At 36.1% G+C, this 135,095-nt stretch overlaps 1 protein-coding gene across 1 annotated transcript; it reads right to left on the minus strand.

Annotated features, from left to right (window-relative positions):
* Positions 1–44,129: 44,129 nt before the first annotated feature.
* On the minus strand, positions 44,130–109,308 carry LOC106879645 (branched-chain alpha-ketoacid dehydrogenase kinase). Its single transcript, XM_014929307.3, has 11 exons — positions 108,187–109,308; positions 88,165–88,233; positions 79,270–79,380; positions 75,705–75,752; positions 74,424–74,543; positions 73,435–73,533; positions 65,729–65,802; positions 47,576–47,704; positions 46,457–46,546; positions 46,099–46,263; positions 44,130–44,634 (listed from the first exon to the last, which is right to left on the minus strand). Exons 1-11 carry the CDS (start codon positions 108,379–108,381, stop codon positions 44,490–44,492), a joined length of 1,245 nt encoding a protein of 414 aa, XP_014784793.1. The 5' UTR covers positions 108,382–109,308; the 3' UTR covers positions 44,130–44,489.
* Between the last annotated feature and the right edge of the window lie 25,787 nt (positions 109,309–135,095).

A 135,095-nucleotide genomic window follows, 5' to 3' on the forward strand; every position in this document is an offset into this window, starting at 1 on the left:
ATCTGTGCTGCAAGTGAGTCACAATTTCAAGATCAAGCATTCATCACAATTTAAAGTGCTGCCATTGGAAAATTTACAATCCAAGAGTAATCTGTGCTCTTGATAAGATAATCTAGAATGAAGAGTGGAGTTTTGCAAGTGGTACTTGGCAAGATGTGTAGGAGATACACACATTCCAACAAAGATTGTTTGGAGTGGTGAGGCTACATTTATATTAAATAGGCGCAGGAGTGGCTGTGCGGTAAGTAGCTTGCTTACCAACCACATGATTCCGAGTTCAGTTCCACTGCATGGCACCTTGGGCAAGTGTCTTCTACTATAGCCTTGGGCCGACCAAAGCCTTGTGAATGGATTTGGTAGATGGAAACTGAAAGAAGCCCATCATATATATATATATATATATGTGTGTGTGTGTGTGTTTGTGTGTTGTCCCCCCCCCCCCCCACATCGCTTGACAACCGATGCTGGTGTGCTTATGTCCCCGTAACTTAGTGGTGCGGCAAAAGAGACCGATAGAATAAGTACTAGGCTTATAAAGAATAAGTCCTGGGGGCGATTTGCTCAACTAAAGGAGGTGCTCCAGCATGGCCGCAGTCAAATAACTGAAACAAGTAAAAGAGTAACTCAATTATTCACCTCAATTGCACCTGCGAGAGGCCTGAAAATTTGCATATTATGGAAAAACACAATGTTAATTTATCAGGTGTTACAGCACAGAGCAGCTTATCATCAAAAGGATTCATTGGATGATACAGTATCCTGCAGCTCTTTACCAACCATTTTTCTACACAATCAGTCATCTCCTACTCTCCTTCTGCAGCTAACATGTATACTTAAACACCCTTGACCCTTATTCACTATTACCTACATCTATTTCTCCACCCTACAGTTATCACCTACTCTTCCTTGCTTTCTGTTTATCATCTCCCAACACTCACCCTTTATTAATTATATTCACCCTCTTACTCACTTTCCATCTTTAAACATCTTACACTCTCCTATATACTCTTGTAATTTTTATTCACTCACACAACCTATTTCCTCTCCCATGTACTTCTACTCACTTCATCATCACAAATTTAATCTCTAAACAGGATCCACTTGACAGCTCATCACCAAGATTTTAATCTTTATCCAGGATCCACCTGACACATCATGCCCACAATTTCAATCTCTATCCAGGATCCACCTGAAACCTCATCTCCACAATTATAATCTCTATCCAGAATCCACCTGACACCTCAGCATGACAATTTTAATCTCCACCCAGGATCTACCTGCCACCTCATTACTACAATTCTAATCTCTATCCAGGATCCACCTACCACCTCATTACTACAATTTTAATCCCTATCCAGGATCCACCTGACATCACATCACCACAATTTTAATCCCAATCCAGGATCCACTTGACACCTCATCACCACAGTTTTAATCTCTCTCCGGGATCCACCTGACACATCACCACAATTTTAACCTCTATCCAGGATCCACCTGACACTTCATCACTGCAATTTTAATTTCTATCCAGCTCCACCTTGGTTAGTCCCACCCCCTCTTCTAAAATATGAGTGCCCATGTTGCTCCCCTATAGTTAGAAATCTGTTCTGTTCTGGCTCCTTCTCTCATACTTCAACCCCTCATCTCCTAGCATAAAGCCACCTTCCTCTCTACTAAAGCTCCACTCAGTCATGCTGCCAACCATAAAAACCAAGGCAAAGCAGATTTTAGGGTACGATACAAATCTTATATGCTGAAGAGCCTGTAAAGACACCTGAAAACCCATTTGATCTTTGTCAAGCAGTTACTTAAGGTTAAAATCTCTCATGAACGTGGTATGTTTTAGGTTTTTCTCTGATGCACTAGGCTTGCAGTAATTGTGATGGCTTTAGGAACGGTGAGTAATGAAGGTCATGCTAATTTTCATCTTTCCACAGGATCTTAGAATTAATGCTGCTGGATATGGTGAAGTGCTGAAGACTGTCAAGATTGGATGGATGAAGCACAGTCGAAAACCAAACATGTTTCAACAAAACTTTTCATCTTCTCACAAAGCCAATGTAATCCATGAATGAATGTCAGATAGTCTTTATGGTCATGTAACACCAAATTTATTGTCTCCTAGCTCATCAAATTTATATCCCATGGACTACTATGTTTGGAGCATTGTTAAGAGGGTGACTAATCAACATACCATGGTTGGCACTCCGTCAGTTACGACAACGAGGGTTCCAGTTGATCCGATCAACGGAACAGCCTGCTCGTGAAATTAGCGTGCAAGTGGATGAGCACTCCACAGACACATGTACCCTTAACATAGTTCTTGGGGATATTCAGCGTGACACAGAGTGTGACAATGCTGGCCCTTTGAATTACAGGCACAACAGAAACAGGAAGAAAGAGTGAGAGATAGTTGTGGTGAAAGAGTACAGCAGGGTTCGCCACCATCCCCTGCCGGAGCCTCGTGGAGCTTTAGGTGTTTTCGCTCAATAAACACTCACAACGCCCGGTCTGGGAATCGAAACCGCGATCCTATGACCGCGAGTCCGCTGCCTTAACCACTGGGCCATTGCGCCTCAACATACCATAGTGTCACTGAAGCCACCATTGCCCAAGTGATATCCAAAATGAATAAGGACCACTTTTGCATGTTTATGTGATTGTACCTCTTTGGTTTTTGTTGGGATTTTTGTACAATGGCACAAATGTGCAGGATAATTGCAGATGCACTCAGACTGAGAAACAATGGAACCTCGAGAAAGAAGATTCAAAGTTACATATGACAAAAGGAATAGAAAGAAGATAAAGACAGGGATTTTTAATGAGACAATCTGCTGCAAGCCAAACAAGATCAGTGCACAGATCAAGGCTCCAATGGGACACTAAGTGACATGATGGTGGAATGATGCAGAAGATACAGCCATAACAACCATGAGACAAATCTGTAAATACGGTATAAAAAAGGAGGTGGGAAGCAAGGAATAACATCAGGTATTCAAAAGACAAACAATTTGTTGGGTTTATGTTGCATGGAGAGAAGCTCAAAGTAAAACTTTTAACAATGTTTTACCAAGAGAGGGTCAGAGGTGAAAGATATTTATTTCAGATTGCAAAGAAGTGTGTCAATCTCCAAGAAAACATTGTTGAAGGAAAGAATGTACGGAATGATGGCAGTGCATTTACTCTCTTCAATGCTGAGAGGAAAAAAAAGGCTTAGAAATGTTGCTATCTGAAAAGAAGTGGATACACATGTAACAAGCCAATGAACCTATGACAGATATAGAGAAAGAACCTCACCAAATTGGGGGAGTTTGTTAAAATCCTTCCCCTATTTAATCATCTGACTCAAATGCTTTTAGTATGTTATTTATGCCAATATCTCAGATGATTTTTTTTTTAAATCTAGGTCAGAATTATATAACTGTAACATGTTATTGTGTTTAAAAGCACTGAACCAATTTACTATTTTGTTAAGAAATCACATGAACCTTTATACACTTGTTCAGTTGAGTTGGGTCCTTTCGTACATCAAGTGATTTAGATGGAATAAAAATGAAAAAATGTGACCTTGCATCTTTTTTTTTTTTTTGTCACAATATTTTTGTCTCATTTTTTTCTTGGAGATATAAGAAAAGCGATCTATAACACACCAAAAAATTAAAACAGAAGAAAACGTTTCTGAAAGCTGGGGTATGGAAATAAAGAAAATCCACACTCATGCATGTGCGTGCACACAGGCAAACACACACACACCACACATGCATGCATACACACACACACCAATACATTGCGGACTCATTTGATTGTTCTAGAAAAATCAATATAGGAAAGAAAACCAAGCCAAATCTAATGACAAATTAGAAATGTGCAGTTAGAGATGTAATATATTGACAAAAGAAATGAAAGAAAGACCTTCAGCACATAACACTCCTCACACTTTATCTTTCTTTCACTTTCTCTCTCTCTCTTTCTCTCTCTTTCTCTCTCTTTCTCTCTCTATCTCTCTCTCTCTCTCTCTCTCTCTCTCTCTCTCTCTCTTTCTCTTCCCATTTCCTTTCCCCCTCTCTTTCCATTTCCTTCCCATTCTGTTTCCATCTCTTGTACTATATCCTTCACCCCCTCTTATTTTGCTCTTCTTCTCCATCTCTCTTTCCAGATTTCTTTTCTCCGACTTTCTCTTTCTCTTCATCTTCCCCCCTTTCTCTCTCCGTTTGTCTGTGTATCTGTGTGTGTGTGTGTGTGTGTGTGTGTGTAATGTGTGTGTGTATGTGTGTCTCTCTCTCTTTCCCTCTCTCCCTCTCTATCTCTTTCTCTATCTCTCTCTTCCATCATTTTCTTCCCTATGTCTGTCTCTGTCTATCTATTTATATGTGTGTCTCTCTCTTTGTCTATCTCTCTCCCTCTCTTTCTATCTCTTTCTCTATCTCTTTCTTCCGTCATTTTCTTCCCTATGTCTGTCTCTGTGTACCTTTATTACCTCTGTCTATCCCTTCACTACATACATACTCATGAACACAAGGACAAACACAAACACACGAATGCATTCTAATTTAAGTTCCAACTGTTTTTGTAAAGGAGAACAAGAACAAAGAGATAATAAAAATCAATCCTCATTACATTATATATAATATAATATATATATATATATATATATATATATATAGGCTTAGGAGTGGCTGTGTGGTAAGTAGCTTGCTTACCAACTACATGGTCATGGGTTCAGTTCCACTGCGTGACACCTTGGGCAAGTGTCTTCTACTATAACCTCGGGCCAACCAAAGTCTTGTGAGTGGATTTGGTAGACGGAAACTGGAAGAAGCCTCCGTGTTTGTCCCCCCCCCCCTCAATATCACTTGACAACCGATGCTGGTGTGTTTATGTCCCCGTAACTTAGCGGTTCGGCAAAAGCGACCGATAGAATAAGTACTAGGCTTACACAGAATAAGCTCTTGGGTCGATTTGCTCGACTAAAGGCGGTGCTCCAGCATGACCACAATCAAAATGACTGATACAAGTAAAAAGAAGAAAAAGAAAAAGAAGAATATGATATTTCCTTCGTGAACCATGCCAGGCTCATAAGGGCCGGTTTCCTGGATCTAGTGACATATGTATTCCCCATGTGGATGGGACACCACTCTGTCGCAGGATTACTCATTTTTGCCAGCTGAGTGGACTGGAGCAATGTAAAATGAAGTGTCTTGCTCAAGGACACAACACATTGCCCGGCCCAGGAATTAAAACCACAATCTTACAATCATGTGTCCGACACCCTAACCACTAAGTCACATGACTCCAACCTCATTACATTACTGGTATCTAATTTTATTGACTCTGGAAATGAGAAGAGTAATGATAGATTTATCATTACTCAGTGGCTTATTATTGGCTGAGGATGTGTTATCATACTGAACCAATGACTCTGCCATTACTTGATATCATATTTTTATTTGTTTCAGTCATTGGACTGTGGCCATGCTGGGGCACCACCTTGAAAGGTTTTAGTTTGAACAAATAGATCCCAGCACTTATTTTTTTTTTGTTAAGCTTGATACTTATTCTCTCAGTATCCTTCTCTCTTTCCCTCTCTTTCTGTCAAACTGCTAAGTTACTAGGACATAAACAAACCTACACCAGGTGTGAAGCAGGGATAGTGGGACGAACAGAAATACAGAGACACCATAAAAATACCTGTTCTGGCCCAAGTAAAAGCACTAGTGCTGGAACCACATAAAAAGCACCCAATGCCTTCCGTAAAGTGGTTGGTGTTAGGAAGGGCATCCAACCGTAGAAACCATGCCAAATTGGACTGAAACCAAGTTCAGCTCTCTGGCTCATCGGCTCCTATCAAAGTTCAACCCATGCCAGCATGAAAAACAGCCATTGAATGATGATGATGTATGTGTGTGCATGCACATGTGTGTGTGTGTGTGTGTGTGTGTGTGTGTGTGTGTGTGTGTGTGTGTGTGTAATGCCTCAACAAGTAGAAAAGCAATCGATCAGCTAAGAGAATAAATATAATCTGAAAATAAAAACCAAAAATCTTGCAAATAGCTACCTAGGGTTTCCTGGTCAAAATTTCCACTTCATGGGTAACAAAATAAATTATCATTTCAACCACAAAACCCTGGGTAGCTATTTGCAAGATTTTGTGTTTTTAATTCAAGATTTTATGTAACTATACATGTGCTTGTGTGTGTGTATGATGGACTTCTTTCACTTTCCATCTGCTAATCCACTCACAAGGCTTTGGTCAACCTGAAGCTATAGTATAAGACCCTTGTCCAAGGTGCTGCATGGTGGGACTGAACCCAAGGCAACATGGATGGGAAGTAAACTTTTTGCCACACATCTATGCACACCTGTGCCTATAAGTATAGACGTGTAAACATATAAACTCCAGGCTTGTATCCATACATTTTATGACTTCAACCTGACTTAAGCTTTGTCTCTGAGTGCATATTATTAGATTTGAAGGAAATTACAACCAGGATATGTCACGATGCTACAAGGACATAAACCTGTGCTGTCAAATAAAGATTGGATGTGTCAGTCTGTCATTCACACACACACACACACACACACACACACACACACACACACACACACACACACACACACACACACACAATGAGCTTGTTTCACATGTACACATACATACACACACGCACACACGCACACGCACACACACACACACACATACACACACACACACACATGCATGCATGCATGTACACACTAGTTCATTTCATTGGCTTCAGGTTCTTGCTATCAACATAACAATCATCTATCAATAGTGTTATCACTCTCTATTTTTCCTCCTCTCTCTCTCTTTTTCTCTCTTTCTCACTTTCTGTATATATATCTATATCTATAAAATATACATGTATATATATAATAAATGCAAGTGTCAGTGTGTCACACTTTTTCAACTTTACTCCTAGAGGCCGAAGCCCAACATATCATACCATTTTGGAATCAGGACGACTCCATGAGTATATTAAAAACATTCTGGGTTGAATCTGGACCCACAATCCTGAAATTTTGGATTCCCAAGTTTTCATTACTATGATTGTCTTTGGCAATTTTTTTACATGATTTTTTGCAACAAATTTTTTTGTACGATAATAATCACTATAACTTGGAAATAAATTTTAGGAATAATTGAAATTAATTGTGAAATCCAATGATTATTTCCAGCAATTTTTTAATGTAATTTTCTCCGACAACTATGATCATCATTGGGATGTGACTTTGGAGGAAGCAATGCAACAAATTCTCCAAAACAAGTCAGAGATCTGTTTGCAGATCTTCCCATTCAGAGCCATTAGCTTAAAAGCTAGTATGTATATATATATATATATATATATATATATATATATATATATATATATATAGGCCAAACATCCCTGAAAGTTTCATCTGAATCCATCCAGCAGTTCTTGAGACATCTTGTCCATGGAAAACAAACAAACAAACATGACTGAGAACAATACCTCTGCCTTCGCAAAGGCAGAGGTAATAGTTATTATGGTTTCAAATTTTTCCACAAGGACAGCAATTTGGGGGGAGGGGATGAGTCGATTAGATTGACCCCAGTATTCAACTGGTACCTATTTTATTAACGCCCAAAGGATGAAAGGCAAAGTCGATCTTGGCGAAATTTGAACTCAGAACGTAGTGACAGGTGAAATGCCGCTAAACGTTTTGCCCAGTGTGCCAATGATTCTGTCAGCTTGCCACCTAATAATAATAATAATAATACTAAAAGGGCTTTGTGTACATGTTAAAAATCATTATTAATTCTTTGCCATAATTTGCAGTTGCTTACTAGTTGTTTTGCAATTATTATATTTTTTTATCACCATTGCAAAGTAATAAAATATTCAGGTAGAAAACAGGTAAGAACTTCTGGCTACATATGTAATGTGATGAAAAATGAAGTTTTTATTGCAAATAAATCGTGTATGTTTGATAGGTATTCTCAAGATAGTTCATTGCTTATAGCAAGCAGTAAACTTTTTCTGTTAACTTGACTGTTGAGGTGTCAGAAAACTTAAGAGGATGATGAAAGTGCTGAGAAATTATGACTTTAAACTTACTGGATATTCCCCTCCCCCCCACTCTTCTACATTTCCCTCTCATCATGTTCATCATCATCACCGTTATCTATATATTAAGAGGCATGTGTCAGAATTGTTATGCTTATAAATGTAAAGATTAAAGACCTACATTAGTTTGAAAGAAATGAGTCATGTATGATCAAGACGCTGTTAGGCTTACAAACACAGACATGTATAGTAAGTAGTCAATATGGAAGAAACTGTACTTGGCATAACTGTAATAGGGTGACAAGTTGCCTGTTAGTTGGAGATGTTCTTGTTAGCTTTAGGTCAGCCTTGATTTATTTCTTTATTGCCCACAGGGAACTAAACATAGAGGGGACAAACAAGAACAAACAAAGGGATTAAGTCGATTACATCGATTCCAGTGCATAACTGGTACTTATTAAATCGACCCCAAAAGGATGAAAGGCAAAGTTGACCTCGATGGAATTTGAACTCAGAACGTAGTGGCAGACGAAATACTGCTAAGCATTTCACCCAGCACGCTGACGATTCTGCCAGCTTGCCGAGCAGACCTATCATAATCAGACTTTCCAGCTATAACCATTTTTGCCTTTTCTTCTTCAGTAACTATACAAAAGACCACACCATCTATGTTCTCTTTTTAACATAGCAGGGTGTGATTTGTGTGAGATGTAGCTGCTGTTTCTAGCAGCTTGAGTGAACATGCAAAGTCTCCTCCATAAGATACGCCAAAGAGAGAATTGATCTAAAGAAAGAGGTTTATCTTTATCTTTAACTTGATTTAGCCATTGGACTGCATCCATGATGGAGGCATCGCTTTGAAGAAGGGTTCAGTTGAATGGGGTCAGTACTGATTTTTTTTTTTTGTCCTTGAAGTCTGGTAACTTAGTCTATGGGTCTGTCTCATTTGCTGAACTGCCAAGTTACTGGGATGTAAACAAATTAACAACCGTTGTCAAGTGGTGGTAGTGAGACACACATACACACTCATAAAAAGACACATATAGACATGTATAGACCTGTGTGTGTGTGTATATGTATATGTGTGTGTGTGTATATATATATATATATTCTTTCATTTCGTTTATGGGAAATGTTTTGAATATGCATATAAAAGGCCCTGTTTTATTATGCCGGCTACAGCCCAATGATGCCAACTGGTAATACCAGTTTTTTGTGGGGGTCACACCATGGTGTGCCGATATATAATGTATAATAATAATCCATGGAGATGAATAAAAATATTTTATAAATTCCATCCTATTATTATTATTATTATTATTATTATTATTATTATTATTATTATTATTATTATTATTATTATTATTTCTGAAAGCAGTGAACTGGCTGAATCATTAGCATGCCGGGCAAAATGCTTAGCAGCATTTTGTTCCTCCTTATGCTCCAAGTTCAAATTTCGCTGAGGCCAGCTTTGCCTTTCATCCCTTTGGAGTTGGTAGATTACACACTGGGGTCGATGTAATTGACTAGTCCCCTCCCACCAAATTTCAGGCCTGTGCCTTTAGTAGAAAGGATTATTATTATTACTATATATATATATATATATATATAGTTTGAATTTCCCAAAAAACAAACAAACAAAAGATGAAGATGGGCATGTAAACAACAAAAGATGTATTAGTTTAATACTCGGGAAGTGAGAAAGTCTTTTACATTTTGAGCCTACGCTCTTCGACAGAAAGGAACAGAAATAAACAGAGAAAATACAAAAAGGTTTGGTGGTTAGCGATCAGTCATGGCAAATATATATATATATATATATATGGCATGAGAGGTATTGGTGTCAAGAAGACCCAAGGGTGTCAGGTAATGCTGAGTAAGTGCTATGGACAGACCATAGTTAAGCTCTAGGTGCGATAATGATATGAATGAGGAGAACCAAGGTGGGTTGTGTATTAGCATGCATATATATAATAATTAACAGAATGAGATAAAAAAATTCAAGGGTGTGAATAGTTTTCAGAACATTTATAAAGAGAAGGTCTTACAGCTGTTTCCGGGATATTTTATATATCCCTTCATCAGAGACGGTGTGAGATAATAAGTAATAGTTATTATAGAGAAGATATGAAATACAGAATAAAGTGGAGGAATGAAAATACAATATCCTTACGTATCTCACGTCTGTTTTCATTCCTTCATTTCCCTCTGTATTTCATATCTTCTCTATAATAACTATTACTTAAACATTTTCTCGCACCATCTCTGATGAAGGGATATATAAAATACCCTGGAAACAGCTGTAAGACTTTCTCTTTAACAGAATGAGATAAAAAAATCCAAGGCTGTGAATAGTTTTCAGAACATTTATAATTTATATACATTAGTCACCCGTATTACGAACCAGGTGATACACGAAGGAGTCATACCCAATGACTGGTGTAGCAGCATCATAGTCAACTGCTACAAAGGTAAAGGTGACGCTTTAGATACAAATAATTACAGAGGCATCAAGCTGTCAGATCAGGTTATGAAAGTTACAGAGAGGGTCATAGCCCAACTAATTAGGGAGCGAATCAATTTAGATGAGATGCAGTTTGGGTTCGTGCCAGGTAAAAGCACTACTGATGCCTTATTTCTAGTGAGACAGTTGCAGGAGAAATACCTAGCAAAGGATAAACCTCTGTACCTGGCTTTCGTTGACATGGAGAAAGCCTTTGACAGGGTCCCCCGATCCCTTATCTGGTGGTCAATGAAGAAACTTGGGATAGAAGAATGTTTAGTGAGAGCTGTGCGAGCCATGTACAGAGATGCTGCCAGTAAGGTGAGGGTTGGAAATGAGTACAGCAATGAATTCCGGGTAGAGGTAGGGGTCCACCAAGGTTCCGTCCTTAGCCCCCCTCTTATTTATCATAGTCCTCCAGGCAATCACAGAGGAGTTCAAGACAGGTTGCCCCTGGGAGCTCCTCTATGCTGATGACCTTGCCCTAATTGCCGAGTCACTATCAGAACTAGAGGAGAAGTTTCAGGTGTGGAAGCAAGGTCTAGAATTGAAGGGCCTTAGAGTCAACCTAGCTAAAACCAAAATCCTAATAAGTAGGAAGGTAGATAAAACACAAACCCCTTCAGGTAGATGGCCCTGCTCAGTATGTAGAAAAGGAGTAGGTAGTAACTCTATAAGATGTACCCGGTGCAAGCTATGGACACATAAGAGGTGCAGCAACATCAAAGGCAGGTTAACTAGCAAGTTAGTTTTTGTTTGTGGCAGATGTTCAGGTGCAATAAAGACTGTAAACAAACAGGAAACAACTTCTATCTCATTCCAGGGTGAAAAACTAGAGGTAGTCGATAGCTTCCGCTATCTGGGCGGCCAAGTTAGTAGTGGGGGTGGGTGCGCTGAAAGTGTAGCTGCTAGAATAAGAATAGCCTGGGCAAAGTTTAGAGAGCTCTTACCCCTGCTGGCGACAAAGGGACTCTCACTCAGAGTAAAAGGTAGACTGTATGACGCATGCGTACGAACAGCCATGCTACATGGCAGTGAAACATGGGCTGTAACTGCTGAGGACATATGTAAGCTCGCAAGGAATGAAGCCAGTATGCTCCGTTGGATGTGTAATGTCAATGTGAATACCCGTCAGAGTGTAAGTATCTTGAGAGAAAAGCTGAACATTAGAAGCATCAGTTGTGGTGTGCAAGAGAGACGATTGCGCTGGTATGGACATGTGGTGAGAATGGATGAGGATAGCTGCGTGAAAAAGTGCCACACACTAACAGTTGAGGGAACCCGTGGAAGAGGTAGGCCCAGGAAGACCTGGGCTGAGGTGGTGAGGCAAGACCTTCGTACATTGGGCCTCACCGAGGCGATAACTACTGACCGAGACCTTTGGAAATGTGCTGTGCGTGAGAAGACCCGGCAAGCCAAGTAAGATCGTTGCCAGTGCCCCTGGACTGGCTCTTGTGCGGGTGGCACATGGGATGCACCATTTTGAGCGTGGCCGTTGCCAGTACCGCCTGACTGGCTCCCGTAGGATTTTCGAGTGAGATCGTTGCCAGTGCCCCTGGACTGGCTTGTGCGGGTGGCACATAAAAGACACCATTTCGAGCGTGGCCGTTTTCGTGCGGGTGACACGTAAAAGCACCCACTACACTCTCTGAGTGGTTGGCATTAGGAAGGGCATCTAGCTGTAGAAACTCTGCCAAATTAAATTGGAGCCTGGTGTTGCCATCCGGTTTCACCAGTCCTCAGTCAAATCGTCCAACCCATGCTAGCATGGAAAGCGGACGTTAAACGATGATGATGATGATGATGATGATATATATATATATACAGTGTGTCCACAAGGTCTGGGTACATGGAGTAAATAAAATCATAACATAAACAATTGAATATATAAGAAATAGTAATTTCTTAGAGTATGTGTTAATCCCCATGTACCCAGACTTTGTGGACACCCTGTATATATATATATATATATATATATATATATATATATATATATATATATATATATATATATATATATATATATATATATATATATATATCATCATCATCATCATCATTGTTTTACGTCTATCTTCCATGCATGCATGTGTAGGATGGATGACAGGAACCAGCCAGGTAGAAAATCTACCCAAGGCAACTGTCTGTTTTGGTAGGGATTTTATGGCTGGATGCCCTTCCTAACACCAACCACTCTACATACATACATACATACATACATGTATTTATATATGTATCTTTATCGTCATCATCATCGTCATTTAACGTTTGTTTTGCATGCTGTCGGATGGTTTGACAGGGAACTGGTGAACTGCAGGGCTGTACCGAGCTCCATCATCCAGGGCATGGTTTCTACAGCTGGATGCCCTTTCTGATGCCAACTACTACAGAGAATGGACTGGATGCTTTTTACATGGCACCAGCACTAGTGAGGTTGCCATGTAACTGGCAAGACAGAAGAAAACAGAGATGAAGGAGAAGGAAAAGAAGGGGAGAAAACCTCCCACTACTAGAAGTACTCTGGAGGGGAAGGTGGAGATGAGTGGCTGTATATGACAGGTGTTGAAAGGCTAAAGTATGAAAGAGGGACAAGTACAAGTGTCTTGTAATAGAAGGGGTAAAAGGCTGAAGGAGATAAAAGGAAGGTAGTGGATGGGGGGGAGTAACCTTTCAAAGAACAAGAAACAAGAAGGTGAGCATTGGAGAGGAAGAGGAGGGTGGACCATGGGAGGGGATGCTTTCATAAGAATGTGAGGAGGGAATAAAGAGGTGGTGTTAGGAGTTAGTGTAGTGAGTGAAGGAGAAGGGTGGGAGGTGCAGATGATGGGAAATACCAGTAAGCTGCAGAGGGTAGAGATATTGATGTAAGCCAAGAAGGTGAATAGAAGAGAATGTAAGATATGGGAGCTGTGGAGAGGGAGAGAGAGAGAGATAGGGATATATAAGGGGCTATAGCAGGCAGGTAGATCATGATGGGAGGGTGCTGAGAATGATAGCAGATAGGAGATGGTGCTTAGAATGGAATATAGCCAAGGGGAAAGCGAACAATGGCTGAAGGCGCAGAAAGGTGGGGGGTGATTTGTTGAAATAGTGTGGGCAGGGATGATGAGGAATGGAAGTAGTTTGCAGGTGAGTACAGCAGCCATTTGGTAGCTTAGATGGTGGGGTGGAGTGGAAAGAGAAATGCTTGATGTGTCAGGGAGAGAGGAGGAGGAAGAGGATTTTGCAAGTACAATCATAATCAAGTGGTTTTTAGTACTTTGTGGGTCTTCTCTCACACAGCAAGATGCCAATCATCTTGGTCCTTTGTCATCTCCTTAAGGCTCAACATCTTGAGATCAGCCATCAATACTTCATCCTACGTCTACCTGAGTCTCTCTTTTCCACAAGTTCCATTCACTTTAAGTGATTGGCACTTCTTCATGCAACCATCCCCATCCATCTGCATCACATGACCAAACCAGTGCAGTCTTCTCTCTTGCATGCTACACATGATTCCTCTTATGTCTAACTTTTTCTCTCAATATATTTGCACGTTGTCATACATGCACACTAATATTGCACATCCATTTGTGCATACTAGCTTCATTCCTCTCTAGTTTTTGCATGTCCCATGCATTCAGGACTTATGTCTCATTACCATGTAGCATCACTGTATCATACAATCTACCTTTCACTTAAAGAGAGAGAGCTTTTGTTGCCAAGAAAGGTAACAGCTTTTTGAATATTCTCCATATTATTCTTTCAGAACATCTACCACCAATATTAATTAGGTCACCTAACAATCTCACTGGCTAATTGTGAGACCAATGCTTGTTCTGGCACTGTTTTTCTATATATCGTTGGTTGGGAGACAAGCCACTGCTATCTCTAGCATTTGAGTATCCATCATTGACAAGACCAAGGAAGATCAAAATCATGTGATCTGGTGGTCTTGGCTTTGGAGGTAGCAGGGGTTTATCTCCCTGCTAGTGATACAAACAAGAGTGCATTTTGCATCAAAGCCAAAATGGAGGTTTCTCTTATGGTAGCTACAACAGTATAGTTTGTTCTAATAGGATATCCATGTTTAAATGGGGATAAATATTACCTGTTGGTATTAATGATGCCTCTGTTACTAATATATATGTACACACACACAAATATATGTGCATAGTGAAGGCACATGGCTCAGTGGTTATAGAGTTTGGGCTCACAATCATGAGATAGTGAGTTCAATTCCCAGACCAGGCTGTGTGTTGTGTTCTTGAGCAAGACACTTTATTCCACATTACTCCAGTTCCCTCAGCTGTAGAAATGAGTTATGACATCACTGATGCCAAGCTGTATTGGCCTTTACCTTTCTCTTGGATAACATTGGTGGCATGGAGAGGGGAGGCTGATATGCATGGGCAACTGCTGGTCTTCCATAAAACAATCTTGCTCAGACTTCTGCCTTGACGAACTTGCACTTTGATGGCTGGTTTAAACACTGGTTCACATTCGATGACACACCAATTGCAAACGAAAAAGCTGCTAAGACTGAATTCAACTCCTAACATTGTCAACATTTCCTTTTATCCCTCTGGGATTCATCATCATTGTTGTCATTGTCATCATCATTACCACCACCACCACCACCACCACCATCACCACCACCATCATCATCATCATCATCACCATCATTATCATCATCATGAAATAGCTCAACTGGTGATGTACAGTATATTACTAGTATGTACTTGAATGTGCAATGATGAAAGGTAACATCAGACCTTTACAGGATTTTCAACTCAGGCATTTAAAGGATTGAACTCAGTGGTTCCGAAAGGGGGTCATAGCCCCCCATCCCCAGAGGGGGCATTGAGAAGATTGGGGCGATAATGGGGTGACGAAAAGGAGGCAATAGATGTAAAAAAAAAAATTAATAAATAAAGGGATAATCAGGTTAAGTTTTATTTGTGAAATATTGTTTTGAATTTGCTGCAGAAAAGGTCTGTGTCTGTGATGGTGAGTAGGGGAGGGGGCACTAGGCATGTGGCCCTAGAACCAAGGGGGCGGCAGCCTGAAAATGTTTGGGAACCACTGATTTAGCTAAGTATCACAAAGCATGTGATAGTGAGTATTTACTGAAGCTCAAGGTCATTGTTTTTTGCTTTTCACTTATTTTTTTCTTTTCACTTTTTTTCTTTTCACTTTTTTTTCCTTTTTACTTTTTTTCTTTTTACTTTTTTTTCTTTTCACTTTTTTTTCTTTTCACTTTTTTTTTCTTCTTTTCACTTTTTTTTCTTTTCACTTTTTTTTCTTCTTTTCACTTTTTTTTCTTTTCACTTTTTTTTCTTTTCACTTTTTTTTCTTCTTTTCACTTTTATTTTTCTTTTCACTTTTTTTTTCTTTTCACTTTTTTTTTTCTTTTTCTTTCGAGGGCTGAAACACAAAAGCGATTCTGATATAATTTGAACTTGAAACATGGGTGAGAGGAGAAATAAAAGAAACCCTGTAAGATGAATAACCTATTCAGGTGATCTACTTTACCCTTCACACAAACACACAGACACCACGAACACATGTTACATTTCCTTTGGTCGCTATTACTGTTAATCACATAAATATTTAAAAAATGTTTATTGCTTCTAATACATTGTTATAATTGTAGTAAGATAACTAATAAAATAAATTAAACGAGTTAATATTTAATGACAGAAAAAAGAAAACTCAGTGAGGGAACATAAAAAGAAAAGAAAAAATGTTTTCATAATGGGAATAAATACAAGCAATAGTAGGAACTGAATTATTTATTAGTTCACGAGAGATAATGGTTGACCGAGCAAATCTATTCTCAAAGGCATTTTAGCTATAACTGTTCTGTCTTTTTAGGTTTACATAGAACTACATTATACAATGTTGCCTGTTATTATTTAAAGTAGTAAGACATGATTTAAGGGAGATTTGGCTGCCATTTCTAATACGTCAAATGATCATATTGAGTATTTTTCACATTGGTGCAAGGTCTAGCTTATATACAAGAAAAATAATGGAATCTTACAATGAATTACAGTACACAGAAATAGGATAAATGGCCGCTATTTATGTCAAAGCAACCATAGCTGATAAGATAAAACTTCATTTTATTGCTCTTTTTATGGACTTTGTCTAATTACAAGAAAACAACATTGATAAACTAAATAAAAGAACATTTTGGATGTGTTTTATTTGCACATGATATAGAATAAATACAATATCTTTGCTTTATAAAAGTTACAAAAAAATAACAATATAAAACAAGAGTGCTCAGAGAGTGCAAACCACCGCCATGGCAATACCAGCATGCTCTCAACTATTAGCCAGAGATGAATTTTAAAATGAGAATATCTAAAATAAACTCGACTGCTCTCACAAACGAGAATACTAAAATTGAACTTGACCGCTCTCAAAAATTAAGTAAAAAAACTGGAAAAATAATCCAGAATTCTTGTCCAGTACCAGATTGATCCCAAAATCTGATCAGTTTGTGTCAGTCATGAGACCACCATCCAGCAGTTCTTGAGATATCTTGTCCATGGACAAACAAACAAATACAACTGAAAACAATACATCCACCTTCACTAAGGCAGAGGTAATAAAACAGAAAGGGCAGATGTATCAGTTTTCTTGTGAACCACATGGTTCTGGGTTCAATCCCACAAGTGACTTTCTACTTTTGCCTTGGCTTATATGATAAATCATGATATATCCAAGTTTAAAGTTATGGTCCTCAGCTACATGGAGACAGTATACAACTTGAACACTGGACCTGTGCTTACCATGCATCTGCTTAACAAGGGATCTGATCCGGGACCAAACAACAACAACAGTTGCATCAATAATGCTATCACAACCATTACTAGCAAGGCCATCATCACCACCACCACCACCATCACCACCACCACCACCACCACCACCACCACCAACACCACCAACACCACCGCCGCCGCCGCCGCCGCTGCCACCGCCACCACCACCACCACCACCATCACCATCATTATCATCATCACCACCACCACCACCACCACTAAGAGCACCACAGATTATTGTTACCACCTTAATAGAGGTGATAAAGGTATTAAGTGTTGTAGTAATATTAGTGTTGTTGTTGTTGTTTATCCAGCCCCAGCACCGACCAGCCGAAGGCCATCGCTGGCCATTCAGTTCTATGACCAAAGACCAGGTGTTCAAGTTATGGTCAAAGGCATTCTAGCTTTTACCCTTTTACTTGTTTCAGTCATTTGTCTGTGGCCATACTGGAGCACTGCCTTTAGTCGAACAAACTGACCCCAGGATTTATTCTTTCTAAGCCTAGTACTTATTCTATCAGTTTCTTTTACCGAACCGCTAAGTTACAGGAACATAAACACACCAACATTGGTTGTCAAACAATGGTGGGGGGACAAACACAGACACACACATACATGCACATATATATATATATATATATATATATATATATATATACACACACACACAATGGGCTTCTTTCAGTTTCCATCTACCAAATCCACTCATAAGGCTTTGGTCGGCCTGAGACTATAGTAGAAGACACTCAAGGTGCCATATGCAGTGGGACTGAACCTGGAACCATGTGGTTGGGAAGCAAGCTTCTTACTGAACAGATAATGCCTACACCTATAAACATTGTTATGAAACCCTCTCTTTCTCTTTGTTTTTTCTTGAGTAGCATACTATAGAAACTGCCCTTTTTTAAAAAATTTGAGGAGTAACTGGCTGCTGTTTGCAAATACTCCATTGTTAGGTCATGGCAGGAGGGCTGCTGTTGATGTCATTGCATAGACTCAGGTTGACCCTAACAACGATGTCTTATAAGCCAATTTCATTCCAGCTTCGATCATCTTATCTCTTTGTGTGTCTCATGGTCGCAGTTGATTGTCCAAGGAAACTACGTCTTGTAAGTTTTTCAAATTTTCTCATACCATCTGCCAGTCACAACTTGTGACAGAAGTGTCCCTGTTTTTCATTGATGGGAGCAGAAATTGAGCTCAGAATGCACAGACTTGGTAAAAAGTACTGCAAGGTATTCTCTTCAATGCTCTAACAATCCACTAATCCACTGCCCCAGACTGGGATATTTTAAACAAATTTGAAAGTTGACTTCAGAGGGGTTTGAACTGTGTGCAAGAATTGGAATGCAAAGAATTGGAACAAACACTACAAAAAGTTCTATCGAATACTCTAATGACTGCCAATTCACTGTCTCCTTTTTTGGGGGGTTGAGGTGTGGGATGTGGGGCTGTGGTATATGAATGAAACAACAATGACCTCTGAGAGCACAATGTGTTTTCCTGACAAAGGTTCTAACCCCACCTTGACACTCCATATACCCCTGAATCTCTCTCTCACACTCACACACATACTCTTTGACTAAAAAATTTACGGGGCACATGGGATAACGTAGTCCTAGATGAACTATGACTAACCAAGATGGCACCTGGTGGTCATGACTGAAACACCTTTTCACAGAGCTGTGTTGGATGAAGGTTGACTTGGAATTAGCTCCACATGTCTTTTCAAGCGTAGCAAACTGCCTGGAGTCTCGGTCCCCTATCATCCCTTCTGTGAGTCCCAACGTCTGTAGATCCTTTCTCACTACTTCTCCCCATATCTTTCTGAGTCGACCCCTTCAAAAGGCTCCCTCAACAATAGACAGGGGGCAAGCTTGTATGCAAGGACAACCATGTTTTTACTTAGCTTCACATGTCTTTTCAAGCATGAAAAACCGCCAGGAGTTTTTGATCCCCTGTCATACCCCCTGTAATAATACTCCATATTTCTTGAAAAGTTGTAAAACTTAGTTGAATTTTCTTATGAAATCTAATACAAGCTGTATGATATTTCATATATTTTCTCTGTGAAATTTGATACAACCTTATGATTTGCTTATGTGTTTCTGTCCTTTATATAGGACAGATTAAAAACAAAAAAGAGAAAAAAACTGTCACCCATCTTATCAGCAAAGAATACATTTTAAAGCGGTGGGTGGTGATGGTGGTGGTGGTGGAACATTAAAAGTTTACAATGTAAGAATATATTGTTTTTCAGAGACGATGTTGCACTATTTGCTGTAATCAAGATAAACTTAACACAAATTCAAATGTATTTATGCCTTGAAATCTGTTAGGTTATCAAATTTGTTTATATATTATATATATATATATATATATATATATATATATATATGTGTGTGTGTGTATGTGTGTGTATGTATGTATGTATATATATAATTCAATGAGTCAGCAGTAATGAGCATAGCCCATGACCATTCAGAGTTCTCTGATCCCATTGTTGCTGCTGCTGCTGCTGCTGCTACTGAGACTCCTCCTCCTCCTTCTTCTTCTTCTTCTTCATTGCCACCACCACTATCATCATCATCATCATCTCACACCCATGTTCCATGCTGGCATAGTCTGGATGTTTTGACAGGATCTGATGTGTCCATGGGCTGCATTGTACTCCAGTATCTGCTTTGGTACGGTTTCTACAGCTGGATGCCCTACCTAACACCAACCACTTTACATGAGCACACTGGGAGCTTTTCATGTGAGGTTGCCATGCAGCTTGCAAGACTATGAACCCCAAGGAGGGCAGGGAGCTTTACACTTGAACTGGGGAGAGTTTAAGTATGAACAAAAGGGCCAGAGCAGAACAGGCTCCTGGCTATAGAGGGGCCACCATAGCTACACACATTTTAGAAGAGAAGATGGGAATGATGAAGTGGCACTGGAAATGTTCAATTTAGACTATTGGAGGTCAACACCTGCAGGAAAATTGTGAGCAAGGAGAAGATTCAAGGGTGTTGGTGATGCTGAAGGGGAGAAGGACTGGGTATAGTGGTTATCTGTGGATGTAGCAAAGATGGTGAGAGAGTAAAAAAGTGAATGGGAGACAGATGCTTGAGTGGAGAAGATATGAAGCCAGCTACCTCTGAGATGCAGAGGCCGTTACTGTAGCCATAGAAAAGACAGAGAGAAATGAAACAGTACAGAGGGTAGTGTGAGTCTGTTTAGTATTTAAAATCTTCTCAATAAATGGAGAAGGTGCAGCTGTGTGGTAAGAGGCTTGCTTCCCTACCACATGGTTCTGGGTTCAGTCCCATGGCATGAATCTTGGGCAAGACTTTTCTATTACAACCTTGGGCCAACCAAAGCTTTGTGAGTGGATTTGGTAGAAGGAAACTGAAAGAAACCTGTCATATATATAATTAGACTGTGGCCATGCTGGGGCACTAGCTTACTCTTTTACTTGTTTCAGTCTTTTGACTGTGACCATGCTGGAGCACCGCCTTTAGTTGAGCAAATCGACCCCATTACTTATTCTTTAGAAGCCTAATACTTATTCTATTGGTCTCTTTTGCCAAACTGCTAAGTTACGGGGACATAAACACACCAGCATTGGGTGTCAAGCGATGTTGTGGGGACAAACACAGACACACAGACACATACACACATACATATATATATATATACATATATACGACAAGCTTCTTTCAGTTTCCATCTACCAAATCCACTCACAAGGCTTTGGTCGGCCCAAGGCTATAGTAGAAGACACTTGCCCAAGATGCCACGCAGTGGGACTGAACCCGGGACCATGTGGTTGGTAAGCAGGAGAATTTTTTGTAATCAAATGAATTGCCCCCCAGTTGACTTCCAAGGAAACGAACTACATCTCCTCTTCTAAACTGCATCTTTCTCTTTCTCACATTTCCTCTTCATAAACTGTGATTGTCTTTCAATCCCCTTCTTTGCTGCCCTTACTATCCTGAAAACTGTATCACTGCTTCCCCCCATTTTTATACCCAGGTTTTCACCAGCTGTTGCAATCCCTACTCCTTACTTGTGCCTTCATGGCAATACCTGACCACTTTTATTATGACCTCCATACCTCTCTCTTTCTTACTCTACCATCACATCTATGCTTTGATCTTTGTTACTTGTGAGTGTACCCTGGAAGCTTCACCATCTCTTTCCTGCACTTTTACTGTTTTCCATTCTCTCTCTCTCTCTCTCTCTCTCTCTCTCTCTCTCTCTCTCTCTCTCTCTCTCTCTCTCTCTCTCTCTCTCTCTCTCTCTCTCTCTCTCTCTCTCTCTCTCTCTCCCTTGCTCTTCCCTCTGGTTGGGTAGTCGTGTATGTCCTCTACAGCAGCACACCTGTTTCTCCCCCCCCCCCACTCTCTCTCTCACCATGTACTTCTTCTATAGCAAGACACCTATTTCTGCCTCTCTCTATTTCTCAGCCACACTCTAACCTTTCTTCATCTAATACTGGATCACTTCCTCCAATGCTCCCTCCATTATAGCAAGACACCTGTTTCTATCTCTTCATCATCTGATACTGGATCACCTCCTCTAATGTCCCCTCTGTTGTGGCAAGACACCTGCTTCTGCCTCTCTCTGTCTCTTTATCACACTCTAACCTTTCATCCTTTGACACAAGTCCCCCTCCTCAAATTCCCCCTTCCCCCTCCTCAAATGCCCCCTTCCCCCTCTCATAATCCCTTGTCTTGTGAGTTACTTGGTGACCCTGCCAGTGCTGGTGCCACATTAAAAGCATACAGTCCACACTGTAAAGAGGTTGGTGTTTGGAAGGGTATCCAGCTGTAAAAACCATGCCCAAATGAACCTCGCCTGTGCTAGCGCTGCGTAAAAAGCACTCAGTCCACTCTGCTGAGTGGTTGGTGTTAGGAAGGGCATCCAGCCATAAAATCCTTGCCAAAACAGTCACAGAAGTCTGGTACAGGCTTCTGCCTGGCCGGCTCCTGTCACCCATCCTACCTATGCATGCATAGAAAACGGATGTTAAACAATGATGATGATGATGATGATTTGTGTGTGTGTGTGTGTGTGTGTGTGTGTGTCAATGTGTCTGTGTTTACCCCCACCACTTCTTCACAATCAATGCTAGTGTGTTTACTTCTCCATAATTTGGCAGTTTAACAAAAGAGACCGATAGAATAAGTAACAAGCTTTAAAACAAAAATGAAGTATTGGGGGCAATTCATTCAATTAAAAAATTCCGCAAGACAGTGCCCCAGCATGGCCACAGTCTGAAACAAGTAAAAGGTAAAAGATAAATCAAGCTGATTTTGCTATTAAACTGGTATTTTATAACAAATAGGACATAATATATTTTCGTTATTTACATTATTTACATTTGACCGATATTTGTCCTCATCTTGTTTGTTGTTAACACAACGTTTCAGCCGATATACCCTCCATCAGGTGTCTTTGGGAAATTTCGATCCTAGGTTCTCATTCCTAAGGTGTTTTTTTGATGTTATTATTATTATTATTATTGTGGCCAACCTCACCCAGAAATGGGCTGAGAGGAAGCTCTCCTTGAAAGGTTGAGCGGAGGTGGCGAATGCGTACATCGCATCCGTCATCTATTACCGTTTGACCGTCGTCCCTTGTCCCGACCGCTGGTTAACCAAGATAGTACGCTTGCTCTTCAACTTTTTGTGGAAGGGTCAGGTACCACTGGTCAGGCGCTCCATCTGCTGTCAACAGCCGCTGAACGGAGGCCTTGGCATGCCGTGGTTGCTGATGCGCAAACATGCGTTCAGGCTACGACATCTCAGGCGCTTCCTGGACGGTGAACAGGTGTGGTCGCCTTTTGTCAGACGCGATTTTCCGCAGCTCGTTTCTTTAACAGAGCTGCAATCCTGGATCAAACGTAGACCGAGAAAGGGCGCTTGGCACCTCGAGTGCTGCCAAGCTCTCACCGCCCTCAGTCAGGCGGGCAGTGCGATCGGTAGTAGATCCACTCTAGCTTTCTATAGAGGGTTAGTGGGAGAAAAGTGCGACGACGTTCTCGGGGAAACTCTAGGCGTCGAGGATAATCAGCTAAGCAGTCTGTTCAGGAGAACTTTCGGGCCGGGGCCCATGGATAATTTCCAAAGGTCCCTCGCCTGGCAGTGCTACCGAGGTGCGCTACCTGTTCGAGATAAACTCTACCAACACGGAAGTGCCGTCAACCGGGCTTGCCCGAGGTGCGCTCAGGACGACGAAACCGTTCTGCACGCACTCGTCCAGTGCCCGAGCATTGCTGACCTGTGGGTCTATATCGAACAGCTACTGTCACGTGTAGGACGGATCCGGCTATCAGCTGGATCCATCGTGAGAATTGACCCGCCGACCTCCTTTAACCAGGAGGGCAAGGCAATTTTCCTATGCCTAGTGGCTGTAGCGAAAGAGGTGATATGGTGGACCCGTTTGAAAGGGTTAAAGACAGACACTTTCCTCTTTGGCCAAGGCCTCATCAACTTTTTCAAGTTCCACTTGAAAAGGAAGATGAGAGTAGAGAGGGAAGTGCTGTCTCATAGCAAATTCGTTGAAAGATGGGTGAAAGATGGGTGACTGTTGGAAAAATGGCCAGTATAAACAGACCAATTCTAAGAATACACTTGTAAAAAAAAAAAAAAAAAAAGAAAAAAAAAAGGTAATGTAAAAGGAGAAAGGGCTCTATACCCCTTTCTTATTTTTTCTGACCAGGCTCCCGTGGTTTTATGGGTTTTTCCACGTGTAACCTTTCCTTTTTCGAAGCGCCTCCCCCTTTGGGAGTTCTACTTATTTATTTATCTATTTATTTATTATATCTTTCTCTGTTTTCTTCCTCTGTTTAGACGAACTTTCCTACCTTTTCGGACAAAACCTTTCGTAACCTTCGTCCTGTCTTTGTCCTTATATGTTTTTAATTGATATTAGCCCTTGTGGCCAATAAAACAAACGAATTATTATTATTATTATTATTCAGGTCACTGCTTGGAATCAAACTCGGAATCTTGGGGTTAGTAGCCCGCACTCTTAACCACTACATCATATACCCATGGGCATATGACGTATTGGTTAAGAGTGCGGGCTACTAACCCCAAGATTCCAAGTTTCATTCTAGGCAGTGACCTGAATAATAATAATAATAATAATAATAATAATAATAATAACATAAAAAAAATACCTTAGGAATGAGAACCCAGGTTTGAAATTTCCCCAAGACCCCTGATGAGGGTTGGAGGGTATATCAGCCGAAACGTTGTGTTAACAACAGACAAGATATGGACAAATATCCGTCAAATGTTAATAATGTAAATAATGTATATAATTCCTCATCTCTTAAATATAGAACTGTAATATATTTTCCTTTATTTCCATTCCATGCTATACTACACATCAGTTCATTCTTTGACAATAACATATCATGTAAGAAACGGTTGCTTTCATTTTTACTTGTCTTTTCTCCATTTTTGGAGAAAGGGACACTAGTAATTGCCTCTCAGAACCCGTCTCATAGCAAATGGTTGCCAATTCCAAAAGTGAAAGAGAAAAATTAACCCCACCCCGTCCCCTGCAGTACTTGACTAATATATTTTTTTATTACCCACCAAATGAAACGTAACATTGCTTTTAATGGGATATGAATTCAGAGTAAAGAGTAGAGAGAATATTCCAAGCCAGTCTATTTGATGTTTAACAACTCCATGAATTCACAGTCAACGTTGCATGTGTGCAGGCAAAGTATTTATAAGTAAAATCTAAATCATCAAATCATGCATTTCACACAAAAATATTGTTTACCTTTTTATTCGCTTCAGTCGTTATACTGCAGCCATAAGGTGGTGCGCTGGCAGAATTGTCAGCATGACATTAGTATAATGGCAAGTTGGCAGAAACGTTAGCACGCCGGGTGAAATGCTTAGCGGTATTTCGTCTGTCTTTACGTTCTGAGTTCAAATTCCGCTGAGGTCGACTTTCATCCTTTCAGGATCGATAAATTAAGTACCAGTTATACACTGGGGTCGATGTAATCAATTTAATCCCTTTGTCTGTCCCCTCTATGTTTAGACCCTTCTGGGCAATAAAGAAATAAGAAACATTAGCATGACTTTACGTTCTGAGTTCAAATTCCACCAAGGTCAACTTTGCCTTTCATCCTTTCGAGGGTCGATGAATTAAGTACCAGTTGTATACTGGGGTTGATCTAATCGACTGGTCCCCCTTCCACAAAAATTTTGGGCCTTGTGCCTAAAGTAGAAAAGATTATACTGCAGCCATACTGGAGTACTGCCTTGAAGAAATTTAGTCAAACAAATTGATTCCAATACCTATTTCTAAAGTCTGATACTTCTTCTATTAGTCCCTTTTACTGAACTGCTATGTTACAGGTATGTAAACAAACCAACACCAGTTGTCAAAGGTTAGTAGAGGACAAATACAGACTCAAAGACACACACACACACATATGCACATACACACATATATATATCCGTCCATCTTATCTGCCCACTATTCTTGAAAGGTTTGAGGATATAACAACTTCAGGTACCTCCTTCATATGGTCCTGTCAGAAGCAGCTGTCATGACACCTTCTGGTTGGATTCCTAAGCATCACTAACTGAGATTATGGATATTATCCAATCATCTCACTCCTGGTCTATTCTTAAGTCTGGTTGGTTCCACTTGAAGAATTCACCTTGTGATTCTTTCCTCCACCATTCTAATCACATGTCTGCAGAACTGAAGCTGTGACATCTCAATGCAGAGAAATAGCATCTCGACATGGAGAAATTTGCTGATCTCCAAACTATGCTTCATGTTGAGAAACATTATTCCAGGAATTCTTCAGAGGAATCCATTTCAGCTGCTTGTATTTGTGATCATACTCCTTCTGTCGTTAGCCATCTTTCATCACCATAGGTGAGGATAGGCACAGAAACCAATTTGAAGATAGCAAGTTTGTGTTTTTCTTACCAGCTTCTCCTTTTCTGCCTCCTGTTTCCCATCACTTGTGAATACAGCACCCTAGATCCTTAAACTTCCCCCACTTGTCTCAGTGATGTTCCCCTAACATGCAGGGTGCACTGAGAAGACTTTTTTAAAAGGACCAATGCCTTAGTCTTCGCAACACTAAATCTCATTCCTGCTTTCAAGAACTCTGCAGCGAATTGATTCAGTGCATACTGGAAATCACCTTCTGATGAGTCAAATAGCACAGTTACTGTCGACCAAATTCACTCACAAAGCATTGGTTAGCCCTGGGCTGTAATAGAAGACACTCACACTAGTTGCTGTGCAGTGAGATTGAACCTAAAACCACATGCATGCAAATCATACAAATATGAAACCAGTTAAGTGAATCAATTTTAAATTAAATAAACCTTAAGATACACTCTATGTGCATTTTCGACTTCATTATACACATACACAATATATATATATATATATATATATATATATATATATATATAGATATAGATATAGATATACTGCCAGTGGCACGTAAAAAGCACCATCTGAATATGGCCGATGCCAGTACCCACTGACTGGCTCTTGTGCAGGTGACATGTAAAAAGCACCATCCGAACGTGATCATTGCCAGGCCTGCCTTACTGGCTCCTGTGCTGGTGGTACATAAAAGCACCCACTACACTCTCGGAGTGGCTGGCATTAGGAAGGGCATCCAGCTGTAGAAACTATGCCAGACCAGATTGGAGCCTGATGCAGCCACTGACTCTCCAGACTTCAGTCAAACCGTCCAACCCATGCCAGTGGTGGTGGTGGTGGTGGTGGTGGTGCTGCTGCTGCTGCTGCTGCTGCTGTTGCTGCTGCTGGTGGCGATGATGATGATGGTGATAACAACAATAATGTCACCGTCTAGTACAGACAATACATCTTTATAATTGCTATTATGTCATCAGTGACAGCAGTGGCAAGACAGTTTTTGTTGTTGTTGTTGTTGTTGTTAAGCAGACCTATGTTTAAATGTATTCGTTCCAACTGTGACCATCCTATCATCATTTTAGGAATATCCATGACTACGTTAATATCTTTTGAGAGAAGTATGATCGCTGTTTCTACAGCTAGAAGCAATCACAAAAGCCATTTCTTTTTTTGTGTCATAATGTGATGACAGAGGATAACATTGACGATGACAATGACAATAACAATGGTGATAGAGGAAGATAATAAAATTAACCCTGATTTGATAGAGAGAGATGAGAAAATTTAAAGGCAATCTTTGTAAATCATTGCATTAAATTTATTATAAATGGGTCACATTAACCTATAATTATTTTCTTTATAAAAAAAAAGGTATTTTTTACGAATTTTAATTTTATTATTTGAAGTTAATTGAGTGTGGGACGAATTGGCAGAGTCTCAGACTGTTGCTGACCCTCTGAGAATGGTAAATTTGATGCTGTTGATGGTCAGTTTAAGACTGTTGCAGGTCAGCTTCTGTAGGAAAGCATGAATAAAGACAAACGTTGCAGGGAAGAAGGATTGGACATAGCAATTTGTGCAGGGTCTGTCTGGACATACTAAGGGGTCTGTCTGGACATACTAAGAGTAGAAAGGGGTGGAAAGATGAGAATGTCAAGATTGTCAGAGATAACCAAGTAATAAAGGTTTGAAAGACCAGCTAGCTCCAAGGAACTGAAGCTATAATAGTAGTGGCAAAAAATATAGGGGCAGAGAGAGTGTGTATGGGCCAGAGGCTGGAATGTGTTTGTAAGTGACTATCAATTAGTCAATGACCCTTCTCCAGACAGGATCTACAATATTTGTTGTATAGTAACAGCACTGTTCAAAATATAGGAGTAGTACTCTGTTATGGGTCTTAATTGAGCTTTGTAAAGTATAAGTAACTTTTGTGAGCTGGAAAACTTGATGATCCTGAAAATAAGAGCCAGCCTTTGGAATGTGATCATAGCTATGTTAAGGATGTGCTTTCATCAGGAGAAATTCAAGGTAATAGTGATGCCCAATACTTGGAGTGACTGTGAGGGCTCCAGCTAGGTACTGTGTATTAAAATACATTGACCAATGCGAAATAACCCAAAAGAACTAAAGGCATAAAATGTGGATAATGAAATTAAAGGTTGGGCTACTGAATACCATATGCAAAATGCTTAATTACTTAAGTTTCTTTTAGAAAGGTAAAAATCCTAGTGGCAATTGTTAGAAACTTTCAAAGGAAAAGGGAGATAATTTCAAAGAAATTGAGGATTTCTCAAAATTTGTCTAATGAAAGAATCTGAATTTTCTGTGTAGGTAAGAGATAACTATGGACATATTTCAGTCTATTAGAACTCATCAGCACAGTACAGTCTAAAATTCTTAATTATTGCTATATCCTTTTTATGATGGAGGAAAAAAGGAAATAATTTCAAGCAATTAGGAAACAATTTCTCCATGTTAATCTATTCACTTATGGAAAGAGCAGTTTACTCTTGGCCACCAAGCAAGGTACAATAAATGCATTTGTATGTGGGAGTAGTTTATTTTTTAGTTTATTCAGAAATAGTTATCTATAATAATAAATGCCAAAACAAATATCTGTGTGTCAGTGTGTCACACTTTGACTCCCTCTCTCACTATTCAATGACACTTCTACTATTCCTCTTGCTGGGGTGAGAATAATAGTAATCATAGAGATGGTGAGGGCAGTAGTAGATTGACAGTTGAGATGGTAATGAGGTGATAGTATTAGTATGATCTGTAGTTGTGATAGAGGTGGAGGCGACGGTGATGTTGGTGGTGGTGGTGGTGGTGGTAGCTGAGGCGGTCAAGCATGATGGTGATAGTAAGGGATGTGAAAGACAGTGGTGATGCTGGTGGAGGGGAAGGCAGTGAAGTCAAAAGTGTTGATGTTGGTGGCGTCAGAAGTCTGAATGGTGTGTGTATGGCAGTTTTGGTGGCGATGGTGGTGGTACTGGTGATGTTGTTGGTTGAAAACAATCAACAGAAAGAAGAGATTAGACAGAAAAAAAATGTACTGACCCCTTCCCCGAATGAGAAGACAAAAAACTGTTGTTTATCCTGCAGCTTTGCAATAAGTTCCAAGTCGACAAATTATTTCATTGTTTTGATGAAAATTGTTGATTGCTTGAAAAATATTGGTCAAGTTTAATAAAATTTAATATGTACTCAATGCATGAAGTGTCATTGTTGGGGCCAAGGACCAATGAAGAGCCCTCCACAGGGTGGCTTTAAGCTAGCTTAACTATATTTTTCAGGTGTGGCTGTGTGGTAAGAAGTTTGTTTCCCAACTACTTAGTTCTGGGTTCAGTCCCACTGCATGGCACTTTAGGCAAGTGTCTTCTACTATAATCTCGGGCCATCCAAAGCCTTGTGAGTGGATTTGGTAGATGAAAACTGGAAGAAGCCCATCATGTATGTATGTATGTGTGTGTGTGTGTGTGAGTCTTTGTGTTTGTCCCAGTACAACATTTGACAACCAGTGTCAGTGTGTTTATGTCCCCATAACTTAGCAGTTCAGCAAAAGAGACCGATGGAACAAGTACCAGGCTTAAAACAAAATAAAAGTACTGGAGACAATTCATTCAATGAGAATTCCTCAAGGTGGTGCCCCACTATGGTTTCAGTTTAATGACTTGAAGAAAAAAATCTTATTTATTTCTCCTTTTGAATATCCGACAATATATAGTAGTTAGCGACTTCAGGATCAAGGCAAAATGGGTGCCCAGAAGTAGACCGGCTTGGAGGAGAAGGGTGTGGAAGCTTAAAGACCCTGCAAATGGACAGAGACTCAGAGGCATGTTACTCGAAGCATTTGACGAAATAGAAGGGGATATAGCATCATACAACGTGGAAGACAATTGGAGATTTCTGCGGGACAACCTGCTGAGAGCCACCAACCAGATCTGTGGCTGGGGTAAAGTCCCTTCTCGACCGAAAATAACGTGGTGGTGGAACAAGGAGGTAGACAGGGCTATTAGACAAAAGAAACAGGCTTGGAAGAACTGGAAGAACGGTGGTAGCAGGGAATTGTACCAATCTGCCAGAAGGGAAGCTAGGCGACAGGTTTATTTAGCCAGAGGGGAAGCAGATAAGAAAAGATTTGCCAATGTTCTGCGCCGTGAGGACCAAAGACTTGAGGTATTTCGTGTTGCAAGACAGTGTAGGAGAGAGAATAGTGATGTTGTAGGAGAGAAATGTGTTCGCATGGATGATGGTACGCTTGCACTAAATGAGTCTGCAAAGAAAGAGGTCTAGAGATGCCACTACGATAGATTGCTTAATAAAGAGAATGAATGGGAGAAAGAGAATCTGCCGTATGTCGACCCAACAGAGGGACCAGCTATCTGAGTTGACAGTACCATGGTAGATAAAGCAATTAAGAGTATAAAGACAGGGAAAGCCCCCGGCCCATCAGGAATCACTGCAGAGATGCTCAAAATATCTGGCAGTGTTGGCTATAGCCTAGTCACCCGTATTACGAACCAGGTGATACACGAAGGAGTCATACCCAATGACTGGTGTAGCAGCACCATAGTCAACTGCTACAAAGGTAAAGGTGACGCTTTAGATACAAATAATTACAGAGGTATCAAGCTTTTAGATCAGGTAATGAAAGTCACGGAGAGGGTCATAGCTCAACTGCTTAGGGAGCGAGTCAGTTTAGATGAGATGCAGTTTGGGTTCGTGCCTGGGAAAAGCACCACTGATGCTATATTTCTGGTAAGACAGCTTCAGGAGAAATCCCTAGCCAAGGATAAACCTCTGTACCTGGCTTTCGTTGATATGGAGAAAGCCCCCGATCTCTCATCTGGTGGTCAATGAGGAAACTAGGGATAGAAGAATGGTTAGTGAGAGCTGTGCGAGCCATGTACAGAGACACTGTCAGTAAGGTGAGGGTTGGCAATGAGTACAGTGAAGAATTCCGGGTGGAGGTAGGGGTCCACCAAGGTTCTGTCCTCAGCCCCCTCCTATTTATCATAGTCCTCCAGGCTATAACAGAGGAATTCAAGACAGGATGCTCCTTGGAGCTCCCCTATGCTGATGACCTTGCACTAATTGCTGAGTCACTATCAGAACTAGAGGAGAAGTTTCATGTGTGGAAGCAAGGACTAGAATCGAAGGGCCTTAGAGTCAACCTAGCTAAAACCAAAGTCCTAATAAGTAGGAAGGCAGACAAAACACAAACCCCTGCTCGATCTGTAGAAAAGGAGTGGGTAGTAACTCTATAAGATGCACCCAGTGCAAGCTATGGACACATAAGAGGTGCAGCAATATCAAAGGAAGGTTAACTAGGAAGTTAGTTTTCGTTTGTAGCAGATGTTCAGGAGCCATAAACACTGTAAATGTACAGAAAACAACTTCTGCCACATTCCAGGGAGAAAAACTAGAAGTGGTTGATAGCTTCCGCTATCTTGGTGACCAAATTAGCAGTGGGGGTGGGTGCGCTGAAAGCGTAGCTGCTAGAATTAGAATAGCTTGGGCAAAGTTCAGAGAGCTCTTACCTCTGCTGGCGACAAAGGGTCTCTCTCTCAGAGTAAAAGGCAGATTGTATGACGCATGTGTACGAACAGCCATGCTTCATGGCAGTGAAACATGGGCTGTGACTGCTGAGGACATGCGTAGGCTCGCAAGGAATGAAGCCAGTATGCTCCGATGGATGTGTAATGTCAGTGTGCATAGTAAATAGAGTATCAGTACCTTGAGAGAAAAGTTGAACTTACGAAGCATCAGTTGTGGTGTGCAAGAGAGACGATTGCGCTGGTATGGTCATGTAGCGAGAATGGATGAGGATAGCTGTGTGAAAAAGTGCCACACCTTAGCAGTTGAGGGAACCTGCGGAAAAGGTAGGCCCAGGAAGACCTGGGATGAGGTGGTGAGGCACGACCTCCGAACTTTGGGCCTCACCGAGGCGATGACTTCTGACCAAGACCTTTGGAAATATGCTGTGTGTGAGAAGACCCGGCAAGCCAAGTGAGACCTAAATCTATGGCCTCAGCCAGTCCACTTATGCGTACCTTCCTTCATTGGACACTAAACTCCACTTGCGAAGACCTATTGTGGCAAGTGAAATCAAAATCGAGTTAAATTGGACACTAAACTCCACTTGCGAAGACCTGTTGAGGCAAGTGAAATCGAAATCGAATGAAATTTGACGACTGGCACCCATGCCAACGTCGTCTCCCTCATTGGACACGAAACTCAGCTTGCGAAGACTTATTGGGGCAAGCGAAATCGAAATCGTGATGGCACCTGTGCCCAGTGTCGCCATTCTGGCACTTGTGCCCGCAGCATGTGTAAGGACTTTCGAGTGAGATCGTTGCCAGTGCCCCTGGACTGGCTCTTGTGCGGGGCCGTCGTAGGATTTTCGAGCGAGATCGTTGCCAGTGCCCCTGGATTGGCTCTTGTGCGGATGACACATGAAATACACAATTTTGAGCGTGGCCGTTGCCAGTACCGCCTGACTGGCCTTCGTAGGATTTTCGAGCGAGATCGTTGCCAGTGTTTGGAGCCTGGTGCAGCCATCTGGTTTCACCAGTCCTCAGTCAAATCGTAATTTTTTTTAAAGTATCACCATTATAAGTATTTATACTCTGGTGAAATTAAGAAATCATCTTGTAAAGAAATGAAACCCTCAATTCCATCACTGTACACACACACAGACACACAGTCACATATGTATGTATGTATGTATGTATGTATCCACATGTGTCTACACACATAGGTATATACCATGATCTATACACATGCAGACAAGGGTCAATTCATATGAAAAAGAAAGTGAAAAAATATAATATGACCACTTGTTTATCAGGAAATTTTCAAGCTTGATTTTAAAAAGAATTTCCTTTTTTTTTTTTTAAGTATCACCATAAGTTAATCTTTTGCCAAATGATTTGCTTATAGTGATCAAATGTATATACTGTACATTAGCTCACCTCACTCCCCCATCAAATTGATGGTGTCTGAGCAGGTGTATTAGGTACCACACATCAGGTGTCGAAGTGATCACAGGACAATGTGAGATGAAGTTTGCTTTTGCTCAAGAACACAATGCACCACCTGGTCTAGGAATTGAAATCATGATCTAGCAATCAGTAGTGCAACTCCTTAACCACTAGGCCATACGTCCTCACACACATATATAAAGATATATATATGTATCCTATTCCATCCCTTATATTCACCTTGTATCTTGATCTTGCATTCCTCTAAAGCATGAAATTTTGAGGGAAGGGGTAAGTTGATTACATCCACCCCACTGCTCAGTTGATACTTATTTCATCGATCTCAAAATAATGAAAGGCACAGTTGACCTCAGTGGAATTTGAGGTCAGAATGTAAAAAAGCCAAAAGAAATACTGCTAAAAATTTCTGCTAGCTTACTGCCTTAATAATAATAATAATAATCTATATATTAATGTACTAAGGCTGTCACATGGTTAGTTGAGAGAGACAGAGAAAGAGAGAGAGAGAGGGGGAGGAAGAAAATGAAAGAGAGAGGAATGTGGTAGTGGTGAGAGCTAGGAGAAAGGGATTAGTATTATGTGGTTTAGTATTAGTATTACGTGGTTAAATAGTTAGTTGAAGGAAGAGGTAGAAAGAGAGAGAAATTAAACATATTTAGAGCAATGAGATGTGGTATAGTTGAGAGGAGAAGCAAAGAAACAGAGTGGTCGGGTTTACTGAAAGGAACATGGGACTGAAAAATACTATATCAGTCAACATTTTTCAAGTGCACTATATTAAGATTTGTTAAACTTAAAGCATGGAGTGTGTGTGTGACTTTTATGGTAGTCAGGTGACCCTTTTCTGGATGCAGTCTAAAATGTCTGTATGTGGATGAGCAGCTCTGTCTCAGATTTGAGAGCAATATTCAGGTATGTGCCTCACCTGAGTTTTCTAGACTATACACGAAAATTCAAAGTTATGGAAAATTTATTCTTTTTTTTTTAAGTATGGCTTCGTGGTTAAGAAGGTCACTTTGCAACCAATTGATTTTGGTTCAGACCTACAATACAGCACCTTGACCAGATGTCACCAAGCTGAGTGATGCTTTGAGTCAATTTGGTAGAAACTGTGTGGAAGCCCAACCAATAATTTTATGGACCCTTAATATACTACTGTGGATCCCCAATTCTGCTTGTGTGGACCCCGGTTGAAAATCGCTGAACCCTCCATGATAGTATCACATCATGGCTACAGTCTAATGACTGAAACAAGTAAAAGACAACTTCTTAACATTTTTTTGAAACATAATTTCCTTTACACCTTCATCAACATCACCATTTTTACACCTGCTTTCCATGCTAACATGGACTGGATGAGTCATCTTGGTTTGAGTTCAGTTCTTATAATGAAGTTATATCCTTCTATATAGAGGTTTGCAAGACCATGTCTTACTCATTTTTAAATTATGGCTTAGTTTCTACAGCTGGATGTCTTTCCTGTCATCTTCTGAGTGGATCGGGTACATTTTATCATGGCACCAATACTAGAGAGGTTGTCATGTCCTGAACAAGACCAAAAGGATGCTCAAACATATCATCATGGCTTGTTTGCCAAACGCCTATTTTTATTATATTGTAGCAAATATTTCCTAAAGTTTAACGTATATTTTGTAACATGCCAACAGATTTACTTGATAACAAAACACTATAAAGTGCATAATATAAAATTTTATTAGGATATTGTATATCATGCACAAACAGAAGTGGTAAATTTTCAAAATGAATACTCTGCATGCTGTGGTAGTCAGTAAAATAGAAATAAAATTCTAAAATTTATTCTTCCTGTGCGGCCTGGTATCAAATGATCCATGGTCTGGTGATTGGTTAGGGCCCCCTGATTTAGTTTATGAACCAACAAACAGCTCAAACATAGAGCAAGACTTCTTTTTTTCATTGTTTACAAAGATTTACCATCATATTAACATAGAACAAATATGAATAAACTTGCACAAACATTCACATACACACACAATATATATATATATATATATATATACATATATATATATATATATATATATATATATATATATATATATAAATGTGGAGGCACAGTGGTTAGGGCAACAAACTCACAGTTGTAGGATTGCAGTTTCAATTCCCAGACCAGGTGATGCAAGTGTTTATTGAGTGAAAATACCTAAAGCTCCACGAGGCTTCGGCAGGGATGTGGTGGCGAACCCTGCTGTACTCTTTCACCACAACTTTCTTCTTGTTTCTGTTGCACCTGTATTTCAAAGGGCCAGCCTTGTCACACTCTGTGTCACGCTGAATATCCCCAAGAACTATGTTAAGGGAATATGTGTCTGTGGAGTGATCAGACACTTGCACATTAATTTCACGAGCAGGCTGTTCCATTGATCAGATCAACTGGAACCCTCATCGCCATAACCGACGGAGTGCCACAATATATGTAACACAATATATATATATATCATCATCATCATCATCATCGTTTAACGTCCGCTTTCCATGCTAGCATGGGTTGGACGATTTGACTGAGGACTGGTGAAACCGGATGGCAACACCAGGCTCCAGTCCGATTTGGCAGAGTTTCTACAGCTGGATGCCCTTCCTAACGCCAACCACTCAGAGAGTGTAGTGGGTGCTTTTACGTGTCACCCGCATGAAAACGGCCACGCTCGAAATGGTGTCTTTTATGTGCCACCCGCACAAGCCAGTCCAGGGGCACTGGCAACGATCTCGCTCGAAAATCCTACAGGAGCCAGTCAGGCGGTACTGGCAACGGCCACGCTCAAAATGGTGCATCTCATGTGCCACCCGCACAAGAACCAGTCCAGGGGCACTGGCAACGATCTTACTTGGCTTGCCGGGTCTTCTCACGCACAGCCCATTTCCAAAGGTCTCGGTCCGTAGTCATCGCCTCGGTGAGGCCCAATGTACGAAGGTCTTGCCTCACCACCTCAGCCCAGGTCTTCCTGGGCCTACCTCTTCCACGGGTTCCCTCAACTGTTAGGGTGTGGCACTTTTTCACGCAGCTATCCTCCTCCATTCTCACCACATGTCCATACCAGCGCAATCGTCTCTCTTGCACGCCACAACTGATGCTTCTAATGTTCAGCTTTTCTCTCAAGATACTTACACTCTGACGGGTATTCACATTGACATTACACATCCAACGGAGCATACTGGCTTCATTCCTTGCGAGCTTACGTATGTCCTCAGCAGTTACAGCCCATGTTTCACTGCCATGTAGCATGGTTGTTCGTACGCATGCGTCATACAGTCTGCCTTTTACTCTGAGTGAGAGTCCCTTTGTCGCCAGCAGGGGTAAGAGCTCTCTAAACTTTGCCCAGGCTATTCTTATTCTAGCAGCTACACTTTCAGCGCACCCACCCCCACTACTAACTTGGTCGCCCAGATAGCGGAAGATATATATATATATCATCTATAACAAAATATATATATATATATCATCATCATCATTTAACATTTGCTTTCCATGTGGCATGAATTAGACAGTTTGACTGTAGTTAGTAAACCAGAGTCCAGTCTGTTGTGGCTTGGTTTCTATGGCTGGATGCTCTTCCTAATGCCAACTACTATAGAGAGTGTACTGGGTGTCTTTTACATGTCACCAGCATTGATCACAACCATCTATTTCAATCAGCTTGACAGGTCCCCTCAAGCACAGCAAATTGCCACAAGCCTCAGTCACTTGTCCTTCCTCCAAGAGACTCAACAACCGAAGATCATATTTCACCACCTGGTTTCAGGTCTTTCTGGGTCTACCTCTTCCACAGGTTCCCTCCACAATTTGCACTTCTTTAAGCAGGTGCACTAGTCTGTATGCATATAGATATATATATACAATTTAATGTGTGTGTGTGCGTGAAATACATAAATATTATATATACATATGTATAATACATATATATAACATATACATAATACATATATGCATATATTACATACAACATATATGTACATGTGTGTGTGTACAAATTCACTCATATTTCTCCTTGTCTTGCTTGACATGTTACAAAATCTTTGTAATACAGTTAAAAAAAAATTATGTATAATATGCATAGGCACAGGAGTGGTTGTGTGGTAAGTAGCTTGCTTACGAACCGCATGGTTCCAGGTTCAGTCCCACTGCATGGCACCTTGGGCGAGTGTCTTCTACTATAGCCTCGGACCGACCAAAGCCTTGTGAGTGGATTTGGTAGACAGAAACTGAAAGAAGCCTGTCGTATATATGTATATATATATATGTATGTGTGCGTATATGTTTGTGTGTCTGTGTTTGTCCCCCCAACATCGCTTGACACCCAATGCTGGTGTGTTTATGTCCTCGTAACTTAGCAGTTCGGCAAAAGAGACTGATAGAATAAGTACTAGGCTTACAAAGAATAAGTCCTGGGATCGATTTGCTCGACTAAAGGTGGTGCTCCAGCATGGCCACAGTCAAATGACTGAAACAAGTGAATGAGTATATATAAGTTATCATCATCATTGCTTAACATCCATCTTCCATGCTGGCATGAATCGAACAGTTGAAACAGGACATGCCAGAGGCGAGTGTTGAGCTTCAATGTCAGCCTTGGCATGGTTGCTTCAGCTTGATAACCTTTCCTAACACCAATCACTTTACAGAGTGTACTGGTTGCTTTTCTCATGGCACCAGCACTAGTGAGGTCACCAAGTACTTGCATGCAACAGGTTTCAGTTTCTGTCTATCAGTATCACTCACAAGGTATCAATCAGTCCACAGCTATAGAAAGTCTGTCTAGAATATTCATGCAGTAGGATCAAACACCCTAACTCAGCGTTTCTCAACCTGGGGTCCCTGGAACCCTAGGGTTCTTCAAGAAAGAGTGAAATAAGCTAATGCTAATTTCATGATCCTAATATTACGAAACATGTACAACATATTACTGGTTATTGTAATATAGACATCATCCTGTCTAACCTAATATGTTATCAAAAAATATAACAACCATATATATATATATATATATATATATATATACATACATACAGGGTGTCCACAAGGTCTGGGTACATGGAATAAATAAAATTACAACATAAACAATTAAATATAAGAAACAATAATTTCTTAAAGTATGTGTTAATCCCCATGTGGGTACATGGAGTAAATAATATCATAACATAAAGAATTAAATATAAGAAATAAGGATTTCTCAAAGTATGTGTTAATCCCCATGTATCCAGACTTTGTGGACACACTATATATATATATATATAAATATACACACACACACATACAAAGTGAACTAAGATGAAAAAAAAAATGAGAAAGATATGGTGCATATTTTTTTTTGTGTAGGAGTTCTTTGAGACATGTAATATATTTCAAGGGTCACGCAAAGGTAAAAAGGTTGAGAAACACTGCCCTAACAACATGGTTCTAAAGCAAACTTCTTAACCACAAAACTATGCATGCACCTATTAATGCATTAAAAATAATGGTCATGATTCCAAGATAAGAACTTAAAAACGAATTATGTACAATACATCTCTGAAGTAATCTTGAACTGAGGGAGTAATATTATATCAGTAGACAAATGAGAATCTTCTTCACTCTAATAATGTATGAAAAACTGATCATTATCCTTTTAATGTTCACATTTCCATGCTTGCATGGCATAGATGGAATTTGTTAAGCAGATTTTCTGTGAGTGGAAGCCCTTCATGTCACCAAACCTCACCAGTTTCCAAGCAAATTAATATTTCCCCATGGTCCAACATGACATTCTTGAAGGACTGGAAACAAAAGACACTATTAGCATGATGGTGTCACTTGTTTACAATCTAGGAGACAACACACTCACATACATATGTGTGTGAAAGTTAAACTTAAAAACTAAGGTTTAGACAAGAGACATTAAAATGCAGTATCCAAACCTTGTTTCAGATAAGTCCCAGGTAGGGTGCCTCCACTTATGGTTACCAGTGCTGGATCTACGTAAGGAATTCCGAGGTGTACATTGGGTATATTCTAAATGATTGATACGGAACATAGTCTAACTGGATGCTTTATTTAGCACAACAATTGTTTCGGCTGCCTACTGCACTGCTTCCTAGTGGGTGGGAAATGATGTAATGACATCAGATGCATTGCAAAGTGCAAAGGAGCTTCATCAGATAACAATAGTCTTCAAAAGTTATAAGATTTACATTTCGTTCCAAGCTAGACGGTGGTGATATTATGGTGAGTTGCTAGCAGTTCACACACATTGGTGAAGTAAGAATACTTGTGGTCTGTACACAGGAAACAGTTGATAAAAAAATACAAACAAATAATGTAAAAAAGGCTCTAAAGTGTGTGGAAACCTATAGTGGTTGGTTACAGCAGTCAAGGGTGATGGCATGGTCAAGAATTTGATGGGGTGTGGTTTTCATCTTTAGATAACTGCTTATGGCCCGTATTAATATCGGAACATACACCAATTCACATTTACACCTATATAGACACATACAAGTACACACTCACATACGCACAGATTGATATGCACTTGTGCCATTCAGCGTAAGTAAACTAAATGGATGTGTCAGACACACAAGTGCATGTGTATATAAATACACACATGTACTTGGTGTATGTGTAAAACTAGATGGATGCCTGTATGTACATACACCGAATGGTGTGGTCCCTGACCCTGCCAGATCCTATCAAGCCATCCAACCCATGCCAGCATGGAAAACCAACTTTAGATGATGATGATGATGATGATGATGATGATGATGATGATGAACAACCATGGAAAAAATAAAATTAGTTTTAAAGTCACTATATATTCAAACTAAACAGCAAACAGTGTTAATTGTTTTTATTCATCAATACAAATATGTCACATATATTAAGGCTTCAGTAAGTTTAATAAAGTCAAACTTAGAGAGTGAGGAGAAAGAGAGGAAATGGGACTTAATTGACTGGTACAATACAATTATCAAAAGTAAGACAAACATATTTAACTGTACAAGGATATATAGAGATCATTTTAATTTATCCAATCAGATTTTATATGACTAAACAGGTTTAGCAGAATTTCAGATATATATTGTTTATTTTTTTAATTTCTTAAAATTTAGCAATCAGAGAAAATCTAGTGTTAAAAACTAAAAAATTATATGTACAATGTTTTCTCCATTTTCTCACAACACTTTTAAACAATAATTCATAAAAAAAAAATGAAGAGTAACAAACCTAGGAAACAAACATTAGTTTAATTAGTTTTTTAGTATTTTTTTTTTGTATGTCCATAAATTGAACTTTTATTTTCAAATATACTACACACTTATTTTATATATGCCAGTATCACAGAAATCTATACATATACAAATGTGTATGATTTATAATTGCTGTGAATGTTTTTTTTTAAAGTTTTCATTAAAAAAATATTTATATTTGAAGTAAATAATTTGATTTGTTTACTAGCATCTGCAAAGAATAAAATATGTTTTAATTGTATATAATTATTAATTTTATATGGTAGATTCCAAGTATTTGGTCATTATTTGAAGCAGCCAATTATTTAACAGATATTTCAGAAAAATTAAATCAGATCGAAAGGTTTACCACAATCTACCACTTATTTAGGAAACCATATATAATCAACACACTTTTGTGCTTTATGGCACACTGAATAAGCTGACTGGCAATACAGCAATATTATGATTTTAATGTTGAACATTTTTTCTATGGCAGTGCCCAAGCATGGCCATGTATGAAACTAGTCAAATGATTAAAAAATACTAACAACTGTAAATAGCCTTTCACCCATTTAGGAGGAATTAAAGACTGCTACTGATTGGGGCAGTCTGTGATTTACAACTGTTTAAATGCTGTTTTTTTTCTCTTAAATTGCTGAATAGCATCAAAACTCTTATATTTAATCTTTATTTATATATATATATATGTGTGTGTACACATACATACATACATACATACTCACACATAGATATGTATTTCACATATACATTAATAAATGAAATCCTAAAAATAGTTATTGAAAAAATAAATAAAAACAAAAATAACAAATGATTCTAGACTACATATATTTGATTCTCAACATGCACACATAATATTCAATGAAATATTTTCGTTGATCAATAAACTGCTGTTTGCCTTTTACACTTATGTGAAAGTATAACTAGCATAGTCATTTAGGTGAGTTAAAATATTCTTGCCTCCGATGTGTACCAATTTAATGGAATCCACTATATATCATGTGTATATAAATGGAAAGCATCAAAAGTATGCTTTCAATTAAAAAAAAAAAATGTTTCATTTTTTAAAAAACATTTAAAAAAGAAGGCTGAAGAAATGTTATGCCATTTCTAATAATGATGTTGAAGAAATATGATTATTTTGGAGTGAATAATATACTGTTATACCAGTATAAAATGTTAAAATATTAATATTAAAAGTTAATATAAGATTCCCCATCTTAACATCATGTCTGTTTTAAGAGAAGTTTAATGTAATGGGACATTAACGTTATTCCAATAACTTATGACCACTTTTTGTTTATTATATAGCAGAGAGAGTGGGAGAGGGGACACACAGTGTTTCATTTAACTGATTATTTTTTCTAACAAGGCACCATGCCAATTTTTGTAAGAGGGAATGAATAACAGAAAATTGATCTTTAAACCTGTTACTGGTGTCTATTTCAATGATTTGGGAGGAATGGTAAAAAAAACGTATTCCACTTAGAATTGACCTTAGAATAAGAAAACATAGAATAATCTACATTTGCTCAATGCCTGCTGAAACAAATCATGCATGCACACACACACATCTCAGAATATATTAAACATACAATAGAATGTCCTACTTACAATGAGAAGGGATAAAAACTTCTTGAGAGAAAAAGACTAACAGAAAATCTAAACTTGACTGACTGTTGTGAATTGAGCAGCTTGAAGGGAAAGAAGAAAAAAAAGGAGAACAAGAATGGAAGAGTATGAAAGAAGAAAGCTGAAACTTAGATCTGTCTTGCCAAAATTCAGTTATTGAATAATATATATATATATATATATATATTAGAAAATATATGCGAGAAAGAGAGAAAATTTGTGACTGTGAGCAAGAGGGAGGTAGCAAATGAATTGTATATGAAGATGTTATCACTAAATTAAAATTAGTGAAGCACTAAAATTATTGATATTTGCTAACTTTTTAAACAGTTGTACTTCAAAACACATATCTAACACTGTCACAATTTATCAATGTGTCTAGACTCTTACATGAACAAGATGAATTCCAATATAATGGTCTATACTAGTACAATTTTCAAACTTTAAATATTTTGAATAAAATTTTGAAAAATACTTCAATTTTTTTTTAACATCTGTGGAACTAATCAGTTTCCACATTTTATACTTTACATTTTAACAATGTTGAAAAAGATAACATATAATATCACACACTATTATTAGTGATACTTGAAGGACCAGTGAGTTAAGTTGATTAAATAGTGAAGTTATAGGCCATATATTCTTAAATATGCTATAAATTCACAAAAAATACTCTTTACATTCTTTTTCTGTAGTAGACTTAACTGTTAGCATTTAAACTTGCCATATCTGACCCAAATATTCTACCTGTTTTATGTTCAAACCAACCAGATTCAGCCTCTCACACTTACCCTACAATGTCATTTTGAAAATAAACAATTAAATCATTGCAATCTTGAAGCTACGAGATAATGCAGGATTAATTCCAAAACAATGTGAATAAATAAGCATTACATTTGATAGAGTAATCTGGACGCTAAAGAGTTAAACCATCACCTGTTTTAATGCAATCACTTGATCTTTGAGTACCTTGAGGAGAGAGTTCACTGTTGCAAGCATTTTTAGTAAAGACTCCAGCTTTAAGATAACTTACTTTCTCCTACCAATTTCAGCAGCTCAGACAAGGGCAGGTGTATTTCTCTACTGTGCTCAACCAATTATAAGAAGTGAAACAAATAAAAGTGTGACGGTTTTCTAACTTCACATCTGACTAAAATGACTCTCCAATACAGAAAGTAAGTAAAAACATAAAGGACCAAAGAACGGATGCTAATAACAGTTTGCACACAAACCAAAAGAGCTTTATCAAAATTGTACAACTATGGTGTTTTTTGGGGTTTTTTTTTAAAAATTAATTTTAAATGCCCTTGACACACCTACCTAATAAAAACAAAAACAAACATATTTCCTTAGCAATACTACTGTGAAAGTTAAATAGATTTTAAAATCAAAACACATTTTTTTGAAAATTATAGTTTTTAGTGTACTTCACATGTACACACTAAAATCTTTACAAGATCATCTATTACTAAACTCATCACTTACTTGCAACAACACAAATCTGTGCATACAGACAAATACTGATTTCTTTCTTTTAAATTCTACACATTTTATTATACTCGATTCATAAGAACCAAAACTAATTTCTTTCTGTTTCTGACTCCCTAAGAGTCCTTTAAATTTTGTCTGTGTATATGTTTCAAAGGGTTTTTTACTTACACAAGTTGAACCAATCTTTTTTACTAAGTTTTTTCCGTAAGATTTTAATAGTTTTTCTTTATTTTGTCACAAACTTCCCTTTGTAGCAATTTTTTTCTTTTCAAGAAGTTATCTGTATTTTTTTTTACAAGAAATCCTTACAATTATTAATTAAAAAAATCATTACTTTTGCTAAAAAGAAAAGTTGTAATATATATATAAATATATATATATATATTATATATATATATATACCAATTATACATTACAATGCATAAAAAAATAATACAATTCAGGATAATAAAATGAGTATTTTTTTATTCAATTTAATTGGCAAAAAATACAGTTTGCCAGCTTTGTTTATTTTTTTTTCAAATTCTTTTTTTATTTTTATTTTAAATTTTAAGAGACACAATCAACTTTACACTCTATTTTGCAAAATCATTTTCTCTTCGATTTAAAAGCATTATTTTGCATTTTATTCATAGTGTATCACACAATATCTTTTTCTGCTATAATCCACTGATCAATACCATAAAACTGGCCCATCACACATATTTTTAATTATAGTTGACTGACTATCTAACGAATGAGAAAAAAAAAGAAAAAGGTCAGCCAGAAATTTAAAAAAAGGAAATGAGACAAAAAAAAAAAAAATCTAGATCCGGAAACTTTCCCGTTTTCCATCTACATGCCTCAATCGAAGATAAACATCAGTGCCAATTCCTTGTAATGTTTCCAGGGTCAGTTGTCCACCAAGATATTCTGAGTAAGCTTTTGAGCAGGGCAATCCAAATCCATATCTGTAAAAGAATATACATACTATAACATACCTTGTTTATTTAAAATGAATATTTTTTTGAAGAAGATGTGAATTAGCTGTCCAAGATAATAGCTGTTGAACATGTCTGATTCAAATTATGTGCATGTACAAGTATCAATTTTTGACAAGTATTACCAGACTACTGATCGCAACAAGTTACCATGCTCAAAGACACAACATAACATTATGTTAGCAACGTAATATAAATACTGAATCATTTATTAAAAATCTATTAAAGTTACTATTTAGCAATTTCTGTCCAATAACTTAACTACATGACTGGACTGATATCATCATTCAACATCCATTTTCTATGCTGGCATGGGTTGGACAATTTGACAGAAAATGGTAAGCCAGAGAGCTGCACACCAGGCTCCAATTGTCTGTTTTGGCTTGATTTCTCCAGCTGGATTTCCTTCCTAATGCCAACCATTTTACAGTGTACTGGGTGCTTTTTACTCAGTTTTAAACTACTTTCAGTAAGAGCCTATAAGCCAATTTCTTCAAAATATTTTGAGGAAATTCTCCCTCTCTCTATTTCTCAATCTTTTAGTCAAAAGAGAAGGCAGCAACCAAGATCTGTAAAAACATGGCCTTCAAGACTGGTGGAAGAAGTGAATAGAAGGTATCCTCAAACTGGAAGCTCAACCTGGATGCTTGCAACAGAATGAGTTCAGTCAAAGGCACTTAAGGTACCAGGAGATGTCTAACCAAACTAAGGGTTAAGTCTACAACCTGAGTAGGTCATAGCAAGATTTGAACTCAGAATGCAAAAAGCCAGAACAAATACAACAAAACATCCAGATTCGCAATCTTTCAGTTCTACCAATCCATTGACTTGGGGTTGGTACATTTTTACCAAAAACAGACAAAAGACAAAGGTGGCTACCATGAAGCACTTCATCCAACACTATAACTGTCAATTTGACACCTACATTGGAAGTAAATTAGAATTTCTCAGATTGCAAAATAAAAATATTCACGGCAAGTCATTGTCACATGCAGAAAATTCAATATTATAAACTTAAATCATGTTTAAACATGTTAATAGTTTAAACCTATTAAGTATATAAACATGCTTTTAGTAAACATAAATTTCATTTTAAAAATATTTTAAATATCAGCAAAGATAAACACTGTAAATAAGTCTGAACTGCATCATCAAGCAAGGTTGCAGAAATACTTCTAGTCCAGCACTGGACAGACTTCAGCAAGAGACTATCTCATTTATAAGTTTATAAGCTGTAATAATATATATATGTGTGTGTGTATATATATATATATATATATATATATATATATATATATATAAAAATTAGATTTATTCTTACCACTTTGCTATAGTCGATCATACTGTTTACAGTTGAGAAAATTGCCAGCCTGCTGCTTTCTACATCCTATCATTTTCTATAATAAATATATAATAAATATAACATGCACTCACCCATGCATTGAACCTGGAGCAGGACCAGTGTAATCTGACTGAGTTATAGTACCAAATAAACCACCATCAACTCGGTCATCTGTTATACTGCCACTGGTTGTAAAACTGTATTCAAACACTTTCTTGACAATGGAATGAAGAATGCCACCTCCCCTATCAGAGACTCTGAAAATCAAAGAGCAACAATTAGAAAGGAAACAACTAAAAGATGATCTGATAGTGTGATATACGTTGAAGAAAGAAAGAAAGAAAGCAAAAAGAAAGAAAGAAAGAAATAAAGAAAGAAAAAAAGAAAGAAAGAAAGAAAGAAAGAAAAAAGAAATAAAGAAAGAAAAAAGTATGCATTTAAGTCACTAACCTGATAACAAAATCTACATCATTATTAGAAATGGTCACAACAATGTCAGGGAGATGATTCAAATTATCTAAGTGGCTTTCCACAGTCGCTCTATAAAGATAAACCAGAAAGATTATATAACAACAATGATTTCCTTTTTGTTTTTTTTAAAATCTAAATTGACACAAGGCCAGAAATATATAGTAAAGAAGTGTAGTCAGTTAAATCAACCAGAGAAAAAAAAAACCTAGTACTTAATTTATCAATAAGAAACAAAAAATTCAAATACAGAGAAATGAAAAAAGTATGCCATAGCAATTCACCGTTTCCATTATTCAACAAAAATTCTAAGCCCAAACCCTGCTGTAGATGACTTACAGAAGACTGACACAAGTAATTTAAGTCTTTATCATTATAATACTAATGGTATTTGATTATATTTTCAGTCTTTGGTAAGATCACTGCTGCTCAGTACTGACAGAGAAACAAACAACACTATGAAAAGTGCTGAAACAACTGAGACCTGTCACCGACAGCTGATGCAGGGATGTCCTGCACTGAAAGTTGCATGTAAAATATAATACTGATACAGTAAGAAATACAACTAAACTTATTAAGCATATGAATTGATTGGATTTGTCTCTATCAGTGTAAATGTATCAGCAAGACAAGATAGAGTTAGCTAACTTGAATAAGTAACTCTTATTATGGGTAGTCTGGTCTGAATTATAATTAAACTAAAAGTAAAGTTTGGAGTATGATTACCTACCTTTCATTTTTTTAAAAAATACTCCTCTATTTAATTACAGCAAATTGGCTTAAATAAAAAAAAAACAACAACAACAACAACAACAACCATAGCAGCAATGACACTAACCACATAATTATACAGAAATCATGAGTTGCAAGAACATCTCAATTACTAGCTGAAACAATAATTCAAAAGAAAACATGAGATGTAATAAACCACTGAGAAATGATATACAGGTTACAAGACGAAATGATGAGGTATGATGGAAAGGGAGAGGGCTACATAAGCTGGTACAAAATTTGTAAATCAGTCCAACCCTATATAACAGGGGGAAAAGGGACATGAGATAAATATTGTCACATAGAAAAATGACCAAAACAAAATCTTACCTCATGGAATTCTTCAGAATTTCACCTAAAATGTAATCAAGCGGAGGTGCTATATATGGAAATGTTACATTCAGATGGCCATTCAAACGGACATTGGGAGCTGCTCCATATTTAGCTTCACAAACACTCCTAAAATGTACAAAAATAAAAGACTAATTTTAAAAGAAACTGGAAAGAAATCACCTGAAAAATAAAACAAACAAACAAAACAAAAACTACTGAAAGAAATCTATTAAAGAAACAAAACAAGAACAAACAAACAAACAAACGTTAAAAACTATGAGATAAGATTAATATGCCTGAGGGGGAAAAATTGTTAGTAGGCTAATAAACAAAGATGAAGGGAACAACAAATGAAATATGCAGAAAAATTTAATTCAACCCAACCACCAGAAAAAAAAAAAGAAAAAAGTTACATCAGTACTTCAATAAACAAATTATTATTATTATTATCATTAATAATGATATTTGTTATTATTATTATCATTAATAATGATAATTGTTATTATTATTATTGATGATGATAATAATAATAATAATTCAAAGCTGGAAAGAAATCTATGCAACATGACATAAAATTAAGATTGTAATAGTTGAAGTCAGCAAGATTTGGGAAAAATGTCACTAATGCTGTACTTATTTGGCAACAGATTTAATGTGAGATCATGTGTTCTAAATGAAACACCATCACCATAATAAACAAAGCCATTATTATCAAAGCCTTTTGGCCTATATCTACCACCTGGCTGTTCTAGTTATTCCACTGTAGCACATTGGATACAAAAGAATACATTTTCCACTGACCAAGGTTATAGATTTAAAGACGAGAAAGACTTTGACATAAAGTACTTTTAGACAAAGTACTTTTACAAAATAAAATAAAGTGGAAATAGCAATATGTGTGTGTGTTTTTAAAATGGCTATCACAACTTTTCTACAAATATTATTACTTTACTTATGTGAACAACACAAAATTCACTTGAAGGCAATTTGTATATACATAGAAAGAAATGTAACTCAGATATCAAGTAGACCCTGCACACACACACACACACACACACACACACACACACACACAAAATCGTTTAAACCTGAATTAACTTCAGTTGTTTCTTTTCACCCTGGTTTAACTGACTTATTGCAACTTGCATGGGTTTGAGTTTGTTGGAAGAATGGTGTTACAACATATAAATGCATTTATCAAACCATACTCTCACACAAATTGCAGATAAGTCAGTCACGCACACCTTACTAAAATAAGCATGAAGAAACTGTGATCAAAGCATTTTCTCAGATAAGTAACTTATGATATAAACTTTGCTGTATGTATTGAGTACGTTTTGCACATCGTTTCATATCACACTCAAAACACACACACAATATATACACATTATATATACTCTTTTACTTGTTTCAGTCATTTGACTGCAGCCATGCTAGAGCACTTCCTTTAGTCGAGCAAATCGACCCCAGTACTTATTCTTTTGTGAGCCTAGTACTTATTCTATTGGTCTCTTTTGCCGCACAGCTAAGTTACGGGGGCGTAAACACACCACCATCGGTTGTCAAGCGATGTTGTGGGGGACAAACACACATACATACATACATACATACATACATACATACATATATATATATATATATATATATATATATACATATATACGACAGGCTTCTTTCAGTTTCTGTCTACCAAATCCACCCACAAGGCTTTGGTCGGCCTGAGGCTATAGTAGAAGACACTTGCCCAAGGTGCCAAGCAGTGGGACTGAATCTGGAACCATGTGGTTGGTAACCAAGCTACTTACCACACAGCCACTCCTGCGCCTATATATATATATACACACACACACACACACACACACACACACACACACACACACGTGTGTGTGAAGGCGCATGGCTTAGTGGTTAAGGTGTTGCAATCATGATTGTGAGATCGTGGGTTCAATTCCCAGACCTAGCATTGTGTTCTTGAGCAAAGCACTCCATTTCACATTGCTATGCGATCATTTAGCCCTCTGACATGTGACACCTGTTGCACCTGTACAGGTAATGCCGATTTGATGGAGGGAGTGAGCTTAGGTCTACACAAACATTTGATCACTATAAACAAATCATCTGAGTGGTTTTTCGGTAAGAAATTGTTGAACCCTCATAACCTTTAACATTCAGATTACTGTCAAATGTAATGCTTATTTATCCACACTGTTTTGTGTTAATCATGTCTTATTTTGTAGCTTCAAGATTTCAATGATATTGTTGGGTAGGTGTGAGAGGCTAGATCTGGTCAGTTACAACATGCAAAAGTGGAATATTTGGACTGGATATGCTAAAGGGTTAAGAAAAAAAAAAACATTCACTGTCTCTCTCATTACAGGCATACACCAAATGATAAGGATCAACATAAGAAGAAATGAAGTAGATGTTTAGCCCCAAACTAAACACATAAAACAGGGCACCATTCTTATTACAACATAACATTTCCAAAGATGTGCTACCCATTTCTAGCATCATAAAATTCAGTGTCCTGCCAGCAGACACAATGAAATGCTTCTTCAAATATGGACCAAGAATAAGAAGCTGATGTAGCAGACATGAGCAGTGGAAAATTTATCCAATTAGCATTAAATCTTCACATAGTGTCTTTCTGTCACATAGACACAAGAGAGAGAAAGGATACATATTTATAATAAAGTGTTTTCATCCCTCTTTCTAGAATTAAATGCTTTCAAAATCTATTTTCAAATTAGGGAGAGGGGAAAAATCTTAAGTATATGACAATAATAAGCTATCAGTAAAAAACAATATACAGCAATGGAAGAATGCTTGCATTAATAAACTGACTTGTCTATGTCATATTTAGTGCTCAGTATTCAGAGATGATATTTTCAAAGCTTATTTTCTCTGTCATTATAATTACAAGTCTATTAATTATTATCTGTTGCATGGTCGAGTCATTGGCAACTAAACCAGCACTCCTACTAGGCAAGTCTGATGAGGAGGGTTGCAAGAAACCCAACAAGACTAAAAACAAAACCTGTCAAAAAACAGATGAACCTACAATCTAGCAATAGCAGGGACCTTCAGGAATTCCGGGTTGGTGTCCAGCATGCTAGAAGACCACTGGGAGTGAGGTACCCCATAGCTCTAGGACCCACTTCAAACCCAGACTACATCTGCTCTGATAATTGACAGTGACTTGGTCAGCAAATCCCACCGAGATGGCTGACATGGCAGCAAGATGAGCTGCTATGGATCACACTATTCCAAAGTTTGTAGACATGTGACCAGGGACCACAATGTAAAACTTGTATTCTCACTGAAGCTCTGAACATGAACTACAAGACATATAGCTGGTCAGAGGCGGTTCAATCCACCCCAGGTGAATGCTGCCACACACAAGAATTGGCAGAAACCTTAAAACATCAGAAAGATGCTTTGTATTCATTAAAATACTTATCGATAACATTCAATATAATGAGTTCCTTTTTTTTAAATTCTTTCTTTATGTTTGTACATTATATAATCCTTAAGCTTAATATCAGTAGCCATCTCCTAGTTTATGAAAAAAAATACAAAAATCCTTGTATAGAACTGTACACTTCACAGTTCCAGCAACACAGTGTTTGGCTGTTGTGTGCATGCTCATGTCCGAGATAGGAAGCTTCAAACTAGGAAGAGAGAGCACTGCATGAACAACAGTGCCATGTGAAGGGTAGTGTTTCTTTTTGACTGTGTGTGTTGTGCTTAAAAATGTGTTTATATTCTTGAATATAAACACATTATATATATATCTATGAGCTGCCACAGCAATGAAGTAACTGCTCCCTCGAATGATTTGACCTTGTGCCCACATTAAAAATTATTACTATCCAGATTAAAGAATCAGTTCTTGAAATAGAGCAAAAATATTTTTTTAAAAAGGCAAACTTAAGTAAGTCAAGACAAGATAATAATAAATCATAAAATGCTAATGTTATCAGCAAATTTTACTTTTTCCCCCAGTTACATGGATTGAATTTCATTACAGAATATTCTCTTATCAGCTGTCCTAATATTTCACAAGTATTATAACTCTTAGCTCAGAACACAAATCTCCTTCAACCTACTTCAGCTTGTTTGTTCAGATTCACATTAGACATTCAGTAAGATCAATACACAGTTTAAAAAAAACAAAAAACAAATCCTTTTTTGAATTTTAAATTTCTCAGATATTCCTTAATGTTATAAAGCTTAATCAACCAGTTTGACTTAAAATAAAATATCTCCCTTTTTACAAGAAATTTGTAAAATTCAGTTCTATATTTAAGAGATGAGGAATTATTTACATTTGACGGATATTTGTCTTCATCTTGTTTGTTGTCAACACTACTCGAGTTTCAGGGTTATTTCCCTTCTTCAGCGTACGACAATCGCCGACCTTCGATGGTTGGCGATTGTCGTACGCTGAAGAAGGGAAATAACCCTGAAACTCGAGTAGTGTTGACAAACAAGATGAGGACAAATATCCGTCAAATGTAAATAATGTAAATAATGTAAATTTGTAAAATTATTGTGAATTTCCAATTACATTACTAAAAGTGTCATTTCTCAGCACATGAAATTGTTTATTTATTTATTTTTTTCATCCAAATCTTCTCAGTTTAAAATGTAAATATTGAAAATAAAATCTTCCATCATGATGTTATGCTAGGATCTGTTAAATTGTGTTCTAAAAACAAACTTAATGAAAAAAAACTACTTGTCTAAAGTCATCTAAATTTTTTATTATTTTTCTCAAATTAATCTAAATGCAGGCAATGTTTTTCTTTGGAAACCTGGTTACAATTTCACTACCCATTATCAACCTGTCATATTAATCAAATCCATTCAGCAGGCAAAAATGATTTCTACCTGTAATTCAAAGGGGGTTCAGTGTGTCACACAATCTCCCTGATAACTACATTAAAAGTATGCATGTCTGTGGAGTGCTCAGCCACTTGCATGTTAATTTCATGAGCAGGCTGTTCTGTTGATTGGATCAACTGGAATCCTTGTTGTCATAACTGACAGAGTGCCAGTATATAAGTCTATCATACAACAGTATCCTTGACCTACAACATTACTGTCTAAAACACAAGTAAAACCAAATTAAATGCTCTTTCTAAAGCTTATACATATACAGACAGACAGAGATAGACAGACAGATAGATATAGAATTTCATAACAACATTAAATCTGATATGATGTATAATATTACCCAATGTTTTTACATCAAAAGCTTTCAGAAATATGTGCGTGTGCGTGTGTGTGTGTGTGTGTGTTCACACATACAGAGTGTGTCCATTATTAGAGAATAAACTTCAACAGAGCATAAATGGAAGATAACCAAAGGTAATGTTTTGCAGCATGCACCTATATTTAACCTTCTCATTTCTCTTTCTGACAACAGGATCAGCATGGCAGATTTAAATTTGATACAGGAAATGAAAAAGGTACACTGTGCCAGTGGGTCTAGCTACCCACTGCTACAACTCAGTGATCACCAGTTTCTTGTACATAGTCAAAGTCCTTTTGTGTTCGGGTTGAGAAAGAGATGTAGGTCCCTGGCATGGAAGTGTCATGCATAGCCAAAAGTAGTCAGATGTAATCAAGACAACTGAGTTTATCTAGCAAATCCTGGATATCATCAATGACAACTCCTGTAGGTCTGTGGTCAATGAGCCATCACCAAACAGCTCAAAGTGAGAGTGTGCAATTACATGTGTGGTGCACAAGAACACTAGGTACAAATCTTATGTGATGAAGACAGGGTAGTTTATGGCCAACAAAATTCAAGAGATTAGGGAATATAATCTATAATCTGGGCCTACTTTTCCATGGCGGACATTAAATGATGATGATGATGATGATGATGATATATATATATATATATATATATATATATATATATCATATACAGAACAGCCTGCTTGTGAAATTAATGTGCAAGTGATGGAGCACTTAATATGCTCAATGTAGTTCTCAGGGAGATTTAGCGTGACACACGGAATGTAACAAGGCTGGCCCTTTGGAATACAGGTACAACTCATTTTTGCCAGATGAGTGGACAGGAGCAACATGAAATAAAGCGTCTTGCTCAAGGACACAATGCACCACCAGGTATTGAAGTCCTGACCATACAATTGTGAGCCAATTACTCTAACCACTAAATCAAGCACCTTGACAACCTCTAAGGTGATGATGCCATAATTGAATCCACCAGTATATTCTGTCAACTGGTTAATGTTAGGAAGAACACTCAGCCATGGAAACCAGAAAACAAGTGAGTAAGACGTTATCTTCCAAAGTGTTTAAGGAGGGCAGTAACTCCAAGTAAGAACTGACTTGGACTTGAACCTCAATGACTCCTCCAACTCATGCTGGTATGGAAAACAAAAATGTAAAATGGTGATGAGATTTCAGATTAGATGACTCGTCGGATTCATATCTGATATTCAAATGAAGGCACTTCTAGCTGACTAACAACTGCTAAGAATCAGAATAAAAGCACATCCCCCTCAAAACTCCTCCAGCATCTGTTGATCAAGAGATTGTTGCTTCTGTTCTAAATGAGTAGCAATGCAATTTTGACCCGTTAACATTGAGAATACTCTCTCAAATGTGAAGGCACATGGCTCAGTGATTAGAGCGTCAGGCTAACAATCATGAAGTAGTAAGTTCGATTCCCGGACCGAGCTGTGTTGTGTTCTTCAGCAAGACACTTTGTTCCACATTGCTCCAGTTCACTCAGCTGTTGAAATGAGTTGCGACATTACTTGGTGCTAAGCTGTATCGGCCCCTTTGCCTTTCCCTTGGATAACATCAGTGGTGTGGAGAAGGGGGCTGGTATGCATGGCAACTGCTGGTCCTCCATAAACAACCTTGCCTGGACCTGTGCATCAGAGGATAACTTTCTAGGTGAAGTCCATTTTACTCTGTCAAATGTAATCCTTATTTCTTCACATTGTTTTGAATTAATCATGCATTATCTCATAGCTGAGAGATTTCAATGATGTAATTATTTTTTTAGAATGACATTGTAGGGTAGGTGTGAGAGGCCAGATCTCATTGATTTGAAAATGCAAGAATTAAAATATTTGGGCCTCATATGGGAGGTTTAAATCTTTAGCATTCAGATTACTCTGTCAATTTATTTACATTTTTTAAAATCAATCCTATATTATCTGGTAGCTTCAAGATTTTAATGATGTGATTGTATATTTTTAGAATTAGATTGTAGGGTAGGTGCGAGAGGCTACAACTGGTCAGTTTGAATATACAACAGGCAGAATATTTTGGCCAGATATGGCCAGTTTAAATGCCTGGTCATTCTCTACTTGGCACCAAAATATCTCACAATATTTTGAGATATTTTTCTTTTACTTTCTTTTACTTGTTTCAGTCATTTGACTGCGGCCATGTTGGAGCACCGCTTGTAGTCAAGTAAATCAACCCCAGGACTTATTCTTTGGAAGCCTAGTACTTATTCTATCGATCTCTTTTGCTGAACCGCTAAGTTACAGGGACGTGAACACACCAGCATCGGTTGTCAAGTGATGTTGGAGGGACAAGCACAGACATACAAACATATACACACACACACACATATGCGACGGGCTTCTTTCAGGTTCTGTCTACCAAATCCACCCACAAGGCTTTAGTCGGCCCGAGGCTATAGTAGGAGACACTTGCCCAAGGTGCCACGTAGTGGGACTGAACCCGGAACCATGTGGTTCCGGTAAGCAAGCTACTTACCACACAGCCACTCCTGGGCCTATATATTACGATAAATAAATATATAAACCTTATATTTCTTTATGAATATAATGCAGTCCTTAAATTTCATTAATCGTATAGTACTTTTTTTTTTAAACCATCAGCATGCTGATTAAGTAGTCTTCACAGAAAGTAGTCTCAAAGAACTCAATCCAAACAATTAAATTACTAATAAGTTATAACTATTACAAACACAGCTTGGGAAAAAACTGAAAACCTCATCAGAAATTCACCTTTGTACTCACATCCATATATATATATATATATATATATATATATATATATATATATATATATATATATATATATATATATATATATATATATATATATATATATATATATATATCGATATTAATTAATATATGACTAATTACCAGATTTTATAATTATATATATATATATATATATATATATTCACACTTGTACAAAAGGTTTAGAAATGCATGCTCATGCAAAACTAATTTCAGTTGATTTCTGAAATATCAGCAAATGCATGTTATGAAGAGCTGCTAGCTAAACTTATTATTACAATTGGTTTTATTTTATTATTTTTTTAAAATAAAATATATTTACTCCAACCAGCTGCTCAACAAATCTTATGCATATTTTCGCTTAAGCATCGGTTAAATGGAATGACACAATTAATGATCAATATCTTTCAGATGATAAATCGCTGAATAACATTTAAAAAATAAATCAATAGTAATTAAAAAAAAATGTTCATGTGTACATTTCGTGTTTAGTATGGATAAAAATGGATGGCAACTTTCCAGCATGGCATTGTTCATCTGGTTTGATGAGCCCCAGGGAGATAGTAAACAAGTGGTCTTGAAAATTCAGATTCTTTGTTCAACAAAACAAAATTTACTGAATAATCATATAGAATATTTTTATACAAACATTTGTGGCCAAAAGTTTGGAACATTTAAAAAAAAAATTCAAATTGTTATGCACAAGTACAACTTTATTCAAATATATACAACAGAGCTATGATTACCTAATAACTGATCCAATGGTTCAATTACAGGATATTGAACCATGCGATCAGTTATTGAGTAAGAATATCTCTATGTTCTATATATTTGAATTGAATTGTACGTGGGCATAACAATTTAAATTTTTTTTAAATGTTCCAAACTTTTGGCCACACCTGTATAAATATATATATATATATAGGTGTGTGTGTGTGTGTATGTAACATTATCATATATATACATACACATATATATATACATATATATATATATATATAACACTATATATATATATATATACTGTTATTACTCGTACGTAACATTAGCATTCAGCGCAAGTCTTGCATTTTTAATATGTTTCCCTGACGATGAAATTATGTGTATATACCAGTATGTCTCACTTCTTTGAAGTGTGTGCACATAATTTTTGAAACATATGTAGGAATTAAAGGAACTTATTGATTATATGCGTTTTGCTCCATTTACTATTATTCTATATGTGTGTGTGTGTGTGTGTGTGTGTGTGTGTGTGTGTGTGTGTGTGTGTGTGTGTGTGTGTGTATATACATATATACACATACATATACATATATACACATACATATACATATATATATACATACATATACCTATATATACATACATATATACATACATATATACATACACATATACACACACACACACACACATATATATATAGATACAGCCATGCTATATGGCAGTGAAACATGGGCTGTAACTGCTGAGGACATACGTAAGCTCGCAAGGAATGAAGCCAGTATGCTCCGTTGGATGTGTAATGTCAATGTGAATACCCGTCAGAGTGTAAGTATCTTGAGAGAAAAGCTGAACATTAGAAGCATCAGTTGTGGTGTGCAAGAGAGACGATTGCGCTGGTATGGACATGTGGTGAGAATGGAGGAGGATAGCTGCGTGAAAAAGTGCCACACCCTAACAGTTGAGGGAACCCGTGGAAGAGGTAGGCCCAGGAAGACCTGGGCTGAGGTGGTGAGGCAAGACCTTCGTACATTGGGCCTCACCGAGGCAATGACTACTGACCGAGACCTTTGGAAATGTGCTGTGCGTGAGAAGACCCGGCAAGCCAAGTAAGATCGTTGCCAGTGCCCCTGGACTGGTTCTTGTGCGGGTGGCACATGAGATGCACCATTTTGAGCGTGGCCGTTGCCAGTACCGCCTGACTGGCCTTTGTAGGGATTTTGAGCGAGATCGTTGCCAGTGCCCCTGGACTGGCTCTTGTGCGGGTGGCACATAAAAGACACCATTTCGAGCGTGGCCGTTTTTGTGCGGGTGACACGTAAAAGCACCCACTACACTCTCTGAGTGGTTGGCGTTAGGAAGGGCATCCAGCTGTAGAAACTCTGCCAAATCAGATTGGTGTAGCCATCTGGTTTCACCAGTCCTCAGTCAAATCGTCCAACCCATGCTAGCATGGAAAGCGGACGTTAAACGATGATGATGATACATTTCTGGTAGAGACACTGTATTTCGTTATGCAACCATAATATACCACTAATTAAATTAAAGGCTCATAAGTCAATACTGTATCCCACCTGTCAATTCAGTCACTTTTTAAAGTTATCTCTACAAATTTTTCTACAGAAACTAGAGCCTGCACTGAAAGTGACATTTCATATCTGAATATGTCTATGTAAACAATGCAAATAAAGATAGAAAAATAGGTGATGGGTTTATACGCATATTTCAGGAATCATTACTCTCTCTTCAACACCATGTCCAACTCATTCACAATCCATGAACACACTGGCTTAAATAGCCACCAAATTTAGCAGTGTTTGTGGATGGTTAATTGGTTGGATGTGGTACTGAAGAAAGGACAAGAACTCCTGAAATATGCATATACACTCATCAACTATTTTTCTATCTCTGATTACATTGTTTATATAGATGTATTCAGATATGAAACATAACTTTCAGTGTGTATGTGTGTGTGTGTGTGCTATCTCTACAGAGTTTCTATAGAAACTCTGTAGAGATAACACACACTTAAAGATATACTCTTTTACTTGTTTCAGTCATTTGACTGCAGCCATGCTGGAGCACCGCCTTTAGATGCCTAGTACTTATTCTATCGGTCTCTTTTGCCGAACCGCTAAGTTACGGGGGCATAAACACACCAGCATCGGTTGTCAAGCGATGTTGTGGGGGACAAACACATACATATACATATATACGACAGGCTTCTTTCAGTTTCCGTCTACCAAATTCACTCACAAGGCTTTGGCCGGCCCGAGGCTATAGTAGAAGACACTTGCCCAAGGTGCCACGCAGTGGGACTGAACCCAGAACCATGTGGTTGGTAAGCAAGCTACTTACCACACAGCCACTCCTGCGCCTGCATATATATATATATATATAATCCACACACTTATACATATGCATACAGATATATACACAGGGTCTTACAGATAAATTGAGACCAATTTTAAGTAGCTGACCTTGTTTGCTTGAAAATCTAATCCTCCTTTTTATTTTTCAGGTAAATAGTCAACTGATTTGACAACAGAAAGTCATGGAATAACAGGATCATTCCCTCATTGTTGTTTTGGTGTGAGCCAGGCACACTGCCAATAAAGTAGTTAAGTTGCTGAAACTTTCAAAAGTAACAGTTTATTGTGTATATAAAGAAGAGGGGAAAGATTGACAGAAAAGAACACAAGGCTTGAAGTGATTCCAAGCACAATCCAAAGTTTCTTGCTGGCCTGAAACGCTTGATTGAATTTACATCCATGACAACTCTTGCAAAGGAACGCAGTATCCAGAGCTGTAAACAAGAACTTTGGCATGACTAGCTATGTTTGATGATGTGGTCAACTCCTGACAGCTAAGGCCAAAGCAATCAGAGCCAAAAGATGCCCAAAGCTTCTGTCATACATCAAGCATCAAGGTGCAGGAAAATCTTGTGTTTGTAGATGAGAAGTTCACTGTGGATGCTGAGGTGAATCACAGAAATTCTTGAATGATTGCACACAACCCTTCTGTGTTTGAGACTAAGAACTCTGCCTCAGGGATTGTATTTGGAACCATGGCAAGTAATGGAAGTGTCATGGATCCACACTTCATTGAGTCTGGCTTCAAGATCAGCACAAAGGAGTATCTGGACATCATGAAGAACTCTTTCTTACCTTGGATTGAGCAGAAGTTTGGGTTTGACAATGTGGTGCTTATCCAGGATTCTGCACCATGCCATGGTTCAAAAGTAACACAAGCCTTCCCTGGTGAGAAGGTGCTGTCTTTTTGTGAGGGTCAACATCTGGCCCAGTAATAGCCCAGATTTAAACCTTCTCAATAACTTTTTAGAGGACATACTTCAAGCAAGGACCAATGCTTTACCTCACTCGAGTGTCAACAGTTTGAAGATCTGCATCATACATGCAACATGCAAAATCAAAAAGGTGGAGGTTGCAGCAACTGTAAAATAATTTTGTTCTCATGTGGGGGCAGCAATTGCCCGAAAGGATGGCTGTATAGAGTGATAAATGTTTTTGTTGTAACAAATGTTACGTTAAATTTATATCCTGTCTACTACCATTATTTAGTTTTATGCATTGTAAAAATTGTCTCAATTTATCTGCAACAGCCTCTGCGTGTGTGTGTATATATACACACACACACTTATAGATATGCAGATATCTAAATAAAGCTTCCATTAAAATGTCATGCTAACTTTTGTTCCAAACCCCAGCTTAATAATGACAGTTTTCAATAGAAATGTGATAACAATAGGGTTTAATATACAGAGAAGAGAACAATTGATATAATATAATATAATGAACTTATTCGGTGCTCAGGTGCACTTCAACTCATTGGAAAAAGAGAAAATGTGGCCAAAAGTGCATGAACAGTACATAGAATAATGCACAGGAAGTGAACAGTGAATGAGTCAATAACAAAAATGGAGGGAGTGGGGCATCAGGTGTACTGTTGGCAAACTTCAGGAAGCATGGCAGTTTTGAAGGATGTTGTGTCCTGACAGCTAACGGACGATGTGGGTAGTTTATTGCAGGGTTCAGTAATTCTGAGCATGAAAAAAATGTGTTCAAAAGTCATGGGTGCTGTTTTTTGATTTTGTAAGCATGCCCACAAGTATTAGATATATGGAATTCAAAAAAGTGCCCAAGGTGGTTGTCAGAAAGATGGTGGATAACCTTGTGGGTGTCTACCAACTCAGTTGCCAGATGTCAGAGCTTTAAAGCATCCATGTGCAGAGAAGCAAGACATTCAGAATATGGTAGATGCCTGATGGTAGGTATTCGTCTGGTTGCACATTTCTGAACAGTTTCCAGGAGATTGATAAGCTAAGCAAAATAGGGGTTCCAGACTGGTGATGCAAACTCTAAGTGTGGACATACCATAGTCATATACAGCTTTAAATAGACAGCTGGAGAGTGGCTGACAAAGGTCTTACTGAGTGATGCTAAGACACTCTCGGTTTTCTCAACAATTTTTGAGATGTGTGTACTTTTCCTATGAACATTAGTGACACAAGCATAGGGCAAAAACCTGAACAGAAAGCCATAGAGATGGGCAACATATAAGGTACTTGATCTGCTAAAAGTAGCCACCAATGTAGGGTGTAGTTCTGGATAAACAAAGAACTGATGATCAACCAAGGGTGTCTTTGGCCTAACAACAATAGAAATCAGGTTATGAATTCATATTGTTTACGCCCACAAAGAACCATTACATAAATAAGCAAATTTACTGAGACAAGAACAGACATGGTTATATGGTTATGCTTGCACCACAACCACATTTGAGTAAGTCTTTTACTATAGCTCTGGGTCAACAAGTATCTTATGATGGATTTGGATAGACAGATAAACAGCAGAAAACTCAGTGTGTATGAAAATGTATATACAATAAGATGATTCTGAACTAGAATTAAAAACATCAATTATTGAAAACTTTTTTTAAAATCCTATAAAATGTCTGTCATTTTCATATAAACTACGAAATTCTGTTAACAATATGTAAAAAAAAAAAAATTTTTTAATTTTTTTATCTTGACACCCCCCATGAAGAATGAAAGAACAAATATCTGAATATGTCTGAAGAAGAGAAAAAGGAAAGCAAGTGGTGATGATAGAAATGTAATAGAAAGCCAAAATTTGTTAAAAAATACATACAAGGAAATGTTGATAGAAAATTGTGTATGGGTGTGTGTGTGTGTGTGTGTGTGTGTGTGTGTGTGTGTGTGTGTGTGTGTGTGTGTGTGTGTGTGTGTGTGTGTATATATATATACATACATACACACACAGGGTGCAATGGGTAAATTGACGCCATTTTATATTTTTAATTTTGTGCAAGTGCATTGTTTGTTTTTGATCTTGTCAGCTACACAATATGGTAGGGTCAGTTGAGCACCGTCTGTAAGAAAAACAGCACCATGACACAATTCACTTTGCCAGAAATTTGGAAACAACATGTTGTACTGCACCGGAAGCTCCAATATGAACATTTCAGAGTGTTTGGGTGTCAGTCTGAGGACATGTACCGAGAGTGATAAAAATCAAACATCCAGTCAACATCATGGTGTTTGGAATGATCACTCGTGATGGGGACATTATGCCTCTATTCACCTTCCCACATGGCCTCAGACTCAAGACAGAGGCATACATCAAGTGCCTAGAGGAGGTAGTGCTGCCCTGGGTCAAGAGGGTGGCTGCTGGAAGACCCTGTGTCTGGCGACAGGACTCTGCACCATGCCACACAAGCAAGAGAACAAAGTCATAGCTGTCAGACAATCTGTGACCACATCACCTCTAACATCTGGCCACTTATCTCCCCAGACTGCAAACACCATTATTATGTGTGGGGTGCAGTTGAGCGAGAGACCAACAAAACTCCTTGTAACACCAAAGACAAACTGAAGGCAAGGATTATGGCAGCATTCACCAATTTAAAACAGGAGACCGTCCAGAAGAGTTGCAGGAGATTCTGAAGTTGTCTGGAGGGCTTGGTTGAAGCCAATGGTGATTTTATTGAATAAATTTACCCTTTAGTATTTCAAGATATTTTTATGCAATTTTGGTAAATATATCTGTTAAAATGAGACGTCAGTATTATTTTCAGTTTTGTGTAATTTAGATGACAATTTATTCACCGCACCCTGTATGTGTGTGTGTGTGTGTGTGTGTGTGTGTGTGTGTGTGTGTGTGTGTGTGTGTGTGTGTGTGTGTGTGTGTGTGTGTGTGTGTGTGTGTGTGTGTGTGTGTGTGTGTGTATATATATATATATATATATATATATATATAGGCAAATCAAAACTAAAAAGAATAAAATTCAGAAAGATGTACACATTGAATGTATTAGGTTGGCGCGCAGTTTAAGATGGATAGAAAAGGGGGCATGACATTTTGAGCATAGTTCTTTATAAGGGAAAGAATAGTCTGAGAGAAGCACATGTATGTGTGTGTGTGTGTGTGTGTGTGTGGTGCATGTATATATGTGTGTGTATATATATATATATATATATATATACACACACACACACACACACACACACACATATACCTACATGCACACACATTCAGTGAGAGAGGATATTCTTTACAACCAGTCCACAAATAAAATAGCTATATATTAGTCTTTAACTCTTTTCATTCCAGCCTGCCTGAGATCACTCCTCGTTCTATGATAAAAAAATTTTTTTGTTTTAGAGTGATCTAAATTAAACCCTTCCATCAAAATTTCATGTTAATTTATGTTCCAAAACACCAGTTTAATAATGACAAAGTTACTTTACTAAATTCTTCATTACTTTCAAAATTAATTAAAACAAAACCAGTGAGTTTCAACAAAGATAAGATAATAAAAGTGTTAATATTTAGATTCAAACAATTCTGTTTCTGTTAGACATTTTAAAATAAGAAATGAAATACCATGATTAATATTTTGTCATGCGTCTTGAATCAATACTTTTATAAACCTTTAGTATTATTATAATTGCTTTTATTCAAATTAAAACCTACTTTTCTTTTGTTGGTACAGACTGGAAGTGTTTGCAATACTTTACATTTTTCTTGAGTCAATATCAAAGCATTTGAAAAGCATCACATTTTAAAGCCAGACTCGACTACTACTACTACTCCTTAGATTATACTCAACTTCTCAAACTATTCATTCAGTCTGCTAAACTACAAAATATAAGATCTAATTTAGATTTCTTTTGGTCAACAAATCTAAAGTTGCTCTTTGCCAATTCTCACACACACACACACACACAAAAAAAAGGTCTGTAATTCCAAGTCTTTGTAAAACAATAAATGGTATCTTTCTAAATTATATCCTGTATCTCTCTCTCTCTCTCTCAACTTCATTATTTAATTAATTAGTAAGTTTTTTATAATTTTACCCTTTACTACATGGTGCCACATAAAGAGCATCCAGTCCACACTGTAAAGTGATTGACATTTGGAAATGCATCCAGCTGTAAAAACCATGCCAAAACTGACCTTGCCTGTGCTGGTGCCAGGTAAAAAGCACTCAGTCCACTCTGCAGAATGGTTGGTGTTAGGAAGAGCATCAAGTTGTAAAAAAACCATGCCAAAACAGACACAGAAGTGTGGTGCAGACTTCTGCCTGGTCAGTTTCCCTCAAACTGTCCAACCCATGCTAGCATGAAAGGAGGACGTTATATGATGATAAGGATGCATTACCCTTGCATTATGCATTAATAATTTGCTTTCAGCCAGACAAATGAGTGTTTCTGCAGGTGGAGAGGATATAACAAATTGCATTAATTACAATACAACAATGCTAATAGTAGAATAATGTGGTTTCAGTATAAAACTATTATTGAAAATTTCAATGAAGGTAACTACTTGGACAATCCTAAAATCTTTACGAACTTTATAACCATAATTATATTACTTAAGCGTGTGAATGGTTGTGTGGATATGGAATTGTCTTTGTAACCACATGGCGTCAGATTCTATCTGTGTGGCACCTTGGGTAATATTCTCTACTATACCCTTAGATTAACTAATACCTTGTGAGTGGAACTGGTAGTTGAAAATTAGATGAAGCTCATCATATTTTGAATAAAACAATGTCACAATTAACCCCTTAGCATCCAGATTATTATCAAATGTAATGCTTATTTATTCACATTGATTTTAAGTAATCATCCATTATCTTGTAGCATTGAGATTTCGATGTGATTGCTTATTTTTAGAATGACAATGTGAAGCCAGATTCGGCCAGTTTGAACATAAAGCAAATAGAAAATTTGAGCCTGATATGGCCAGTTTAAATATTAAAGGGTTAAATCACCTATAAAAACAATATATTGTGAAACTTTGTGCTTTGTGCAAACAAGAGAATCAACATCCCTAAATTGAAAAACAGGTAAAGGTTGTTAACCTGAAAAGCATCCAGCCACAAAATAATGTCTCTAATAAGCAGTCACCCAAGCTACATAAACTATACCAGTATAGAAAAACAGGGCATAGAAGTGAATGGCTAAACTATCTTTTGCCTAATTTCTTCGTGATTCCTTCTCCTTATCACAATCACTTAATTTTTTCCTTTGTTTTATTCATATAATATAGTTTTGACTATATATAATATAGTTTTCCAGAGTGATACTTCCATGCTTTTATCAAGAGAAATAGCACACATTATTTCTGACAACAAAGTACAATCTTTTCCTCAACACCAGGTATTTATTAAATCCTCAAAAATGCTATGTCAAATAAATACATTTTATTCCTTTGATATTACAAAATGAATTTAAAAGTTTAAATATCTTTGGGCACAAGCCCTCTCTTTTCCTTGCCACTCTTAATTTCTAAGCTATAAGATCATTATTGTATTTTCATTTTTTATCTGTTTAAAAATTAGTCCCAAATGATAATAGTTTAGTTCGAGAGAGAGAGAGAGAGAGAGAAAGAGAGAGAGAAAGAGACAGACAGACAAACAGACAAAGAGAGAGAGAGAGAGAGCATCTGAATATCAGAAGAATTATTATTGTGATTGCAGTTCATGTTATAAAACATACACACACACATACATACATGTGTGTGTATATGTACACACACATACATATACACGCAATAAATATTGGGCAAATCTTAAAATTATTCCTTACCTAAATTAACCAAGTCAGGAAAAACAACAAACAAAAAACACTTTAAAGCTAACACACACGCACACACACTTAAATACACATATCTAACCACACCTAAAAAGTAAATAAAAAGCAAAAATATCAATAAATAAAAATCAGCCAGAGTCAGCACAGTTAAAAAAAATATATATATGTATATAATCATAGCATTTAAGTTGTGAAACCTAACAGTGTCCCGGTGGATGCAGTTTTATATCTTACCTTACAAACTCTGCTTTCTTTTCAATAAGTTTGCGAGGAGAGAAATTCACATTGATGATCCCAACATGGTTAGGCTGTGGAGAATGAGAACCTATAGGCAAAACGTGGGCAACAGAATGGCAACAAAAAAAAAATTAAAAGAAAGAAAGAGGTTTTTTTTTTTTTTTTTCAACAGAAGAGAAGAAAAGTGACATTTCTTTTCTTCTAGAATTTCTCTCGCAGAAATATATATGTTTATACATGACTTTGTTTTTACTCACCCAAACTTATGTAGTTTGTAAAATAGAAAAAATAACAATAATACTAATTTGCTGCGAGAGAGAGAGAGAGAGAGAGAGAAAGAAAGAGAGAGAGAAAGAGAGAAAGAGAGAGAGAAAGAGAGAAAGAGAGAGAGGAGGATGCCTAATATTTCAGGTGGGACTCTACATCAGTCAAAGGACCCTGCCCCAAAACAGTTACACTTTTCTCACTTCTTTCCACTTTGCAAACATTTTGTACTAGTTGCTGACAGAGAATTTCCCTAGTTTCTTCAAATTCTGTTGTTTCAATTACACAGACAAACACACACACATTATATATTCTTATATTCCTCTTGCTGATTTCTGCCACTTGTCTGTGGTGCCATCTTCTTTATAGTCAATTATATCAACAGCCATAATTATTCTATCAACTTCAAAAAAATATGTAAGTCAAAGTGGCCTTTGGTAACAGTTCAAAATATACACAGTATGCTTTTAATTCATTTCAGTCATCCAGCTGATACACCATAATGGAATATATATTATATATATATGCATACATACACACACCCAGTACATCCATTTATATTCATGTGCATATATATATATACACGTATATATATGAATGTGCTGTGTAACTATATGTAGATATATAATAATTATACCACACACACACACACATAAGCACTGTATGTATACCTAACATTAATATCTCATCTAACTGAAATAAAATTGTAAAGTCATCGGATTCATAAAATTAGATTTCCCCCCAGACTAAATTTTATACTTCACTAGTTAATGAACCTTGTCGAATATTTTTCCTAAAATGTATCAATATAGTTAAGTACTTATTCCAATTTAATGATTGAATGGTAGAATTTTTCTCCCACTTTAAAATATGATGTAATAAAGAATCTAATTTGAATTTTTAACAAGAAGGAAAAAGAAAACTATCTGAAAGGAAAAAAAAAACTTTTCAAAGCACTTAAAAATAAAATTACACATGTTGTGTAAAATATAATAAAAAATTCCATCAAATAATTTATCAATTCTAAACGATGAAATATTAAACCCTGAAAGTGAAATGATAATGTATTCTAGTTAATGCCAGTAAGCTTGTTTTTGAAATTAGATTAATCAATCTTATTATCGTGCAAAAGAAGAAAAAAAAAATTTAATTAAAAATTGAAGAACACAGATAAATACAAACAAACAATCAAAACATAAACTTAAACATTTTTAGAACTCTGTAAGAAGACCCATGACAAATATCGATTAGGAAAACACACTTGCACACAATATTCAGTGTATAAAAAAAAGATTGTTTAAATGGCAAATGTAATATGCATGAAAAACACGGAAAAAAAAAAAGAAGAAAAACAGAAAAACAGGAGCTAGTCATAAATAATTGTATATGTATGAATCTATGTACATGTGTGTGTGTGTGTATAACTTCTTAAAAGAAAAAAGAAAAAAAGCAGCATCTGTATAACCACTCCCACCCACCAGTTTGTCCTGAAATTTGCTTAGTGTTGTTGAACTTGCTTTTGTTCCATTCTTTATATTCAGTTGCTTAAAGGATTATGCAAAGATGACACAAAATAAATTTCAGAGTTTTGAAAACAGATCTACAACATTACAAGAAATGCACGATTTTGTATTAACAACGATCCTTTTGTTAAATTTATAAGTATAAATTTTCAATTGACTGAACCATGAAATATTACTTCTTGCTTTTATTGACTTTTATCTGTTTTTCAGTTGAAGACAAATGAATTAAAATATCAACTAAAGAGTGTTTTGAAAGCAAGAAAAAAAAAAAAAAAAAATGTTACCACCATTTGCACCAAATCCTCCAAAATCACAGAATAATATTATGAAATAGTATTATTGGAATATCATGATTTTTTCTTTGCCAGCATAGCAAATAGTAGTGATAGTCATTTTTATAATTTTTGAGGCAAAATATTTAAGAGAGGCTTGTGTATTTACTCAAATGATAACTGAAGATATTTTTCTAATATTTTTGTAATTGTGAACATATGTCATTAAGAACATTTGAATTCGAAATAAAGTTTAAACTCTCACAATTATCTACAGAATATGGAAATAACAGAAAACATACACACATACTGCCACACATTGAAGATAAATTTAGGAAAACATGTTTTCATATCTGCATGAAATTTAGTGAGATTCTGGAATTTGAAACCCTATTAGCATCCTTTATTCCAAGTTACCCAATCTTTCTTCAACCACCCATTTTCACAAACTTATTAAATTCTTGATAACAATTTCTCCTTTTCTGAAATCCTCCCACAACAAATAGAGATTTTGCTTTAAATCAATCAGATTCTTAATTTCTTACAACACAAAAACTTAAACCAAATTTGCAAATTTTATTTTACAAAAGAAACTCTAAGGACAGACAAATAAATCATAAAGGGAAGAAACTAACTTGACACAAAGCAAATTTTTCCATCAAGAATTTACATGAATATATATCACAGTATTGTCCAGACATACGTTTATATTAACAGTATTAATAGAAACTAAATTTCAATTAAAATTAAAAACTCGAAAAAACCCTGATATATATATATAATTAATCAAACAAGAAACCAATATATTTCAGAAGAACAGAGAACTCACAAATCTATATGCCATCAGAAAGATCAGTTTTCCTCACCCATTTACACTTGTCTATATTTCATGAATTCCTCATCTGTATTTAAAATATAAACTTAAAGAATGAATGTATAAACTTAGATGGCTCTTAAATTTTCATCTTTCAGAAAGACTCCACTCTTGTTTCCACAACACTTTTGATTTTAAGCAGTTAATCCCCAACTCACTTTACTATTCCCTAAACATATCAAAGTATATGGATCCTACTGAGTAGTTGCAAGACCTTGGCACGATGCATCTATCACAAGTCTGCAACAGGTTCAAATAATTGTATCACTTATGCCTTTGTATGAAAATATTATGTGAAAAAGTATATTTTCTTAACATATTGATAGAAAAGATGGTGTCATGCAGCATGGTCAAGTCTGGAGTTACAAGGTTCCAAACCTAACTTTCTGGCATGACTGTGCGGTCAGGGTTTGCTTTGCAAACACAAGGTTTTGAGCACTTGGGCAAATATTTTCTACTATAGCCTATGGTCATGCATGCATGTATGTATGCATGTATAGCTTCTTGTATGTGTACCTGTGTGTGTCTCCTCGAATCTTTGGTTGTACGGCTCAGTAACTCAGTGATGCAAAGACATGAAATGAAACACCTTAATTGAAAACAAGAGTAAGTGTTAGAAAGAGTATTCAGCCACAGAATATTATCTCAGTAAGTCTTGTGCAACCTGTGCCAGTATGGAAAAACTGAACATAAAAATCATTACACACACATAACTTATAAAACAGCATCATCAAAAGTGAATAAATCCACCCCAGTTTCTACACATGAGGGAACATTTATTTTCTATATTTTATATTGTAAATTAGTGTTCGTGCAATTCGAACAACCCACAGTATTTTTTACTCTAAATCTTATTGGTTTTCTAGACAATATTTATATCTTTTACCAATATACATCACTAGGTGGTTTTTTTGATACCACCAACACTACTGAGGCTGTTAAATACTTGCAAGTCAAGGGAAGGGAAAGGAAATAGCTCTTCGACTGAAAGAAGGAGATGGCTTTATGCTAAGTGTTCGGAGACTAAATTACAATACAGAAACAAGCCTGTGTCTTTCTATATAATGGCTAGCCCACATTATATAAAGGTAGGAGTATCTGCAAAGACAGCAGATATGGTGGTAAAGGGATATGTACAGTTTCCATGAACGAAATTCTACTTAGAAGGTATTAGTCAACCAGAAATTATGGTAAAAGACATTTCCCCAATATGCTGCACTGTAGGAAGCAACCCATATTCCAGTGCTAAGAATCAAATTTCTTTATGGAAATTTTCTTTGCAATCTATTTTATTGCTAATAAAATACTCAAAGATGAAGTTCACCTAATTTATACTACTGTTTAAGATTATTAGTGGAAGAAGGTAAAAATCATCATCATCATCATCATCATCGTTTAACGTCCGCTTTCCATGCTAGCATGGGTTGGACGATTTGACTGAGGACTGGTGAAACCGGATGGCAACACCAGGCTCCAATCTAATTTGGCAGAGTTTCTACAGCTGGATGCCCTTCCTAACGTCAAAAATGAGTAAATATATACAAAGCAGAAGATACAAGACATCATTTATATTTTACAGAGTCTGAGAATTAACAAAAGAAGACTAAGAATGCAGTCAAGACCACAGAAATAGAAAAGAGTTAATTAGAGCTAAACAACACATCTAGAAAACCTGAACGTGTGTGGTGGTTTAAGAGTTAACAAAAACTGTATTTATAAACAACGAAAATATTTTAAGGAAAATTGTTATATAGTTTTGCCAGTATATATATATAAGATGAAATCACAAAGTGGATCTGAGATTGTACGTCTCTTTCCTATAAATTGTAATTTATCAATATTTCCATAGTAATATCCACTTTCTAAGATCAAAACAAGATGACTTTCACTTTTAATATACGAGAATTGGTAGAATACTCATTAAATCTAAGAACAAGAAATTTTTTTTAAATAACTAATAAAAATAGGAAAAGATAATTATTGTCGTTGAACCGTTGTCCATGTGTTAACCTACAACATATTCCAAATAAAGAATGACTTAATATAACTAATGACAAAAATTAATAGTTAATATAAATGGAATTTCATTCTGATCAAATATTTTCATTAACTGAACATTTATTTCAAAATAAAAGCTGAGGCATTTTTTTAACGCAAAGAGCATTATCGAACATTTGTTCACAATGTTAAATTTTTGCTTCTGACACCAAACAACCAATAAAGAAATTCAGAAAGGAAAAACTATCAATTAACTTGAGAGTTATCTCCCGTTACACCTGCCTTACTTTTAAATCGAGGCTAAGATTGTGACACGTTTAGAATTATGGACCACTTTAGGAGGCTCATTTGTGATTTATGCTTAATAACCCACTCGGCCTTTCTTCTACTGAAGGATTCAAAATTAAATCAAATGAGTTATAAACAAGAAATCGATACGTTTACGAGGTTTTCTGAGACCCTCAACGCAAACTATGCCATCGGAAATAGGCCTCAGGAAAAAGAAAAAAGGCAAGGCAGAAGAGATATGAGTTTACAAGACAATAAATAAAGATTTTTGTTTAAAATAAATGCAGAAAATTGTATCACAGCAGTTTCAAAGTCTGAAAAACTATTAAACACAGCTTCCAATTTCACTAATTCCTATTTATAGAGATACACAAGAAGAAGGTATCAAGAGAATTACTACGAACCTTATCACAGTGAAACAAAACTTATTTTTATTAAAAGTTATCAACGATTTGGATAAACTGGTGTTAACTAGGATCCAACGCTGAGAGTAAAAGTAAAGCCATTTTCAGTAAGTGAAATCTTGCCAGGAAAAGGAATACAGCTTTTTAAAAAAATTATAGTCGACAATTTTTAAAAAATAATCTACAGTCTAATAGAAAATTTCATTCGTTCGTTCATTCATTCAAATTTTAGAATGTTGGAATAAATCAGAATAACAGAATATCTGCTATAACTCGAAAATATAAAACTGAGCCAGTGGCATACAAAAGCACTATTTGAGCATAGCCGATGTCAGTGCTGCTTGACTGGCTCCTGTGCCAGTGGCACATAAAAAGCACCCACTGCACTCTTGGAGTGGTTGGCGTTAGGAAGGGCATCCAGCTGTAGAAACCATACCAGATCAGATTGGGGTCCAGTGCAGCCTACTGGCTTGCCAGAATTCAGTCGAACCATCCAACCCATGCTAGCATGGAAAGCAGACGTTAAATTACAATGATGATGATGAGCCAAAGTCAAATTATTTAAATATCAGAAAATAAGATTAATAACTGCTAAGACAAGCTAATTTGCATAATGCCATTTGCTTGAGTAATATTACATTGTCTACTATTTAAAATGTAAAACAAGTATTTCAACTAGAAAGAAACATACAAGTGTTTGATTTGGCCAGCAATGCTACAAGAGTTTCTAAGTTTGGTGATAACAAGTTATTCCAATTCAAATAGAAGCATAAATAGAACCAATCTAAAATGAACTCAATCTGTATAAGAATTTCATTACAAGAGCTCCACCTTGACCCAACTACTACTGAAAAAAAAAAACAGTCTAAGATTATTCAAATAAGTACATGGTAGGATATGACTAGTATACAAGTCATCAAACCTATTAAAGTATTGTAATGTTTAAAAAAATGCTTTGTTCTTTTTGCATGTAGAACGAAAACTTCCCAGAAATGTAAAAGAACCTATTCTTCATATAATATCAAAGATGATTATCAATTATTCTGTGCTTAACTCCATAGCCTTGCTTAATACAGTGTAAATGTTGCTCTACAGACATATAAATTCATGGTTATGTTTAATAAAAATAATTTACCCTGGATATTCCAAAAACACATTTCATATTTGGTAACTAAAGTCTTAGAATAGTTTTGATATTTTTGCATTAAAAGTTGAGCAGAAAAACTTACATTTCATTACATAATTTTGCATCTTATATTTATCACATCGCTATAATATACACACACACACACATCTATACTACACTAAAACCAGTCTCTCTACAAAGCTATTCATTATAGATACTATAATAGCACAACATCCAAACCTCATTCCTTCCACCACCACCTATAAAACCTAAATATATTTGATAAACTGACTGTATACTTTAATACTCATTTACTCAACTCCCAAACTCTAACAACTCATATAAATCACACATTACAAAACAAACAAAACCCAATATCTAACATTCACTCACTTGACCATTTTGCAAAACAAAACAGCAAACACTTTTCTTCTTATGATGATTTACAAATGATGACAAAACTCCAATTTGTGTTTCTCTCATTTCCATACGAAAACCCAAATATCCCTCTTCCCCTTTATTAGCCAATATGCCAATGAGAAAATATATCAACATTAAAATAAGTTAACTAATATATGTATATATTTATTTTTGTTCAACTAGAATAACATGAGATTTGAAATATTGTGTAAATAATACCTCAGTATTGAGAAAGAATAAAGATAATGCATAGAAATATAACAGAAAAATAACTTAGACTTACTCTAAAAACAAAAAAAAAAGAGCAATGATGGCTTAATGAAGCTATATAATCCAAGAATTAAATATTTTCACCTACATATCCAAAAGCTAACATAATTCTAAGATTCTAAATTTCTTTCTAACAGTCCCATTAACATTCTTAGTTGTGAGGATCTATTCAAACTAATATAGTAAAGTGTGGAAAAAAAATAGAAAAATATTTTCAAGAGAAAAGAAATAATTTTTATCCGATAGTCATTTAAAGAAACATACCTTTTCTTCGTGCATTGCCAAGTGATGCTCTGCTAACATTCGAATACCCAATCTTGAAGTTAAAGTACGATCAAGAAAGATTTTTATCAAGTTGTCATCCTAAAAAAATAAAAAAATAAAAATTCAAAATTACCAAGAAGAAAATAATATCAATAAAAGCTATGTGCATACGTATTTCTGAGCATCTGCATGTTTGTCTTAAGCTTATTTGTTCATTTAACCCCATTTTTCCATGCTAGCATAAGCTGGACTGGGATTTATTAGCAATAGAATTTTATGGCTAGTTGCTCTTCCAATTGCCAATCATTACTTGTTATCTAAGTAAAGGATTTTCTATTCCACAGATACTTCGAAAGCGTAAATTGACTGGTTGTAATGTCAAGAATATATATATATATATATATATATATATATATATATATATATATATACTATATATATGACACGTAAAAGCACCCACTACACTCTCGTAGTGGTTGGTGTTAGGAAGGGCATCCAGCTGTAGAAACTCTGCCAAATTAGATTGGTGCCTGGTGTAGCCATCCGGTTGCACCAGTCCTCAGTCAAATCGTCCAACCCATGCTAGCATGGAAAGCGGACGTTAAACGATGATGATGATGATGATATATATATGTATATATATGTGTATATATATATAGATAGATATATATAGTTGGAATTTACAAAACAAAACATAAGACGAAAACGGGTGTGTAAACAACAAACAGATGTATTAGTTTAATGCTTGGAAAGTGAGAAAGTCATTTACGTTTCGAGCCTACGCTCTTCATCAGAAAGGTACACAGAAATAAACAGGGAGAGAAAATAAAAAAGGTTTAGTGGCCAGCGATCAATCACGGTGAATATATATATATGTATAAGATTTGGGTTTGGACCTGATCAGTTGCTCAGTTCTTAGCTGAAATTGGTGCTTATAAAGTTTGATGTCATTTATGTTGAACTTTAAAAAAAAAATGAATTCAAATTACTTTGATATGTTTGCGAGATTCTCCAAGACCCTCAGCCAATAAAGAGACTACATCTTTATGATCATCCAAAAGACTTTTCAACGTTTGACTATATTTTTGCTCATCCTCAAAGTTATGAATCTGTAAATAATAAAAAGAAAAGTACACTTCAAAAACAAAAAAAAAAAATCAAATTATCATTTTTAATGTATTTGTGTGTGTGTGTCCCCTCTTTGTAAATGAGTCTTTACTGTGTAGCATTTCCCAAACCTAGTGGTTCTCAACCATTGTTTTATCCATGGACCCCAGACCCCCATATCTATTCGATGTTTAAAACCTCGTCTTAAAGATACTTCTTTCAAAATTCCTATTTAGTTTTTCACACATTCACTTGCACACATTAGCAAGAAACATGTTGAACTATGTTAAGTGTTACAGAAAGAAACATAGCCGTTTCTTGCTCTAAATACATCAAAACTAAACATTTTTTTCATGGACCCTTAAAATAATACAGTTGATCCTCAAATTACTATTTTGTTTGACCCCCCCCCCCAGGGGCTATATGGACCCTGGTTGAGAACCACTGCCCTAACCCTTTAGCATTCAAATCAGCCATATCTGGCTCAAATATTCAACCTCTTTTATGCTCAAATTGGCCAGATCTGGCCTTTCACATTTACCCTACAATGTCATTCTAAAAGTAAAATCTCACACCATCGAAATCTTGCAACTATGAGATAATGCATAATTAACCCATTTTAACCCACTATCCTTGTTTGAGGACAGTTGTATTTGGTTTGTTTACTGCAATAAAGGTTAACTGGACGCTTCCACATGTTTGCTATCCCTATTTATATAACTATCTTCAAAATTTCAACAAATTGCAAAATTAAAAACCTGGGTTGAAATGGGTTAATTCATTCAAAACAATGTGAATAAATAAGCATTGCATTTGACAGAATAATCTGAATGCTAGAAGGTAAAAGAAATTAATATTTAATTCATTCATCCAGAATTTACAGAAAGTAATAAAATTACAGTGAATTGAACACTTATAATGCAATGATACAATAGTGCAAAAGTCAGTCAGCACTAATTAATTTCTAAACTTATCACTACAATTTTACTAATATAATGTTAGGGAACATATAATTATACCATCAATAATTGATGAGTTTTGTTTATTTGGCATTTAATGCTTTTGATAGAGTAGTTCAGTGTGAAGTATGGTTTTGATAGATTTTTATATGATGTTAAATAGAATAAAAATTATTGCCAGATAAATTTAAATAAATGACTTACACTTGGAAATTCAGTTAATATGTTGAATGCCCGAATGTACATTTCATGCTAAAAGAGAGAAACAAAAATAATCATTTAATGATAAAATATTAGAGAAAAGAAAAAGAAGTAAATATAGTGAATATTTTTTGCTTTCTGTGACTTTTTCTTTTATGATGTGATTAATAAAAGATTTTAGATATACCTCCCACCTCCCCCAAAAAAGGCAGATGCTTACTAATTACATGTTTCAGTTATTGGACTGTGGCCATGCTGGGGCAGCACCATGCCTTTACTTTAAGGGTTTAGTAGGACAAATTGACACCAGTAGTTATTTTTTAAAAACCTGTCTCAGTCTCTTTTTGCTCAACCACGAATTCATGGGAGGCATAAACAAACCAACACTGGTTATGAAGTGGTGGTGGAGAGATGCCCTTCCTAATGCCAACCACTTTCCAGAGTGTACTTTTACATGACACCAGTATGGCATGGCACAGTCTCTTCTTATGTGGCACTGATACAGATCCCCTTATGTGACGCTGGCACAAGTGCTTCCCACAAAGTGCCAACATGGGATATGTATTTAATATCATAGTTTATAAACAACAGCATATTTGGTTACAGGTTTCCAGGGAGGAGCAGGGGGATTTACTCATTAGCTTATCATCATCATCATCACTATCGTTTAACATCCGCCTTCCATGCTGGCATGGGTTGAACAGCTTGACAGGAGTTGGCCAGGCAGAAGACTGTACCAGACTTCTGTGTCTGTTTTGGCAGGGTTTTTACGGCTGAATGCCTTTACTGTATTTACAACCACAACAGTGATAAGAGCGAGTTAACACAATGCAGCTGAACTATCAAAGGACTTTGTTTATAAAGTAGTTGTTTTCTTAGTTTACTAGGAGGTCTGATTAAGAAACTCTTTTTGCAACCACATCGTTTCAGGTTCAGTCCCACTGCGCAACACCTTGAACAAGTGTCTTCTACGAGAGACCTGGGTCAGCTGATGCCTTGTGACAGAAACTATGTTGAAGCCTGTTGTGTATGTGTGTGTGTGTGTGTTTGTGCATGTGTTTATAAACAATATTAAACACACATAAACAAGGCATATGTTTTCCCAGTTCATGGGCAGGATGCAATTATAAGCATAAGAGAATATATTATCTTCAATTCACCTGGAAGTCATAGACAAGCAAGATAACTTGTATCAGGTTCCCTCTATTACTTTTAGGTGATTTAACACCAGCAGAATTGGAAAGAATATATTCTCCTATACCTATAATCACAGCCTGCTCACAAAATGGCAACTGGCAAAACACATGCCTTGTGTATGTGTGTTCAATATTGTTTATATCTCTCGGGCTGCTTCTCATTCATATTTGAATATAAATGTGTGTTTGTGTATGTATATACCATCATCATTTATTGAGGACAGACGTTAAATGATGATGATATGTACACATACACAAAATAATCTCTGCCAGTCAATCCTAAAGCTTTAGTAGAATACACTTGTCCAAGGTATAATGCAGCATCAATCACAGAACCTCATAGTTGTGTGTGTTCCTTTGTCATCCCACCATAATTTGGCAACTAGTCTTGGTTTGTTTATGTCTCCATAATTTAGGGGTTCCGCAGAAGGTACCAACAATAAATACCAGGCTTAAAAAGAAAAATAAGCATAGGGGTCAATTTGTTTGACTGAAACGCATCAGAGGAGTGGTGCGCCAGCATGGCCGCAATCAAATGACTGAAACAAGTAAAAGATAAAAGATACACAAATTAAGGGCTTGTATGTACCAAATTCTACAAACGAGTAAAGTAATTAACCAAAAATTAGAGTAGAGGACACTTACTCAAAGCACCATATAATGGGAAACATGGTTGGTAATCTTAATCACACAGCCAAGAAAGTACACTTTGCATTCAAAGATTGTGTCATATATATCCCTACTTTACAACTTCTTCCTTTTCAATCCAAAACTTTGAAAAAGCAATAAAGATTTCTTTTATCTGATTCACTTTTTGGCTTCATGGGTGAAAAAGTGTTTATTGGAGCAATTATCTTTCAAATAGCCTACTCAACAGACTGACTGAAGAAAACGAAAGTTTTGTGTAAATCAATACAATGGTTTCTATAATGTTTGAGCTCAGGAGTGGCTGTGTGGTAAGTAGCTTGCTTACCAACAACATGGTTCCGGGTTCAGTCCCACTGCGTAGCACCTTGGGCAAGTGTCTTCTACTATAACCTCGGGCCGACCAAAGACTTCAGAGTGGATTTGGTAGACGGAAACTGAAAGAAGCCTGTCGTATATATATATATATATATATATATATATATATACATATATGTATGTGTGTGTATATGTTTGTGTCTCTGTTTGTTCCCCCCCCCACCATCGCTTGACAACCGTAACTTAGCAGTTCGGCAAAAGAGACCGATCCAAAGAATAAGTCCTGGGGTCGATTTGCTCGACTAAAGGCGGTGCTCCAGCATGGCCACAGTCAAATGACTGAAACAAGTAAAAGAGTAAAGAGAGTATGACCATGCAATCAAGAACAGCACCTTGCATCCATTGTACCTCTCTAGAAAAGATACATGATGATGATGATCATAATAATAATAATAATAAAAATCCTTTCTACATTAGGCACAAGGTCTGAAATTTGTGGAGAGGGGACTAGTTGATCACATCAACCCCAGTACTTGACTGGTACTTAATTTACCAACGCCAAAAGGATGAAAGGCAAAGTCAACCTCGGCAGAATTTGAAGTCATAATGTAAAGATGGGCAAAATATCGCTAAGCATTTTGCCCAGTGTGTTAACAATTCTGCCAGCTCACCGTCTTTTTGGCTTCAAGTTTTGGCACAAAGCCAGCAATTTTGGGATACAAAATAAGTTGATTACATCCACCCCAGCGCTTAACTGGTACTTATTTTATCCACCCCAAAAGGATGAAAGGCAAAATCAATCTCGGCAGCATTTGAACTCAGAACATAAAACAGACAGAATGCCATTAAGAATTTTGCCCAGCATGCAACTATTCCACCAGCTCACCACCTTAATGATAATAATAATAATAGCCCTATCTACTAAAGGCACAATGCCTGAAATTTGGGGGAGGGGACTAGTCGATTACATTGACCCCAGTGCTCAACTGGTGCTTATTTAATCAACCCCAAAAGGATGAAAGGAAAAATCAACTTCAGCAGAATTTGAACACAGAACATAAAACAACGCCTCTAAGTACTTTGCACAGTGTGCTAACAATTCTGCCAGCTTGTTACCTTAATAATAATAATCCTTTCTAATATAGGTACAAGGCCTGAAATTTTGGGGAGAGGAGAATAATCGATTACATCAACTCCAGTGCTCAACTGGTACTTAATTGATCAACCCTGAAAAGATAAAAGCAACCTTGGCGGAATTTGAACTCAGAATGTAACAGACAAAATACTGCTAATGATTCTGCCAGCTAGCCATCATAATAATAATAATAATAATAATAATAATAAAGTAGAGGGAGGAAAGAGCAAATTGGAGTGTCCCATTGGAAAAGAAAAAAAAAAAAAAAAATTACCACTTGCAAAATTGTTGGATTGCAGCCAACAATAAACGGCAGTCCTCTGAAACCCCCAATTCTATGAGCAATTCGGACAGGCAATTCTTTATGAAGATACTGGGCACTTCTCTGTGGAGAAACCAAAAAAATATTTTTAATATTAAAGCTGGATTTGATGAAACAAAAATATACATCCAAATGAGAAAACAATGTCTTTGGGGTTTTACTTACAAGAATTATAAGAGAATATTAATGTAGAAACAGGAAGTAAATCTTAACAAAAGACAATTTGGTTAATAATGCAATTAATAATCTTTACTAATAAAAATGTTATATTTCACTATTTTAAAACATTTTATTTTTAAACCAAAACAATGCAAGTTATAAAGATGATGAGAGAAATCAGCTAACAACACCTTTATTCCAAAGATTTCCTGAAGAATAAGTCCTAACCCTGAAATATTGAAATACCAGGTAAAATCACCAACCTGTACTTTTATAATTTGCATTATTTTGGCTTAATAATAATAATAATAATAATAATAATAATAATAATTATAATTAAAAACATATATATATATATATGAGAAAATACTTCATGCAAATTATACTACTTTTTATTATAGTTAATTTAACATGTAGAAAGCAGGTGATGATGGTGATAATGATGATGATGATGGTGGTGGTGGTGGTGGTGGCACCACACAATGCATTTTATCATATGCTGCTGTTAATATAGCTGCTCATATACTTTTGAATTTTAAAGCCAATCACTTCGGAAGACTCTGTGCTTTACTATTTAGAGAGTTGTCTCACCCAAAGATCTATTGCTTATGTTTATTTTCATGGGATTTAATTTTGGTTTTCACAGCTTTTAACAAAGCTTATTCGGTGTAATGGCCAAATAAATATTATCCAGCGAATCTAGGTTCCACAGGTACCAAACATTGCACATAAATTACCATTCATTTTATGAATTATTTATAACATACAAATAATCAACATTGAGAGGTAACATTTGATTTGAAACAATCTCAACTAATTGAGATACTTCTGTGGAGAAATGGATTCCATATTCAACCAAAAAGAAAACTTACCTCCCAGGAGTAGTAACAGTAGAAGCAGGAACAGATACAAGACAAGCGATCAACCCTTTAGCATTTGAATTGTCCATATCCGGCCTAAATATTCTACATGTTTTATGTTCAAACCAGCCAGATTCAATCCCTTACCTACCCCAAAATTTCAATCTAGGTTTCCAATTAAGGAAAATAGCTTCAACCTGTCATGATCCCCAGGACTCATAAGGACGAAGCTTAAACCAATTTCCATGGCATATATATGTCCGAGATTACAACATTCCCTCCTGAATGGAATGCCAGTTGATTGCAGAGTTAATTTCCCACCTGTTGCTGAGAAGTCATTTACAGTTGAGTATACTAAAATGAAGCGTTTTGTGCAAGAACACCGAAGCCAGGAATCGAAACCACAGTTTGTGCATGGAACACCCTAACCACTAGGCCACAGACACTCATATTATGGAAATGAAGCAAGGAAGAAAAACCCATGAATTCTTCAAAGAAAGACTGCTACTGAAAATAATCCCTCAATTATGCATATCTTATTAATAAGTTTATTAATTGCCACAAATGTAAAGGAGATGCTCTAAATAAGAGTAAAATACAGAAATAAAAAAAATATGGAAGTGGTTGACTCATAGTGGCGCCAGTTTTAGATTGGAAGAGTGGACAGTTTTATTTTATAAAAGATGTGGCTATATTTCTCCTGAAACTATAACAATTTGTTGCTGATAACATTTCTGCTTTGCGCTTGTTATCCAAGAGAAAACTCTAGTGTAGTAAGCCACACATGCTCTTTAGATCAAGTGTGAGAACAAAGATGGCTAAGATCAAGTTGATAAAGTTGATACTAAACAATCAGCCAAGGAGGCAACTGATCATATCACGTTTACTAATAATAGGAAACAATAAATTCTCAAGATACCAGATCACTTAGACACAAGTAGACATTACTAGTGTGCAAATAGCTCACTAGCATAAATAGCACTGCAAAAGATAACAAGTACCAAGTTATGTGAACTTAGGCCATGATAGAAATATTAGCAACAGGGACCAATTTTTAATTGTCACCACCATTCCAAATAATTGGCCATCCACTCACCCACCTATCCAATGACAAAGACAATAATGACTTCAGTTATATAACATTTAAATGCAACAAATGAAAAGATAATATGAAACAGCTACCCACCAAAATTAATTAATTGAATCAGATGTGTATTAAGGCATGTATATGTGTGTTTGTGCGCATATGCATATGAGCATAAGAGCTGAATATAAAATTTATCTGCTCCAAAAGTATTTTTATTTATTTATTTATTTACAATAACAGGCATTGGACAATCCTACTTTTAAGATTTCATTTATAAATGTACAAGTAAGAGCATCAACATTTAATGTCCATTTTCCATGTTGGCATTGATTGGACAATTTGACAGGATCTGATGAGTCAGAGAAGAGACATACTCCTGTCTGCTTAAGCAGATACAACTACACTTTTACAGTGTATACATTCTGTTTTCCAAGGCACCAGCATTAGTGAGGTCACCAAATAACTCATAAAACTAAAGACTTCTCCAACCTGAGTGGGCGCATAGACATATAGCAGAAAAGGATGTTAAATGTTGAGAGGTTAAAGTATGACACAAAGCACCAGAAGTATGAGGTTAAAGTATGATACAAAGCACTGTAGAGTAGTTTTATATCCTAGTATTGGATATATAATATATTGAAGCAGGGGGGAAGAAAGTATATACACAACACACTACTATTACTATTGGGAGGCGCAATGACCCAGTGGTTAGGGCAGCGGACTCGTGGTCACAGGATCGTGGTAAGGAAGTGTTGGTAATTAGTGGCTGGAAGGATGTGGGGAGGAGAAGGAATTAGGAGTTAATGTAGCTATAGTGTTCAAGAGTGGAGGAGTGGAATGATTCATGGCAAAGAATATTCTCTCTCTCATTAAACCCAAAATGGAGATGAACACCAATTTTTCTATGCGTTTGGCTTGAAGACTTGTTAAGATATTTCCTTAACATGAAACCAATGGTAGCCTTAATACATAAATAATCTTTATCCACCAATGCAGTGTTGAGCACTCATTTCCATTGTTTGATGTTTACACACACACACATTATGCAATAGAGTTTCAGTTACACCAACAATTTAAAAGCAAACAAAAAAAAAAAAGACATTTTAACAGTTGCAAATTTAATCAAAATTTTGCTTAATTAACAACTTGCAAACCTCAAGCTCACAGATTGTCCAAATAAACAAATGTCCAAACTGAGAACAGTCTCTGTCTCTCTCAAATGAGTGAAAGGTTATTTTCAGTTGTTGGATGTCGATATGCATACTTAACACTAAATTTCAAAATATGCTAATCACAGCTTACTCAATAAATGTACTGCATGGCATAGCATTCAAAATAGCAATGCACTCTGCAGCAGGAAATATGTATGTATTGATCAAGTAAAACAGAAGGAAATAGAATGGAAGGATTAGAGAGACAGAAAGGTGTGTGTGTGTATGTGTGTTGTAGAAGATAATCATTTGTCCTTTAATGATTTTGAAAGTGCTCATGACCTCTGCAGGTCATCTGAGACTGGGTGAGTTTGATGTTGTTAATCATTATCATCATCGTTTAACGTCCGTTTTCCATGCTGGCATGGGTTGGACGGTTTGACTGGGGACTGGCGAGCCAGTAGGCTTCACCAAGCTCCAATTTGATCTGGCAAGCCAACCTAATGCCAACCACTCCAAGAGTGTGTGTCGATCACTGCAAGAAAGACATGAGCAAGGAGATTCCAGAAGGAGGATGTTCTGGGGAGCAAGGATTGGAATATAATGGTTAGTGAAGAAGCAAGAGAGTTAGGTGCACCATAAGTGATGTGGAGGTGAATGACAAATAGGATAGGGATGCCTGAATGGCGGAGGCACAAGACCAGCCAAATTTTAGCCAGTATTTAGTTAACTTTTCTAAGAGAGAAAAAAATCAAATTAAATAAAGGCTTTGATTGATAAATTATAGATTTTGATTGGTGCAACTTTCTTAGCAAAATGCAAAGTTATGATCATAAACTGTAATTTCTCATAAAATTATTCAACATAACTCTTCTTTGATAAGAAGTGATATCAGTTTTCAGAAGGATTTCCAGATCTTTGGACATGCTATTAACATTTCTGAATTGAAATTTGCCAGGTGATATCCTCGGTCAACAGGGAATTGAAAATGGAACTTTTTAACTAACCAGCCGGTTCTTGTGTTCCAAACAATATGTCATGGACACAATATACAAAAATACAAAAGAACAAGTCACAGATGTCAACATTATTGTCTTCTGTGCAAATAGACCAGTAGTGTTAGTATGTTGAATGTAGTTTCATGTTCAATCCCAGACTTATCTCAAGAATATCACTTGAAGATGTTTGGAGAGTGTATCAATTACAACTAAAATAAGGAAATGGTCCACAAAACAGACTTTATAAAACTCATCTCAAATAATTTTGAATATCCTTGAATTTTTAAAAAATCATCACACACACACACTGCTCATTGAGCAATTATTATTTCTGAGGTTCTGCAAGCTAGGAAACATTTGTAGCTTGGGTTTTACCTGCTCCATTCCTTCAACTTGGGTTTTTATTCCTTCTGCAAACTGCTTGAAGCTTACTAACTTCCTATGCCTGAATTCTTACTTTTACATATCATTATATACACACCCACGCGCACACACACATACATACACACATATATATATATATATATATATATATATATATATATATATAACATGTGTGTATATGTATATATGATGTATGTGTGTGTATGCATGTATGTATATATAAATGTATATATTAATCAGACAAAAAATGAAGAATTATATCTTTACACAATAATTTTTTTGTCTTCTGTATATTTTGAATAGCTGGAGAAACTGTTTCCACATCATAAAATGGTTTGTACACATAATCAATCAATTAATTAATAGCACAGTAATTCCCCCAATCGTTCTCATGAAAGTATGAAAGATATTGTTAGATTCCTTTTTTTTTTTTTTTACAGTCTGCTACAAGCAAAACTTGTAAAAGTGGGATGGAGTCTTATTGCAGAGAGTGCTCACTGATGTATTTGCCTGGATTTCTTCAACCCCCGTTTTCTTTCTCTCCCTCTCTCATATATATAAAGTAAAGAGGATAAAACGCTTTGAAGAATTTCTTGGTAATTTCTATTAGCAAATGAAACATGTGTAATGGTGAATAAACAACACTCAAAAATTGTCCAACTTCCTGTTTTGTTGATATATATATATATATATATATAATATAAATATATAATATAAATATATAATTTAGAGAAAAGAACCAAAGTTCATGAACTCATCCATGAAAATCCAGTCACATATAGAAAAATTTGATAAGTAAATACACTAAAAAGAACTATAATAAAATACAAAGTAATAATCATAAAATAATAAAACGACAACATGTGTTTCATAACCAAATTTTCAAATAGAAAATAAAATATAATCAAATCGATTAAATCAATCGAAAATCAATTCTATTCAAAAATATAGCTAATCTTCAGGTCAAAATACAACAATATTAATAATAATAATAAAATGAATGTATATATATCAACCAACAATAAATAACAAATGAATTTATATAAAAATATTTATATCAAGATAGAAAAATGTTAAACAATAATATTAAAAATAAATGTAAAACTTATCTTATCGAAAATTATAAACTTGACATTATTATCTTTACGAATCATTGAATTTAATTGAGTTTTTACCTGTAAATTTGGATTTTTCTCCCTAATATTATAATCATATATATATATGTGTGTGTGTGTGTGTGTGTGTGTGTGTGTGCATATAAATATGCATTTATGTATGCGCGTGTGTATATATATGTGTGTGTGTATATATATATATATATATATATATATATATATATATATATATATATATGTGTGTGTGTGTGTGTGTGTGTACATACATATATATGTAACAGATTTAAAGTCAATACCCAATTCAACAGGTAGTAATCAAAACATTTTCCAAGCTATAAAGAAACCCACCATACACAAACAAAATGAACCCATTCCTTGTATCTATTTATCCTGACACTTGTGGAATGTGTTTAAGAGGAGCATTAGTTTGACAGCACTACTTTTTAACCACTAAACAGTTATCTTGATATGTAAGAATGAACCCATGTTTGTCAGTCACATTAATAGAGTTAGATTACAAGAAATGATAAAATGTTTTGTGTGTATGTGTACACCCGTGTGTATATATGTGTGTGCATATGTGTTCAGACATCTTTATTTCTCTGTTTTCTTTCCTCTCTCCTTCCGTTTTCACACCTCATTCCTTTATGAAGAAGAGTGTGGGCTCAAAATGTCAAAGACTCTTCCAGTTTCCCTGAGCATCAAACTAATATATCTTGTTCTGTTGTTCCCTCGCCTGTTACACTCTTCTGGTTTTTGTACAATTTGAACTATATTTTATTTATTTAATTATTTCACTGCTTCTGTAACCAGCATGAAAAACAAACTAAAATTAAAGCAAATCCAGATTCATTGTACATTTATTGTTTAACCCTTTCTGTTGAAATATATTTCCTTCATTACAATTAATTATGAAAGTAATAAACAGTTTAGTGAAATAACATTGTCATTACTAAATACATGTTTGGAACATAAAAGGAAGACTTGATGAAAGGTTTGAACTTAGATCCATTTAAAATAGACAGTTTATATCATAGAGCCAAGGGTGGTTTCAGGCAGGTTGATATCAAAAAAGGTCAGAAGGAAATTTCAAATAGGATTCCATTATAGAGACACAGGAGAAACATAAGTGTGTATCTATGTAGGTTTGACAAGTTTCATACAAACCAAATGTGCAAAGTTCAAACTGAACATTACAATAAGAATAACATACCTTAATTTCTATACAAGTGAATACAATTTATTTATCGAGGTTTTATGTTGTTTTGTGGGTGGAGGGGCATTTTTCATTTTAGTGAAAAAAAAATGTGGCTGTATGGTTAGAAGCTTGCTTCCCAACCTCTTGGTTCTGGGCAATTGTCTTCTGCTATAGCCTTGGGACAACCAAAGCCTTGTGAGTGGATTTGGTAGACAGAAACTGGAAGAAACCTGTCATGTATGTGTGCATGTGTTGTGTGTGTGTGTGTGTGTGTGTGTGTGTGTGTGTGTGTGTGTGTGTGTGTGTGTGTGTGTGTGTGTGTGTGTGTGTGTGTGTGTGTGTATTTATGCATGTATTGTCTTTGTGCCTGTGTTTGTCCCTCCACCATCACTTGACAACCGATGTTGGTGTGTTTATGTCCCCATAACTTAGTAGTTTGGCAAAACAGACCAACAGAATAAGTACTAGCCTTACAAAGGATAAATCCTGGGTTGATTTCTTCAACTAAAAAACCCTTTTAAGGCAGTGCTCCAGCATGACCACAGTCAAATGACAGAAACAAGTAAGAGTAGACCACCAATATTTATATTTTTCTTTCTGCTGAGCAAGATAGAAAAACAATGACTGGTAGATAGGTAGGTAGAAAGATAAATAGATAGGTAGTAGTAGTAGTAGCAGCAGCAGCAGTATTTGTACTGATGGTATTTTTTATATATGTTCTAATAAATATACAAGATCAAATAAAAATAAACAGCCAGAAACTTCATATAAGAGGAATCTTTTTGTCAGAGAAATTGTCATTTGAAAATAGAGTTTTGACTTCCTTTGAGACAATATTCAATGGAAACGAAAAAAAAAAAACAAAAACATTCTGAATTGAGTTAGTAAAAAAATTTTGCTCACATGACCTAGATATATACACTTCAAAATATAATATTCAGTTGTTTCCATGAAATGCAATATGCTGCTGGAGTCAATGTCACCAGGACTTGGTTTGCGCAAAGCATTTTATTTCATTTCTTTTGCTTAGACGAAAAAACATTTTCTGTCTATTATTCACAATTAAACACTCACATACATCTATATGCCAGCATGGAAGCTGGACATTAAATGGTGTGTGTGTTTGCATGTATGTGTTTGTGTGCATGTATGTGTTTGTGTGCATGTATGTGCTTGTGTGCATGTTTTTGTGTTTGCGTGGGTGTGTGTTTGCGTGGGTGTGTGTTTGCGTGGGTGTGTGTTTGCGTGGGTGTGTTTGTGTGCGTATTTGCATGTATGTGCTTGTGTGCATGTATGTGCTTGTGTGCATGTTTGCATGCGTGCTTGCATGTTTTTGTGTGCATGGGTGTGTGTTTGCGTGGGTGTGTGTTTGCGTGGGTGTGTGTTTGCATGTATGTGTTTGTGTGCGTATTTGCATGTATGTGCTTGTGTGCATGTATGTGCTTGTGTGCATGTTTGCATGCGTGCTTGCATGTTTTTGTGTGCATGGGTGTGTGTTTGCGTGGGTGTGTGTTTGCGTGGGTGTGTGTTTGCGTGGGTGTGTGTTTGCGTGGGTGTGTGTTTGCGTGGGTGTGTGTTTGCGTGGGTGTGTGTTTGCGTGGGTGTGTGTTTGCGTGGGTGTGTGTTTGCATGGGTGTGTGTTTGCGTGGGTGTGTGTTTGTGTGTGTGTCCTACTAATGCTTGACAACTGTTATTGCTTTGTTAACGTCTCTAACTTAGTGGTTCACCAAGAGACTGATAGAATAAGTACCAGGCTTAAAAATATAAGTAATGGGACTGATTTGCTTGACTGAACCCTTCAGGGTGGTACTCGAGCATGGCCATAGACCAATGACTGAAACAAGTAAAAGATAGAAGATAATTACATTACACACACAAAGAGAGAGTATACTTACAAGTATGTGAGTACCATCTCGATTCTTGCCTGCATATAATATAGCTGCTGGAGTCAAACGAACAGATGGCTAAAAATGAAAACAAAAAAAGGGAAAGTCAGTTTAAATACGGCAATATTTGTAATTCAAGCACTAAATCCCCTAATTGTAGTAACATATTATCTGCCCCTACTGGTTCAGTTAACACTGCAACAGGCATGGCTGTGAGGTTAAAAAGTTCACTTCACAATCAAACAGTTCTGAATGCAATCTTTCTGCATGACACCTTCTAGCATAGCCTCAAAGTTGACTTGAGTTGTGCAAGTGAAACTGGAGAGAGGGAAACACTATAGAAGCAAGTCAACTGGAATGAACCTATCCTTAGGTAGGAGAGTTAATTTATTGACCACTTTAACATTGCCAAAGGCAAGGTGGAGTCCACAACAAAGTGGACTCCACCTGGTCCTTTTGACTGGACAAGATTTTTCACTTTGCAGATAAATCAATCCAATACTGCAATAAGTCATAGTTTCTCCTACCTTTTATTTACTAATTTTAGAGGCTTTTCAAAGTCTACCTCCAAGATTGGTAAGGTACTTTCCTTCTTTTTAATAGTAACTACTAACAGAAGAAATATAGAAGAAAAAATAGCTAAAAATGATAATACATACATATATATAAAATTCTATTATAATGAAATATCCAAATTTAGTAACACTTGTAATTTCCAATACAAAATGTTATTTATGCTAAATAATCTTAATACTTATATTAGATTTAAAATTTTACAGTTTCTGTTGTCGAAAAACCTTATCAAAAGTATGTACTAAAATGGAATATGTAGAGAAAAAAGTTATTAATAAAATTATTAGAATAAACGTTCATAGTGTACTTCCTTTTTTCCTACAAGAACATATGGTAAAGGAAATTACCATGTGCTCTTGCAGGAAAAAAGGAAGTACACTATGAACACTTATTTTAATAATAACTTTTTTCTCTACATATTCCATTTTAATACGTGTTTTTGATAAGGTTTTTCAACAACATATGTTTCCATAAACATATATATATATATATATATATATATATATATATATATATATATATATATAAAGACAAAATGATTAAATAGTGCAATACAGTAGTATTGCTTCCCAGTAAAACAAAAGCATATATGCATACATACATATATATACATACATATACATATATATATATATATATTTCTTAATTGCCCACAAGGGGCTAAACATAGAGACGACAAACAAAGGGATTAAGTCGATTATATCGACCCCAGTGCGTAACTGGTACTTTTTTAATCGACCCCGAAAGGATGAAAGGCAAAGTCGGCCTTGGCGGAATTTGAACTCAGAATGTAACGGCAGACGAAATACAGCTAAGCATTTTGCCTGGTGTGCTAATGACTCTGCCAGCTCGCCGCCCTTTATATATATACACACACATACATATATATACATAATCACACACTATATATGTGCATGTGTGTGTAGACATTACATTTCCTGCTATATATATACATATGAATGATTGGGATAATAAGGACTCAATAGACACAAGATTCGATCGTGTCCACCTTCAAAATGTTTATCCTGCAACATCATGACACAGTGTGAATGATTTAAGAGGAAAACTGGGTGTAAGAGGCATCAGATGTTGTGTGCAAAAGAGATGACTGTGCTGGTTTGGTCATGTGATGCGTGTGGATGAAGACAGCTGCTTAAAGAAGTGCTGACCTCTAAATGTGGAGGAACCTGTGGAAGGGGAAGACCCAGGAAGATGTGGGACAAAGTGGTGAGAAAGGATCTTCAGATGTTGGGCCTCACAGAGGATTTGCTGTACTTGAGAAGATATGTCAAGCAAAGTAAAATCGCAGTCATCTGTACATAGAGACTTGTCCTTTACAGGTGCCGATGCCATGTAAAATGTACTTGTGCAGATGCCACATAAAAAGCACCCAGCACAATCTGTAAAGTGGTTGGTGTTAGGAAGGGCATCCAGCCACAAAAACCATATCAAAACGAACAATTGGAGTCTGGACAGCTCTCTGGTTGACCAACAATCATCAAAGCCATACCAGCATGGAAAACATATATCAAACAATGACGACAACGATGAATTTAAACACTTAAAACCCTTTCAAATCTCACAAATATTCCCTAGAAAAATAAAATACTTTCTGGCTTCCATTAAATTTCATTTCACTGAATCCTAAATCAATGCTAACAATCTTAATTTACCTATCAATATAACTATTTAAGATATTGATAATAATAGTTCAAATTTTGCCAAGGTCAACTTGGCTTTATTTCCTTCCAAGGTTAATAGAATAAGTACCAGTTAAGCACTGGGGTTGATACAATCAATTACCCACTCCCCTCAAAATTGCTGATCTTGTGCCAAAAATTATAAAGGATTATTATCACCATTATCATCAAGGTGGTGCCCTGACAGAATCATTAGCACAGTGGGCAAAATGCTTAGTGATATTTCATCTGACCTTACATTCTGAGTTCAAATTCTGCCAGGGTCAACTTTGCCTTTCATCCTTTCGGGGTTGATAAAATAAGTAGCAGTTGAATACTGGAGTTGATGTAATCAACTAGTCCACTCCCACAAGATTTCGGGCTATGTGCCTATAGTAGAAAGGATCAACATAATAGCAGAAATGTGAATGGTAGATTGGCATAATTATCAGACAAAATGCCAAGCAGTATTTCTTCCATCCTTTATCCAAGATAAAGTAAAGTACCAGTCAAGTAAAGGGGTCCATTTTTATCATCTAACCCTTACCTTCAAAATTCCTGTTCTTGTATGTTGAAAACAATTATTAAAACAGAAACATTAAGCAGAGCCCTGGCTAAAATGGCTTCAATTTTGTCTACAGCCTAAGATCAAACCCCACCAGAATTAATGAAATAATGACCACAGGTCTATTCAATCAATTCTACTGGAACAGATCCATCCAACACATGTTATTGTGGGAAAATGGACAGTTTTATTAGCATAAATAGATCCTGAAAAGTAAATTCTGAGAAATAAAATGTGATTTTTTTTGTTTGTTTTAAATTTCATTTGTTCCACTGACTCTGTCTTACCATAAACAGGAAGAAAACATGACACATTGGAGACATCAACCCCTTCAGCTTGCTAATTCCATCAAGCATATGGAAAAAAAACAAAAAAAACAATGGCCTTTTATCTAATTCACTCACAGTATTTTGATAAATAGAATCATTTCTTTGATATTGTGGGGTCAGAAGTTTTTTATTTTTTTATAAGAGATCAATAACATTGACAAAAAGTCTTGGACATCTTATTCCCATCTAAGCTAAGGTAAACAGATAACAAGGTGTTGTGTCTAGAAATCACAATGAAATGTCTACAGCGAGACTTGAGCTCATTACCTCTGGGTACTCAATCCAACACCTTATGCATTCAGCCAACCAGGTCACCTACAGAGGTTATAACCATCTGAATGTAGTGGAGATATTTTTAAAGTGTTTTTGTCTACAAACCACAATGAAACTTGAACTCATTCTCTCTATCTGTTCAACCATGTCATCTAAGATAAAGATCGTAACTTGAAGACTGGAGAATACATTCCCAACAAACTCTCCATGCCATATTGATTTCTAATTTTATCTTTTTTCTTTTTCTAAACTAACATTCAAAAGTAAGAATAGATTATATAATCATATCAAATTTCTTCTAACTATATTGAAATGGGTCAAACAAACAGAAAACACCTTGTAATTTTCTTCTTTGTCCAGGTGTTATGAAACTTTCATACCCAGAATGCAATATGTATACAATTTGAGTATCATGCAATTGATTTTGAGTTTCATATAAACTGGCCATTGCAGTTAAAATGCAAGGCAAATCTAACCATGAAACAGTATGTATATTAAAAAACTTTTACAGTTAAAGGATAAGCAAAATGTAAAGAAGTTTACAAATCTAAATTATATACACTGTAAAAATATATTAGACAGTTTAGTCACATTTGATATGTAAGGAAGTGGTTTGATAATATACATTAGATGTGTCTGCAAATTCAGGTTTGTTTTTCAAACATCCATACAAACAATTGATGTTAAGTGCTATTGTGATGAGAGAATGAAATATAAAAAGAATTTTATAAAAAAAAGTTGGGGTTTTTTTTCAGACATCATCCACATGATATCATATGAAATTTCGACTTTGTTCACAGCATAATGCAAACATAAGCATTAGAAGCAAGAACATGAAGTATGAGGGGTATATTACAAGCAAAACCTGAGGAAAATTGCTGAATAAGGTATCAGAAACAAATGGTGTATAAATTAAAGGGGAAAATTTCAGGAGTTAAAAGAATGGTAATATTGGTTGAAAATCTTAAAAGCGAGGAAATTTTGGTTGTAATAGAAAAAAATGTAAGGAAGATACAAAATGGATTATTAGTAGGGAGAAGGAGAAATTAAATGAAAACCTTTCGAAAAAAAAATGTTAAAGTGGAAAGCACCAACACAGGATAATAATGGTAAATTCAAAAGTTTAATATAAAAATAGTGATCTTACTTGTTAAAACAGTTTGTGGGATTTTGAATGCTTAAATATAATTTGAAAAACATTTCTTTTCTTAAACTATGACATAGAACACTTAATCCAAAGAAAGCACATCTTAGGTATGAAAATAATTTACTGAATGTTTTCAAAAGAGAATTTCCAAGACATAAATGAAACTCAAAATTTAAAGAAAGCAACAAAATGGTGAAATGCAAATTGTACACAAACATTATTAAAAAATGCATTGAAATATAAAATTATTTCAAGAAAAAAGTGCAAATCCTGAAAGAAAAAAAAAGGGAAATTATATAGGTAATGAGAGAGAAAGGGGGTGGGGAGAACTTGCTGTAGTAGTTACTAAATCTCAGTCAAATCAGTCAACCATCTTTAAAAAATATGTTACATAAAGTGCACCCTAGATAAAAATAAATATTTGAAAACAATAAAACAAAAAAAAAAAAAAAAAGATAGCTACAGCTGGAATATTTTTTTATCATTTGTCTTTTTCAACAGGATTGACTTAAAACATTGCCAGCACAATTTTGACGTAAGCAAACATTTCATCTTGCAATGATGGAATTCTGGATAGCCATCTGAGAATGCATACATTACACAGGTTCAAAGTTCAGATCTGTGAATGACACAATTGATGTTGCAAGTCAACAGTAGTTGTTTTTGAACTTCACCCACTGTCATACTGCCTTAATACTGGTTACATCCTTCAATGATATTGATAGTTTGGAAAAAGCTGTCTTTTCATTACAATTGAAGCTAGTGGGGCTAAAGACTTCACAGTGTTACAAGTCTTTACTTTAAAATGCAGCCTGAGATGCTTTCTCCAAAGGCAACTTGGTGAAAAGTGCATCAAACTCAAGACTTCATCATCAAACAGGTTTGAAGATTGCAAGCTAACCATCTCCTTAAATCAGGTTGATTGAAATAGAGATTGCCATCTATAACAGAGTTCCTACCTCTGCTGGCCACTAAGGGCTCAGGATGAAAGGTAGACTGTATGATGCATGCTACACAATAGTGAAACATGGGCTGTGTCTGCTGAGGACATGCGTAGGCTTGAAAGAAATGAAGCTAGTGTGCTCTGCTGGATGTGTAATGTCAGTGTGCATACATGACTGAGTGTGAGCACACTGAAAGAGAAGTTGGACATAAGAAGCATCAAATGTGGTGTGCAAGAGAGACAGCTGTGCTGGCATGGTCATGTGTTAGATATGGATGAGGACAGCTGTGTGGAAGTGCCACCACTAACTGTGGAAGAGGTAGACTCAGGAAGACATGGGATGAGGTGGTGAAACATGACCTTCGAACGTTGGACCTCACAGATGCAACAACAGGAGACCGAGACCTTTGGAGATATGCTGTGATTAAGAAGACCTGGTAACTAAAGTGAGATTGCAGCCATAACCGATGCCAGTGTTGCATGTCTGGCCCATTTAAAAGTATCCTTGATGCATCAGGCGATATGATATGTTTGAGAAGACCTGTTGAATCAAGTAAAACAAATATCGTAGCTGTGGCCAATGCCCCCTGACTGGCTCCTGTTCCGGTGGCACATAAAATGCATCATCTGAATGTGGTCGATGCTAGTGCCCCTTGACTGGCTCCCGTGCTGGTGGCATGTAAAAAGCACCATTCAAGCGTGGTTGATGCCAGTACCGCCTGACTGGCCCTTGTGCCTGTGGCACATAAAAAGCACCCACTACACTCTCAGAGTGGTTGGTGTTAGGAAGGGCATCCAGCTGTAGAAACCTTACCAGATCAGATAGGAGCCTGATGCAGCTGCTGGCTTGCCAGACCTCAGTCAAACCGTCCAACCCATGCCAGCATGGAAAATAAACATTAAACAACGATGATGATGAAGAACAAGTACTGCAAGATGAAATGGATCCTTCAGTACATCCTTCTCACCATTTACTCTTTAAGACAATGAAACATTTGCATGACTTGCTGTAAAGTATCTTTCAATAAATTTGTATGAAAAGTAATTAGCATTTGGAAGAGTGGTGTTTTGCAAGTAGTAACATCTAAAAGAGAAGATCATCTAGAATTCTGCACAACTATAGGAAATAAACAACTGACAAAAATTATGAAAGCATAAGAATTGATCACAAAGTTACATGGAAATGTATTAAGTCTTGTTAGGAAAGAATTTCGGATTAAACCTCAGCTATACTTGGGTTGAAGAGTCAGACAACATTTGAAATTAAGATTGGATTATCAAACAGCAACAATTTAAAATGTATTCATACCTAAGCTGCTAATTCTCCAATCATCAAATGCAACATTACAGACCAAATTCTTTGACACTTTTCTATTTATGGTTCTATTAGTTTTAATCTATATGTCACAAATAATAAAATAACAGTGCTCTTAATCTTCACCTGCATAATGAGGAAAACTATTGCTTATTAATTAATTGGGAGTGTATAGCTTTTAGCAAAAAAACAAAACAGAAATAGTTATTAAAGTCTACACTGTCCAGAAAATTCTTAAAACAAATTTGCATTAAAATGTGGTTTTTCAAGTGTCTTTTATTACTAAAGATTTCAACTACAGAAAACTAATTTTAATTCACTTGAAGGATTCTGCTCACCTTTTGTCTTTTCTCTCTCTCTCTCTTTCATACACTTCACGATGCTACTTTCTACAAGAATATCAGTAAAAAAATTTCTCCAAATTATAAGCTCAATCAAGCATCAGCCAAATTATTTTAATTCCAGTATCCTTTCATATTTGTTGGACATTTTTGAAGAAATAAAAAGCTGAAGAAGAGAAATGGTCTTAATTTACCTATATCAATTGTGCCAAATACAAACTAGACTCATTTTCTAAAGTATTTGATTGTAATGCACAATATTTTAAAATAATGATCATTAAAGGAGACTGTTACAATACATGACAAGGACTATAGCATGAAGTCTGTTATAGTTAATTCCTTCAATGAGATCTCCACTGTGCATGTTATATGTCATGCAATGAATGGTAATAAAAATAATATATTTCCCATCTCTGTACGTCTGTTATTGTATCTTTATATAGGCTGTTATTACTAAAATATACAAATATATATTGATGGAAAAGCAATGCAGAGGAAATGATAAATTATACAACCACATATTTGAGTTTTCCAATAAGACTTTTTTTCCAGTACATATTAGGTGTGCAATTCAATTCACTATCATACAAAAGGTATAAAATCTGATTATGTATATATGATAAACTGTGCACCTAGCTAAGTCAACATAAAACCTGATTTCTTCCTAAATTCTAACATTGCTTTTGATTGCTTATCACTATTCTAAATTTAGTTATTGAGCAAGCGAGTGCAATTAACCAAAAGAAAGCATACAAAGGGAAATTCGACAGAACACATCAGAAAAGCTACACAAATTGGGAATCAAATGTGCATATATTTAGTAGAAACACTGCCCTCGGGCTACATTATATTTCCTCTATAAATTTAGTTTAGTAATTTAAGGTGGTGGGCTGGCATAATTTTTAGCATGCAATGCAAAACGGTTAGCAGCATTTTGTCTATTTTTACGCTTGAATTCTACTGAGGTCAACTTTACCTTTCATCCTTTCGTGGTTGATAAAAAAGATACTAGCTGAGTACTAGAATCATGCAATTGGCTTACCCTGTTCCTTGAAATTGCTGGCATTGTGCTAAAAATTCGAAACCCTTATTAAATAAAGGGTAACAAGCTAGCAAGAGTTATTATTAGGACACCAGACAAAATGTTTAGCAACATTTCTTTTGGCTCTTTATGTTCTAGGTTCAAATTCTACTGAGGTTAACATTGCCTTTCACTCTCTTGGGGTCGATAAAATAAGTACCAGTTGAACACTGAGGTCAATGTAAATGACTATTCCCTTCCACAGAATTTCGGGCCTTGTACCTATAGTAGAAAGTATTATTATTATAAACAATGCTAGATTCATTGATTTCATATTCCAGCTTGAGTATTCATCTAACTGAAATAAGATCCAGGATAGTAAAAATGATGGAATTATGAAAACATTGTAAATGAGATCTATTAATTATCTCATGCTTTTTTTTTTTAATTATCATAAAATTTTTATTATAATTTTACTAAGAAAATAATCATTTTAACAAAAGATATTTCTTTTTCTTGTTGAGCAAAGGTATAATTAAGTTTTTCGATTCCAGGCAGTGACCTGAATAATAATAATAATAATAATAATAATAATAATAATAATAAAAATATCAAAAAATACCTTAGGAATGAGAACCCAGGTTCGAAATTTCCCCAAGACACCTGATGAAGGCTGAAGGGTATATCATCTGAAACGTTATGTTAACAACAAACAAGATGAGGACAAATATCCATCAATTGTAAATAATTCCTCATCTCTTAAATATAGAGCTGTACATTGGCACTGTTTTGGCAGTGATACCTTTTGTTTACATTCTGCAAAAACAGTAAGACTAGCAGCCTGGTGAATGTACATCATTCAAAAAGACAAATGTTAGGATCAGCAAGGACATCCAGTCATAGAATGCTGCCTCAAGAAGTCATGTTCAACCCATATCAGCATGAAAAAATATGGATGTAAAAATGATGATGATGATTAAAAAGAAAATATTAACAACTTCCCAAATTAGGAAATACAATCAGGAACAGACACAGCTGAGTGGCTGTTTGCACCCCAACATGGTTTCACGTTCAAGCCCACTGCAAACCTAAGCCTTGTGAATAGATTTGGTAGACAGTAACAGAAAGAAGTCTGTCATATGTATGTGTGTGTGTGTGTGTGTGCACATATGACAAAATTCAGTAAAGCAGATTTTTCTATGGCTAGATGCCCTTCCTATTACCAACTCTCATCTGTTTCCATATGGCCAGACATGTTTTCACAGAAGATTGGGAATGAAGGACTCTGTTCATAAACCGTGACACTAATTTACAACCATCATGTGATGTCAAGAGAAGGAACAAGCTTCTTTTGATTTCCTTTCATGAAATCCACTCATGAGAGTTATAGTAGAAGACACTAGAACAAGGTATCAGGCAGTAGGATTGAACTAGAAACCTTGCAACTGGGAAGCTTCTTACACAGCCACATATGCACCTATTTTACTACTTAAATTTTTCCAAAATTTCAATCATTTTATTTCTCTAATATTGTTACTAAAATTTTCAAGTAACTTCAGTCTTATTGTCTAGTGCCTAATGATTTTTTTAAAAAAATCCAACGAAACACAACATTCTTAATACATTTTGGCACTCTTAACACTCAAACTATTTAAAATTTACAGACATCAACTGTATTAAATTTATCTCAATAAGTTCTGTTCCCCAAGCAGTTGGCTTGCCCAATCAGATAAGGTTAACATCTTTATTTGCAATTAACATTCATTCTCTCTTTTATTTTGGTGTATGGCTGAAATATTAATAGCCAAACACTTATTGCTTAATACATTTTTTGCTCTCTTTAAGTAATAGAGTGACCAACATTACTGGCTGGAAATGGACACTTAATGCAGAAATATGCCTTAAATAGGTTTAACAGCATTCAGTCAAGGAGTAAGAAAAGAGGTTAAAGCTTAGAGTGATATTTCAAGAGTGGGTAACACAATATTAAATTATTTATAACAAATATTTGCAGAGGCGCAGGAGTGACTGTGTGGTAAGTAGCTTGCTTACCAAGCACATGGTTCCGGGTTCAGTCTCACTGTGTGGCACCTTGGGCAAGTGTCTTCTACTATAGCCTCGGGCCTACCAAAGCCTTGTGAGTGGATTTGGTAGACAGAAACTGAAAGAAGCCCGTCGTATATATGTGTGTGTGTGTGTGTGTGTGTGTGTGTGTGTGTGTGTGTGTGTGTGTGTGTGTGTGTGTGTGTGTGTCCCTAGCATTGCTTGACAACCGATGCTGGTGTGTTTATGTCCCCGTCACTTAGCGGTTCGGCAAAAGAGACCGATAGAATAAGTACTAGGCTTACAAAGAATAAGTCCTGGGGTCGATTTGTTCGACTAAAGGCGGTGCTCCAGCAATGGCCGCAGTCAAATGACTGAAACAAGTGAAAAAGAGAGTAAAGAGAGAGGTGTAATGTGTCAAACGAATTACAGCTGCAGTTAGCCAGGATGTTACACAGACAATCTATAGTGATTTAATCTTCATACCACCTGCTCTACAACAGAGAATGGCCAAGACAGCTCTGTAACACTATACTTTGGTGCATCTATATATCACAGGTGTTTACTATTTTGCATCTACATACATGACAAGTATTTGTTTACCAATACAACGAAACGCTATTCATTCAACAGATTGGCTTCTAACAGTCATCACAACACTTGTAAGATTACTACCCAAGCTAAAAGCACCTCCAGTCATTGCAGGCTGAAAGCTACCGACTTAGTGGAATCTTCCTACCCACCACTCTTAACCCTTGTGTTACAATATTTCTCTTGAAGCACACTGAAGAATTTGGTAAAGCAACTGCAGTTGTTATGTTGAAGTCTGAAACATAGATTAACATAAAATCTTGATGGAACATTTTGAATCTAGATCACTTTAAAATATGAAGTTTGTAACCATAGAACCAAGGGTGGTCTAAAACAAAATGGTATCAAAAAAAGTTGAAGATTAATCTAACAGCACTGCCAAAAAGAAAGCTTCTACATTTACTGGCTGGCCAAACTGCATTCAGTGGGGCAAAGTAGTGAAGAATGACAAAGGACCAGAATGCCTGGCACCAAGACCATGCTCCACAGCAGAAGTGTTAAGTTAAGCCTTGTCTCTCTCTGAAGGAGAGGACTGACCTACAAGAGTGCCAGATAAAAAGCACTTGTGGTGCTATATAAAGGTACTTGTGTGGTGTTATGTAAAAGCACCGGTGAGGTGCCACATAAAACTATCCAGCACACTCTGTAAAGTGGTTGGCATTAGGAAGAGCATCCAGCTGTAGAAACTATACCAAATCAGACTGGAGCTTGGTGCAGCTCTGGTTAAACTGTCCAACCCATGCCAGCACAGACAACAGATGTATGATGATGATAATGAAGAATCACATTTTAACACCTCTTATCAGGTTCATTCTCTCACACACACACCAAACATGGAAACACTTTGACCTTACATCAGATCAACAAAGCCACGTCTAAAGTAGAATTCTCTAGAGTTAGACTAGCCCTTGCCAAACTTTGCATTCTGCTTCTCTCTATCAGTATCTATACCAATCTTTGGATCCATAAATCTGTGTGCCAAATATCAACCCGTTGTCATATATTGCCAACATCTTAAGTCTCTCTAGTTTCTCAGTGACCACCAAGTGTAGCTTGCGTACAGCCAGATCTACTGTAGAGAGAAGAATTAGCAAGATGGATTAAGAAGAGACTTTTGCTTTTTGGATGCTTATATTGCAGTCTTCAGGTACATGCACAGTATCAAATTTTGTGAAAACATCCAGAAAATTATAAACTGTTAAAGAAATTTCTTCCTATGTCACTCTCCAGTGGATTCATGCCCTTCAGAAGGTTGGCAAAAGTTGTTTGCATTCAATATCAGCAAAGCTTATTATAAACTTATTTAGTACAACGATCTCCAAGCAAATCTGCACAACTCTGAGATTTATCTATCCCTCATCTACTGGAAGCTTCTTGCAATCTTATAAGATGCCAAAATAAATAAGAATGTTATTTAAATTCCATAGAAAAATATCTGAATCTTAATGGAAAAAGTGATTCCAAAATATGAAACATTGAAGAGAAGTTACTTTAGCCTAGGGTTACTAATCTTTACATGTGGAATTTAGTAGGCAAAAAAAAAAAAAAAAATGTGCAGAAGCCTCATTGTAGCCACCTATTTATATATAAATTACAGGACATAAAGGGACACACTGATTTTAGACTGGTGTGCACAAAGATAAATACCGTAAATCTTCAAGTATAGTCTGCCCTTGAGTATAATACACAGGGGATTTTTAGGGGGCTGTACCTCTAAAAAACCTAAACCTTGTGTATAATACGCACCCCTTCTCTAACTTGAGTCAAGGAGGTCTATATAACATCCTTGGTTTGTAAACGTATATACAGTAACGTCCTTTATTATTATTGTATATATAACATAATGCAAACGTGTAGCTTTGTTTGCAGAAAATAAGAAAATAACTAATAAAGTCAGTGAAAAATAAATATTAAGTAAATTGCCTTTACATATTTATCACTTAGAAAATATTTTTCATTTTTAATCCCGTGTATAATACACACTAAAAAGTTTGGGAAAAAAGTGCAGATTTACGGTATATGCCCACATAAAAAGCATTCAGTCTACTCTGCATGGTGGTTGGTGTTAGGAAGGGCATCCAGCCGTAAAAGACCACACTAAAACAGACTGAAACCTGATGTGGTCTTCTGCTTAGCCAACTCCTATCAAACTGTCCAATCCATACCAGCATGGAAAGTGGACGCTAAATGATGATGATTATTTTTCCAACCACATGGTTTCAGGTTCAGTCCCAATGTTTGGGTAAGTGTCTTCAGTTATAGCCCCAAGAAAATCAAAGCCTTGTGAGTGATTTGGTAGTTGAAAAGTAAAATAGTCCAATATATATATATATATATATATACACACACAGAGTGGTTGGCGTTAGGAAGGGCATCCAGCTGTAGAAACTGCCAAATCAGATTGGAGCCTGGTGTTGCCATCCGGTTTCACCAGTCCTCAGTCAAATCGTCCAACCCATGCTAGCATGGAAAGAAGATGTTAAACGATGATGATGATGATGACATATATATATATTTAAGCTTCTGAACTACACAGCTAACAGGTGTGGCTGCATGGTTAATACAGTTTCAAGTTCAATCCAACTGTATTGCACCTTCCAAATCCTTGGGCCACCTAAGCCTTGTAAGTGAGTGGTTTTGGTAGACAGAATCTGAAAGAAGTTTGCTGGAGAGATATGTGTGTGTCTTGCCTTGACATAGTTGTAAATGAGAGTCACCATCATGCAAACAGTGTCATTAATTTCCATTATTCTGAGCAAGAGCATGTCTGGACATTGGAAATATAATCTTGCTTGGAAGCAGGTTATGATATGTATGTGAATGTGTTTATTTTATGTCTCCTTGACGTCACATTGCAAGCTAATTGTGAAAGAAAAAAAGAAAAGACACCATTCATCTATACAAACAATGTTACTTGCATGTAATTTTCTATGTCCAGCCAATGTGTTATTTGTGTTCAGAGGACTTGAGGAAATATTGCTTGCTTGCATCGAAACAGGTTTAGTGTTGGAAACAAAAAGGGCATCTAGCTATAGAAAAACCTCAATGAATTTCAAATGACTCAATGCAAGCATGAAAAAGAGGACACAACAAAGTGATTATAGATGCATGTGTGTGTCTATGATTAGGTTTATATCAATCTACAAATAAATGTTATTTCGTGACCCTTTATGTCCCATGAACTCAACAGCTCAAAAGTAAAGGCAGATTAAATAAGCACTGCAGTGATATGATTGACAAAATGCTTGAGTATGGTACTCCAGCATGGCCACAGTCCAATTTCTAAAACCAATGAAAATGTAAATGAATCTTGAAGAGATGAACTTTTTCTTAATTACATTTTTTGTTAAAGCAACTGATTTTAAAGTTGAATGTCCTTTCTGCAATTAACTAAGGAGTTAAGCTTTTATTTTGCCAAATAGGGCAAACTAGAATAACTTGACAGGTCTTGTTCAGCAATGAAACACAATAGCACAGCAGAAATACTTGGACACATAACTGTGTTCAAATATTTTGCTCCAAGACCATTGCATTGCTTTGCACCAGTATTGTAACTGCACACTCCTTGTGCTACAAGTAAGTATATATATATTTATACATATATGTTTACATATGCATGAGGTTCAATTATTTTTATGCATGTAAAGCAAACAAGATAAATAAAAATCCAGGTTACTAAATTTCCAATACATGAACAATGGGTGAAAAAAAAAGAAAAAACTTTACAGCGTGCATTAGCTACATTGCTCAAGTTAGAATTCATCCAAAGGAAACGACAATCTTTCAATTTTACTGAGTCGACAAATACCACTCAAATAGAGTGTCAGTCCAGTTGACTACAACCTCACCCATCTGAGCAAAATCAATGTACTGGACCGTTTTGATTTTTTTCTTTTTTATTGAAAGCAAGCAGCAGCATACATAGATCAGAAGACCCGTGAGATCCCAGGGAAACTGTCCATTGTACACATGACTTGAGACGACACAACCTTCATAATCCAAATGTGTAGCCTTCCGCGAAAATCAGCAACTTATACACTAATACATATTATACTCAATATACTACACATCGTACTAAGCTAAATTGTTTTTACATTTTTCTTTGATTTATCGAAATATTCGTCTGCTTAGAACACCCCTTCCTCAATAACACACACTACCAGTCATAAAAGAAGCAGAGGAATTGGCGATGCCAACAACATTCATATGAATAAGTTACGAAGATGAAAGGAGATTTCAAGATTAAATTATATCGAGTTTGTGTGATTTCTTTCTAAATAAAATGATCAGTAAAATTTATCACAGATTTATGTAATTAATTCGATCTTCTGATGCAAACTCGTAAGTAGACTCGTAAGAGCCATTAAAATGTATGTCCTTGGAGAAAAATAACTTCTTTCCTTTACTTGCCCTATCTACGAAGCAAGGAAACAAGAGAATGATAAGAGCTGATAAACGGCCACAGGTTACGTTCTAAAAATAGATAGAAAAGTCTAAATCTGTACTTTCAATCCACGATACAGTAACGAAAACAATCGGAAACTGAAAGCAACATCGCGCAACCTGTTAGAAGTAGCAACGAAATTTCCCTCGTATATCACGCACTGCAGCCTTAAAATAAATCTAAAGGACACATTGTTTTTACGTATTCTTAAAAAGATGGGATGATCATATGCGGAAAGTCTTTGACATAGTTCCAGGGAATTTAAGAGTAATCTGAGGTTAAACTGATTACTGAATGAAGTAGCATCCAGAAGTGACCTCCGAGGGAGTCATGCGAACTATAACAATTCCCTTTTAGTGTTTATTCCTTTTCAGCGGACAAATTGTTTTTGTTTTCTTTTTTTCTTTCAATTTTTACGAAGTTCACAATAAAATTAAAACTAAGTAAATATTTGTTAATTTTTGCAGCAGAAAACTCCTGAAATGTTTAAAATAAAAATTTCCTTTTCGTGGGACTGAAGTTTTACTATAAACGTGGATTCTGTGATACATAAATGATTGCAGCCAAAAATGCCATAACTTAAAAATAAAAGAGAAAAGTTTTATTTTTTCGTAAATATATATGGAATCGAAGCATTCATAAGGGGGTATTCCTACACAAGTGTGCCGCCCCCAATCGACTTTATTTCCACATAACTTTCGGAAAATATATATTTTCAATGTAACTTTCTACAAATACCTTTCAGGTGTAGTAGATGAGGATTATATCGTAATTTAATGTAGAAAAAAATTGGTGGGCACACTCAAACGCATTACATATATATTTACAAAATGAAACTAGAAATTTTTTTTTAAATTGCGATGTGTCAATATATATTGTGCGCGCCCATCAATTTTCTTCAACATTAAATTCCAACATAATCGGAATCTACAACTTCTAAAAGACGTTTGCGAAAATTTCGTTAGATAGTACCCATTCTTCTGAAAGTCATGAGGAAACCAAATCGTGAAGGGAGTGCATATTTGTGTAGGTATACTTCATAATGCACCTTATTGATAAGTGTTGCAATTGATGAATGAAACTGATTTTTCTCAGTTTTCAAATATATTAAACGTTAACGCCTATTCCTTTATGCGTTTCAGCCAAAAAATAGTTAAATACTTGATATTTTGTACTTTTAATAGAAGGAAAAAAACAAAACAAAAACACAATTTCAAGTGTTGCACTACATGGTGCCTGTGAAATACTTACACCTAATTTAAAGCAAACTCGTATATTTCCCCTCACACTGTAAGGTGTAAATATATAGACTGGTCTAATTTTAAAATATCTTTGAACATTACATATGCGTCTATAGGAAGGATCATTTTCAGTATTAAATAAGTACTGAATGCTGCACAAATAAATGTAAACCATACAGGTACTACTAAAGCAGCGCGGACCCGAACGCGCAGTCGCGCGTCCGCGCTAGCTAGTCGTGAGTGGTCGACCCTAACCCTAAACACGTATTCATTTGCACACGCGGGTTAGGAATAGGGTTAGGGTTAGGGACAGGGTTAGGGATAGGGTTAGGGTCGACCACTCAAGACTAGCTAGCGCGGACGCGCGACTGCGCGTTCGGGTCCGCGCTGCTTTAGTAGTACCAACCATATATATATATGTATGTTTATTAAAAATAATAATAATCCTTTCTACTAAAGGCACAAGGAGTGAAATTAGGGGGGGGGGGACTAATTGATTACATCGAGCCCAGTGTAAGAACACGTACACCCGATGTTTAGGGTTTTTATTACGCCAAAAACGTGTGGTGTGTGTATTCTTTACCTTCGCCCTTAATTTATCAACCCTGAAAGGATGAAAGGCAAAGTCGACCCCGGCGGAATTTGAACATAAGGACGGACAAATGCCACTAAGCATTTTGCCCGGCGTGCTAACGATTCTGCCAGCTCGCTATCGTAATAATAACAAACATATATGTATGTATGGTTGGCGATTGTATACTCCCTCCATGGTCAAGAAGCCGGTCCGTCGCAGAATTAGCTATTCTTGACAGCTAAGCTTATTACCTGGAGTCCAACACTTTAACCACTAATCCCCGCACTTCCATACACTCAAACGCATATACACATTATACACACACACATACATTTATATACGTGTTCCTTCGCCTAATAATCGTCTTTCAACCGAGAAGAGTATTGTACTAAACCGAAAGGTGAACTCCCCCACATCGCACAATCTGTGCCGGTCTGCACGTTTTTGTACACGTGTGTGAATGAGTGTCTGAATATGTGTGTGAGTGCATTCTGACACCGATCAATCTGCATGTCAGACAGAACCGGCAACCTCTACACGAGACAACTCTATACTCTCCATCAAACTACCTGTTAAATTTTTTTTTATTAAATGATGGTGTACGTTCTTTTTAGTAAGTTACGTAATAGTAACGTTTTACCGACTTTAAAGAAAGGTAAAAAAAAAATAAAGCTTCTACAACAAGCTTCATATATATATATATATATATATATATATATATAAAAAGACGTGTATACACATATGTATGAAATCAGTAGAGCCTTCGATGAATGACTTGAGATGTTTAGAATTACGTCCATTTACGTTCTGAAAGCAAATTCTTTAGCAAGTTTAATTCGCTTTTATTTTCTGATATAGAAGAAAGGTAGCAATTACTGGACGGATGGCTACATAACTCCCTCCTAAAATAGAATTGACTTCTATTCTGTTCTAGTCGTCTACATAACTATCTCAATGCAGACCCACGCACGACTGATTTAGAGGCGGCTTGCGTAAAATATCGAAAATGTTCACCGGATAACCCCCAATAGAAGAAGATATATAATGAAAATGTTACTGACATTTCTAAAGTGCTTTCTCCATAAAAGTCAACATGTGATAATCACGGCAGCTAAACCAAAGCCATCCAGTTTAATTAATCCAACCCAATTAGTACAGTAATTAATCACTACAAAAGCATGTGCAGCCTTGTAAGGTTTAAATTATCCAAATACATACAACCCAACGAGACCTCTACTAAGATGGCATTAAACATAGATGAACATTGTTAATAAATATCTATTTCAAAATTAAAATCAATAGCAGATGAAAAAGACAAAACTTTGAAAAAGAATGACGACGAGCTATTCTAAGATTACTCAAATGAGAAAAGAAAAATGTATTTTTATTTCGGTATAATGTAATATAATGGCATCTTTGGATTAAAAACACAAAAGTGTGGTAAATTCAAGTAGGCCGAATCTACGGTGTTAGTTTCGATACTCAGCTGCACAAATTTTGCGTCAGTCACGTTGTTATTGTCCTTGAAAAAGAATGAACGTCACACAATCTCATTTCCCTTCTGTTGTATGTAGAAAAAATAGTTTATTAAAACAAACAATTGTGTAAAAGAGGTTTATGAAAACAAAAATACTGTAAACATCTAAAACGAACAAACCAAATTAAGAATTAGTTTAGAGAGGGATGGTTTATAATTAACTTTGCCTGTTTTCCCATGAAAATTTGCCTCGATGTCTCATAAAAAAATATTATGGTCTATGATGGATATTGTCATATTTCGCATTAAAAAAGTCGAAACTTCTAGTCCTTACACCGCAGCAACTTTTATAAAATAACTTCATTAAATTTTTCAATATGAAACTAAAAGAGAAAAAAATTCTATTCCAATTCCATATCATTGCAATATATTCCCACACGTGTTATAAAAGCGTAGACTTCCCAGCCAGTTTATACATACATACACACATATACATATATATACATACACAAAACAATGCTAAACAATATATTGTAGGAAATAAATATATACATTGTCTTTATTCTCAACAATGGGCTCAGAGTGTTTTGGGGGGTACGTTATGTCTAATTAGGGAAAAATGTAAATAGAATTTTTTTTTAATGTATTAAGCAGCGCCAACTAATTCTTGGTTTCAACTAAAAATTTGTGTTAAATTTATTCAAAATTCGTTTGAAATAAAATACGCAGTCAATGAAATTAGTTGTTGGGGTATAATTATTAGAAAAGATTTAAATCAGTGAAAACGAAACCAGATTTGAGAGAGAGAGAATGAAAGAATGGTTTAGGGTTATTTTTATATGAACCATTTCAACTTCAGAAGCAAAGTAAATATAAAAATGTGGCAAAGAATCAAAATCATAAAGGAAAATTGCTGAAACATGATATAATGCACTATTAACGTAATTATATATGCATGTTCCATTCATGTAATTATACGTGTACTTTTATACATGAACTATTATATATACACATATATAAGACTTATATGTATATATATATATACACATATATATATATATATATATATACACTTTTATATATATACATATATATATATATACATATATATATATATACTTTTATATATATACATATATATATATACTTTTATATATATATACATACACATATATAAGACTTATATGTATATATATATATATATATATATATACATACATATATATGTTATAAATTAATAAAATGTTTGAAATCATTACAAAGCTATTTTATAAACTATCTTTACCGTAAACTTACTGGACAAACATTGAATTTATACTTTAAAGCACTGAAAGTAAGGACAGAAAAAGAAAAAGCGCTCAAGATAAAAACCAAATTATTTTTGATAATCATTTCAACTGTAAACATTTAAATAAACAATGAGGAATACATATAAAGAAAAAAAAGGTAAGACAGATACGAGACTAGATATTTACCTTATTTACAGCCTTGTCTATGGCACTCTGGTTGTAGAAATGTGCAACAGATCGTGACCTTTCGCGAATTTCTGGAGCTTGGTAATAGGCTTCATCCGAGAAAGCTTTTCCTTGAGTACCGATGACATTTTTTAGGACAATGCTAGTCCTGGATAATATGTCCCTTTGTGGTAGTCCCTGAGATATGACCCTCATGCTGCAGAGGACAGTGGTCGTTAAAATCCTCCAACAAACCACCAAGTACCACAACTACTATGACCAATATCTAGGGATATTTCGCGACGGATTCATCTTTGGTGTTTCTGTATGATTGCTCCAACACATCAACTGCCTTGTATATATATGTATATACATAAAAGAACAAAATTAAACAATAAACTCAATTTACAATCCGAAACGAAAGACAGTCGGTGCTAATCGTTGTTATTTCGTATTTCGTTCCTCCTGGTCCCTTTTCTTTACTGTTCTTCTTATGTAATGTTTCTGGGCTTCTTTCACCTTAGTCTTTTTCTTTTTTTCTTCTCAGTGCTGACCAAAGAAGGCAGCTCCTAACTTGCATGGAATGGCGATTAAAATAATCAAGACTCGCACATAGTCACATCTATTTATAAACACACACTGAATTATTTAAAAGATTCCCGCAAAATACATGCAGTATTCAAATGTTGCTGCTTCACCAAAAACTGAATATCTCAATTCAGAATTTTTTTTTTCTTTTTCCTTTTTTTTTTAGAATTTTTTTCTTCTTTTCCTTTCTGATACAAACACTGGAGCAATAAACGTACTTTTTTCCTTCCTCAATATCAATACGTCCCGATAAAGATTACTTCAGAACTCAATAAGTTTCCAGCGCACAGTGTTAAGTGTGTGATTGCATATGCATATATACATGTGTACATTTACATATATATATATATGTATGTATACATGCGTGTGTGTGTGAGTATATATTATATATATGTGTATATATATATATGTATATAAATTTTAGTTTTTCATTCACTTTTTATTTTTGCAGTTTGAGGTTTTCTCTCTCTCTCTCTGTTTCTCTCTCACTCTCTTTAATTCCCTCACACTCAGTTTTACACTCCTTCTCTCTCTCTTTCCCTCTCACGCTATCTCTCTCCCCCCTCTCTCATCAGTTCTTTTACCCCCCCTCTCTCAGCAGTTCTTTTTACCACCACCCCTTTTCTCCCCCTCTCTGCACTCCAACACTTTATCCGCTGTCGAACCAGGCGTCTTCTTCCTCCACTCACCGGTCACACTCTCTGTTTCTTTATCCTTCTTGCTGCAAGAGAGAATTAAGGAATCAGCTGCGGATCACGTGATCAGGTGGTGATCGGAGCTGATGAAAAGAGCGAAATAACTTTAAATGTCGTTTCAGCAAACTGCCTATTCTCATTTGTGTTTCTGCACAAAATACTTATATAGATAGATAGAAAGATAGATCGTCTATATGTCTATATATGTATATTTCATTCATCTTTCACTTGTTCCAGGCATTGGGCTGCGGTCATGCTGGGGCAACGCTTTGAAAGGTTTAATCGAACAGAGACACACACACGCACATACACATATAATAATAAGGTTGTTTGTTATGAATCGGTAAATAACCATCGGTTTCGCACCTACAAGGCGCTTAGCTGTACAGACGTCTCGTTAGAGAGCCTTCAGGCGGATCGCCTTTGATAATGCACAAAAACTCTCAGCCCTTGAGCAGCTTCTGCTAAATATTAATAAAAAATATACATACATTTGTGTTTTGAGTTCTATTTTTCCGGCTTGCATCACCATATATATATTATATACACCATTACACCATATATATATATATATGGTGATGCAAACCAGAAGAATAGAACTATATATATATATATATATATTACTGGTGAAGACCGGTTTTTAGGGTTACCTTGTGTTTCTCGCCATAAAGGGTACCTTTATAACGTATCATCAAACCCTGAGATAAAGGTAACCCTTTAAACTGGCCTTCACCAGTAATAAATGTAGAGTGCTGTACTTCTTAGAGTATGCTTCTCTGGATTTATATTTTCCTAAAAAAAAAAAAAAGGATATATATATATGTACGCACAAATATACATATATATCCACACACACACGTATGTGTGTGTGTGTGTGTGTGTGTGTGTGTGTATGCGTTCCGCATATTTTGACCAAAAAAAAAATTTTTTACAAAAATTTTTTGAAATTTTTTTTCAGAATCATAATCTTCGTATTTTTTACGCATGTTTTGAAAGAAAAAAATTCTGAAAAAAAGTTTAAAATGAAGAATTTAGCGGGGTAGGGGTAATTTCAAAATACCGATTTTTGCCAATTTTTTTGCAGATTCGTATTCTCCGTAGCCGAAAACGTGGGTGTGTGTAGAACAAAAAAATAAAAATAAATAAATAAATAAATAAAAGGGGTGTCTTTGGAGGGTACAAATGCTGACGTTCCTACAGATATGTGCTGCCTCCCCTCATGACTTTCTTGCCTCATAACTTTCAGAAAAATGGATATATTTTAATGAAATTTTCTACAAATATGCTTCAGATGGTATAGATTCTCATTTTATCGGAATATGTGTTGAAAAAGTGAGGAATTTCGAAAAATTCACACAAGTCTGTTTTGTTTCCTCATAACGTTCAGAAAAACGAATACTTTTATACGAAATTTTCTATAAATACCTTTTACTGTGTGTAGATTATGATTATATCGGAATTTAATATGAAAAAATAAACTTGGTAGACTCATACACATGCTTACCGACACACGTCGTCACATATGTCTACAAAACGAAAGTAGAAATTTCGAAAAATAAATTGTAATACATGTCAATATGTAATGTGTGTGTGCTCACTATTTTCCTTTTCACATCAAATTTCGATATAATCGTAGTTTACACACTCTGAAAAGTATTTGTAGAAAATTTCATTAAAAATCCCAATTTTTGTAAAGATTATCAGAAAACGAAACTACCTCGTGGGAATTTTGCGAAACTCCCTCCCACAGAAAAGTTTTTACACAACGACTTCAGATATAATTGGAATCTACACTATCTGAAGTGTATTTGTTGAAAATTTAGTTGGAAAAAGTGTGTGTGTGTGTGTTTATATATATATATATCATCATCATCGTTTAACGTCCGCTTTCCATGCTAGCATGGGTTGGACGATTTGACTGAGGACTGGTGAAACCGGATGGCAACACCAGGCTCCAGTCTGATTTGGCAGAGTTTCTACAGCTGGATGCCCATATATATATATATATATATATAGAGAGAGAGAGAGAGAGAGAGAGAGAGAGAGAGAGAAAGAGAAGACAAACAGACAGACTGACAGAGACAGAGAGTTTTTCAAGTGATGTGCAGATATTGTATATTTAAAATAATAGTGCTTTCTTCTGTTATCAAATTTATCAAAAAGTGGTTTAAAGCTAGATTTCTTGGCCTTTTTATATATAAAAGATTTGTGGGGTTTGCCAAGCAAGGGAGAAGAAAGAAGGGGAAAAAAAACAACTTACAAGAGCAAAATTCCCATCAGAGAATGAAACAAAATTCTCCATAAAGGAATCTGGAGACAGCAGATGTGGAATATGCAACAACAACAATAACAATATAGACGAGGGACACCCACATCAAATTTAAGAGTGAGATTGGAGCCTGGTGTCACCTCCTGGTCCACCAGTCCTCAGTCAAATCGTCCAACCCATGCTAGCATGGAAAGCGGACGTTAAATGATGATGAGGATGATGATGATGATGATGATGATGATTTTTATTCAAAGTAAATGCAAATATGAACTGCAAGATACAAAACCCCATATACTGCATTACTTGCCCCAAATGCAAGAGGAATTATATTGGCGAAACCAATAATTCCCTTTGTCAACACACAAGAATCTACAGACAGCACTTCCTACAAAAGAGGAGCTATGGAAAATTCCACTGAGCAAACATTTAGAGATATGTGAAGAAGAAAAATTCAAAACCTTCCCCTTCTACAAATGCACAAGGAATGACCTGAACTTCTGAGAAACAATGGAGCTATGCTTCATAAAGAAGTTCTCACCAAAACGCTTGAAAAAAGGAAACATTAGGAAATATGTGAAGGAAAATTCAAAGTTCCAAAAGATAACAGAACTATACTTCACAAAAAAGTCCTCAAAAAAAATCAACATACCTGTATATTTTTTTGAAATTCCACCTATGAGAATTCAATATGAATTTGATTGTATATATGTTAAAGATGATCTCAAAGCATTGCTAAAACCTTTTAACCACTTTCTTGTTGGATCTTGCAAAACACTCCAGATTCTGAAATTCAATAAGAACAACTGCTTTCCCTTCTTCTATACTTCACTCTCTTTCTCTTTTAGAAAATTCTAGATTAGAGCTTTAAAATATATTTAAACAAAGCAGCCAACCAGAAATAGATGAATCTGGAAATATAATTGTGACAGCATTGTGTATTGCTTTTTTAAAATTCCATTTTGTTGTCTGAAGGACAAATACTCAGACAAGAGTCAAGAGTAGTGGCTAAAATAACCAAACCATTCCAAATTTATTTAACCACAGAGATGTATTTTAATTATATTAATTAATTATTTTTTTAAAAATCAGAATGTGTATTTATGTATGTGTGGTGTGTGTGTGTGTGTGCGTGTGTACACAAATAGAACATGTACATATATAGATGTCTTTGAATGTATGTGTTTATATATATTTATATGTATATATATATGTATGTATGTATATATGTATATATATATATATATATATATATATATATATATATATATATATCATCATCGTTTAACGTCCGCTTTCCATGCTAGCATGGGTTGGACGATTTGACTGAGGACTGGTGAAACCGGATGGCAACACCAGGCTCCAGTCTAATTTGGCAGAGTTTCTACAGCTGGATGCCCTTCCTATATATATATATATATATATGTATATTTGTGTATGTATATATATATATTATATATATATATATAAATGGCCCAATTGTTAGAGCAGTGGACTTCCGGTGGGACGATCGTGGTTTCGATTCCCAGACCGGGCGTTGTGAGTGTTTATTGAGCGAAAACACCCATAGCTCCACGAAGCTCCAGTAGGGGATGGTGGCGACCCCTGTTGTACTCTTTCGCCTGAACTTTTTCTCAATCTTTCTTCCTGTTTCTTGAGTAGCTGTGATGGACTGGCGTCCTGTCCAGCTGGGGGGAACGCATATGCCATAGAAATCAGAAAACCAGGTCCATGAGCCTGGCTAGGCTTTAAAAGGGCGCATAAATAAAATATATATATATATGTATGTATATATCTCTCTTAAAAAATAGAGCTCAAAATCGATGCATTGAAGATACTTTATTGCAGCAACAATTATAATAGCAGTAACAACAACAATAAGCCAAACCTATGCACATTTCAATAGAGTATCCAGGATAAATAAACCACATCATAAAATGTCTCATAAAATATTATAACATATTATAACACATTACAAATTATTTATCCTGGATACTCTATTGAAATGTGCATAGGTTTGGCTTATTGTTGTTGTTACTGCTATTATAATTGTTGCTGCAATTTGCTAAGACTGTTAACAGATACTATATAATTTATAAAATTTTGTTTTATAAAAAAATATATATTTAATATATATATGTATGTATGTATGTATGCATGTATGTATGTATGTGTGTGTATGTAAGTGTATGTATATAAAATTTCTAATCTCCTTACTCATCAATAGAGGGAACGTCTCTGAAACCTCTTTTACTTATATTTTCAAATAACCATTATAGCCTTTTGTCATAGTTAATACCTCACATGTACTCACATCTCTTTTTCTCATAAGGATGAATATGAATCTCCTTGATTCTGTTCTGCTATTTCCTCTCTCAAGTTCATTATAAAAATTTTGTTTATACTTTTTGCACTGAAGAGTACATTGATGTATAATTAATTTATTTAATTAATTTAATTTAATTCAATTCAATCATGAATTTACATTATTTTTACATTTCTGTATGAAAATTCTCTTATATATTTTAACAACTTCTTTTCTCCATTTTTAACTAAATTGTTAAGTTTTATGGGATTTTGATACCATAAATTCAAAACACATCATATACAAGTATTATTTTCATATTCGCAAACTTACACCTGTAAACTACCAGCAAAATATGAAGAAACAATATTAGAAATCATTTTTGGAAACCTTCACATTAAAGGACAAATCTAAATTCAACCTTTTTACACTTGTGTGTGTGTGTAATTGCTGTATGGGTATATAGTGAGCTCAAAAATCACTCTTTCAAAACATCTAGAATCTCAATCAAAAAGAGTTGACCACATCCATATAACTATTCTTTAATGAATACAAAAGAATAAAAAATGAGACCTTGAAGAAAGTCAAAAACAACATCTGGTTTTCCAATTAAGAACCTTGATCAATTTGAATACAAAAATTCTTTTTCCTTCCTCACCCTAAAAGGTCACTAAGTACTAAACAAACAAATGTGACCATACCAATACAAAAGCCACTCTTTTTCATTGCTTGGCAAAACCCACAAATTTTTTATACATAAAAAAGTCAAGAAATCTAACTTTAAACCAGTTCCAATAATGGAAGAAAGCGCTAAAAGTGTAAATAAAATGTAAAAAAGAATTTTTTTAAATATATATAATCATCCAACATTCTGACTACCTTATTGTTCTGAATATATTATATAAATATATATATACACACACACACACACACACACACACACACACACACACACACACACATATATATATATACTAGCTGATGTTCCCAGTAATTCCCGGGAAAGCAGGGCTTATCACTTGGTTCCATTCTCTTAATCGTTTTGCTAATCCAGTAATAACAATACAAAGTATGTAGCCCTTAAAATGGTTTTTGTGCATTTATTGAGAACACTGAACTGTCTTACATAGGATCTTGTTTTTAGGAATTCCCAATAAGTTATGCATGCCCAAATTGTGAAGTCAGTTATGTAATAACATGAAATTAATTACTCAGTAGTAAGAATTCAAATAAAGTAGCCCTGAAAAGGGCTTTAATGCATTCCCAGAGTATATAGATCTTAGGAGGAAATACTAATAAGGTATGTATACTAAAATCGTGAAGCATGTTACGTAACAACAGGCAAATCAGATATGAGATACTAACAATTCAAAGTAAATAACTCTGAAAAATCTTTTGTGCGTTTGCAGAGAATATTACCCTCAGTGGTGCTAGTGTTGGTATATTCGTGAATAAGTCACTAAGCGGAATAAGTGGATCTATTGTTTAGGAAAATACTATTTACTTGTATAAGTGTTGTACTGGATAAATTGTGAAAGTAACTCAAATAGTTGAAATACTAAGAAAAAAGCATATTCAATTTGATTTATACGAAATAATTTACGAACATGAATGGGTTATTTCCCTTGGCTATATATAAGGATCCCTTTCAGGAGCTAATGAGTTATTTTCCTTAGATGTTTAGAAATAATATATTAGTTATATGCAGTAGATATAAGAATCCTTCCAGGACCCCTATTATCGATTTTTTCAACAATCTAAATATGTCACGAGTTTTCCAGACATGAGTTCTACTCGCGTATCAAGTTTCATCAAAATCGATAAAACAACGTAGGAGGATTTAGATAACAACACCACAAGCAAACACACCCACAGATTTCCACATATGTAGGAGATATATGAGTAGGTAAATGGAGTAGGTAAATGGAGTAGGTAAATAAATAGATACATAGGTAAGAAGATAGATAGGTACATAGGCAATACGGACAGACAAGCAGACACATACACACAAACACGCATGCGCGCGCGCACACACACACACACACACACACAAAAGGAGACAGAAACATGACTATACACACACGCATACAAAGACATGGAGATATTCACTCATACATAACCAACACAAGTACATAGCCACACAAATTCATACACATAGACACACTCAAACACACACAAGGAGACAGAGGTACACACACAAATACACACATACACACAAATACACAACTACACACACAAACACATGAATATGCAGATTATATACATACACGCATACCTACATACATGCATACACACACACATACATACTTACACATGTGCATACACATGCACACTGACACACACACATGTGCACAGACAAAAAGGAATGCAGCTCCAATAATGGACAGAGTCAACATGCTTTGACAACAGTTGCAAGAGCAACAAAAAATTTTGGAAGAAAAGAAATATAAATAATAAATGAGTGGGAATTGAACCAGTGTTTTACATCTTATGGCATTAAGGCAGTATGACTACCCAGACACAACAAAATTTGTTTCAACACACAAATTCACATAAAGAATCTTGTAGAGATACAATGAGATACAAAAATGAAGTATACATATTTAAATATATACAGTCTTGCACTTAAATTGAGACAATTTTTACAATGCATAAAACTAAATAATGGTAGTAGACAGGATATAAATTTAACGTAACATTTGTTACAACAAAAACATTTATCACTCTATACAGCCATCCTTTCGGGCAATTGCTGCCTCCACATGAGAACAAAATTATTTTACAGTTGCTGCAACCTCCACCTTTTTGATTTTGCATGTTGCATGTATGATGCAGATCTTCAAACTGTTGACCCTCGAGTGAGGTAAAGCATTGGTCCTTGCTTGATGTCCTGTAAAAAGTTATTGAGAAGGTTTAAATCGGGGCTATTACTGGGCCAGATGTTGACCCTCACAAAAAGACAGCACCTTCTCACCAGGGAAGGCTTGTGTTACTTTTGAACCATGGCATGGTGCAGAATCCTGGATAAGCACCACATTGTCAAACCCAAACTTCTGCTCCATTCAAGGTAACAAAGATGTCCAAATACTATTTTGTACTGATCTTGAAGCCAGACTCAATGAAGTGTGGATCCATGACATTTCCATCACTCACCACAGCTCCAAATACAGGATTCTTAGTCTCAAACACAGCGGGGTGTCAGAAAGGTTGAGTGCAATCCTTCAATAATTTCTGTGATTCACCTCAGCATTCACAATGAACTTCTCGTCTACAAACACAAGTTTTTCCTGCACCTTGATGCTTGATGTATGACAAAAACTTTGGGCATCTCTTGATACTCTGATTGCTTTGGCCTTGGTTGTTAGAAGGTGTGTCATCGAACATAGCTAGTCATGCTAAGATTCCTGTTCACAGCTCTGGACATCGTGGAAAGGGACGCATTACATTTCTTTGCAAGAATTGTCATGGATGCGGATGGATTGGCTTCAATCAAGTGTTTGAGGCCAGCAAGAAACTTTGGATTGCATTTGAAATCACTTTGAGTCTTGTGTTCTTTTCTATCAACCTTTCCCACTCCTTTAAATTGTTTATAAACACAATAAGCTGTTGCTCCAGGAAGTTTCTTCAACTTCATTTTATTGGCAGTGTGCTCAGTGTGTGTCAAAACAACAATGGTCAAATGATTCTGTTGTTGAATCGGTTCACTATTTACCAGAAAAATAAAGAGGAGGATTAGATTTTCAAGCAAGCAAGTTTTGTTATAAACTGAAATGTTAAACCCAGGAAGTCAACTATTTAAAATTGGTCTCAATTTATCTGAAATACCCTGCATAAAGACTTTTCCATTCTTCATGTGCATTAAACTAATACACCTGCTTGTTGTTCCTTCACCTGTCTTTGTCTTTTGTTTTTTGTAAATTTGAACTATATATATATATATATATATATATATATATATATATATATCTTGTGCTGGTGGTATGTAAAAGCACCCACTACACTCTCGGAGTGGTTGGCATTAGGAAGGGCATCCAGCTGTAGAAACTCTGCCAAATCAGATTGGAGCCTGGTGCAGCCATCTGGTTCGCCACTCCTCAGTCAAATCGTCCAACCTATGCTAGCATGGAAAGCGGACGTTAAACGTTGATGATGATGATGATATATAATTTAGAGAAAAACCACTACTATATAATTCAATAAAGAAGAATTAAATTGAATGAATTAAATTCTTCTTTACTGAATTATTTAATAGTGGTTTTTCTCTAAATTATATACATATATTTTATACTGGGAAATTTGATTTAGTATTGCTAAATTGAATTTTTCCCTGTAAGTTTTGGAATTTATTCCCTAATATTATTATTATTATTATTATTATTATTATTATTATTATTATTATTATTATTATATGTTATATATATATATATATATATATTTATACACAAGTCATCTAAGAGTCCATATGTCAAGGAGAAGATGCACTCGTTTATCTGTCAACAGAGTGGGTATATTATCCAAAATGTACTGCATCATATATCCATCATGTTTGGTCTTTGAAAGAAAGCGCCACAGGATACAGCATAAAGTGGAAGATCCTGGAGAAATGCAAACTGCATTTCAATAGCAGCAGGAAGTGGAAGTTGTGCCTGGTTGAGAAGAGAGCAATTTTAAAGGATACCCAACGCCTGGATATTTACCTAAATAGCAGGAGTAAGGTGTTTAATCCTTACCCACATGAAAGGAAGCACATCTTATCATACCCGTGCACCCCACCATGACTGCAATCACAGGTCCCTAATGGACACAACTATATATACCTACACACCTGGAAAAAATTATGCACTTGACACCACTACACATATCACGCACCCCATCCCCACAGAAGCACCACACTTAATAATGCACACTTTCCCCACAAACACTTCAAGATAACTCTTAATATTTACTGCGACTTATATATTCAGTATGAGAACATGAGTAATGGGTAAAATATTATTATAAAATCTGGTAATTAGTCATATATTAATTAATATATTCGATATTAATTAATTAATTAATATTAATTAATTAATATCGAATATATTAATTAATATATGACTAATTACCAGATTTTATAATAATATTTTACCCATTACTCATGTTCTCATACTGAATATATAAGTCGCAGTAAATATTTTCTGCGGATATATTCCTGGAATTAGTGCGCCAAAACAAAGACTTTTGAATTTTACCATTAAGCTGTAATTAGCAGAACCATATGCACGCACACCAATGGCGGTGGGCAATTCTGATGATTGCGGTACATTACAAATCAGGCTGATGAGGAATAGACAAATGGTAAGAATTTGTTAAATCCGAAACTAGTTCCTGTTTAATAATGTTTTTTTAGGTGATTTTAAATGTCTTGCCCGCTCACGTTTTTGGTATGCTGCTATATTTCATGTTGAGAACAATTTCGATCTTAATAGACACAAGATGTGATCTATTTCTAGCGCATTAACTGTCCACGTTAGTGGTCGACGTTATTTTTTTAAATGTACCTTAATACCCTGAGATTGCAGATAATATTTCTGAATCTCTTTGATTCTTTAGATGCGCTGGCCTCCTGATAATTATTCGATATTAATTAATATATGACTAATTACCAGATTTTATAATTATATATATATATATATGTATATACATATGCAGTTAAGTAGGTTAGTGTGTGAATAAGCTTCGTTCCACTTGTCTGGACATCATGAGGTAATTGTTAACACACACTGTCTTTCAAGTAGTATCATTCATTTCCAATTTTCTACAAACACAGGTCTAGAATAGATAAAAAATTTTCCTTAAATGAAAACAACTGAGTGTTGGTGACTGGAAGAGCATCTAGCCTTAGAAAATCTATCTAAATGAATCTTCTCTGAAGCACTAAAAAGAAAGACATAAAAAAGGCGATCATCATCATCATCATCATTGTTTAACGTCCGCTTTCCATGCTAGCATGGGTTGGACGATTTGACTGAGGACTGGTGAAACCAGATGGCTACACCAGGCTCCAGTCTGATTTGGCAGAGTTTCTACAGCTGGATGCCCTTCCTAATGCCAACCATTCCGAGAGTGTAGTGAGTGCTTTTACGTGCCACCGGCACGAAGGCCAGTCACACGGTACTGGCAATGGCCACGCTCAAATGGTGTTTTTTATGTGCCACCTGCACAGGAGCCAGTCCAGTGGTACTGGCAACGACCTCGCTCAAATGATTTTCTAACGTGCCACCAGCACAAATGCTAGAGGCAATGCTGGTAATGATTATGCTCAAATGGTGCTATTTATGGGCCACTAGCACGGAAGCCAGACAGCTGCTCTGGCAATGAACACGCTCGGACAGTGCTGTTAGTGCTCCACTGGCGTAGATGCCAGTCATCTAGTATGGTTCAATTACGATGATGATGTATATATAATTCTTGTGGTGACAAGTTCAAAGAAACATAGTCAGGCTACTTGCAATAATAAATTCAAAGCTAAAAATCCATGCTTTAGCATTTTGACCCTTCAGATTCAGATTATCCTGTTAAGTGTTATCTGCAGTCAGACTTCAAAGGGTCAGATTTCAAAGGGTCAGACTTCAAAGGGTCAGATTTCAAAGGGTCAGATTTCAAAGGGTCAGATTTCAAAGGGTCAGCTTTCAAAGGGTCAGATTTCAAAGGGTCAGCCTTGTCACACTCTGTATTATGCTGAATCTCCCTGAGAACTATGTTAAGGATACATGTGCCTGTGGAGTGCTCAGCCACTTGCACGTTAATTTCACGAGCAGGCTGTTCCATTGGTCGGATCAACTGGAACCCTCGTCGTCGTAAGCGACGGAGTGCCAACAACAACAACAACAACAACAACAAGTGCAGTGAGACTTAGTGACTATGACTGTCCATGACTTTGGCATGACTTGATAAGCTTTCTCCATACTGGATGGTTTAGGGTTACTTGTGGGGTACTTTCATTGATAAGGAAAAAAAAAAACTAAAAGAAAAAATTCTAAAGATAAAAAAAATTATGACACATAAAAAAAAGAATTATACAAATAATTTCAGTATAACTCCAAGAAATAAGTATTTAACAACATTACCATTACCTATTCTAAACATATAAACAAAGTTCCCATCCCACATCCCCTGGTCTCTAAATTGGCTCAATGTAACTGGAAAATATCCCTCAAATTATCCCCTACTGATTTAAAGAAAGAATGGATACATTGCACAATATGGTCTTCAATGCACTAAAATGACTGACTGATCTTTGTTCACTCCTTCAGGGCTGACTTAAGCTAACCAACAACAACAGAAGCTCCTTTTGTGCAGTAATCTTTTCTTCAGGGCAATATTTTGTTGGAGTCTGTATACCAAACTAGATAAAAAGAAGCATGTGGTATAGATAATTTCACACAGTATTGTAAACAATAACACCTGTCTGCATTTGAGAATATTTTTATTTTCATTTTTATTCATGGATGTGATCTAACATATTGTTGGGTTGCTGATTTTAAAAAATCAAAACCATTTTGCTCTATCACGTAAGGATTTTCATTAAAATACAAATTAATGATAAATAAAAATGTGAATTTTTAATAGATTATTACTTTAAGCAAGTGATCATGGAAAAACATATTCTGTTAGTTTCAAGAACTTGTTTATTCCAAATTAACATGAAATGAATCATGTTCATCATGAACTGAATCATAAATCGATATCAAATCAAATGAATGTAAAAAAAAATATGCTCCTAATTGTTATCAGACATATTAATTCAAAGGAAGGAAGACACCTTTGAATTCTGCTTGTACTGTACATCCAGACCATCACGTTTCCATGACCATCAGTAATCCACCATCATGGTAACTGTCCATTTGCCTTGGTATCAAGTTTCTTTGGTGCAAATATCCTGATGGAACTGCTCTTCTTGTTCCTCACAGTGGTCTCCGCAATTCTTGAGAAAATAGTCAAGATGCAAGTGCAAAAAGGGCATATTGGCACTCATTCTAAACCTGAGTTGTTGGAAACTTGAAATTCTGAGGAACAGCTGTTTCCCAAGGTGTTTTGGACAATCTACTTGAAAGAAAACCAGGCATTCACCTTGACACCTGCTAATGCTTCCTCAAAATGCTTGTCCTCCAATCTATTCCTGAATTTGAGGGTCAACAAAGATTCCTGCTTTTAGTTTGCCTTCACTTATACGAAGAAACTTTAATTCCAGGTACTTGAAAACAGCTCCATTCTTGGTCAGGGTTTGCACAAAACTTTTCATAATCCCTAATTTGATGTGGAGTGGTGACAGCATAATTTTAGGATCTTTTCTGTTTGGCTGCCACTTTTCAGTTTCTCCAATTTTTGTTCCAATTAATTTGGTGTATCGGTGTAATTTTGTATACTAATCATTGACATGAAATTCATTTTTTCTATAAATCAATAAATAAAAAGTTAATAGCTTTTAAAGTTTACAAATTTTGGGTAATTTTAGCAAATTAAAAGCCACAGATGTATAGGTACCTGTTTCCATAGTAACAAGGCAGGCTGTTACCAAGCTGCTTACCTATGAGATCATTTTTTTACTTTTTAAATGCTTAAACACACAAAGTATGAGGTGGTTGTGAGATGTGCTAAAAATAATAGCTAAACAGTCCTTAAATTATAATTGTATGAATTCCTGTGTGTAGAATAAAAATTTACAAAAACTTTCCAAAAAATAAAAAAGTTATAAGGGGTTATATGGCATGCATAAAGCAGAATTCCACCAATATTTTATTTGTTTACAGTTGACAACACATGCAGTGACACACAAAATGACATCTTCCAAATCCTGTTTTCTGACTGGGTAAAAATGATTAAACTTTAAACCTCTGAAACTTTTTTTTAAAAAATGTTTCTGAAAAAAGTGAATTAGGTTTTGGGGTTCAGCATGGAAAATTACATCAATACACCAAATTTTAAAATTTTCACTAATTTAAAAATTTCCACAGGTGTAGCCAAAACAGAAAAAGTCTGAATTTTCTTGGTGTCAACTAGCAGCACAGCTTTCATGTTGTGATTTCTGGGTAAGAAATTGGTTCTTGGTAGCCAGTCTTTCTTTTTTCATAGTGCTGGCTGTCTACCCTACTATTCCAAAGACAAAGGAAACAGGAATACTAAGTTTATTCCCCTTGAAGACTTTTAAATCACCACAAATGAGAAAATTGTGATTATGGTACTTGATGGCAGTTATTAGTGTCTTCGTATTTTCATAAGTTTCTGACATTTGGATTCTATGGCCAATTGGTACAGATGAAGCTGTGTTGTCATTGTAGAGAAGAACAACCTTTAAACTTGTTAGAAGAATCAATGAAGAATCTCCATTCATTCACTTTGTACAACATCTCCATGTTTTCAATAAGGCCAGAAATATTTGAACAGAAAACTAAAGAATCCTGTTTCTCAAAGAATTCTGCTTCATGATAATGATACCAAGCGAATGTTTTCCCCAGAACTAGAAGCCTGTGTTTCATCAGTTGAGAGCCAAATAACTGTGCTCTTTCTTTTGGAAGGTAAAGGTTTCTCACCAAGTCATTGAGCTCAATTTGGTTGAAGAATTTGAGAACATCATTTGTTGGTGGTTCATAGTCTACTTTCATCTCATTAGTATCACTAGTATTAAACTCTGATGAAATTCCCCATGTCTCACAGGTGACACAGGTACAGGAATATCATGAGTGTGGAACAGGCCTTATTGCTGACAGAATATTTGGCTATATTATGCAATCTTTAGTCTTTTTGTTGAATCCAGCTACTTTAGTTATACAGAAATAGCAGTCATCATGGAGGTTCGTCTGCTCCTGCCATACCATTGGTACTCCAAAAAGCATATATTTCAGTTTCCCAGCTGATCACATTTGGAGCTTACTAATGCAACTCTTGCAAGCTTTGTGAGGTGCAAATGGCTTGTTCTGGTCTCCCAGTTTGCAACCAAGATAAGCTAAATAGCAGCTCTTCAACAAAGGAGTAACATTGTTCTAGGAATGTGAAGAGGTGAATTGCCCACAGACATACCAAAATATGTCTGGTGAATTTATGCAGCCTCTAAACATATTCACAATATGAAAATACAGAAAACTATATTAGATTTAATATTTAAGTCAATATGAGGTCTGGAGGCTGCATAAATTCACCAGACATATTTTGGTATGTCTGTGGGCAATTCATCCCTTTCAAATTCCTTCTCCTTTGTTGAAAAGCTGCTATCTAGCTTATTTTTGGTACAAAGTGGGAGACCAAGAAAAACCATTTTCATTGGTAATATACTCATGTTATACAAAAAGAAAAACATAACATTTCTGTTTTACTTGAGAACCTGATGTGATAGAAATGAATAAAAAAACACCATGAATCACTTTTTTTCTTATATATTTCAAAAAAGGTAAAATACAGTCAATAAAAAATAAATCATGCAGACCAATGAGATTAAAGCATTCCATCATCATCATTATCACTAACTTTTTTGTAGTTTTATTTTTACATGCTTGCATCAGATCATTTACTCCTCTTGGATTTAAGTCTTCTTGTCTGAGACTTGATTGTTTAGCATTCAGATTACTCATAACTTCAAGATTTTGATGCTGTGATTGTCTATTTTTAGAATGACTTTGAGTAAATTGTCTCTCCCAATGTAGTTAATAATTTTTGATTTTTTTAATATTTTTATTTTAGGATGTGATATTGTGTTTTCTTTTCCTTTAATGCAAACTGTCAAATTTAACACGAACACTTTTTTTTTCTCATAAACTCATCAACTTTGATTTCACTTTGAGTAGTTTTCTTTTTTTTAACTTTTACTCTCTAATAATTCATTCTATCTTCTTCTGTAAGTCTCTTCTGTCCAGTATATCTTTCCCACTGAAATATCCCAAAATAAATGCTATTTAACCCTTTAGATACTAACCCGGCTGAAACTGCCTCTGGCTCTGTAGTACAAATGTCTTGTTTGCAAAAGTTCTGAATTAAAATCTTCCACCAAACCTTAGTCACAATTTATGTTCCTAACACTAGCTTAATCATAACTAAGTTATTTTACTAAATTCCTTGTTATATTTAAAATTAATTGAAAGAAACACAGAGCATCTCAACAGAAATATGGTAAGAAAAGGGTTAAAATATATATAATAGAGAAACAATTCTTAACCCTTTTGTTACTAACTCGGCTGAAACTACCTCTGGCTCTGTAGTACAAATGTCTTGTTTTCATAAGTTTTGAATTAGAATCTTCCACCAAACCTTAGTCACAATTTATGTTCCTAACACTAGCTTAATGATAACTAAGTCATTTTACTAAATTCTTTGTTATATTTAAAGTAATTGAAAGAACATCTCAACAGAAATACGGTAACAAAAGGGTTAAAATATATAACAGAGAAACAATTCTTAACCCTTTAGATACCAACCCAGCTGAAACTGCCTCTACCTCTATAATACAAATGTCTTGTTTTCATAAGTTCTGAATTATAATCTTCCACCAAACCTTAGTCACAATTTATGTTCCTAACACTAGTTTAATAACAATTAAGTTATTTTACTAAATTCCTTGTTATATTTAAAATTAATTGAAAGAAACACAGAACATCTCAACAGAAATATGATAACAAAATGGTTAAAATATATATAATAGAGAAACAATTCTTAACCCTTTTGATACCAACCTGGCTGAGACTGGCTCTGGTTCTGTAATACAAATGTCTTGTTTTCATAAGTTCTGAATTAAAATCTTCCACCAAACCTCAGTCACAAATTATGTTCCTAACACTAGCTTAATGATAACTAAGTTATTTTACTAAATTCTTTGTTATATTTAAAGTAATTGAAAGAAATACAGAGCATCTCAAAATAAATACAGTAACAAAAGGCTTAAAACACGTTCATGTATATTTAAACTTTGTTTGAACACACACATATTAACACACACAAAGTACACACTAAGCAAGAATTAAAAAAATAACTTTCCATTCTCTCTTGTAGTGACCTCTCTCTCTGTCAGCAACTACTAACCTTGCACATTAGCACTCTTTAATAAATAGAGTCGATTACTTTGTCTTTTGTGATCTGAGGTATCCATCAGCGGGTAATTGTTCTTATTGACTTTAGAGAAAGAGAAAAAGAAATCAATAGTTGGTGTCATTAATAACTTTTCCCAAGATCATTAACATAGAAAGCAGTGAAATAGATAAAAAATATATTGATTTTCTTTACTGTGGTTAAGGTCCTAGATTTTTAGGAGTGACGAAATTGATGTTGTTCTGTTTGTGCTTTTCTCTAAGGTATTAGCCATGTGTGGTTGCAGTTCATTTAAGTATAAAGAGGCTTAGCCTTTTTTTTTTAACTCTTTAGCAATTAAATCAGCCATATCTGGTTCAAATATTCTACTTATTCTATGTTCAAACCAGCCAGATCCAGCTCTCACATTCTACCATATAATGTTGACTAAAAATGAATGGCTTTGTGGTAAGAAGTTTGCTTCCCACCCACATGGTTCTGGGTTAAGTTCCACTGTGTGGCACCTTGGACAAGTACCTTCTCCTATAGCTTTGGGTCAACCAAGGCCTTGAAAGTGGATCTGGAGATGGAAACTCAAAGAAGCCCATCACATACACACACTTTATTATTAAAGCATATTACTCTACCTCTGGTATTTGAGTACTATTTTTTGCTCACCTTGTTTCACATTTATGTGCTTACTCTAGTACATATATATATATATATATATTATAATATCAAGGGCTATTACTGTGCTTAAAAGCCACACGCTTTAATGGGACTCTAAAGTCAAACTACTTCAGTAAGTACACACACGCTGGCTACTCAATAAAATCTTATATAGATTTTATCCTCATGTTTTATTTATAGATATATATATGTATGTGTGTATATATATATATATCTATATATATATATATGTGTATATACATATATATATATACATATATATGTGCCGTAAATATTGCCATCCGTTAGATAAAAAATTGTAGTTAGAATTAGTAGTTCTTTGACTGCTATTTCTAAATTTTCAGTATGTTGGTGAGGCAACTCATGCTGATCCCTATATATTTATAATTATAAATGGTTTACCGATAAAGGTTTTTTTGCATACTGAACTACTTGGCAAAATTGTTAATTATTAATTTTATTAACTAATTGGCAATTCTCTGCCCTATATATATATATATATATATATATATATATATATATATATAGAGAGAGAGAGAGAGAGAGATATATATATATATATATAGAGAGAGAGATATATATATATATAGATATAGATATATATATATACATATATATATTAGATAAATATAGCTATGGCTAGTCTATGGTGTGGCTATTACTCTACTGCTGTATAACTTAGAATGTGCTTCTCTTTCAGACTTATGATTTGCTGATGACAAATAATATTACAGAGGCATCAAGCTGTTAGATCAGGTTATGAAAGTTACGGAGAGGGTCATAGCTCAACTAATTAGGGAGCGAATCAATTTAGATGAGATGCAGTTTGGGTTCATGCCAGGTAAAAGCACTACTGATGCCTTATTTCTAGTGAGACAGTTGCAGGAGAAATACCTAGCCAAGGATAAACCTCTGTACCTGGCTTTCGTTGACATGGAGAAAGCCTTTGACAGGGTCCCCCGATCCCTTATCTGGTGGTCAATGAGGAAACTTGGGATAGAAGAATGGTTAGTGAGAGCTATGCGAGCCATGTACAGAGATGCTGCCAGTAAGGTGAAGGTTGGAAATGAGTACAGCAATGAATTCCGGGTAGAGGTAGGGGTCCACCAAGGTTCCGTCCTCAGCCCCCTCCTATTTATCATAGTCCTCCAGGCGATCACAGAGGAATTCAAGTCAGGTTGCCCCTGGGAGCTCCTCTATGCTGATGACCTTGCACTAATTGCGGAGTCACTATCAGAACTAGAGGAGAAGTTTCAAGTGTGGAAGCAAGGACTAGAATTGAAGGGCCTTCGAATCAACCTAGCAAAAACCAAAATCCTAATAAGTAGGAAGGTAGATAAAACACAAACCCCTTCAGGTAGATGGCCCTGCTCAGTATATAGAAAAGGAGTAGGTAGTAACTCTATAAGATGTACCCGGTGCAAGCTATGGACACATAAGAGGTGCAGCAATATCAAAGGCAGATTAACTACGAAGTTAGTTTTTGTATGTGGCAGATGTTCAGGTGCAATAAAGACTGTAAACAAACAGGAAACAACTTCTATCTCATTCCAGGGAGAAAAAACTAGAGGTAGTCGATAGCTTCCGCTATCTGGGTGACCAAGTTAGTAGTGGGGGCGAGTGCGCTGAAAGTGTAGCTGCTAGAATAAGAATAGCCTGGGCAAAGTTTAGAGAGCTCTTACCTCTGCTGGCGACAAAAGGACTCTCACTCAGAGTAAAAGGCAGACTGTATGACGCATGTGTACGAACAGCCATGCTACATGGCAGTGAAACATGGGCTGTGACTGCTGAGGACATGCGTAAGCTTGCAAGGAATGAAGCCAGTATGCTCCGCTGGATGTGTAATGTCAATGTGCATACCCGTCAGAGTGTAAGTATCTTGAGGGAAAAGCTGAACATAAGAAGCATCAGTTGTGGTGTACAAGAGAGACGATTGCGCTGGTATGGACATGTGGTGAGAATGAATGAGGATAGCTGCGTGAAAAAGTGCCACACCCTAACAGTTGAGGGAACCCGTGGAAGAGGTAGGCCCAGGAAGACCTGGGCTGAGGTGGTGAGGCGAGACCTTCGAACATTGGGCCTCACCGAGGCGATGACTACTGACCGAGACCTTTGGAAATGTGCTGTGCGTGAGAAGACCCGGCAAGCCAAGTGAGATCGTTGCCAGTGCCCCTGGACTGGCTCTTGTGCGGGTGGCACATAAAAGACACCATTTCGAGCGTGGCCGTTGCCAGTACCACCTGACTGACCTTCATGTGGGTGACACGTAAAAGCACCCACTACACTCTCTGAGTGGTTGGCATTAGGAAGGGCATCCAGCTGTAGAAACTCTGCCAAATTAGATTGGAGCCTGGTGTTGCAATCTGGTTTCACCAGTCCTCAATCAAATCGTCCAACGCATGCTAGCATGGAAAGCGGACGTTAAACGATGATGATGATGATGATGATGATGCATGGCTGTGTGGTAAAAAGCTTGCTTCCGAACCACATGGGTCTAGGTTGAGTCCCACTGTGTGGCACCTTGGGCAAGTGTCTTCTACAATAGCCTCAGGCCAACCAATACCTTGTGAGCGGATTTGGTAGACGGAAAATGAAAGAAGCCTGTCGTATATAACAGCAAAAGAGATCGATACAATAAGTACCAGGCTTTAAAAAGTACTGGGGTTGATACGTTCACCTAAAAGTTCTTCAAGGCATGGCCACAGCATGGCCACAGTCTAATGGCTGAAACAGGTAAAAGATAAAAGATAATATATATATATATATATATACTTTTTTACTCTTTTATTTGTTTCAGTCATTTGACTGGCCATGCTGGAGCACCACCTTTAGTCGAGCAAATCGACCCCAGGACTTATTCTTTGTAAGCCTAGTACTTATTCTATTGGTCGCTTTTGTCAAACCGCTAAGTTACGGGGACGTAAACACACCAGCATCGGTTGTCAAACGATGTTGGGGGGACAAATACAGACACACAAACACACACACACACACATACATATATATATACTTACCACACAGCCACTCCTCAGAGTAAGCACATAAATGTGAAACAAGGTGGAAAAAAGAGTACTCAAATACTAGAGTTAGAGTAATATGCTTTATTTAAAAGCAGCAAAAATATTACAAATGAGATAACGCATGATGAATTCAAAGCCAGAGGAGTGGCTATGTGGTAAGTAGCTTGCTTACCAACCACATGGTTCCGGGTTCAGTCCCACTGCGTGGCACCTTGGGCAAGTGTCTTCTACTATAGTCTCGGGCCGACCAAAGCCTTGTGAGTGGATTTGGTAGACGAAAACTGAAAGAAGCCCGTCGTATATATGTATGTGCGTTTGTGTGTGTCTTTATCCCCCCACCGATGCTGGTGTGTTTACGTCCTCGTAACTTAGCGGTTCGGCAAAAGAGACCGATAGAATAAGTACTAGGCTTACAAAGAATAAGTCCTGGGGTCGATTTGCTCGACTAAAGGCGGTGCTCCAGCATGGCCGCAGTCAAATGACTGAAACAAGTGAAAGAGAGATGAAAGAGTAAAGCATTACATTTAACAGGATGAACTGAATGCTAAAGAATTAAAGTGTTTGTCCTACTGACAACATTAATTTCTTTGGCTCAGTTAGAAGGCTTAATTTATTTTCGCGTAATCTATATATATAAAAATGAGAATGTGTGTCTCTGATGTCTGTCTGTCTGTGTGTGTGTGTGTGTGTGTGTTCCCCTAAAACTCGAGAACTACACAACCAATTTCATTCAAATTTTACACATGTCTTACTTAGGGTTCCGGTTGTGTTTTAGTCAAAAAAAATTTTTTTACTTCTTGCATAGTTCGAGCCCACAGCAACATCATATTTCCTCCACTATTTAAGTATTACGTGTCAAAAGTGAAACAAAAACACTCATGTCAAATACTTTCACTTTAAAAATGAAACTATTCCACTAACTGAAACAATCAGATTTCGATACTGTAATGACAGATACTTTCAGAGAGAGAGAGAGAGAAAGAGAGAAGAGAGAGAGAGAGAGAGAGAGAGAGAGAGAGAGAGAGAGAGAGAGAGAGAGAGAGATGTATATGTATACATATAGATGTATATGTACACGTTATTCCTCTAACTGAAACAATCACATTTCGATACTGTAATGACAGATACTTTCAGAGAGAGAGAAAGAGAGAGAGAGAGAGAGAGATGTATATGTATATATATATATATATATAGATGTATATGTACACGTATATGTATAGATATATATGCATACATGTATATGTATACATATGTGTAGATGTATATATATATATATATATATATAGATGTACATGTAATATGTACACATATATACATATATATACATGCATACAGATATCTATACATATATACACCCATCACACACAAACACATGCACACAAACACATGCACACAAACACACACATTAGTCATTTGTTTTCTTATCCAAAACTACGTCAAAAGTACTGAACGGATCTTTATGAAATTTGGAAATTATATTCTATGTATAACGGCCATAACTCCCATGAAAATTCATATATTTTTGATGTTGATGAAATTTTAACCCGAACATAACAGATGAGCATTATTTGTAATTCAACGGTACAACAGTGTAAGACTACCCTTTCAGATATACTTACATTGTGATTTCTGCAATGTGGTGCATAAATTGTCAAGTAAATGAGACGCATCTTTGCCTCCACTGATTCACTTGCAAAGTGTTGAGTAAAATTATTTCGTTGCAGACCTCCTTTGAGTCTTTTTATTATCACTGCGACACACATAGTCCCCAGTTGGTAACATTGATTTCAAGGCCTTCCCAGATGAGAGACTGGTTATTCTAAGACATTTATCGATTGTAAATTTTGTCTGCAATTTGGAAATTATATTCTATGCATAACGGCCATAACTCCCATGAAAATTCATATATTTTTGATGTTGATGAAATTTTAACCCGAACATAACAGATGAGCACTGTCTGTAGCTGGTCTTCTCTTGGAAGAGCCCCGCTTCTCACATGGACAACTGTATGTTGGCTGCTCAAGGGTGGACAGCAAAAAAAAAAACCTATTTGCATATGCTCCACAAGGGAAAACAAGGAACATTGTTTACAACGAGGTGTTATAATCACAACAGCAAGAAAATATGTACATGATCACCTTCTTTTACGAAACTTCATTGACTTTCATATATTTATATTGATATACATATATATACGTGTGTTTGGGTGCGTGTGTGTGTGTATATATATATATCTCTATATATAAAGATGAGAATGTGTGTCTGTCTGTCTGTGTGTCTGTGTGAATCCCTAAAACTCGAGAGCTACACAACTCTCTTTTACAAACCCAGTGAAAATACATATATTTCATATGTCAAAGAAATTCAATCAATACATATAACACCAAAGTTAAAAACATTCCCAACAATTCCACAATCCCCAACCTCCAGAGCTATTGAAGAAACTGTTATCATCAACTGACCAAGATTCCTAACATTTGCAAAACAAAATTAGACAATACGACGCTGTACTACAGATGACATCATTTGGAACCACAAGAAATTTAACTGAGGCAGCATTCATCCAAACTTTCAAGATCCAACCTCAGATTTATCATCGCATTGTCTCTCTACTACCTCTGTCAAATGAATCACCAAAATTGGCCTTTCATTATTTATAATCTGTACCTGTTTGTTTGGTTACGAAATAAGATACACAAAAACGTGTTTCTGAATTACGTGTATTTACTTTATATATATATGAGTTGAAAACTTTCTTCTAGTATTCCACTTAATATCTATGTTCCATGCTGGCATGGATTGGAGAGTTATTAATGTAGAAATATGGTATCGTAGCTACTAACAGTTGAGGGTTGCGTAGTCTAGACGGCGTTTTTAGATTTCATTATTCTCTTGAACCCGGGCAACGCCGGGTGTTTCTGCTAGTTGTTAATAAAACATTGGTATTTCCATATCTTTCCAAATGATATTAGCAGTTAAGTAAGTGCAAATGACATCAACTGTAGACTGAATTGAAACTGTTGTGCAGTCTCAATTCTACTGTGTTCACTATGTAAACAATATAAAACTGCGTGGCATGCAGGTGGAGATGTTTTGCTGCTGCTGTTTTGGTGCCACCTATTTGGCATCACTGATTCAATGCTGACTTGTTTGATATCAGATGTTTCCATGTTTCTTTTATTTTGTCCGTCCTCCCTCCCTCTGTCTGTCTGTCTGTCTCTCTCTCTCATACACACACTCTCTCTCTCTCACACACACACACACTCTCTCTCTCTCTCACACACACACACACACACACACACACACACACACACACACACACTCTCTCTCTCTCTCTCACACACACTCTCTCTTTCTCTCTCACTCTGTTTATGTGTGTGTGTGTATGTGTGTGTGTTTGCCTCAGGTTGCAAAAGACAGCTGGATTGTCTAGTCTAGGGGTGGGCAACTCCTGGCATGCTTGCCAAACATGGCACGCCAATAACTTGTCATGTGAAACCCTGTTTCTAGTAACCCTCCAGTTAACAATTTTCTCTCAATAGTATATAGCAACTTTTTATTGCCCAGATACATTTTACGTTACAAATTAGGCCTACCTTTATTTAACAATCTCCTCCTAGACCCAACCAGTGTTTTGGTATTCGTTGACAAGACAACTGTCTCACCTACCTATTCAAAATTTCTCTCGATGCACACTGCAGCAGTGATGTCATCATTATGCCATATTCCTGTTATGCTGAACAAAGGAAAGTGGGTAAGCGAATGAATGGTAAGCAAACACTGGGGCTTTTTAAAGAATTTAACATATCGGAAGGGCTTCCTTTGACAGTCAACACACTTTCTTGATGTAGGGATTCAGCTGTGCCTTACGAATCAAGTTGACTGCTGTAAGTTATGATTAATACATTATGCTCTATTTGTCAATACTTGCTCTGTTATTTTGTTTGGGAAATATTTTTAGTTTATTGCATTTATGCTGTATCCATAGGCCTCAGCACTCACGTAACTAGGGTGTGTGCCAGCCAGAGTGGTCCTTCTGTTTGCTGTCCCTGGACCCCACAAACAATGCATATTGGCCAAAGCAATAACCTGCAACAGGATGAAAAGTGCCACCCCTTTAAAAGTGCTGCCCCTAATGCCCTCACCCAACTACACTAGTGGGCCTCAGTGGCATATTTAGGGGTGGGGGACATCAGAATGGTTTTATTGTATCTTGTGACTTGAGTGACTGTAGGTTTGAGTTGATACCAATCTTGTGTGACAACAGGTTTGATTATGCTGCCTATACAAGTATAAAACATGTTCCATAGTATGTATATCTGGTCAGATTAGAAATCCTTGTAAGAATAGATTTTTTTTTCTTTTGTAATACAGATCTGATCTACATATTAAATGTAAGTTGAAAAATATACTTACCTTTATGCAGTTCTTCCGTGATTTCCTATCGTGTTATTTGTTATGACTTATGAATACAGTAAATATACTTATACAGTTTGTATACAATAATATCATGACTTTTTCGACAATTTCTAATACATAAGCCAGTACTGTTTTGTAATTTTTATTACACAGATCATTTGATGTCCGTCGATGTACGAGTGACTAAATCGTATTTAGAGGGCCGCAGGTCAACACTGCTAAATTCAGCTCACATGTAAGTCTGGGTACAGTTAGTTGACCATGGTAATGTTTTCATCATAGTTGTTGTGTGTACATTGTGCATTGTGTACATTGTGCATGTATTGCATATATATAAAATTATGCATACACCGGATTGTTATCTCGAGCTTGAACTGTTGCACATGTCATCACTTCTTGAAATGATTTACTGTAAGCATCAAATTATTCACGGCCATAAAATTTCTTGCTTTGTTGCATGCTTTGTCTTTACTGATCTTTGTGCCGCACCCATCCTACCATTTTGTGGGGATGGCAAACTAATTTTGTTTTTTACTATAATTAAAAAAACTAATGAAAAGTAAAGTAGTTTGACCAAACTCATTAATCCCTTAATGACATTTTACTTTTCTTCTTCCTTTTTTGCATATATCATTATCTCATGTGGAGGCGCAATGGCCTAGTGGTTAGGGCAGCGGACTCGTGGTCATAGGATCGCGGTTTGGATTCCCAGACCAGGTGTTGTGAGTGTTTATTGAGCGAAAACACCTAAAGCTCCACGAGGCTCCGGCAGGGGATGGTGGCGAACCCTGCTGTACTCTTTCACCACAACTTTCTCTCACTCTTTCTTCTTGTTTCTGTTGTGCCTGTAATTCAAAGGGTCAGCCTTGTCACAATGTGTCACGCTGAATATCCCCGAGAACTATGTTAAGGGT

The sequence above is a fragment of the Octopus bimaculoides genome, chromosome Z (genome assembly GCF_046866305.1).
Source record: "Octopus bimaculoides isolate indiv1 chromosome Z, ASM4686630v1, whole genome shotgun sequence".
NCBI classification, from domain to species: Eukaryota; Metazoa; Mollusca; class Cephalopoda; order Octopoda; family Octopodidae; genus Octopus; species Octopus bimaculoides.

Excerpts from the sequence above, each read along its gene's own strand:
- LOC106879645 (XM_014929307.3), bottom strand. The coding sequence starts at position 108,381 with ATGAGGGTCATATCTCAGGGACTACCACAAAGGGACATATTATCCAGG. Across the intron at positions 75,753-79,269 it reads ATCCAACAATTTTGCAAGTG|CATGAAATGTACATTCGGGC; the intron begins GTAATTTTTTTT and ends TCTCTCTTTTAG. Across the intron at positions 46,264-46,456 it reads GATGTAGATTTTGTTATCAG|AGTCTCTGATAGGGGAGGTG; the intron begins GTTAGTGACTTA and ends TTTGATTTTCAG.